This window comes from Ipomoea triloba, chromosome 1 (genome assembly GCF_003576645.1).
Source record: "Ipomoea triloba cultivar NCNSP0323 chromosome 1, ASM357664v1".
Taxonomy (NCBI): Eukaryota; Viridiplantae; Streptophyta; class Magnoliopsida; order Solanales; family Convolvulaceae; genus Ipomoea; species Ipomoea triloba.
Window position 1 is genome coordinate 22,565,678 of NC_044916.1, and position 134,036 is coordinate 22,699,713.

The window sequence follows — 134,036 nt, forward strand, 5'->3', positions numbered from 1 at the left end:
ATATATATATATATATATATATATATATATATATATATATATATATATATATATATATATATATATATATATATTTGGAAGGTTCAGGTGAGGTCAAAATAAGTTCTTAGGTGAGGATGGATTTGGTCGCATTTGAGCAGTAATATATATATATTTGGAAGGTTCAGGTGAGGTCAAAATAAGTTCTTAGGTGAGGCCATCTGGATAAACATGTTTGAGGGTTGCTGAAATATAAAGAGAAAATGAACAAGGTCAGTTTTTTTAAATATTACAGACGCTGATTCAAAATAACATTCAGATTATGTACCTTCAGTTGGTGAACCCAAAACAACATTCAAATTATGTATCTTCAGTTGGTGGACCCCGTCCATGATTTGAAAAATTGGATAAACATACATCATTTTGAAATAAATATGCAATATTAATTAATTAAAAGTTCTACTTATCTACATAAACATCAACATCTTTTTTAAGATAAATTCTCCTGTAAGACCGGTTCATGAGTCTCAATCCGTAAGACGAGTAGGATAAGAAATATGATATATGGGTTTACAAATATTATTTCATACAAATTGTCTGTTACAGTTTTGCTATAAAATATTACATTTATGCTATAAACTATTATATATATATATATATATATAAGATTTAAAATATTTATTATATATGTAATTCTGATATGCAATGATAATTTATTTCCTCTAAATTGTCTATTAAAATTTTCCTATAAAGTACTACATTTATGTTATAAAGTATCTAACTATTTTAAAAAATATTTGCTAAATTTGATAAATTTAAAATATCTATTCACCCCTCTAGAATTTTAACTTTTAACTTTTGACAAGGACCATCGATTTGAAGTTGTTATACTGTGGACCGCGGTCCACAATGCATTGTGAACAATGCATGGTCACAAAACAACGTCATTTCAATAAGTGGGAGAAACGACTCCCGTAAATCTCCGTAACTGATATTACAGTTCATCTCAAATGATATTACAGTTGTGTTGAACTGATACTGCAGTTGTGTTAAACTGATAGTGCAGTTGTCATCTCAAATGATACTACAGTTGTGTTGAACTCATACTGCAGTTGTGTTGAACTGATACTTCAATTGTGTTGAACTGATACTACAGTTGTGTTGAAAGGGAACTGTAGTTGTGCGGAACGGAGACATTTTCATCCGTCTGTTTTTATTAATCAAAACGACGTCGTTTTGATGCACGGTCCACAGTAAATTTGCGATCGATTTGGATATATTGAAATGTATTAGGACTTTATAATTTAGGCACACTAAAATATTCTCCCTCTCCCTATATTATTATGAATATTACCGTTTACCATAATGTCTTGACAAGGACTCTTTGTATTCTCATATGTAAATTTTACAGCATCATAGGTTGATAGATTATTCCCAGAACTATTGTTCTAATATGGTATAAGACTATAAGTAGACCAAACGATCCATGGCTACAAATCCTACCAAAAAAAAACCTAACGATCCATGGCTACAAATCCTACCAAAAAAAAACCTTCCACCGCCACTAAATCTTAAGCTTGGGAAATGACATGAGGTTAGAGAGTCCCGAGCTATAGTGTGGTAGGTGAAAAGTCCTCCCTCCCTCCATTAAATGTGGTATTTATAAGAGAAGAAATGAGACACATGTCGGACTCTCGACATGCCTGACACATTTCGTGCATGCAATCAGCTAGCTCGTGAACAGTGCCAAGATGTCCACGTGTTGCAATATTACTGATCATCCACTAAGTGATGTGACCGGTGCAAAATCAGGAATCTGGGTCTCAATCCTTAAGTAGTCTAGCTCGAGGCAAACTTCCGAACCTAAGAAGGTCAGGATCGACCCTAAGGCGAAACAAAGTCTAATGTTGATGAAGCATTTGCTCGGTCTTCACACTTTAGATCGGGTCGATCAGTCTTAAAGTCGTGAACGATTCTTCTCGATGACATGACCTGATACCGAATAGGTATACAATATGTATAGGTAGGTATACCCAGAGAATATTTCTTATTAATCATGTACTTTACATAATCATGGATTGATTAATAATAGGAAAATACTACATGTACTCCCATTTCATACTCCCAACTTGTACTTCCTCTCACAAACTTGTGATATAGACATCTATCCTGGGACTCACATGATGAAAATATCCAATCCTTATTTGCCATATCAGGGAGTAAAAAGTTAGGGAGTAAAATGTGGGAGTATATGCAGTATAACTCTTAATAATAAGATCATTCCTTGAACTATTACTCTAATTAAATGTATATTTTTATTTTTGTTTTTTTCCCCTCAATTTTAGATTTTACGAGTCAAACATGCAGTTTTGCGTCCTATCAGCAACTGTATAAATGATAGAAACAAATTGGCGACCGCAGAAGAATTGGAAACTAATGAAAATACCTGACCACGAATAGCTTCTTTATACTTGTCCGGATTGTCCCTGAATTTAACCTCAGCGACAATTTTTCCACAATGAATCCTTCTAGAGAGTGCCTTCAAGATGATATAATAATTAAAAGAGAAAATATCATTTTTAGCCCTTCGATTATAATACATGTATCAATTTTGGTCCTTGACTATTAAAACTTTCAAATTAGGTGCATGATTATTCAATTTGTATCATATTTAGTCTTTGACTATTAACATTTTCAAATTAAGTGCATGACTATTCAATTTATATCACATTTGGTCCTGCCGTTAAATATTTTCGGCCAAATTTCCAGTAAAATCACCGGTGACCGGCTAGTTTATTTAATTTTTATTTTAAAAATTATTTTAAAAATTTTTAAATTAAAAAAATAAAAATAAAATAAAATAAAAAATAAAAAAACGCCGGCCACCTACCACCCTCCTCGGCTCCTCCTTCGTCTTCGGTAGAAAGAGACGAAGGTGGAAGGTGCAGGGGGTGGGGGTGGGGGGGGGGGGTGGCCGGCATATTTTTATTTTTATTTTTTTTATTTTTTAAATTTTTTATCTAAAAATTATTAAAATAATTTTAAAGTAAAATTAAATAAACTAGCCGATCACCGGTGTTCGCCGAAAATTTGATCAAAAAATTTAACGGTAGGACCAAATGTGATACAAATTGAATAGTAATGCACCTAATTTGAAAATGTTAATACTCAAGGACAAAATGTCATACAAATTCAGCACATGAATTATGATAGTATATCATATTTAGTCCACATGAATTATCAGGACCTTTATGTTTAGTCCTTGGGCTTGTTTGGTTATCAGCGGTTAGCGGTAGCGGATTGTGTTAGCGGTTATCAAATAGCGGATTGTATTAGCAGGTTTGACCAGCGGAATGTATTAGCGATTTGTAAAAAGATGTTTGGTTAAATTAGCTGTTTAGATTAGCGGTTAACATGTAAAATGACCAAAAGGGTATATATATAATAATACTCCGTAATAATAATAATAATAATAGTGATAATAATAATAATAATAATAATAAAACAAAAAAAGAAAAAAACTGTAAAGATGTGGGATCAAAAGATCCCACATCGTAAGTTTATAAAGAAAAGGGGGGTTGAGCTCCCTTATAAAAGGAGCTCAACGCCCCATATTCTTCTCTTGCCCATACCACATCGGATGGGCAAGAGAAAGAGAAGCCATTAAAGAAGCCTCAGGCTTCTAAACATTTAAATCTTTTTTTATAATTACAAATTTATAATAATAAAGGGGAGGGTGTTTTGGGGAAGAAATTAATCTTCCCTAAAATGCCAATCCCAAATGCTGCTATTGGCAGCGGTTTAGGGCAAACCGTTGCTCTAAACCGCTGTTAACCAAACACCATCTTTAGTCAAACCGCTAAAGATGGTCAAATTTACCAAATTTTGGCGGGTAAGTTGCTAACCAAGCATAGCATTTGTGTTGATTTTTAAGTAGTGTTTTTTTGTGTCTCATATAGGTTATCTGTTGTGGACTTAAAGAGACGAGACGCTATTAATGACTACTTATAAAGTGGTGTTTGAATTCGTTCAACGAGAGTAAGTGTTTCACTTTTTTTATATCCATAGAGGGAGAAAATCACCTCAACTTCAACATGAAGACCAAATATGAATGTGCTAATAATTGAGAAGTTAGTGTGACCATATATACCTTCATAACTAAGACACCAAAAACATCATAGTTGCTTCTAATATAAAATAATAAATTATTACCTGCAAAAGTTGTAGGTCACTAGAAGCCGTAACTGCATAGTTTTCATCATCACCCTTTTTTGCCAAGAGTGGAAGCAACTTCTCTAGATAAATATCCCAGATTTCATGACTTACGTTTAAGGAAATGGGATGCAAAAACTGCACCAAGTATTAGAAATTAGCCGTTTTTGTCTTATTGATATTACTATAGAAAATTTTTAAGGTATCGATCAACACGTGTCATCTTCTATATATTTTTTTTGCAATATCTTACAATATTCGATACAAAGTTAAAATTTTTTAAAGAAGTTTTGACTTATATTTGATCCAAGAGGCCCCTCCAATTGACACTATCAAAATTTTCTAAATTTCTTCTTCTAAAAGTACAGTGCAGTTATCATTCGTTGACTAATAATGATAGGTACTAAATTAACATACCTGCTCGATGCTTTGACTTTTTGGCTCCAATAATGGTGGGGGCAAATCGTCTGGGAAGAAAGGGTGTTCCTCAGGGGATAAATATCTTCCAACCTGTAATGCACGACTTGAAGTAAATTAGATCACAACTTTCAGAAAATACTTTCACTGAATGATTGAACAATAATTCATCATTTGACTTCTACTCTCCGAAATTAAACATATACTATACATTATAGTGTAGTGGCAAATGAATTCTTAGAGGGTGTTTGGTAAATAGATGTTAGCTGATTGGGTTAGTAAGTTTGACTAGTTGATAACGTTAGCTGATTGGGTTAGTAAGTTTGACTAGTTGATACCATTAACTGATTGTAGAAAGATGTTTGGTAAATTTGCAGCTGATTAAATGTAAAATGACTTTCTCAAAAAGTCAATTGAAAAATTTGTTTTGAGCAGCTTTTTGAATTTTAGCATTTTAGAACAATAAACGGTTACAAAAAGCTAATTAATCAAACACTCATATTAATTGTTTAACCAAGTCAAATAGCTAATAGTGGTCAAACAAGTCAAAATTGGGCTGATAAACTAATTATGTTACCAAACAAAGCCTTTATATCCCATAGATATTGAGTTTTTTTTTTTTTTAAAGAAAAACCTATAATCACACATTCATTAAGATAAATAATTCACATTTAATTTATTCTAAATATTTAAGGAAATGAAAACATACCATTTAATTGATCCCACATTTATAATGAAAATATAAATACAAAAATGAGCGAAAAAACTCTTTTCACATGCACGCACAAACAAACACATTTATTTATTGGATGGAAAATTACAAACTTATAATTGTATCATTATCATTAATCTTATATATTTATAATTTTATGTAGTATTATAATTATTTTCAAAAAAATAAAATGTAGTATTAGAATTGATTAATAATACATTTATTAATATTTGGAATATATTTTGATTACACAATAATAAACTACGTACAAAATAAATAAATTATAATAATTTTAAACTAAAATGTTTAATTATAATATATTTCTTATTTTTAATTTATACTGCGTATATATTTGTTAATTCAAAATACATAATTGACATACGATCTATTCTAAAATATTTAAGAAAATTAAAGCATGTCATTTATTAGGATTTGATCCCATTTATTAAAAATACAATGTATCCATATAGAAATGGAAGGAAAATTTTTTATGAACTTTTATATATATCCGGTCCAAACAGGTTTCCAGTGCAGTCTGTGCAGATTGTCCCGTTAGTTATACATAAATGCACCGCCTAATGTTTGAAAATGCACCAAAATGAAAGGACGAATGCACCACAGATAAAAAAAAAATAGATTACCTTGGATTGAAGAGCTTCGCTTCTTTTGACGAAGTACTTGAACAGCGTTCCCGGAAACCTGGAAGAGGTGTTGTTGTATAATGGGGTGTTGGTTGGGTACTTGGCTCTCTCGATGAGCCCGAAAACAATGGTGTCCTCTTGCCGGATCAGACTGCTCCGTATCGTATCAAGGGTGGGGTGAGTTTCATCGCCATCGCAAGCCGTCGTTGTTATTTGGCTGATGACAAGACAAAATCCCAGAAACAATTTTGCAAGAAAAATTCTCGAGGACTTCGAGGTTGATAAAGACGACGACGACCAAGGCGCTGCGGAGAAATGGCGGAACGAAATCATTGGCATCATGTCATGTGATGGAAGACAGTGTCAAAAAGTGTTTGTTATCGAGAGAATCTTCAGTTTGTGGTTTGTATGGAAACAATGGAGAATTGGAGATATTACTCTTTCCACTTATTTATATTGGATAAAAATACAATGATTAACTTTCTTTTATTTTTTAAAAAAACTAAAATGACATTATATAATTTGTAGTTACGGGGAAGTGACACTTTTTCTCTCTAAATTATATACTTATAGTAACTTTTTTTTTTTGAATTATTCATGTCTCCACATTATTCCTCTCTATTATTTTAAAACAAATATTTCATTTATTTTTAATTTTTAACAAATTATTACTTATATGTAGGGATGACCACGGTTTGGTTCAAACTAAACTAGACATTGTATCAACCAAATCGAATGATTCTGGTTATGATTTAGAACCAGAATCCAATATTTGTGGTTCAGTTTATTAAAATTGCGAACCAAAACTGCCGATTTAGCTTCTAAACCGAAAAAAATAAAAATGAATTGTTGAATTTAAGATATTTAAAAATAAAAAATGGATTTTTTTTAAAAAAAAGTTTGAACCAGCAGTTCAAACTAGATCTGGAACCGTGAACTGACAATTATAAATCAGAACTGAATCAAAATCATATCTATTTATATGTGAGAATCAAAATAAATACAAAAAAGAACATACATAATTTGTAAATATTATAATTATAATTTTAAGCTAATGCTAGTAGTTGTTTCGATTTCAAATCGTTGGTTCACAGTTTAGGATCCAGTTTTTTAACTTTTTTTGGTTCGTAATTTTAATAAACTAAAACCCAAAATTGGATTCTAGTTTTGAATAATAACTGGAAACTTTCGATTTGGCTGCTACAGTGTTCAGTACGAGTCGAAACGAACCGTGGTCATTACTACATATAACCAATAATTTGTTGAAAAAAAAGGAAATATTTATTTTAAGGGTAAAAATGTCCATTTTATATATCAGGGAGAAAAATTGACACTTTTTTAATAAATGAGGGAGCTAATGTGGATACATGAATAATTCAAGGAGAAAAGTACTATAAGCATATAATTCAGGAAAACAAGTGTCATTTTCCCTTTAATTAATAAGTAGATTTTTTTAGAAATCCAAAAAAATAAGTAGATTTTTAAAATGGAGGATGCGATTGGTTCTTTACAAAAGTAGTATATGTTTTATGTCCAAGGAATCAATATGCACTCACTGTCAGGTTCAATCCCTTGACCACACATTTGGAATGGTAACAGAAATATCATTCCACTCAGATCGGTCAATCAATGGTAATAAAATATTTTTATTACCATTAAAGAATTTTGAACAAATCTTTTGATCTCTATCCATTTACATTAGGCTAGCAGAAAATGTTAGGTAAGTTGAGATATTCATAAATAGTAAGTGAAAATATTTGCTTCGATATGATTTAGTGAATCTATAGATATATTTATGAGTTTGGGAGATCAACATTTGTTATGCCATCGACCGGGTCCACCTTGTAAGGTGGATCCGGATTTATGTTCACAATTCCATAATTCTATGTTCATAATTTCATAATTTCATGTTCACAATGTCGTAATTTCATGTTCATAGTTTTATAACTTCGAGTTCACAATTTCATAATTTCATGTTCACAATTTCATAGCTCTACGTTCACAATTTCATAGCTCTACGTTCACAATTTCATAACTCTATGTTCAAGAGTATCAAAACTCTATATTCAACAGTATAACACAATTTTTGAATCTATATAACAAAATTATGAATATAGATCTTAGGAGTATAGGATGGGGACACCTGGCACCATCCTATCTCCCTAATTTGTTAATTCTGTTCAGAGATATTAATTCTGTTTAGAGCAATTAGCTTTCCCTTTCCCTCTATTTTTTCCTGATGTATAAAACTCCATGTATTACCCAACATTCAAAGCAATGAAATAAACTCAGTCTTCATCTCTTTAATTCATCTCTGTCTCTCTCTGTACTGCTCCGCAACATGGTATCAGAGCAACATAATTAGGAGCTCTTCTTGATCTGCTTTAATGGCTGCTTGGCCTCCAATCAGTAGTCGTTCTACGCCAGTAGAAAATTCGCCGGGAAATCCAGCAACATTTGGGAATGCAGCAGGGAATCCGGCAACAGGCAACGCAATGCCTTCATCTTCCACGCCATCGACAACCATGGCTGCTAATGAGGTATCCTTTGATCCTCAATCTCACTCAAACCCCTATTTCCTGCACATAAATGAGAACCCAGCCCTAGAGTTGGTCTCCTTACCCTTAGATGGTTCGAACTACCATCCCTGGGCTAGGGCCATGACTATGGCCCTATCTTGCAAGAACAAGGTAGCATTTGTCAACGGAACAATCGTTAAACCTAGCGAAGACAACTTAGAGAGGTATCTTGCTTGGGAAAGATGCAACAATATGGTTGTTTCTTGGATTGTTCGCACCTTATCACCAACAGTTGCACGTAGCGTGTTATGGATTGACACTGCATATGGAATCTGGAATGACCTGAAGAGAAGGTTTAGTAAACAGGACTTGTTTCGAATTGCAGAAATTAACTGTGAAATTTAACGAACAAAGCAAGGAGACAACTCACTGAATGAATACTTTACTACACAAAAATTTTTGTGGGATGAATTGGTGATTCTCAAACCTCCACTAAGCTGTACTTGCATCACCAAATGTGATTGTGGGAAAAAGATTGATAACATGAATGAAAATCTTGAAAAAGATAAGCTGTCCATCTTCTTGATAGGTCTACATGAGAAATATACAAGAGCTAGGAATCAGATAATGCTGATGAGACCTGTGCCTGATGTTAATGAAGCTTACTCAATGATTTCTCAACAAGAAATGCAGTTTCAGATGGCCAGTACTGGTTTTGGGAGTCAATCGTATCAGGCAGGAGAGAACAATGTCATAGGAAGTGTGTTTATGGCTAGGTCAGATGGAAATTCTCAGTCAGGTTTCAAGAAGTATTCAGGAATCAACATGTAACACCCCAATTTTCATACCTTAACTTTATTAGAATAATAATATATTGCGGAAGCTTACACATCTAACCAACAGAAAAATGGGTGTTACCGCCACACCTAGAGTGAATTCTATCACCTCTTTGACAAACTCCACTCTAAGTGCACAAGCTAAACTTACAACATCAAATATCAACATCCAACTTAATACATATGGAAATAAATCTTCCAGGGTGTCTATTCTAGGATAGAGTATACCTCAACCTCAACTTCCATCCTATTCAGAGCTCATCGGGCTACAGGAGCCCACACTAGACAACATCTGTTAAAAGAAAACACATTGAAGTGCAGTTAGCACGACGGCTAAGTAAGAAAATCCATGGTCACCCAAAATTCAACAAAGGTTTTCAAAACATGTATAAAAGAGTTTTGGTAACTTTTACCCACTTAATGAGATTTCACCTGAAAAGAAGTTAATAATGAAGACTTGCACAAAAAGTGATTAGAAAACCAGTATCCACCTGTCTCTTTAGACAAAATCATTTCTTTCTATCGTTACAGAATAACTTTCTTCTCATCTTTAAAACTTCCTTTGTTTTATAATAGTAAGCGTGAGGCCTTTTGGAGTATCAACCCCGGGCCATGGCATTTAAGCCCTCCCGTAGGTCAATCATGTCAACAACCCCGGGCCATGGCATTCAAGCCCTCCCGTAGGTCAATCATCTCAACAACCTCGGGCCATGGCATTCAAGCCCTCCCGTAGGTCAATCTTCTCAACAACCTCGCGCCATGGCATTCAAGCCCTCCTGTAGGTCAATCTTGTAAACAACCGCTGGGCTATGGAAATTAAGCCCTCCCGTGGGTTAATCAAGACGTCCACAACTTACTTTAGAAACTAAGGTTTTGAAAACATGTTCCTTCCTTCAGTTTTCTTTCTTAAATCATTTCTTTTGAGCATATTTCTCATTTGAGTCCAATACTTAGAATTGGCTACCTCATTAGCCCCTGAAGGATTTTCAAAATACTTTCAGTGCCGGCAGGCTTTTCAAACATCATTTCCTCATCATTCAAGTAAGGTACACCCTCACTAAAAATGGTATTTTCCTTCAAAAATAAGGTTTTGACAACCTGTGTACCAAAATATCATACGTTCTTCAACGTAAGTTTTCATACACATTTTTGGATATACTTCATATTCAAGTCTCATACTTGAAATCTATCCACCTAGTTATACACTTATATATTCTACTAACACTACATATATCCATTCTCAATACTATTATTATAATAGTACGAACCCATAGTCAACCATTTATGAATCAATCGACTCATAGCCCCATTAATATTAACATCCTTAACCTTGTTCCATATCATGAATTTCAGTCCATCTTACAATCCAATCATTATCGATAATCCATAATCATGGTTCCACCATTAACTAATAATAGATGGTAATCCATAATCATGGTTCCACCATTAACTAATAATAGATGGTTATCCTTGTCATTATCGTCATCAACAACTTTCACTAGATGGTTATCCTTGTCATTATCGTCATCAACAACTTTCACCATCTGGTTATCCTTGTCATTATCGTCATCAACAACTTTCACCATCATCAACACCATTAGAAATATAACTTGAGGAAATCGCACATCCAAATATGTATAAATTTCTAAGAGGTAAGGAAATCGCACATCCAAATATGTATAAATTTCTAAGAGGTAAAGTCATTGCCTAACCATAATCCAAAATCGTTCAACAACTATTTCCTCAAGATTCAGCATATACAATCTTTATCTCAATATTTCCATACGACAATTTCCTCAATGCATATCATAATAATATCTTTATCTTAACTTTTCCATATAACAATTTCCTCAATATATATCATAATATCATCACTACTCAAAATTCCTTTAAACCATAACTTATTCACCAATAGAGAGATTTCCAACTCTCAAAATAAATTCCAAAGGAATAATTCCAATATCTCATAATAATTACCAAGGAGATAATTCTTCAAATAATTAGTCACACTTTTCTTGTGTCCAATAGTAGTTATTATATATAGTGTCAAGGAGAAATGGATCCAAATGGAAGATTTCAACTTCCAAACCAATACCAAACCAACCGGACAAATCCACGAACCGGTGGCCAAAACCAAATAGAAAGATCTCAACTCTCATCATCATAATCATATCACTAACCTTCATTATCATAATCACCATTTAATCTATTCATCCAGTCATTAAACCTTAATAACTATCATCATTCCTTAATCACTATAATTAAAGCTTAATTACCTCCTGAACTCCACTGTTAATCCATCTTTAATGTCAATCTAACCCCATTATTAACCACATCATAACCAATAATCAAAGCTTACATCATCCGCACCACTGGACGCACAGGGGACGCACGTCCGGTATCGCGTCCACAGATTCTGCCCACTCTTTGCCCAGCCCGGACGCACGGTGGATGCGCGTCCGACCCTGCGTCCGTACACACGGCCAGTTCTGGACAGTGTGAACAACGCAGTGGCGAACACCTCTACTATCATCTCCATAATTATTATAAGTACACATATGTATGTATATCCATATATTTCAACACAAAGCTCATAAATCCCTATTTCAACTATCAATCCTCAAATCTTAAGTGACAAAACCAACTTAAGGGATTTCTTACCTCTCAAGTAGCTTTTAACACCATAGAAATTGTTGTGATCCTTTTCTCCAAATTTCCACCGAAGACCCTAGTATGGAAGAACTTGTGAAGGAATTGGCTATGGAGTTTCTTGAACACAAAGAAGAAGATGAAATTTCCCCTCTCTTTCCTCTCCAAATATTTCGGCCAAAATGGGTATGGAATGAAGAAAATGGGAGATCAAGTCTCCTTTTTTAGCAACACTTTAGGGATGAAGAAACTTGGAGATCAAGCTACATTGTTTCTTATAAGGTAAGAAATAAGAAACTTCATCTTCAAAAATATTTAAATAATAACATGTGGTGTAGGGAGTTGTCAAGTGTCACATTTTTGTGGTGGGTAAGGGAAAATATCTTCGGTTAGGCTGTTCGGGATTAAAACAGATATAGTTTCGGTGGAAAATAATTTAAATAGGAAGAATTTTGAAACCAAAATTATTTTGAAAATAATCCCGTCACTAATTTGAAAAATCGAATAATTTTTGGTATATCGCGAAATACTACGATACAAGGGTCGGAATAAATTTTCTCTCTTACGGGCTAATTTAATCACGTAGGAAGTTCAAGCTTAATAGTATAGTGCCTACTAATTCATTCCCTAGGACAATTGGGACCGAACACATACTTTAAAAATCCTTACGGTTCGTGACCGGTATGTAGGTTCGCAGCTTATTGGAATGAGTGAGGGGTTACACAACAAGAAGCCTGTGTGTACATATTGTGGGTACACAGGTCATACCCAAGATAAGTGCTATAAGAAGCACGGTTATCCTCCAGGATGGAAACCAAAATCAAGAAGCCANAATATAACTTGAGGAAATCGCACATCCAAATATGTATAAATTTCTAAGAGGTAAAGTCATTGCCTAACCATAATCCAAAATCGTTCAACAACTATTTCCTCAAGATTCAGCATATACAATCTTTATCTCAATATTTCCATACGACAATTTCCTCAATGCATATCATAATAATATCTTTATCTTAACTTTTCCATATAACAATTTCCTCAATATATATCATAATATCATCACTACTCAAAATTCCTTTAAACCATAACTTATTCACCAATAGAGAGATTTCCAACTCTCAAAATAAATTCCAAAGGAATAATTCCAATATCTCATAATAATTACCAAGGAGATAATTCTTCAAATAATTAGTCACACTTTTCTTGTGTCCAATAGTAGTTATTATATATAGTGTCAAGGAGAAATGGATCCAAATGGAAGATTTCAACTTCCAAACCAATACCAAACCAACCGGACAAATCCACGAACCGGTGGCCAAAACCAAATAGAAAGATCTCAACTCTCATCATCATAATCATATCACTAACCTTCATTATCATAATCACCATTTAATCTATTCATCCAGTCATTAAACCTTAATAACTATCATCATTCCTTAATCACTATAATTAAAGCTTAATTACCTCCTGAACTCCACTGTTAATCCATCTTTAATGTCAATCTAACCCCATTATTAACCACATCATAACCAATAATCAAAGCTTACATCATCCGCACCACTGGACGCACAGGGGACGCACGTCCGGTATCGCGTCCACAGATTCTGCCCACTCTTTGCCCAGCCCGGACGCACGGTGGATGCGCGTCCGACCCTGCGTCCGTACACACGGCCAGTTCTGGACAGTGTGAACAACGCAGTGGCGAACACCTCTACTATCATCTCCATAATTATTATAAGTACACATATGTATGTATATCCATATATTTCAACACAAAGCTCATAAATCCCTATTTCAACTATCAATCCTCAAATCTTAAGTGACAAAACCAACTTAAGGGATTTCTTACCTCTCAAGTAGCTTTTAACACCATAGAAATTGTTGTGATCCTTTTCTCCAAATTTCCACCGAAGACCCTAGTATGGAAGAACTTGTGAAGGAATTGGCTATGGAGTTTCTTGAACACAAAGAAGAAGATGAAATTTCCCCTCTCTTTCCTCTCCAAATATTTCGGCCAAAATGGGTATGGAATGAAGAAAATGGGAGATCAAGTCTCCTTTTTTAGCAACACTTTAGGGATGAAGAAACTTGGAGATCAAGCTACATTGTTTCTTATAAGGTAAGAAATAAGAAACTTCATCTTCAAAAATATTTAAATAATAACATGTGGTGTAGGGAGTTGTCAAGTGTCACATTTTTGTGGTGGGTAAGGGAAAATATCTTCGGTTAGGCTGTTCGGGATTAAAACAGATATAGTTTCGGTGGAAAATAATTTAAATAGGAAGAATTTTGAAACCAAAATTATTTTGAAAATAATCCCGTCACTAATTTGAAAAATCGAATAATTTTTGGTATATCGCGAAATACTACGATACAAGGGTCGGAATAAATTTTCTCTCTTACGGGCTAATTTAATCACGTAGGAAGTTCAAGCTTAATAGTATAGTGCCTACTAATTCATTCCCTAGGACAATTGGGACCGAACACATACTTTAAAAATCCTTACGGTTCGTGACCGGTATGTAGGTTCGCAGCTTATTGGAATGAGTGAGGGGTTACACAACAAGAAGCCTGTGTGTACATATTGTGGGTACACAGGTCATACCCAAGATAAGTGCTATAAGAAGCACGGTTATCCTCCAGGATGGAAACCAAAATCAAGAAGCCAAGGTTCTGTAAATCAGACTCAAGGCCCATCAACACTGCAGCATACCAATACTGATGGAGTATCATTCACACAAGATGATGTCAAAAGGTTTCTAGAGTTCATGCAAACCAACAGGTCATCAAATGAGAGTCTGAACTCACCTCTTGATCAGCCCTCTCAATCAGCCTTTGTCAACACCATATCCACCGATTTTCAAAGTGAAGGTATGTCTCCTTCACTCAATTATGTCAAGATTGATAGGAATAACTGGATTGTGGACAGTGGTGCCACTCACCACATTGTGTGTGATATGGAATTATTGAGCAACAAAAGGGAAGTTCACAATTTGCATGTTAGATTGCCAAATGGTCAGCAAGCTGCCATTACCTTTACTGGTTCAGTTCATTTATTTGATGACTTTGTACTGCATAATGTGCTCTATGTCTCTGGTTTTCGTTATAACCTAATCTCAGTAGGAGCCTTCATTAAGAACTCAAGCTATACTATGAGAATACACTCTGATCAGTGTGTTATACAAGATGCTATCCATGGCAGGGTGATTAGAAAGGCTGAGCTGCAAGAGGGCTTGTACTACTTAGTTTTTCCTGTTAAATCTTCAGTTGTATGCAATTCTGTTTTAGCTCAGAATAAATGTACTTTGTGGCATTCCAGATTAGGACATGCCTCATATTCAAAGTTACAGTTTTTGAAAGGATTGGAATCTTCAATACAAATAAATAAAGACTTGTTATGTGATAGCTGTCATTTTGCTAAACAGAAAAGACTTCCCTTCCAATCTAGTACTTCTATATCTGCTAAATGCTTTGAATTAATACATGTGGATATATGGGGACCCTAAAAAGTGACTACTTTTCATGGCCACCACTATTTTCTCACTATACTAGATGATCACAGCAGGGCTGTTTGGGTGTACTTGATGAAAATGAAATCTGAGGCTAGAGGACTACTTGCAGCATTTTGCAATCTGGTTGAAAATCAATTTGGCACTAGTATTAAGTGTATCAGGTCAGATAATGGGATGGAATTTAATATGGATGAGTTCTTCAGTCAAAATGGGAATTGTACATCAAACATCATGTGCTTATACACCTCAACAGAATAGCAGAGTTGAGAGGAAGCATGGGCACTTACTTGCAACTGCCAGGTCTCTCAGGTTTCAAGCCAACTTGCCAGAACAATTTTGGGGTGAGTGTGTGCTACATGCTGCTTACATAATTAACAGGCTCCCATCAGCTGCCATCAACAACAACATTCCATACCAAGTCCTGATGAAGAAAACACCACAGTATCAACATTTAAGAATATTTGGATGTCTAGTCTATGCTACCATAGTTAGGCCTAAATCTAAGATGGATGCAAGGGCCAAGAAGTGCATTTTTCTTGGCTATACCAGTGGTACAAAAGGCTACAAGGTATATGATCTCATGAGTAAAGAGTTTTCTATATCAAGAGATGTGGTCTTCTATGAACATGTCTTTCCCTTTCAGCAAAATGATACCTCAGAGATGAGAATCCCCCAACTCATACTTCCTACAATGAGCACTGTTCCCTGACGTTGGAGTTTTGTGAGTAGGGTTGGGATGTCAAAAGATATTTATGATAAAACGGAAAGTCTGTGATTCCCCGAGTGTCGGTCTCGAAGGAGGGACGTGGAGGTGTGTCAAACGTTCGGGAGTTTACTTGATTGAATTATGCATTGGATTCGAGTGTGGTGAAGGGTGAATTTGTGAGTGAGAGTAGTTCATTGGTTGGTTGAGTGCAAGAGAGTAGTAAAGTAAAAGTGATTTTGGAATGTGTAAAAGGGGTAGGGATTGGATAGTGTTCATGAATATTGCATAGTGATTGTCTAAGGTCATGGATTAGGATTGCTAGGATATTGTCTATTCAAGAGTGTGTTGTCTTAGTCCTTTTCCACCTTTTGTGTACTAAGGCTTCTTTGACTTAGGAGTGCCTTCAAGCATCCAAAGTTCTAAGAGGAATTTTTTCAAACACTTAAGCTACACACTATCCTACTATTCTTAAGAAGTCCATAGGAACCTTGATTGTGTCAAGCTTCAAATCCTAACTCTAATCAAAGACATGAAAGAGTCAAGAGCTCAATCTCTCATCTAGATTGGCCAAATCTAAACAAGATCTCATCAAAACAACAATCAAAAGACAAGAATAGATAGTCCATCAACACAAACTCATAGATCCAAGATATAGAAATAAGATCATCACAAAAGCAATATTCAATCACACAATCCAAATCCCTAGACTAAATTAGCTACTCATAATATGAAATGCAAGCAAAAGCTAATTTAATCCAAGAACAAGATAGCTAAAATTATAGAAATGAAATAGAGATCACCTAGAGAGAAGAAGATCTTCAATCCAAGCTTGTTGTCTTCTACAATGGAGATTAATCTAATCTAAAAACTAAGAAAAATGGAGAGAGTTCTCCAAAGGAAAAACTAAGAAAAGGAAAACTAATTTTCTGGACTCTCCCTTTGAAAATTCATCAAAGGGGTTTAAATAGTCTCCGAAATGGCAACCCTAGCTGAAATTCGCGCATCGCAGTCTCCACGTCTCTCACACGCGTGTGAGTGTGCGTGGGAAGCTTCTGGAAAGTTTTCACGCCTGCTCACACGCGTGTGGCCTTCCAGATTGGTCCTCCGGGGCTCCGCTCTTGCCTGGTTTGCTCTTTAATCTCATCTTTTGGTCCTATTTGCTCCCGGGGCTCCTGTTTTACTTCTTTTAAGCTAAAAGTAGCTTCCGTGCATCAGTTAGTGATTTTCAAGAATTTACGCACATAATTTACCAAGTAAGGATGCTATAGACGTGATAAAACACCCTAAAATGTGCCTGAAATAAGGGTATCTCGAAGTCTTATCAAATTTTCCACACTTTGTTTCTTGCTTGTCCTCAAGCAAGACATTTGACTCTCTAAGCTTATAAGTCTCCGAGATACTTTCTCATGCAAAACAAAGCTTTTGGCAAGTCAAAATAATGGGTGTCTAAGACTGTTGAAACGGGGGAAATCATTTGTGTTATCTACAAAGGATTTTGGTCAGATGTCAGCAACTCAAGAAATATTTTCGGGAAATAAAAACCTTTTGTAGATAAAACAAATAAAACAAAGGATCACATTTCTCGCACCATACGCAAGCATGCATTTCCAAAGTTTTGGTTCACCTTATATTTAAGTAAGGCCTCTAGCCGATCCTACTAGTGGGAACGATGTGCACTTGCTAATCAACTTTCCATCCTTATACGCCAAAGCTCAACGTAAATGTAAATGAGGGTAGGGGCATGGACCACTCACCGCTTTTGGCTTAGCGCGGTCCCTCTTTCTTCTCACTTCCTAGGATAACGTCATCGAGCCACTCGACTTCACATGGAGATCCATGCTTTTTCGAAAGTAAGTGCAATGGGTACTCGAATCCTAGCAAAGCGGCTCACCTCAGCTCTATTTTCTCAATTCTTGGGATCTTTTTATGTGAACAACTGACTCCAGATAAAGCTTTTTGCTTACCGAAGACTATGGTTTGGACACAACCCAACGAATTGGCTTCCCTCAATTTTAAACTCTTTGGTGATTGGCCTTTTGCCTTTTCGACTTCTCCTCGTGTCAACCCCTCATGCCTTTTTCTATTTATGGTTCAAGGGTTTTGTTTTCTCATTAAGCTCACCATTAGGCTCACCTTTTGCCCCATGCCCTACCAAGGTTAGTTCAATTCCGGGCCTTGCTAGTTTTATCTTTCTAAAATTAAAGAGTGCACACTCCCACTTCGAAAGATCCTTGACTAAGGTCCTACGTAAATAAGAGGTGAACATCATGCAAGCAGGCAAGAATATAAACTTATTTGGCTCTAAACACTCTCATGGGTGCGAAAAGTAACTTTCTCAAAGATATTTCGAGAGTAAAAATTTTTGGGCATCCAGTCAAAATTCTCCCTAGATAACACAAATAATAACTCTCTTTTCAAAACTGCAAATGCACCCGCTTATCATTCCCAAGAGCTTCAACTTCTAATACTAAGCATGTAAGCATGTAAAGCACGAAGTGCGTCCTTTCCACACTTTAAAGTAAACATCGTCCTCGATGTTTCCATACGTACAAGGTAAAGGAATGAAATAGGGATTCTAAGGGTAGACAAATAAAGATCCCTTTCCACACTTTGGAAATTACTCTGGGATAAAGGGTATGCATCAACCAATCCTATTAATCATGGTAAACTTAAGTATACTCATACACAAAGCTATAAAGAAAATATTTCCACACTTTAAAGATCAAAACGGGGCTTAAAATTAGAAAAGGGATAAGAGGATAAACCAAGTATGCATCCCTCTTTCCACACTTTAGCTTCCAGCATAGGCCCGCTCCCATTATAGATGCTCTATAAGAAATGGAGACATAACATACAAAAAGGGTTTTCGGAGTACTATTCAATTATTATAAGCTGATAAAAATATAAAAGCAATAAAATTAACAAAAACTTAGATAATAAAGCATATAAATAAGTAGAATTATTCAAATAGAAATGCAGAAAAGTAAAGCAGTTGGAAATTAAATAACATAAAGCGATAAAGATAAGTAAAGCAAAGTAAAGAAATAAAGAAAATAAAAGTCGGAACCCCGCGCATAGGGATCCTAATGTTCAGGTGGGGCTAGCAACCATAGTAACCAATAGTCAAGGAACTCAGAATCAAGTGTCAATAAGTCAGGACCGAGAAAAATCGAAGGAAGGCATCACTCATCACCGAAGGGATGGAATTGCCTGTCGAATCTAGCTTCAGGAGCGGAAATTCTCCTATCATTTTCCTCCACCGCCTGTCTCATGCGGTTGAGGTCCTCGGTGTGGACATCCTGTCTCGCGGAGATGGATGTGAAGTGGCCTTCTTGCCATGTGTGCTGCTCACGCCAATAGTTCATTTGTTCCTCCTGGAGCTGTCTATGAAAGTTTTGTGTCGTGGTCCAATCCATTGGAGTAGGGCCTTGCTCCTGTGCAACATTCTCCTCCTCATTCTCGTCCTCGTCCTCATCATCATCCTCATCAGAAGCCTCTAGATCAGGTGCATCATCACCTCCAAGCTTTAGTTCAGCGGCAAAGAACTCACCCACGTAGAAAGAAATTGTACAACCATCGGATCTCTCTCCCATCAGCCGGTTCAGTAGGCCCAACCCGATGCACAATTTAGTAATAAAAGGTCCAATAAACACAGTCTGAACCTTAGGCTTTTACTGGGTTTGGAGCCACTTCCTAGCTTGAACCCCCATGTTGATGCTGACATCATTTTCCATGCACCACATGTAGAATAGATCCTGCTTGTATACCTTGTTGCGGTTTGTGGTTCTACCTAAGAGATTTATGGCGAAGGCTAATCTGATAGCCTTCAGAGCATTCCGGGTGATGAGTTTTGCCTTCAAGTTTGAAGAGTTGTATGGGGCATTGTTTGTGATGCTTCTCCAATATCGTCTAGCAACTTCGTCTGAATCAAAATCTTCCTTGAAATCTCTGAAATATGGCATGGACACGCTCGCTGCATCATGAAAACCGAGTGTAACACCTAAAGTGTTGACAGACATACTGTAGTGGTTGCCGAAAAGAGTGAATGAAATAGACTCTCTTGCATTGTTGGCTTCCCTTCTGATTTCCAAGGTCGCCAAGAATTCATAAGTGACAGGCGCATAGGTTGGTCCTCTCCACTGAAACAGATAGCGGAACTGTGGGTGCCTAAGAAGTCCATTTACTTCGGCCAAACAACCAAATTCGCTTAAAACATTATCCTCGAAGTGACGGCCAACAGAAAGCTGCTTTCCTTTATAATTATCCACTGTTGCGAGTTGAACGGGCGTCAAGTGCCGTAGTGACCTTGACCCCGGCTCCTGCGGAGCTGTAGCTTGTTGCCGTGTCCTTGATCGATTCGATTCTCCTACATCATGCTTTGATTTCTTCGCAATTTCCTTCGAGCGTCCCATCCTACAAATTATAGAAATTAGCATTCATGGTAATTGGCTTTGAATAAGTCACCATTATTTTTGTGTAAAATTCCTTGTTAAGATAATGGATTTCAAACATATAGGGCTAAGAATTTTCGAAAATTTCGCCATAGTTTCCCTTATATTTTGGAGAATTCTAGTATAAGAATATCAACAATATCATTCCATTATCACACACATGCATAAAANCAATATCATTCCATTATCACACACATGCATAAAATCATCATAAGATATATCAATTTGATAGTCAAATAAGAAGTCAACTACAAAAGTCAATAATTTCAAAAAGTCAACTTCATATTCTTCCCCAAATTCAAAATTAGGGTTTGAAATTGAAAATTCAATTTGGGCAATGTAGCATGTGAAAAGTCAAATTGATGGCATATAATAGTTCTACAACAAGTTTATTCATCAATTTAAGCATCAATTTCATAATTTAAACAAGAAATCTAACAAACCCATTTGTTCATCAATGGTGTTCACACTTGAAGTTCAAAGATATATAACAATCCATCAATGTACCCATCAATAATGAAAGAAAACATCAAAGGATAGTTCTATGAAGCATTATAAACCAATTTAATCATTCAAAACATTCAAAATCATACAAGGCAAAGTAGAACAAATTTTTCATTCAAGCTCTTCCAAACTCATGAATATTCACGGATAAAGAGTTAAAAAGATGAGAAATTACCTTGATGTTGATGTATTTGATCTTCTTTGAAGGTAAAAACTAAGAGATGTGTTCAAACCTTGAGTTTGGTTCTTCCTTGCGTGGAGAAGAGAAGAGAAAAGTGGTGTTTTGGGGCAAAATGGCGTGGAGTGGCCGAACAAGGGTTTTAAACCCGTAGGGGGCTTCCACGCCGGTCACACGCGTGTGACCGTGCGTGGGAGCTCTCTGTCTCGCCCCCACGCTTGGCTACACGCGTGTGAGCGTGCGTGGGAGGCTACTGCCTCGTTCCCACGCACGGCTACACACGTGTGAGCCTCGTGTAGGTCCATTGCGTTATTTTCTCCCGATTTTTGATTTTGCCTTCATACCTATGTCCAAACTTAGCCTTTCCAAAGCAATTTTCAGTCCCGACTCCTACAAGTTAGTTCTCAAAACATGGTTCTAAAATGATTGTAGCAATTTATTAAATCAAAAACATAAAAAACGAAAGCATAGAAATAATGTAAAAACATATTATTAAAACCTTGGGTTGCCTCCCAAGAAGCGCCACGGTTTACGTCATTGGCTAGACGCATTATACCTTGGTTTGAATTCAACCATATTCCTTGGTAGTGGGTAAGAAGCATTTTGGTACCCACGTGTTCTTCCATGTAAGCTTGTCATTTTTCCACTTTGGTTTTGGTTTCATCTTAGCTTTGACCTTTGCCCTTTCGTCGTCATCAGTTCCTTCTTTCGCACTTTCTTTTCCATCATTTGTGGCTTGTCCATCGAATCTCAGGGTAATTTCACCTGAACTAACATCTATTCGTGCACGACAAGTAGCCAGATATGGTCTTCCAAGAATTAAGGATTCATGGGGATCATTATCACCCATCTTACAAACAATAAAATCGACAGGCACAAGAAATTTTCCTATTCTTACTAGAACATCTTCCGCTAAGCCTTCAGGATACCGTGTGGTTCCGTCAGCTAAACGTAGAGTCAGCCTTGTCGGTTTCAAGCATGGTAAGTTCAATCTCTCAAAGAGATTTGAAGACATGACATTAATAGAAGCACCAAGATCAGCAAGAGCGTTTCTAGGTTCCATGTTCTGTATAGAACAAGGAATCAATAAAGCTCCAGGGTCACCTTTCTTTCTGGGGTTTCCCTCAGTCAAGCAAGCCGAAGATTCTTGGCTTAAACAAGTAAAATTATCACAAATGTCATTCTCAAACAACTCACGACATTCTTTGTTATTGAAAAATTTTTGGATAAAAGCATTAATTATACCTTCTCGAGCCGTTTCTTTCTCTTTTGAACTCTTGATGTTGTCTTGTGATAGCTCTTTTTCCTTCGGGCATTCTTCCAAAGTGGTTTTCTCCTTGTGTTCCTTCATTGATATGGTGCATGAACCGCTCGCATTCTTCAATTCGAGATTAGGACTACAAGAGGTAGTCTTGTTCCTTTGGTCATCTACCTTATATTGACATGTTCCACAGATAGCATCCATTGGATCACACTTCACAAGAGTTTTTTCTTTGACATCAATGGCGTTGACTCTCTCTTCCGGATTGTTTTCAGTATTACTTGGGAGTTGTCCGTAGTGGCGATCTGACATCATCTTAAACATTTGAGAAATTTGATTCTCAATTGTCTTAAGCGTGGCCTTAGACTCTTGTCGAAGACTAGAAATTTCTTGTCTAATCTCTTGAGTAATCTCTTGTTTTAGATTTGCCCGATCATTTTTCAGTTCCATGATCGTCCTTGTAAGTCTTTCATCTACTTCACGGATGTCATCCCTCCTTTGTTGAGTAAAATCAAGTTGAGAGTCGTATTGTGGCCTGAACTGGGTCATTTGATTTCCATTTCCTTGGTTTTGATTGTACATCAGTCTGTTCTTGTCGTTTTGTCCATATGCAGGCTTGTTTCCATAGTTGTATTGTCTTTGCGCTTGATATCCATCATTGTTGCTATTGTTCCAACCCTCTCCCTGTTTCCAATTGTTGTTTGATCTTTGGTTTTGTCCATAAGCATTGAATTTGGAGTTCCTTTGATAATCTACCGCCTCAACTTGTTCAGATGCAGACGTAGAAGTGCAAATATTGGTGTCATGAGGTCCTCCACAGATATTACAGTAAAGTGCCAATGCCATGCAAGGCTTGGGCTTTCCTTCCATTTTTTCTACCATAGCTTGTAGCTTTTTGATTTCGTGATTCATTGCTTCGATTTTAGCCTTGCTCGCCACTCGATTATCAACTTCATAAATTCCTCCATGATCTCCTCTTCATTCATACCAACAGGATGTGTTTTTAGATATTCTCTCGATTAGTTCCTCAGCTTCTTGCAAAGCTAGGGAGACAAAGGCACCGCTGGAGGATGAGTCAAGCGACATTTTCCTTTCATCTATCAACCCTTCATAGAATGAGCTAATCATGTCCCATGGGTGCATCAGATCTTGTGGGCATTGCCTTTTAAGAACTTTGAATCTTCGCCAAGCCTCTCCTAAACTTTTAAGTCTTCCTTGTTTGAATTCTTGTATCAGCCTTCTAATCCTCATAGTTTTTGTAATGGGAAAGAACTCGTTCATGAATTCACAATGCAACTGTTTCCACGTTCTGAAATGATTGTCGTCTTGGCTTTCCAACCATCGTGCTGCCTCTCCTATAACTGAAAATGGGAATAATTTGAGTCGAACTATTTCCTCGCTAACGCCTTCTTGTCTGTACATCCCACATGCTCGTATAAACCTTGTGATGTGTGCGTTGGGATCTTCAGATGGTAATCCCGAATATTGACTATTTTGAACCAGTGTGAGAATAGTTGGATGCACGTGAAAGTTGACATTCTCCATTGGAGGTACATAGATCGAGTTGTGCATGTTAAAATCCGGAGTCATGTAATCTGCAATTGATCTTTGTGGTTCTTGAGGATTTCTATAATATTCATCTTTACGATTGTTCTCTTGGTTATTTGTTCTATTAGCTTGTGGTTCTTCAATGATCGGTTCTTCATGGTTAATCGGTACTTGTGGATTAATTGGAACTGGGGGTGGATTTGGTACTGTTGTGCCTCTTCCGTGTGGATTTCTTGTTGCGCTTGATGAAGCCATTAGTGATCCTTGGGTATTTTTCCTTCTAGTTGCTCTATTAATTTCAGGAATGTAGGGTAGTAAACCTTGGTTTCCTTTTGCTCGTGTGTGCATTCACCTAGTAAAATTATCAATGAAACGGAAATTTCCACAATTGACTAGAAGTAGTCAATTGGGTTAGTAGCAAAAACAAGTAAAAACAAAACAAAATTAAATGGAATGGATAAACATTTCTCAAATCTAATATTCATGCAATCAAAGTAAACAAAAACATATGACAACCTATTGCCCTCCCCGGTAACGGCGCCATTTTTAAGACATTGGAGTTTTGTGAGTAGGGTTGAGATGTCAAAAGATATTTATGATAAAACGGAAAGTCTGTGACTCCCCGAGTGTCGATCTCGAAGGAGGGACGTGGAGGTGTGTCAAACGTTCGGGAGTTTACTTGATTGAATTATGCATTGGATTCGAGTGTGGTGAAGGGTGAATTTGTGAGTGAGAGTAGTTCATTGGTTGGTTGAGTGTAAGAGAGTAGTAAACTAAAAGTGATTTTGGAATGTGTAAAAGGGGTAGGGATTGGATAGTGTTCATGAATATTGCATAGTGATTGTCTAAGGTCATGGATTAGGATTGCTAGGATATTGTCTATTCAAGAGTGTGTTGTCTTAGTCCTTTTCCACCCCTTTGTGTACTAAGGCTTCTTTGACTTAGGAGTGCCTTCAAGCATCCAAAGTTCTAAGAGGAATTTTTTCAAACACTTAAGCTACACACTATCCTACTATTCTTAAGAAGTCCATAGGAACCTTGATTGTGTCAAGCTTCAAATCCAAACTTTAATCAAAGACATGAAAGAGTCAAGAGCTCAATCTCTCATCTAGATTGGCCAAATCCAAACAAGATCTCATCAAAACAACAATCAAAAGACAAGAATAGATAGTCCATCAACACAAACTCATAGATCCAAGATATAGAAATAAGATCATCACAAAAGCAATATTCAATCACACAATCCAAATCCCTAGACTAAATTAGCTACTCATAATATGAAATGCAAGCAAAAGCTAATTTAATACAAGAACAAGATAGCTAAAATTATAGAAATGAAATAGAGATCACCTAGNGTGTGAGAATAGTTGGATGCACGTGAAAGTTGACATTCTCCATTGGAGGTACATAGATCGAGTTGTGCATGTTAAAATCCGGAGTCATGTAATCTGCAATTGATCTTTGTGGTTCTTGAGGATTTCTATAATATTCATCTTTACGATTGTTCTCTTGGTTATTTGTTCTATTAGCTTGTGGTTCTTCAATGATCGGTTCTTCATGGTTAATCGGTACTTGTGGATTAATTGGAACTGGGGGTGGATTTGGTACTGTTGTGCCTCTTCCGTGTGGATTTCTTGTTGCGCTTGATGAAGCCATTAGTGATCCTTGGGTATTTTTCCTTCTAGTTGCTCTATTAATTTCAGGAATGTAGGGTAGTAAACCTTGGTTTCCTTTTGCTCGTGTGTGCATTCACCTAGTAAAATTATCAATGAAACGGAAATTTCCACAATTGACTAGAAGTAGTCAATTGGGTTAGTAGCAAAAACAAGTAAAAACAAAACAAAATTAAATGGAATGGATAAACATTTCTCAAATCTAATATTCATGCAATCAAAGTAAACAAAAACATATGACAACCTATTGCCCTCCCCGGTAACGGCGCCATTTTTAAGACATTGGAGTTTTGTGAGTAGGGTTGAGATGTCAAAAGATATTTATGATAAAACGGAAAGTCTGTGACTCCCCGAGTGTCGATCTCGAAGGAGGGACGTGGAGGTGTGTCAAACGTTCGGGAGTTTACTTGATTGAATTATGCATTGGATTCGAGTGTGGTGAAGGGTGAATTTGTGAGTGAGAGTAGTTCATTGGTTGGTTGAGTGTAAGAGAGTAGTAAACTAAAAGTGATTTTGGAATGTGTAAAAGGGGTAGGGATTGGATAGTGTTCATGAATATTGCATAGTGATTGTCTAAGGTCATGGATTAGGATTGCTAGGATATTGTCTATTCAAGAGTGTGTTGTCTTAGTCCTTTTCCACCCTTTGTGTACTAAGGCTTCTTTGACTTAGGAGTGCCTTCAAGCATCCAAAGTTCTAAGAGGAATTTTTTCAAACACTTAAGCTACACACTATCCTACTATTCTTAAGAAGTCCATAGGAACCTTGATTGTGTCAAGCTTCAAATCCAAACTTTAATCAAAGACATGAAAGAGTCAAGAGCTCAATCTCTCATCTAGATTGGCCAAATCCAAACAAGATCTCATCAAAACAACAATCAAAAGACAAGAATAGATAGTCCATCAACACAAACTCATAGATCCAAGATATAGAAATAAGATCATCACAAAAGCAATATTCAATCACACAATCCAAATCCCTAGACTAAATTAGCTACTCATAATATGAAATGCAAGCAAAAGCTAATTTAATACAAGAACAAGATAGCTAAAATTATAGAAATGAAATAGAGATCCAAGAACAAGATAGCTAAAATTATAGAAATGAAATAGAGATCACCTAGAGAGAAGAAGATCTTCAATCCAAGCAAATAGAGATCACCTAGAGAGAAGAAGATCTTCAATCCAAGCTTGTTGTCTTCACCTAGAGAGAAGAAGATCTTCAATCCAAGCTTGTTGTCTTCTACAATGGAGAAGAAGATCTTCAATCCAAGCTTGTTGTCTTCTACAATGGAGATTAATCTAATCTAAAAACTAAGAAAAATGGAGAGAGTTCTCCAAAGGAAAAACGAAGAAAAGGAAAACTGATTTTCTGGACTCTCCCTTTGAAAATTCATCAAAGGGGTTTAAATAGTCTCCGAAATGGCAACCCTAGCTGAAATTCGCGCATCGAAGTCTCCAGTCTCTCACACGCGTGTGAGCGTGCGTGGGAAGCTTCTGGAAAGTTTTCACGCCTGCTCACACGCGTGTGGCCTTCCAGATTGGTCCTCCGGGGCTCCGCTCTTGCCTGGTTTGCTCTTTAAGCTCATCTTTTGGTCCTATTTGCTCCCGGGGCTCCTGTTTTACTTCTTTTAAGCTAAAAGTAGCTTCCGTGCATCAGTTAGTGATTTTCAAGCATTTACGCACATAATTTACCAAGTAAGGATGCTATAGACGCAATAAAACACCCTAAAATGTGCCTGAAATAAGGGTATCTTGGAGTCTTATCATTCCCCTGGAAGTCTCAGAGAATTTTCAGGTTTAGAACCAGTTTAATGAGTATAATGAGCAGACACCTCTTAGAGAAGAGGTCCCTGAACAACCAGATGACACAAACATGTAGAACCAAGCCAGCAACAGTGATGAGCAGGCTTGTTCTTATCCTCTGAGTGAGGTTCCTCTAGATATAACACACACTACTCCTCTAGATGATTCTCATCAGCAAGCTACCAGAAGATCAACAAGGCAGAAGCATGCTCCCAACTACTTACAAGACTATGTCTGCCAAAATGCCATCGTAAGAACCTCTCCCCATTCCATTTGCAAAGTTATGGATTATAGCAGACTTGCACCTCCTTTTCAGTCTTTTGCTATGAATATTGTTTGTCATTCTGAGCCAAAAATCTACCAAGAAGCAGCCCAACATGAGTGTTGGAGAAATGCTATGCAAGAAGAGATTAATGCCTTGGAAAAGAATAACACTTGGCAGCTAGTGTGTCTACCCCCTTCAAAGAAACCAATTGGGTGCAAGTGGGTGTAAGTGGGTGTATAAGATTAAACACAATGCTGATGGGACTATAGAAAGGTATAAGGCAAGGCTTGTGGCAAAGGGTTATAATCAGGTTCTTGGTATTGACTACTTGGAAACTTTCAGTCCAGTAGCCAAGATGACCACCATAAGGACTTTTTTAGCAATAGCAGCAGCAAAAGACTGGCATCTTCATCAAATGGATGTGAATAATGCTTTCTTGCATGGGGATTTGGAAGAAGAAGTTTATATGCAGCTTCCCCTTGGATGCAGCTTCCCCTTGGACTTTCAGGTGCCAATATTGGGTAGGTTTGCAAGCTGAACAAGTCCTTATATGGCTTGAAACAAGCCAGTAGGCAGTGGAACACCAAATTGAGCACTGCCTTACAGAACATGGGTTTCAGGCAGTCCATACTTGACAATTCATTATTTACCAGAGGTAAAGGCAGTTCATTTGTGGCACTGCTAGTCTATGTAGATGACATAGTCATTGCCAGCACTGACTTAGAGATCATACAAGAAGTAAAAGGGCAGTTTAATTCAAATTTTCAAATCAAAGATTNTGAAATAGAGATCACCTAGAGAGAAGAAGATCTTCAATCCAAGCTTGTTGTCTTCTACAATGGAGATTAATCTAATCTAAAAACTAAGAAAAATGGAGAGAGTTCTCCAAAGGAAAAACGAAGAAAAGGAAAACTGATTTTCTGGACTCTCCCTTTGAAAATTCATCAAAGGGGTTTAAATAGTCTCCGAAATGGCAACCCTAGCTGAAATTCGCGCATCGAAGTCTCCAGTCTCTCACACGCGTGTGAGCGTGCGTGGGAAGCTTCTGGAAAGTTTTCACGCCTGCTCACACGCGTGTGGCCTTCCAGATTGGTCCTCCGGGGCTCCGCTCTTGCCTGGTTTGCTCTTTAAGCTCATCTTTTGGTCCTATTTGCTCCCGGGGCTCCTGTTTTACTTCTTTTAAGCTAAAAGTAGCTTCCGTGCATCAGTTAGTGATTTTCAAGCATTTACGCACATAATTTACCAAGTAAGGATGCTATAGACGCAATAAAACACCCTAAAATGTGCCTGAAATAAGGGTATCTTGGAGTCTTATCATTCCCCTGGAAGTCTCAGAGAATTTTCAGGTTTAGAACCAGTTTAATGAGTATAATGAGCAGACACCTCTTAGAGAAGAGGTCCCTGAACAACCAGATGACACAAACATGTAGAACCAAGCCAGCAACAGTGATGAGCAGGCTTGTTCTTATCCTCTGAGTGAGGTTCCTCTAGATATAACACACACTACTCCTCTAGATGATTCTCATCAGCAAGCTACCAGAAGATCAACAAGGCAGAAGCATGCTCCCAACTACTTACAAGACTATGTCTGCCAAAATGCCATCGTAAGAACCTCTCCCCATTCCATTTGCAAAGTTATGGATTATAGCAGACTTGCACCTCCTTTTCAGTCTTTTGCTATGAATATTGTTTGTCATTCTGAGCCAAAAATCTACCAAGAAGCAGCCCAACATGAGTGTTGGAGAAATGCTATGCAAGAAGAGATTAATGCCTTGGAAAAGAATAACACTTGGCAGCTAGTGTGTCTACCCCCTTCAAAGAAACCAATTGGGTGCAAGTGGGTGTAAGTGGGTGTATAAGATTAAACACAATGCTGATGGGACTATAGAAAGGTATAAGGCAAGGCTTGTGGCAAAGGGTTATAATCAGGTTCTTGGTATTGACTACTTGGAAACTTTCAGTCCAGTAGCCAAGATGACCACCATAAGGACTTTTTTAGCAATAGCAGCAGCAAAAGACTGGCATCTTCATCAAATGGATGTGAATAATGCTTTCTTGCATGGGGATTTGGAAGAAGAAGTTTATATGCAGCTTCCCCTTGGATGCAGCTTCCCCTTGGACTTTCAGGTGCCAATATTGGGTAGGTTTGCAAGCTGAACAAGTCCTTATATGGCTTGAAACAAGCCAGTAGGCAGTGGAACACCAAATTGAGCACTGCCTTACAGAACATGGGTTTCAGGCAGTCCATACTTGACAATTCATTATTTACCAGAGGTAAAGGCAGTTCATTTGTGGCACTGCTAGTCTATGTAGATGACATAGTCATTGCCAGCACTGACTTAGAGATCATACAAGAAGTAAAAGGGCAGTTTAATTCAAATTTTCAAATCAAAGATTTGGGGCCTTTGAAGTACTTCCTTGGTTTAGAGGTGGCTAGGCAAAAGAAAGGCATTGCTGTTTGTCAAAGGAAATATGCCCTTGAGCTACTTGAAGATACAGGTTTTACAAACTCAAGACCTGTGCACAGTCCCACAGTTCTATCTCATAAGCTAAGCAAGAGTGGGGGTGAGCCTCTTGGGGATAACACTCAGTACAGAAAAATGGTAGGTAAACTCCTATACTTGACCAATACCAGGCCAGATATCAGTTTTGCTACACAGCAGTTATCCAGTTCCTTGACAAGCCCACTCACCTACATCTACAAGCTGCTCACAGAGTACTAAGGTACATTAAGGCTGCTCTTGGTCAAGGCCTATTCTTTCCTTCATCCTCTGATTTACAGCTAAAGGCATTCTCTGATTCAGATTGGGGAGCATGCATTGACACTACAAAATCTGTCACTGGTTTCTGCATTTTCCTAGGGAATGCCCTAATATCATGGAAGTCTAAGAAACAATCTCTAAATCATCATCAGGGAGCAGAATATAGAGCATTGGCAGCCACAACCTGTGAAGTCCAATGGTTATGCTTCTTGCTGGCAGAATTTGGAGTAACTCACATTGAACCAGTAGCTGTATATTGTGATAGCAAGTCTGCCATTGCTATTGCAGAGAACCCAGTGTTCCATGAGCACACCAAACACATAGAACTTGATTGTCATTTGGTCAGAGAGAAACTGAGCAAAGGAGTCATCAAGCTGTTTCACGTCTCTTCTGCAAACCAGTCAGCAGACATTTTTACAAAGTCTCATTGTCCTAGTTCATTTTACAGCTATACTTCCAAGCTTGGATTATTAGATCTGTATAATCCAGCTTGAGGGGGGATCTTAGGAGTATAGGATAGGGACACCTGGCACCATCCTATCTCCCTGATTTGTTAATTCTGTTCAGGGATATTAATTCTGTTTAGAGCAGTTAGCTTTCCCTTTCCCTCTATTTTTTCCTGATGTGTAAAACTCCATGTATTACCCAACATTCAAAGCAATGAAATAAACTCAGTCTTCATCTCTTTAATTCATCTCTGTCTCTCTCTGTACTGCTCCGCAACAATAGAGTTCAAAAGTTATGACTATTGAGTAACGTAATTTTGCATATTGAGATCTAAAATTGTGAATATTGAGTTCTAAAATTGTGAATATAGACCCGGATCCACGTGTGGCATAATTTGCCGGAGACCAAAAACGTTAATGTTGTGTATCTTTAAACGATTTTAGTTTGAGGTTCGTTGAAACTTATCTTTAAAAGACTTACATCAAATGGGCCACCCGAAATGTTACTATTGTAAAATGTAAATACCAATGCAACAACAACAATAATAACAACAATAATAATAATTATAATAATAACTGTTGTAAAATAATAAAGAGTATCGAGAAATAGAGAGCTAAAAGAGAGAAGAAAGAAAAAGAATCTCAACTCATGCAACTGTCGGTCACTAAATTTCATTCATTATTTTGATTTACATATATGCCTGCCTACATTATAGTAAACAATACAATATTAAATAATGGAGAAAGTGGGATAGTGGAGAGATCATATATGATAATGGACATAATATTTATAACAACAACAACAATAATTATTATTATTAGGAAAAATGATATATTTGTTCTCTGAGTTATACCCCTCCTGGCCTTAGTGACCATATCTATTTTTAACCCCTTAGTTATGTGTGAAGTGATGCGTCTGGTCCCCGATGCTAGGTTTCCGTCTCAACTGGATGAAAAATCCAAAAATCTTCTATTATTGTAGAGGTAAAGAAAAAAGGGAAATTCACATCTTCTTTTTGTTGAATAAAAGATAGCACTTTCATTAATATGAATCTGAAAGTAATACACCTAAAAGAAAAGAAGGGGGAGTGGACAACCACTCTGAACAAACAAGCAAGCTTGAAAATGGCATCCCTAGCAAGGATATGGGCTGCCAAATTCACATCTTATTATCCTTATATTGAAACCACGTACTTTCGTAGCATTATTTTTCACTTTCCAGTCAGTCTTCTATTTCAAGGTTCTTCCACTCTAAAAGCATTTCAATAGCCATCACATGACTTGTTAGGAACCTAAAACTCAACACAAACAAGGGAACATGATCACCGTCTTCTGGCATGTGAAACAAACTATAATAAAAGTTTATGATTTTCCTGATTAAGCAACAAGGGTAACCAAAACATAACTTTTGATATACAAGAAGATGTACCAAGGGAGTTACTTTAAGCATTTAGTATGTAAAATTTCTTTCCAAACCTGCAATAGCTTAGTCAAGAATCTTATATCTTGGCAACATATGAAAATTCTATGGGCAAGAGGAGTATATGGAACCTAAGCGCAATGATCAAAGGCAATACTATTATCATGTGCTGATGTGCTTGGTGAGCAGTATTACTATGAAGAACAAGTTCGACCACAACCCCCACCAAGAAAAAGACTAATTGCGGACTACATAAATCCAATCTATGATGTTTATATTAGTATTATTTGACCTCGGAGGACTGAGACAAACAATTTTGAAGTGAAGTCGGCGGTGATTCAACTAGTGGCATCCAATCAATTATATGGATTACTAGTAAAGGACACCATGGCCCATCTTTGTGCACTTATGTGCTCTCCTCAAAACCAATTGTGTGTTAGAGGATGCTCAACAACTTCGATTATTCCCATTTTCATTATTGGGAAAAGCTTTCAAGTGGATTGACTCATTTCCCTGCCATCACTCTCATATTTGGGATCAATTGAAGCAACACAATAGTAGTTTTCTCAAAGATTTAAAATCTCTCTAACTTTTATGTAGGCATACAAAGTATTCCCACATGTAAGCTTTATAACTCAAGAATAACATTTGCCGGATAATTTAGAACATTATTTGGATTTCGAATGATTTACCTTATAAACATAATAGTGATTTTTTCAAAGATTTAAAATCTCTCAAATTTTGTCTAGGCATACAAAGTAATCCCACATTACTTACCCCCACCCTACCCCCAAAATTTTTCCAATTCACAAAAGTCTTGGATAATAATAATTGTCATGTAGGCTTTATAACTTATAAAAACATATGCCGCATAAGTTAGAACATTATTTAGATTTCGAAACATTTATAGTACAAACACAATAGTAGTTTTGTCAAAGATTTAAAATCTCTCTAATTTTGTCTAGGCATAAAAAGTAATCCCATATTAATTACCCCACCCCATCCCCCAAATTAAAAATTTTGCCAATTCAGGAAAGTCATTGATAATAATATTTAATTGCTATGTAAGTTTCCTATTGAATTTTTAACTTTGGCTAATAATATTTTTAAATGAAACTTGTGTTCACAAGCGAATGCAAGTATTATAAGCCGATAAACACAATCGAAAGGAAACATCAAATTTCCTATGCTTGAAAAAGAAGCGATACAAGTTTAGAAGTGTAGTAATTTGAAAACATGGAAATGGTTTAAGAGTTATATTCCGCTATTTTTTTCTGCGTTTAGCTTCATACCGTTTGTATAAAACGATGACACACTAAATAATAACATGAGTGGTTGTAGTTTAGTGGTAAGAATTCCATGTTGTGGCCGTGGAAACTTGGGCTTGAATCCCAACAACAAGAAATAAAAATAATAGATTCTGCACATTTTGCGAATTCACAAAAGTCTTGGATAATAATAATTGCCATGTAAGCTTTATAACTCAGAATAACATATGTCGGATAATTTAGAACACTATTTAGATTTCGAAAGATTTACCTTACAAACACAATAGTACTTTTCTCAAAGATTTAAAATCTCTCTAATTTTTGTCTAGACATACAAAGTAATCCCACATGTAAGCTATATAACTTAGAATAACATTTGCCGGATAATTTAGAACATTATTTAGATTTCGAATGATTTACCTTGTAAACACAATAGTAGTTTTTTCAAAGATTTAAAATGTCTCTAATTTTGTTTAGGCATACTAAGTAATCCCACATTACTTACCCCCACCCTACCCCCAAAATTTTTCAAATTCACAAAAGTCTTGGATAATAGTAATTGTCATGTACGCTTTATAACTTAGAAAAACATATGCCGCATATGTCAGAACATTATTTAGATTTTGAAACATTTACAGTACAAACACAATAGTTGTTTTGTCTAAGATTTAAAATTTCTCTAATTTTGTCTAGGCATAAAAAGGAATCCAATATTAATTACCCCACCCCATCCCCAAAATTAAAAATTTTGCCAATTCAGGAAAGTCATTGATAATAATATTTAATTGATATGTAAGTTTCCTATTGAATTTTTAACTTTGGCGAATAATATTTTTAAATGAAACTTGTGTTCACAAGCGAATGCAAGTATTATAAGCCGATAAACACAACCGAAAGGAAACAACAGATTTCCTATGCTTGAAAAAGAAGCGATACAAGTTTAGAAGTGTAGTAATTTAAAAACATGGAAATGGTTTAAGAGTTATATTCCGCCATTTTTTTTTCTGCGTTTAGCTTCATACCGTTTGTATAAAACGATGACACACTAAATGATGATATGAGTGGCTGTAGTTTAGTGGTAAGAATTCCACGTTGTGGCCGTGGAGCCTTGGGCTCTAATCCCGGCAGCCACAATTCAAAATTATAGATTTTGTACATTTTGCGAATTCACAAAAGTCTTGGATAATAATAATTGACATGTAAGCTTTATAACTCAGAATAACATATGTCGGATAATTTAGAACATTATTTAGATTTCGAATGATTTACCTTACAAACGCAATAGTAGTTTTCTCAAAGATTTAAAATCTCTCTAATTTTTTTCTAATCATACAAAGTAGTCCCACATGTAAGCTATATAACTCAAAATAACATTTGCCGGATAATTTAGAACATTATTTAGATTTTGAATGATTTACCTTGAAAACACAATAGTAGTTTTTTCAAAGATTTAAAATGCCTCTAATTTTGTCTAGGCATACTAAGTAATCCCACATTACTTACCCCCACCCTACCCCCAAAATTTTTCCAATTCACAAAAGTCTTGGATAATAGTAATTGTCATGTACGTTTTACAACTTAGAAAAACATATGCCGCATATGTCAGAACATTATTTAGATTTTGAAACATTTACAGTACAAACACAATAGTTGTTTTGTCTAAGATTTAAAATCTCTCTAATTTTGTCTAGGCATAAAAAGTAATCCAATATTAGTTACCCCATCCCATCCCCAAAATTAAAAATTTTGCCAATTCAGGAATGTTGTTGATAATAATATTTAATTGATATGTAAGTTTCCTATTGAATTTTTAACTTTGGCGAATAATATTTTTAAATGAAACAATTGTGTTCACAAGCGAATGCAAGTATTATAAGCCGATAAACACAATCGAAAGGAAACAGCAGATTTCCTATGCTTGAAAAAGAAGCGATACAAGTTTAGAAGTGTTTTAATTTGAAAACATGGAAATCGTTTAAGAGTTATACTCCACCATTTTTTTTCTACATTTAGCTTCATATCGTTTGTATAAAAAGATGACAAACGAAATAATGATATGAGTGGCTGTAGTTTAGTGATAAGAATTCCACGTTGGGGCTGTGGAGACCTGAGCTCGAATCCCGTAGCCACATTTCAAAATAATAGATTTTGCACATTTTGCGAATTCACAAAAGTCTTGGATAATAATAATTGCCATGTAAGCTTTATAACTCAGAATAACATATGTCGGATAATTTAGAACACTATTTAGATTTCGAAAGATTTACCTTACAAACACAATAGTACTTTTCTCAAAGATTTAAAATCTCTCTAATTTTTGTCTAGGCATACAAAGTAATCCCACATGTAAGCTATATAACTTAGAATAACATTTGCCGGATAATTTAGAACATTATTTAGATTTCGAATGATTTACCTTGTAAACACAATAGTAGTTTTTTCAAAGATTTAAAATGTCTCTAATTTTGTTTAGGCATACTAAGTAATCCCACATTACTTACCCCCACCCTACCCCCAAAATTTTTCAAATTCACAAAAGTCTTGGATAATAGTAATTGTCATGTACGCTTTATAACTTAGAAAAACATATGCCGCATATGTCAGAACATTATTTAGATTTTGAAACATTTATAGTACAAACACAATAGTTATTTTGTCTAAGATTTAAAATCTCTCTAATAACACAATAGTTATTTTGTCTAAGATTTAAAATCTCTCTAATTTTGTCTAGGCATAAAAAGGAATCCAATATTAATTACCCCACCCCATCCCCAAAAATTAAAAATTTTGCCAATTCAGGAAAGTCATTGATAATAATATTTAATTGATATGTAAGTTTCCTATTGAATTTTTAACTTTGGCGAATAATATTTTTAAATGAAACAATTGTGCTCACAAGCGAATGCAAGTATTATAAGCCGATAAACACAACCGAAAGGAAACAGCAGATTTCCTATGCTTGAAAAAGAAGCGATACAAGTTTAGAAGTGTTGTAATTTGAAAACATGGAAATGGTTTAAGAGTTATACTCCGCCATTTTTTTCTGCGTTTAGCTTCATATCGTTTGTATAAAAAGATGACACACGAAATAATGATTTGAGTGGCTGTAGTTTAGTGGTAAGAATTCCACGTTGTGGCCGTGGAGACCTAGGCTTGAATCCCAGCAGCCACAATTCAAAATTAAAGACTTTGTACATTTTGCGAATTCACAAAAGTCTTGGATAATAATAATTGCCATGTAAGCTTTATAATTCAGAATAACATATGTCGGATAATTTAGAACATTATTTAGATTTCGAATCATTTACCTTACAAACACAATAGTAGTTTTCTCAAAGATTTAAAATCTCTCTAATTTTTGTCTAGGCATACAAAGTAATCCCACATGTAAGCTATATAACTCAGAATAACATTTGCCGGATAATTTAGAACATTATTTAGATTTCGAATGATTTACCTTGTAAACACAATAGTAGTTTTTTCAAAGATTTAAAATGTCTCTAATTTTGTTTAGGCATACTAAGTAATCCCACATTACTTACCCCCACCCTACCCCCAAAATTTTTCAAATTCACAAAAGTCTTGGATAATAGTAATTGTCATGTACGCTTTATAACTTAGAAAAACATATGCCGCATATGTCAGAACATTATTTAGATTTTGAAACATTTACAGTACAAACACAATAGTTGTTTTGTCTAAGATTTAAAATCTCTCTAATTTTGTCTAGGCATAAAAAGGAATCCAATATTAATTACCCCACCCCATCCCCAAAATTAAAAATTTTGCCAATTCAGGAAAGTCATTGATAATAATATTTAATTGATATGTAAGTTTCCTATTGAATTTTTAACTTTGGCGAATAATATTTTTAAATGAAACAATTGCGCTCACAAGCGAATGCAAGTATTATAAGCCGATAAACACAACCGAAAGGAAACAACAGATTTCCTATGCTTGAAAAAGAAGCGATACAAGTTTAGAAGTGTAGTAATTTGAAAACATGGAAATGGTTTAAGAGTAATACTCTGCCATTATTTTTCTGCGTTTAGCTTCATATCGTTTGTATAAAAAGATGACACACGAAATAATGATTTGAGTGGCTGTAGTTTAGTGGTAAGAATTCCACGTTGTGGCCGTGGAGACCTAGGCTTGAATCCCAGCAGCCACAATTCAAAATTAAAGACTTTGTACATTTTGCGAATTCACAAAAGTCTTGGATAATAATAATTGCCATGTAAGCTTTATAACTCAGAATAACATATGTCGGATAATTTAGAACATTATTTAGATTTCGAATGATTTACCTTACAAACACAATAGTAGTTTTCTCAAAGATTTAAAATCTCTCTAATTTTTGTCTAGGCATACAAAGTAATCCCACATGTAAGCTATATAACTCAGAATAACATTTGCCGGATAATTTAGAACATTATTTAGATTTCTAATGATTTACCTTGAAAACACAATAGTAGTTTTTTCAAAGATTTAAAATGTCTCTAATTTTGTCTAGGCATACTAAGTAATCCCACATTACTTACCCCCACCCTACCCCCAAAATTTTTCAAATTCACAAAAGTCTTGGATAATAGTAATTGTCATGTACGCTTTATAACTTAGAAAAACATATGCCGCATATGTCAGAACATTATTTAGATTTTGAAACATTTACAGTACAAACACAATAGTTGTTTTGTCTAAGATTTAAAATCTCTCTAATTTTGTCTAGGCATAAAAAGGAATCCAATATTAATTACCCCACCCCATCCCCAAAATTAAAAATTTTGCCAATTCAGGAAAGTCATTGATAATAATATTTAATTGATATGTAAGTTTCCTATTGAATTTTTAACTTTGGCGAATAATATTTTTAAATGAAACAATTGTGCTCACAAGCGAATGCAAGTATTATAAGCCGATAAACACAATCGAAAGGAAACAGCAGATTTCCTATGCTTGAAAAAGAAGCGATACAAGTTTAGAAGTGTTTTAATTTGAAAACATGGAAATGGTTTAAGAGTTATACTCCGCCATTTTTTTCTGCGTTTAGCTTCATATCGTTTGTATAAAAAGATGACACACGAAATAATGATGTGAGTGGCTGTAGTTTAGTGGTAAGAATTCCACGTTGTGGCCGTGGAGACCTGGGCTCGAATCCCAGCAGCCACATTTCAAAATAATAGATTTTGTACATTTTGCGAATTCACAAAAGTCTTGGATAATAATAATTGCCATGTAAGCTTTATAACTCAGAATAACATATGTCGGATAATTTAGAACATTATTTAGATTTCGAATCATTTACCTTACAAACACAATAGTAGTTTTCTCAAAGATTTAAAATCTCTCTAATTTTTGTCTAAGCATACAAAGTAATCCCACATGTAAGCTATATAACTCAGAATAAAATTTGCCGGATAATTTAGAACATTATTTAGATTTCTAATGATTTACCTTGAAAACACAATAGTAGTTTTTTCAAAGATTTAAAATGTCTCTAATTTTGTCTAGGCATACTAAGTAATCCCACATTACTTACCCACACCCTACCCCCAAAATTTTTCAAATTCACAAAAGTCTTGGATAATTGTAATTGTCATGTACGCTTTATCACTTAGAAAAACATATGCCGCATATGTCAGAACATTATTTAGATTTTGAAACATTTATAGTACAAACACAATAGTTGTTTTGTCTAAGATTTAAAATCTCTCTAATTTTGTCTAGGCATAAAAAGGAATCCAATATTAATTACCCCACCCCATCCCAAAAATTAAAAATTTTGCCAATTCAAGAAAGTCATTGATAATAATATTTAATTGATATGTAAGTTAATTATTGAATTTTTAACTTTGGCGAATAATATTTTTAAATGAAACTTGTGTTTACAAGCGAATGCAAGTATTATAAGCCGATAAACACAACCGAAAGGAAACAGCAGATTTCCTATGCTTGAAAAAGAAGCGATACAAGTTTAGAAGTGTAGTAATTTAAAAACATGGAAATGGTTTAAGAGTTATACTCTGCCATTTTTTTTCTGCGTTTAGCTTCATATCGTTTGTATAAAAAGATGACACATGAAATAATGATTTGAGTGGCTGTAGTTTAGTGACAAGAATTCCACGTTGGGGCCGCGGAGACCTGAGCTTGAATCCCAGTAGCCACATTTCAAAATAATAGATTTTGCACATTTTGCGAATTCACAAAAGTCTTGGATAATAATAATTGCCATGTAAGCTTTATAACTCAGAATAACATATGTCGGATAATTTAGAACACTATTATAACTCAGAATAACATATGTCGGATAATTTAGAACACTATTTAGATTTAGAATAACATATGTCGGATAATTTAGAACACTATTTAGATTTCGAAAGATTTACCTTACAAACACAATAGTACTTTTCTCAAAGATTTAAAATCTCTGTAATTTTTGTCTAGGCATACAAAGTAATCCCACATGTAAGCTATATAACTTAGAATAACATTTGTCGGATAATTTAGAACATTATTTAGATTTCGAATCATTTACCTTACAAACACAATAGTAGTTTTCTCAAAGATTTAAAATCTCTCTAATTTTTGTCTAAGCATACAAAGTAATCCCACATGTAAGCTATATAACTCAGAATAAAATTTGCCGGATAATTTAGAACATTATTTAGATTTCTAAAGATTTACCTTGAAAACACAATAGTAGTTTTTTCAAAGATTTAAAATGTCTCTAATTTTGTCTAGGCATACTAAGTAATCCCACATTACTTACCCCCACCCTACCCCCAAAATTTTTCCAATTCACAAAAGTCTTGGATAATAATAATTGCCATGTAAGCTTTATAATTCAGACTAACATATGTCGGATAATTTAGAACATTATTGAGATTTTGAAACATTTACAGTACAAACACAATAGTAGTTTTCTCAAAGATTTAAAATGTCTCTAATTTTGTCTAGGCATACTAAGTAATCCCACATTACTTACCCCCACCCTACCCCCAAAATTTTTCCAATTCACAAAAGTCTTGGATAATAGTAATTGTCATGTACGCTTTATAACTTAGAAAAACATATGCCGCATACGTCAGAACATTATTTAGATTTTGAAACATTTACAGTACAAACACAATAGTTGTTTTGTCTAAGATTTAAAATCTCTCTAATTTTGTCTAGGCATAAAAAGTAATCCAATATTAGTTACCCCATCCCATCCCCAAAATTAAAAATTTTGCCAATTCAGGAATGTCGTTGATAATAATATTTAATTGATATGTATGTTTCCTATTGAATTTTTAACTTTGGCGAATAATATTTTTACATGAAACAATTGTGTTCACAAGCGTATGCAAGTATTATAAGCCGATAAACACAATCGAAAGGAAACAGCAGATTTCCTATGCTTGAAAAAGAAGCGATACAAGTTTAGAAGGGTTTTAATTTGAAAACATGGAAATCGTTTAAGAGTTATACTCCACCATTTTTTTTCTACGTTTAGCTTTATATCGTTTGTATAAAAAGATGACAAACGAAATAATGATATGATATCGTTTGTATAAAAAGATGACAAACGAAATAATGATATGAGTGGCTTTGTATAAAAAGATGACAAACGAAATAATGATATGAGTGGCTGTAGTTTAGTGATAAGAATTCCACGTTGGGGCTGTGGAGACCTGAGCTCGAATCCTAGTAGCCACATTTCAAAATAATAGATTTCGCACATTTTGCGAATTCACAAAAGTCTTGGATAATAATAATTGCCATGTAAGCTTTATAACTCAGAATAACATATGTCGTATAATTTAGAACACTATTTAGATTTCGAAAGATTTACCTTACAAACACAATAGTACTTTTCTCAAAGATTTAAAATCTCTCTAATTTTTGTCTAGTCATACAAAGTAATCCCACATGTAAGCTATATAACTTAGAATAACATTTGCCGGATAATTTAGAACATTATTTAGATTTCGAATGATTTACCTTGTAAACACAATAGTAGTTTTTTCAAAGATTTAAAATGTCTCTAATTTTGTTTAGGCATACTAAGTAATCCCACATTACTTACCCCCACCCTACCCCCAAAATTTTCCAAATTCACAAAAGTCTTGGATAATAGTAATTGTCATGTACGCTTTATAACTTAGAAAAACATATGCCGCATATGTCAGAACATTATTTAGATTTTGAAACATTTATAGTACAAACACAATAGTTGTTTTGTCTAAGATTTAAAATCTCTCTAATTTTGTCTAGGCATAAAAAGGAATCCAATATTAATTACCCCACCCATCCCCAAAATTAAAAATTTTGCCAATTCAGGAAAGTCATTGATAATAATATTTAATTGATATGTAAGTTTCCTATTGAATTTTTAACTTTGGCGATTAATATTTTTAAATGAAACAATTGTGCTCACAAGCGAATGCAAGTATTATAAGCCGATAAACACAACCGAAAGGAAACAGCAGATTTCCTATGCTTGAAAAAGAAGCCATACAAGTTTAGAAGTGTTGTAATTTGAAAACATGGAAATGGTTTAAGAGTTATACTCCGCCATTTTTTTCTGCGTTTAGCTTCATATCGTTTGTATAAAAAGATGACACACGAAATAATGATTTGAGTGGCTGTAGTTTAGTGGTAAGAATTCCACGTTGTGGCCGTGGAGACCTAGGCTCGAATCCCAGCAGCCACATTTCAAAATAATAGATTTTGTACATTTTGCGAATTCACAAAAGTCTTGGATAATAATAATTGCCATGTAAGCTTTATAACTCAGAATAACATATGTCGGATAATTTAGAACATTATTTAGATTTCGAATGATTTACCTTACAAACACAATAGTAGTTTTCTCAAAGATTTAAAATCTCTCTAATTTTTGTCTAGGCATACAAAGTAATCCCACATGTAAGCTATATAACTCAGAATAACATTTGCCGGATAATTTAGAACATTATTTAGATTTCGAATGATTTACCTTGTAAACACAATAGTAGTTTTTTCAAAGATTTAAAATGTCTCTAATTTTGTCTAGGCATACTAAGTAATCCCACATTACTTACCCCCACCCTACCCCCAAAATTTTTCAAATTCACAAAAGTCTTGGATAATAGTAATTGTCATGTACGCTTTATAACTTAGAAAAACATATGCCGCATATGTCAGAACATTATTTAGATTTTGAAACATTTACAGTACAAACACAATAGTTGTTTTGTCTAAGATTTAAAATCTCTCTAATTTTGTCTAGGCATAAAAAGGAATCCAATATTAATTACCCCACCCCATCCCCAAAATTAAAAATTTTGCCAATTCAGGAAAGTCATTGATAATAATATTTAATTGATATGTAAGTTTCCTATTGAATTTTTAACTTTGGCGATTAATATTTTTAAATGAAACAATTGTGCTCACAAGCGAATGCAAGTATTATAAGCCGATAAACACAACCGAAAGGAAACAGCAGATTTCCTATGCTTGAAAAAGAAGCCATACAAGTTTAGAAGTGTAGTAATTTGAAAACATGGAAATGGTTTAAGAGTAATACTCTGCCATTATTTTTCTGCGTTTAGCTTCATATCGTTTGTATAAAAAGATGACAAACGAAATAATGATATGAGTGGCTGTAGTTTAGTGGTAAGAATTCCACGTTGTGGCCGTGGAGACCTAGGCTTGAATCCCAGCAGCCACAATTCAAAATTAAAGATTTTGTACATTTTGCGAATTCACAAAAGTCTTGGATAATAATAATTGCCATGTAAGCTTTATAACTCAGAATAACATATGTCGGATAATTTAGAACATTATTTAGATTTCGAATGATTTACCTTGAAAACACAATAGTAGTTTTTTCAAAGATTTAAAATGTCTCTAATTTTGTCTAGGCATACTAAGTAATCCCACATTACTTACCCCCACCCTACCCCCAAAAATTTTCAAATTCACAAAAGTCTTGGATAATAGTAATTGTCATGTTTTCAAATTCACAAAAGTCTTGGATAATAGTAATTGTCATGTACGCTTTATAACAAAAGTCTTGGATAATAGTAATTGTCATGTACGCTTTATAACTTAGAAAAACATATGCCGCATATGTCAGAACATTATTTAGACTTTGAAACATTTATAGTACAAACACAATAGTTGTTTTGTCTAAGATTTAAAATCTCTCTAATTTTGTCTAGGCATAAAAAGGAATCCAATATTAATTACCCCACCCCATCCCCAAAATTAAAAATTTTGCCAATTCAGGAAAGTCATTGATAATAATATTTAATTGATATGTAAGTTTCCTATTGAATTTTTAACTTTGGCGAATAATATTTTTAAATGAAACTTGTGTTCACAAGCGAATGCAAGTATTATAAGCCGATAAACACAACCGAAAGGAAACAGCAGATTTCCTATGCTTGAAAAAGAAGCGATACAAGTTTAGAAGTGTAGTAATTTATAAACATGGAATTGGTTTAAGAGTTATACTCTGCCATTTTTTTTCTGCGTTTAGCTTCATATCGTTTGTATAAAAAGATGACACATGAAATAATGATTTGAGTGGCTGTAGTTTAGTGATAAGAATTCCATGTTGGGGCCGTGGAGACCTGAGCTTGAATCCCAGTAGCCACATTTCAAAATAATAGATTTTGCACATTTTGCGAATTCACAAAAGTCTTGGATAATAATAATTGCCATGTAAGCTTTATAACTCAGAATAACATATGTCGGATAATTTAGAACACTATTTAGATTTCGAAAGATTTACCTTACAAACACAATAGTACTTTTCTCAAAGATTTAAAATCTCTCTAATTTTTGTCTAGGCATACAAAGTAATCCCACATGTAAGCTATATAACTTAGAATAACATTTGCCGGATAATTTAGAACATTATTTAGATTTCGAATGATTTACCTTGTAAACACAATAGTAGTTTTTTCAAAAATTTATAATGTCTCTAATTTTGTTTAGGCATACTAAGTAATCCCACATTACTTACCCCCACCCTACCCCCAAAATTTTTCAAATTCACAAAAGTCTTGGATAATAGTAATTGTCATGTACGCTTTAAAACTTAGAAAAACATATGCCGCGTATGTCAGAACATTATTTAGATTTTGAAACATTTACAGTACAAACACAATAGTTGTTTTCTCTAAGATTTAAAATCTCTCTAATTTTGTCTAGGCATAAAAAGGAATCCATTATTAATTACCCCACCCCATCCCCAAAATTAAAAATTTTGCCAATTCAGGAAAGTCATTGATAATAATATTTAATTGATTTGTAAGTTTCCTATTGAATTTTTAACTTTGGCGAATAATATTTTTAAATGAAACTTGTGTTCACAAGCGAATGCAAGTATTATAAGCCGATAAACACAACCGAAAGGAAACAGCAGATTTCCTATGCTTGAAAAAGAAGGGATACAAGTTTAGAAGTGTAGTAATTTGAAAACATGGAAATGGTTTAAGAGTTATACTCTGCCATTTTTTTTCTGCGTTTAGCTTCATATCGTTTGTATAAAAAGATGACACACAAAATAATGATTTGAGTGGCTGTAGTTTAGTGGTAAGAATTCCACGTTGTGGCCGTGGAGACCTAGGCTTGAATCCCAGCAGCCACAATTCAAAATTAAAGATTTTGTACATTTTGCGAATTCACAAAAGTCTTGGATAATAATAATTGCCATGTAAGCTTTATAACTCAGAATAACATATGTCGGATAATTTAGAACATTATTTAAATTTCGAATCATTTACCTTACAAACAAAATAGTAGTTTTCTCAAAGATTTAAAATCTCTCTAATTTTTGAATAGTAGTTTTCTCAAAGATTTAAAATCTCTCTAATTTTTGTCTAAGCATACAAAGTAATCCCAAAAATCTCTCTAATTTTTGTCTAAGCATACAAAGTAATCCCACATGTAAGCTATATAACTCAGAATAAAATTTGCCGGATAATTTAGAACATTATTTTGATTTCTAATGATTTACCTTGTAAACACAATAGTAGTTTTTTCAAAGATTTAAAATGTCTCTAATTTTGTCTAGGCATACTAAGTAATCCCACATTACTTACTTCCACCCTACCCCCAAAATTTTTAAAATTCACAAAAGTCTTGGATAATAGTAATTGTCATGTACGCTTTATAACTTAGAAAAACATATGTCACATATGTCAGAACATTATTTAGATTTTGAAACATTTACAGTACAAACACAATAGTTGTTTTGTCTAAGATTTAAAATCTCTCTAATTTTGTCTAGGCATAAAAAGGAATCCAATATTAATTAACCCACCCCATCCCCAAAATTAAAAATTTTGCCAATTCAGGAAAGTCATTGATAATAATATTTAATTGATATGTAACCTTCCTATTGAATTTTTAACTTTGGCAAATAATATTTTTAAATGAAACAATTGTGCTCACAAGCGAATGCAAGTATTATAAGCCGATAAACACAACCGAAAGGAAACAGCAGATTTCCTATGCTTGAAAAAGAAGCGATACAAGTTTAGAAGTGTAGTAATTTGAAAACATGGAAATGGTTTAAGAGTTATACTCTGCCATTATTTTTCTGCGTTTAGCTTCATATCGTTTGTATAAAAAGATGACACACGAAATAATGATTTGAGTGGTTGTAGTTTAGTGGTAAGAATTCCACGTTGTGGCCGTGGAGACCTAGGCTTGAATCCCAGCAGCCACAATTCAAAATTAAAGATTTTGTACATTTTGCGAATTCACAAAAGTCTTGGATAATAATAATTGCCATGTAAGCTTTATAATTCAGAATAACATATGTCGGATAATTTAGAACATTATTTAGATTTCGAATGACTAACCTTACAAACATAATAGTAGTTTTCTCAAAGATTTAAAATCTTTCTAATTTTTGTCTAGGCATTCAAAGTAATCCCACATGTAAGCTATATAACTCAGAATAACATTTGCCGGATAATTTTGAACATTATTTAGATTTCGAATGATTTACCTTGTAAACATAATAATAGTTTTTTCAAACATTTAAAATCTCTCTAATTTTGTCTAGGCATACTAAGTAATCCCGCATTACTTACCCTCACCCTACCCCCAAAATTTTTCCAATTCAAAAAAAGTCTTGGATAATAGTAATTGTCATGTAAGCTTTATACCATAGAAATAAATATGCCACATAAAATAGAACATTATTTAGATTTCAAAACATTTACAGTACAAACACAATAGTAGTTTTGTCAAAGATTTAAAATCTCTCTAAGTTTTCTAGGCATAAAAAGTAATCCCATATTAATTACCCCACCCCATCCCATAATTTAAAAATTTTGCCAATTCAGGAAAGTCATTGATAATAATATTTAATTGCTATGTAAATTTCCTATTGAATTTTTAACTTTGGCGAATAATATTTTTAAATGAAACAATTGTGTTCACAAGCGAATGCAAGTATTATAAGCCGATAAACACAACCGAAAGGAAACAGCAGATTTCCTATGCTTGAAAAAGAAGCGATACAAGTTTAGAAGTGTTTTAATTTGAAAACATGGAAATGGTTTAAGAGTTATACTCCGCCATTTTTTTCTGCGTTTAGCTTCATATCGTTTGTATAAAAAGATGACGCACAAAATAATGATTTGAGTGGCTGTAGTTTAGTGGTATGAATTCCACGTTGTGGCCGTGGAGACCTGGGCTCGAATCCCAGCAGCCACAATTATAGATTTTGTACATTTTGCGAGTTCACAAAAGTCTTGAATAATAATAATTGCCATGTAAGCTTTATAACTCAGAATAACATATGTCGGATAATTTAGAACATTATTTAGATTTCGAATGATTTACCTTACAAACACAATAGTAGTTTTCTCAAAGATTTAAAATCTCTCTAATTTTTGTCTAGGCATACAAAGTAATTCCACATGTAAGCTATATAACTCAGAATAACATTTGCCGGATAATTTAGAACATTATTTAGATTTCGAATGATTTACCCTGTAAACACAATAGTAGTTTTTTCAAAGATTTGAAATGTCTCTAATTTTGTCTAGGCATACTAAGTAGTCCCACATTACTTACCCCCACCCTACCCCCAAAATTTTTCAAATTCACAAAAGTCTTGGATTATAGTAATTGTCATGTACGCTTTATAACTTAGAAAAACATATGCCGCATATGTCAGAACATTATTTAGATTTTGAAACATTTACAGTACAAACACAATAGTTGTTTTGTCTAAGATTTAAAATCTCTCTAATTTTGTCTAGGCATAAAAAGTAATCCAATATTAATTATCCCACCCCATCCCCAAAATTAAAAATTTTGCAATTTCAGGAAAGTCATTGATAATAATATTTAATTGATATGTAAGTTTCCTATTGAATTTTTAACTTTGGCGAATAATATTTTTAAATGAAACAATTGTGCTCACAAGCGAATGCAAGTATTATAAGCCGATAAACACAACCGAAAGGAAACAACATATTTCCTATGCTTGAAAAAGAAGCGATACAAGTTTAGAAGTGTTTTAATTTGAAAACATGGAAATGGTTTAAGAGTTATACTCCGCCATTTTTTTTCTGCGTTTAGCTTCATATCGTTTGTATAAAAATATGACACACAAAATAATGATTTGAGTGGTTGTAGTTTTGTGGTAAGAATTCCACGTTGTGGCCGTGGAGACCTGGGCTCGAATCCCAGCAGCCACATTTCAAAATAATAGATTTTGTACATTTTGCGAATTCACAAAAGTCTTGGATAATAATAATTGCCATGTAAGCTTTATAACTCAGAATAACATATGTCGGATAATTTAGAACATTATTTAGATTTCGAATGATTCACCTTACAAACACAATAGTAGTTTTCTCAAAGATTTAAAATCTCTCTAATTTTTGTCTAGGCATACAAAGTAATCCCACATGTAAGCTATATAACTCATAATAACATTTGCCGGATAATTTAGAACATTATTTAGATTTCGAATGATTTACCTTGAAAACACAATAGTACTTTTTTCAAAGATTTAAAATGTCTCTAATATTGTCTAGGCATACTAAGTAATCCCACATTACTTACCCCCACCCTACCCCCAAAATTTTTCAAATTCACAAAAGTCTTGGATAATAGTAATTGTCATGTACGCTTTATAACTTAGAAAAACATATGCCGCATATGTCAGAACATTATTTAGATTTTGAAACATTTACAGTACAAACACAATAGTTGTTTTGTCTAAGATTTAAAATCTCTCTAATTTTGTCTAGGCATAAAAAGTAATCCAATATTAATTACCCCACCCCATCCCCAAAATTAAAAATTTTGCCAATTCAGGAAAGTCATTGATAATAATATTTAATTGATATGTAAGTTTCCTATTGAATTTTTAACTTTGGCGAATAATATTTTTAAATGAAACAATTGTGCTCACAAGCGAATGCAAGTATTATAAGCCGACAAACACAACCGAAAGGAAACAACATATTTCCTATGCTTGAAAAAGAAGCGATACAAGTTTAGAAGTGTTTTAATTTGAAAACATGGAAATGGTTTAAGAGTTATACTCCGCCATTTTTTTCTGCGTTTAGCTTCATATCGTTTGTATAAAAAGATGACACACGAAATAATGATGTGAGTGGCTGTAGTTTTGTGGTAAGAATTCCACGTTGTGGCCGTGGAGACCTGGGCTCGAATCCCAGCAGCCACATTTCAAAATAATAGATTTTGTACATTTTGCGAATTCACAAAAGTCTTGGATAATAATAATTACCATGTAAGCTTTATAACTCAGAATAACATATGTCGGATAATTTAGAACATTATTTAGATTTCGAATGATTCACCTTACAAACACAATAGTAGTTTTCTCAAAGATTTAAAATCTCTCTAATTTTTGTCTAGGCATACAAAGTAATCCCACATGTAAGCTATATAACTCAGAAAAACATTTGCCGGATAATTTAGAACATTATTTAGATTTCGAATGATTTCCCTTGAAAACACAATAGTAGTTTTTTCAAAGATTTAAAATGTCTCTAATTTTGTCTAGGAATACTAAGTAATCCCGCATTACTTACCCCCACCCTACCCCCAAAATTTTCCCAATTCACAAAAGTCTTGGATAATAGTAATTGTCATGTACGCTTTATAACTTAGAAAAACATATGCCGCATATGTCAGAACATTATTTAGATTTTGAAACATTTACAGTACAAACACAATAGTTGTTTTGTCTAAGATTTAAAATCAATCTAAGTTTGTCTAGGCATAAAAAGTAATCCAATATTAATTACCCCACCCCATCCCCAAAATTAAAAATTTTGCCAATTCAGGAAAGTCATTGATAATAATATTTAATTGATATGTAAGTTTCCTATTGAATTTTTAACTTTGGCGAATAATATTTTTAAATGAAACAATTGTGCTCACAAGCGAATGCAAGTATTATAAGCCGATAAACACAACCGAAAGGAAACAACATATTTCCTATGCTTGAAAAAGAAGCGATACAAGTTTAGAAGTGTTTTAATTTGAAAACATGGAAATGGTTTAAGAGTTATACTCCGCCATTTTTTTCTGCGTTTAGCTTCATATCGTTTGTATAAAAAGATGACACACGAAATAATGATGTGAGTGGCTGTAGTTTTGTGGTAAGAATTCCACGTTGTGGCCGTGGAGACCTGGGCTCGAATCCCAGCAGCCACATTTCAAAATAATAGATTTTGTACATTTTGCGAATTCACAAAAGTCTTGGATAATAATAATTACCATGTAAGCTTTATAACTCAGAATAACATATGTCGGATAATTTAGAACATTATTTAGATTTCGAATGATTTACCTTACAAACACAATAGTAGTTTTCTCAAAGATTTAAAATCTCTCTAATTTTTGTCTAGGCATACAAAGTAATCCCACATGTAAGCTATATAACTCAGAAAAACATTTGCCGGATAATTTAGAACATTATTTAGATTTCGAATGATTTCCCTTGAAAACACAATAGTAGTTTTTTCAAAGATTTAAAATGTCTCTAATTTTGTCTAGGAATACTAAGTAATCCCGCATTACTTACCCCCACCCTACCCCCAAAATTTTCCCAATTCACAAAAGTCTTGGATAATAGTAATTGTCATGTACGCTTTATAACTTAGAAAATCATTTGCCGCATATGTCAGAACATTATTTAGATTTTGAAACATTTACAGTACAAACACAATAGTTGTTTTGTCTAAGATTTAAAATCTCTCTAATTTTGTCTAGGCATAAAAAGTAATCCAATATTAATTACCCCACCCCATCCCCAAAATTAAAAATTTTGCCAATTCAGGAAAGTCATTGATAATAATATTTAATTGATATGTAAGTTTCCTATTGAATTTTTAACTTTGGCAAATAATATTTTTAAATGAAACAATTGTGCTCACAAGCGAATGCAAGTATTATAAGCCGATAAACACAACCGAAAGGAAACAACATATTTCCTATGCTTGAAAAAGAAGCGATACAAGTTTAGAAGTGTTTTAATTTGAAAACATGGAAATGGTTTAAGAGTTATACTCCGCCATTTTTTTTCTGCGTTTAGCTTCATATCGTTTGTATAAAAATATGACACACAAAATAATGATTTGAGTGGTTGTAGTTTTTGGTAAGAATTCCACGTTGTGGCTGTGGAGACCTGGGCTCGAATCCCAGCAGCCACATTTCAAAATAATAGATTTTGTACATTTTGCGAATTCACAAAAGTCTTGGATAATAATAATTGCCATGTAAGCTTTATAACTCAGAATAACATATGTCGGATAATTTAGAACATTATTTAGATTTCGAATGATTTACCTTACAAACACAATAGTAGTTTTCTCAAAGATTTAAAATCTCTCTAATTTTTGTCTAGGCATACAAAGTAATCCCACATGTAAGCTATATAACTCATAATAACATTTGCCGGATAATTTAAAACATTATTTAGATTTCGAATGATTTACCTTGAAAACACAATAGTAGTTTTTTCAAAGATTTAAAATGTCTCTAATTTTGTCTAGGCATACTAAGTAATCCCACATTACTTACCCCCACCCTACCCCCAAAATTTTTCAAATTCACAAAAGTCTTGGATAATAGTAATTGTCATGTACGCTTTATAACTTAGAAAAACATATGCCGCATATGTCAGAACATTATTTAGATTTTGAAACATTTACAGTACAAACACAATAGTTGTTTTGTCTAAGATTTAAAATCTCTCTAATTTTGTCTAGGCATAAAAAGGAATCCAATATTAATTACCCCACCCCATCCCCAAAATTAAAAATTTTGCCAATTCAGGAAAGTCATTGATAATAATATTTAATTGATATGTAAGTTTCCTATTGAATTTTTAACTTTGGCGAATAATATTTTTAAATGAAACAATTGTGCTCACAAGCGAATGCAAGTATTATAAGCCGATAAACACAACCGAAAGGAAACAGCAGATTTCCTATGCTTGAAAAAGAAGGGATACAAGTTTAGAAGTGTAGTAATTTAAAAACATGGAAATGGTTTAAGAGTTATACTCTGCCATTTTTTTTCTGCGTTTAGCTTCATATCGTTTGTATAAAAAGATGACACACGAAATAATGATTTGAGTGGCTGTAGTTTAGTGGTAAGAATTCCACGTTGTGGCCGTGGAGACCTGGGCTCGAATCCCAGCAGCCACATTTCAAAATAATAGATTTTGTACATTTTGCGAATTCACAAAAGTCTTGGATAATAATAATTGCCATGTAAGCTTTATAACTCAGAATAACATATGTCGGATAATTTAGAACATTATTTAGATTTCGAATGATTTACCTTACAAACACAATAGTAGTTTTCTCAAAGATTTAAAATCTCTCTAATTTTTGTCTAGGCATACAAAGTAATCCCACATGTAAGCTATATAACTCAGAATAACATTTGCCGGATAATTTAGAACATTATTTAGATTTCGAATGATTTACCTTGAAAACACAATAGTAGTTTTTTCAAAGATTTAAAATGTCTCTAATTTTGTCTAGGCATACTAAGTAATCCCGCATTACTTACCCCCACCCTACCCCCAAAATTTTCCCAATTCACAAAAGTCTTGGATAATAGTAATTGTCATGTACGCTTTATAACTTAGAAAATCATTTGCCGCATATGTCAGAACATTATTTAGTTTTTGAAACATTTACAGTACAAACACAATAGTTGTTTTGTCTAAGATTTAAAATCAATCTAAGTTTGTCTAGGCATAAAAAGTAATCCAATATTAATTACCCCACCCCATCCCCAAAATTAAAAATTTTGCCAATTCAGGAAAGTCATTGATAATAATATTTAATTGATATGTAAGTTTCCTATTGAATTTTTAACTTTGGCGAATAATATTTTTAAATGAAACAGTTGTGCTCACAAGCGAATGCAAGTATTATAAGCCGATAAACACAACCGAAAGGAAACAGCAGATTTCCTATGCTTGAAAAGGAAGCGATACAAGTTTAGAAGTGTAATAATTTAAAAACATGGAAATGGTTTAAGAGTTATATTGCGCCATTTTTTTTTTCTGCGTTTAGCTTCATACCGTTTGAATAAAACTATGACACACTAATTAAGGATATGAGTGGCTGTAGTTTAGTGGTAAGAATTCAACGCTGTGGCCGTGGAGACCTGGGCTTGAATCCCAGCAGCCACAATTCGAAATTATAGATTTTGTACATTTTGCGAATTCACAAAAGTCTTGAATAATAATAATTGCCATGTAAGCTTTATAACTCAAAATAACATATGTCGGATAATTTAGAACATTATTTAGATTTCGAATGATTTACCTTACAAACACAATAGTAGTTTTCTCAAAGATTTAAAATCTCTCTAATTTTTGTCTAGGCATACAAAGTAATTCCACATGTAAGCTATATAACTCAGAATAACATTTGCCGGATAATTTAGAACATTATTTAGATTTCGAATGATTTACCCTGTAAACACAATAGTAGTTTTTTCAAAGATTTAAAATGTCTCTAATTTTGTCTAGGCATACTAAGTTGTCCCACATTACTTACCCCCACCCTACCCCCAAAATTTTTCAAATTCACAAAAGTCTTGGATAATAGTAATTGTCATGTACGCTATATCATTTAGAAAAACATATGCCGCATATGTCAGAACATTATTTAGATTTTGAAACATTTACAGTACAAACACAATAGTTGTTTTGTCTAAGATTTAAAATCTCTCTAATTTTGTCTAGGCATAAAAAAGAATCCAATATTAATTACCCCACCCCATCCTAAAATTAAAAATTTTGCAATTTCAGGAAAGTCATTGATAATAATATTTAATTGATATGTAAGTTTCCTATTGAATTTTTAACTTTGGCGAATAATATTTTTAAATGCAACAATTGTGCTCACAAGCTTATGCAAGTATTATAAGCCGATAAACACAACCGAAAGGAAACAGCAAATTTCCTATGCTTGAAAAAGAAGCGATACAAGTTTAGAAGTGTTTTTATTTGAAAACATGGAAATGGTTTAAGAGTTATAATCCGCCATTTTTTTTCTGCGTTTAGCTTCATATCGGTTGTATAAAAAGATGACACACGAAATAATGATTTGAGTGGCTGTAGTTTAGTGGTAAGAATTCCACGTTGTGGCCGTGGAGACCTGGGCTCGAATCCCAGCACCCACATTTCAAAATAATAGATTTTGTACATTTTGCGAATTCACAAAAGTCTTGGATAATAATAATTGCCGTGTAAGCTTTATAACTCAGAATAACATATGTCGGATAATTTAGAACATTATTTAGATTTCGAATGATTTACCTTACAAACACAATAGTAGTTTTCTCGAAGATTTAAAATCTCTCTAATTTTTGTCTAGGCATACAAAGTAATCCCACATGTAAGCTATATAACTCAGAATAACATTTGCCGTATAATTTAGAACATTATTTAGATTTCGAATGATTTACCCTGTAAACACAATAGTAGTTTTTTCAAAGATTTAAAATGTCTCTAATTTTGTCTTGGCATACTAAGTAGTCCCACATTACTTACCGACACCCTACCCCCAAAATTTTTCAAATTCACAAAAGTCTTGGATAATTGTAATTGCCATGTACGCTTTATCACTTAGAAAAACATATGCCGCATATGTCAGAACATTATTTAGATTTTGAAACATTTATAGTACAAACACAATAGTTGTTTTGTCTAAGATTTCAAATCTCTCTAATTTTGTCTAGGCATAAAAAAGAATCCAATATTAATTACCCCACCCCATCCCCAAAATTAAAAATTTTGCAATTTCAGGAAAGTCATTGATAATAATATTTAATTGATATGTAAGTTTCCTATTGAATTTTTAACTTTGGCGAATAATATTTTTAAATGAAACAATTGTGCTCACAAGCGAATGCAAGTATTATAAGCCGATAAACACAACCGAAAGGAAACAGCAGATTTCCTATGCTTGAAAAAGAAGCGATACAAGTTTAGAAGTGTTTTAATTTGAAAACATGGAAATGGTTTAAGAGTTATACTCCGCCATTTTTTTCTGCGTTTAGCTTCATATCGGTTGTATAAAAAGATGACACACGAAATAATGATTTGAGTGGCTGTAGTTTAGTGGTAAGAATTCCACGTTGTGGCCGTGGAGACCTGGGCTCGAATCCCAGCACCCACATTTCAAAATAATAGATTTTGTACATTTTGCGAATTCACAAAAGTCTTGGATAATAATAATTGCCATGTAAGCTTTATAACTCAGAATAACATATGTCGGATAATTTAGAACATTATTTAGATTTCGAATGATTTACCTTACAAACACAATAGTAGTTTTCTCAAAGATTTAAAATCTCTCTAATTTTTGTCTAGGCATACAAAGTAATCCCACATGTAAGCTATATAACTCAGAATAACATTTGCCGGATAATTTAGAACATTATTTAGATTTCGAATGATTTACCTTGTAAACACAATAGTAGTTTTTTCAAAGATTTAAAATGTCTCTAATTTTGTCTTGGCATACTAAGTAGTCCCACATTACTTACCCACACCCTACCCCCAAAATTTTTCAAATTCACAAAAGTCTTGGATAATTGTAATTGTCATGTACGCTTTATCACTTAGAAAAACATATGCCGCATATGTCAGAACATTATTTAGATTTTGAAACATTTATAGTACAAACACAATAGTTGTTTTGTCTAAGATTTAAAATCTCTCTAATTTTGTCTAGGCATAAAAAAGAATCCAATATTAATTACCCCACCCCATCCCCAAAATTAAAAATTTTGCAAATTCAGGAAAGTCATTGATAATAATATTTAATTGATATGTAAGTTTCCTATTGAATTTTTAACTTTGGCGAATAATATTTTTAAATGAAACAATTGTGCTCACAAGCGAATGCAAGTATTATAAGCCGATAAACACAACCGAAAGGAAACAGCAGATTTCCTATGCTTGAAAAAGAAGCGATACAAGTTTAGAAGTGTTTTAATTTGAAAACATGGAAATGGTTTAAGAGTTATACTCCGCCATTTTTTTCTGCGTTTAGCTTCATATCGTTTGTATAAAAAGATGACACACGAAATAATGATGTGAGTGGCTGTAGTTTAGTGGTAAGAATTCCACGTTGTGGCCGTGGAGACCTGGGCTCGAATCCCAGCAGCCACATTTCAAAATAATAGATTTTGTACATTTTGCGAATTCACAAAAGTCTTGGATAATAATAATTGCCATGTAAGCTTTATAACTCAGAATAACATATGTCGGATAATTTAGAACATTATTTAGATTTCGAATGATTTACCTTACAAACACAATAGTAGTTTTCTCAAAGATTTAAAATCTCTCTAATTTTTGTCTAGGCATACAAAGTAATCCCACATGTAAGCTATATAACTCAGAATAACATTTGCCGGATAATTTAGAACATTATTTAGATTTCGAATGATTTACCTTACAAACACAATAGTAGTTTTCTCAAAGATTTAAAATCTCTCTAATTTTTGTCTAGGCATACAAAGTAATCCCACATGTAAGCTATATAACTCAGAATAACATTTGCCGGATAATTTAGAACATTATTTAGATTTCGAATGATTTACCTTACAAACACAATAGTAGTTTTCTCAAAGATTTAAAATCTCTCTAATTTTTGTCTAGGCATACAAAGTAATCCCACATGTAAGCTATATAACTCAGAATAACATTTGCCGGATAATTTAGAACATTATTTAGATTTCGAATGATTTACCTTACAAACACAATAGTAGTTTTCTCAAAGATTTAAAATCTCTCTAATTTTTGTCTAGGCATACAAAGTAATCCCACATGTAAGCTATATAACTCAGAATAACATTTGCCGGATAATTTAGAACATTATTTAGATTTCGAATGATTTACCTTACAAACACAATAGTAGTTTTCTCAAAGATTTAAAATCTCTCTAATTTTTGTCTAGGCATACAAAGTAATCCCACATGTAAGCTATATAACTCAGAATAACATTTGCCGGATAATTTAGAACATTATTTAGATTTCGAATGATTTACCTTACAAACACAATAGTAGTTTTCTCAAAGATTTAAAATCTCTCTAATTTTTGTCTAGGCATACAAAGTAATCCCACATGTAAGCTATATAACTCAGAATAACATTTGCCGGATAATTTAGAACATTATTTAGATTTCGAATGATTTACCTTACAAACACAATAGTAGTTTTCTCAAAGATTTAAAATCTCTCTAATTTTTGTCTAGGCATACAAAGTAATCCCACATGTAAGCTATATAACTCAGAATAACATTTGCCGGATAATTTAGAACATTATTTAGATTTCGAATGATTTACCTTACAAACACAATAGTAGTTTTCTCAAAGATTTAAAATCTCTCTAATTTTTGTCTAGGCATACAAAGTAATCCCACATGTAAGCTATATAACTCAGAATAACATTTGCCGGATAATTTAGAACATTATTTAGATTTCGAATGATTTACCTTACAAACACAATAGTAGTTTTCTCAAAGATTTAAAATCTCTCTAATTTTTGTCTAGGCATACAAAGTAATCCCACATGTAAGCTATATAACTCAGAATAACATTTGCCGGATAATTTAGAACATTATTTAGATTTCGAATGATTTACCTTACAAACACAATAGTAGTTTTCTCAAAGATTTAAAATCTCTCTAATTTTTGTCTAGGCATACAAAGTAATCCCACATGTAAGCTATATAACTCAGAATAACATTTGCCGGATAATTTAGAACATTATTTAGATTTCGAATGATTTACCTTACAAACACAATAGTAGTTTTCTCAAAGATTTAAAATCTCTCTAATTTTTGTCTAGGCATACAAAGTAATCCCACATGTAAGCTATATAACTCAGAATAACATTTGCCGGATAATTTAGAACATTATTTAGATTTCGAATGATTTACCTTACAAACACAATAGTAGTTTTCTCAAAGATTTAAAATCTCTCTAATTTTTGTCTAGGCATACAAAGTAATCCCACATGTAAGCTATATAACTCAGAATAACATTTGCCGGATAATTTAGAACATTATTTAGATTTCGAATGATTTACCTTACAAACACAATAGTAGTTTTCTCAAAGATTTAAAATCTCTCTAATTTTTGTCTAGGCATACAAAGTAATCCCACATGTAAGCTATATAACTCAGAATAACATTTGCCGGATAATTTAGAACATTATTTAGATTTCGAATGATTTACCTTACAAACACAATAGTAGTTTTCTCAAAGATTTAAAATCTCTCTAATTTTTGTCTAGGCATACAAAGTAATCCCACATGTAAGCTATATAACTCAGAATAACATTTGCCGGATAATTTAGAACATTATTTAGATTTCGAATGATTTACCTTACAAACACAATAGTAGTTTTCTCAAAGATTTAAAATCTCTCTAATTTTTGTCTAGGCATACAAAGTAATCCCACATGTAAGCTATATAACTCAGAATAACATTTGCCGGATAATTTAGAACATTATTTAGATTTCGAATGATTTACCTTGTAAACACAATAGTAGTTTTTTCAAAGATTTAAAATGTCTCTAATTTTGTCTTGGCATACTAAGTAGTCCCACATTACTTACCCACACCCTACCCCCAAAATTTTTCAAATTCACAAAAGTCTTGGATAATTGTAATTGTCATGTACGCTTTATCACTTAGAAAAACATATGCCGCATATGTCAGAACATTATTTAGATTTTGAAACATTTATAGTACAAACACAATAGTTGTTTTGTCTAAGATTTAAAATCTCTCTAATTTTGTCTAGGCATAAAAAAGAATCCAATATTAATTACCCCACCCCATCCCCAAAATTAAAAATTTTGCAATTTCAGGAAAGTCATTGATAATAATATTTAATTGATATGTAAGTTTCCTATTGAATTTTTAACTTTGGCGAATAATATTTTTAAATGAAACAATTGTGCTCACAAGCGAATGCAAGTATTATAAGCCGATAAACACAACCGAAAGGAAACAGCAGATTTCCTATGCTTGAAAAAGAAGCGATACAAGTTTAGAAGTGTTTTAATTTGAAAACATGGAAATGGTTTAAGAGTTATACTCCGCCATTTTTTTCTGCGTTTAGCTTCATATCGTTTGTATAAAAAGATGACACACGAAATAATGATGTGAGTGGCTGTAGTTTAGTGGTAAGAATTCCACGTTGTGGCCGTGGAGACCTGGGCTCGAATCCCAGCACCCACATTTCAAAATAATAGATTTTGTACATTTTGCGAATTCACAAAAGTCTTGGATAATAATAATTGCCGTGTAAGCTTTATAACTAAGAATAACATATGTCGGATAATTTAGAACATTATTTAGATTTCGAATGATTTACCTTACAAACACAAAAGTAGTTTTCTCAAAGATTTAAAATCTCTCTAATTTTTGTCTAGGCATACAAAGTAATCCCACATGTAAGCTATATAACTCAGAATAACATTTGACGGATAATTTAGAACATTATTTAGATTTCGAATGATTTACCTTGAAAACACAATAGTAGTTTTTTCAAAGATTTAAAATGTCTCTAATATTGTCTAGGCATACAAAGTAATCCCGCATTACTTACCCCCACCCTACCCCCAAAATTTTTTAAATTCACAAAAGTCTTGGATAATAGTAATTGTCATGTACGCAAATTCACAAAAGTCTTGGATAATAGTAATTGTCATGTACGCTAATTCACAAAAGTCTTGGATAATAGTAATTGTCATGTACGCTTTATAACAAAAGTCTTGGATAATAGTAATTGTCATGTACGCTTTATAACTTAGAAAAACATATGCCGCATATGTCAGAACATTATTTAGATTTTGAAACATTTGCAGTACAAACACAATAGTTGTTTTGTCTAAGATTTAAAATCAATCTAAGTTTGTCTAGGCATAAAAAGTAATCCAATATTAATTACCCCACCCCATCCCCAAAATTAAAAATTTTGCCAATTCAGGAAAGTCATTGATAATAATATTTAATTGATATGTAAGTTTCCTATTGAATTTTTAACTTTGGCGAATAATATTTTTAAATGAAACAATTGTGTTCACAAGCGAATGCAAGTATTATAAGCCGATAAACACACTCGAAAGGAAACAGCAGATTTCCTATGCTTGAAAAAGAAGCGATACAAGTTTAGAAGTGTTTTAATTTGAAAACATGGAAATGGTTTAAGAGTTATACTCCGCCATTTTTTTCTGCGTTTAGCTTCATACCGTTTGTATAAAAAGATGACACACGAAATAATGATGTGAGTAGCTGTAGTTTTGTGGTAAGAATTCCACGTTGTGGCCGTGGAGACCTGGGCTCGAATCCCAGCAGCCACATTTCAAAATAATAGATTTTGTACATTTTGCGAATTCACAAAAGTCTTGGATAATAATAATTGCCATGTAAGCTTTATAACTCAGAATAACATATGTCGGATAATTTAGAACATTATTTAGATTTAGAATGATTTACCTTGAAAACACAATAGTACTTTTTTCAAAGATTTAAAATCTCTCTAATTTTTGTCTAGGCATACAAAGTAATCCCACATGTAAGCTATATAACTCAGAATAACATTTGCCGGATAATTTAGAACATTATTTAGATTTAGAATGATTTACCTTGAAAACACAATAGTAGTTTTTTCAAAGATTTAAAATGTCTCTAATTTTGTCTAGGCATACTAAGTAATCCCGCATTACTTACCCCCACCCTACCCCCAAAATTTTCCCAATTCACAAAAGTCTTGGATAATAGTAATTGTCATGTACGCTTTATCACTTAGAAAAACATATGCTGCATATGTCAGAACATTATTTAGATTTTGAAACATTTATAGTACAAACACAATAGTTGTTTTGTCTAAGATTTAAAATCTCTCTAATTTTTGTCTAGGCATACAAAGTAATCCCACATGTAAGCTATATAACTCAGAATAACATTTGCCGGATAATTTCGACCATTATTTAGATTTAGAATGATTTACCTTGAAAACACAATAGTAGTTTTTTCAAAGATTTAAAATGTCTCTAATTTTGTCTAGGCATAAAAAAGAATCCAATATTAATTACCCCACCCCATCCCCAAAATTAAAAATTTTGCAATTTCAGGAAAGTCATTGATAATAATATTTAATTGATATGTAAGTTTCCTATTGAATTTTTAACTTTGGCGAATAATATTTTTAAATGAAACAATTGTGCTCACAAGCGAATGCAAGTATTATAAGCCGATAAACACAACCGAAAGGAAACAGCAGATTTCCTATGCTTGAAAAGGAAGCGATACAAGTTTAGAAGTGTTTTAATTTGAAAACATGGAAATGGTTTAAGAGTTATACTCCGCCATTTTTTTCTGCGTTTAGCTTCATATCGTTTGTATAAAAAGATGACACACGAAATAATGATGTGAGTGGCTGTAGTTTAGTGGTAAGAATTCCACATTGTGGCCGTGGAGACCTGGGCTCGAATCCCAGCAACCACATGTAACACCCCGGCTCGGCTATACCGTACATCCGGAGTAATTACCGCCACACCCAGACTAAACCCAGCCAAGACCGGACAGAGTTCACTCTAGGTGCACAGGCTAACAAGAAAACTATCTCCATACATATATATATAGGTGAGCAAAAGGGGTAGCTACACTAAGTTCATCATGGCTACAAAAGATACATGTACACAAAAAAAGGGTTCCTCCCATAACCTTTCTAATCAGTCATCCTCTTCTAAGGGGCGGTACTCCGGTTCGGAGTACGTCCCCCAATCATCCTCTTCTAAGGGGCGGTACTCCGGTTCGGAGTACGTCCCCCATACAAGATGCCAGCCAGGAAGTAACTAGGAGTGTACATCATGGACCACTCATCCCAATGTTCCGAAGGAGCGAGATTCCACGGACAGGGATAAAAGACAACAAACATCATGGACCACTCATCCCAATGTTCCGAAGGAGCGAGATTCACTCATCCCAATGTTCCGAAGGAGCGAGATTCCACGGACAGGGATAAAAGACAACAAATTCTAAGGGATCACTCCCTTCCAACACCTCTACCGGAAAAGACCCAAACCTAGACCTGGCCCCATCCAGAAAATTTGGCTGGCTACTGCGAACCGGGATACGAGAGGGTGTAGTTGGGTAAGTCGAAGGAATAGCAGGAACATAAGCCGGAGCTGGAGAGTCAGGAGCGAATCCAGGAGCATACGGGTCGACATTAACTAGGAGCGAATCCAGGAGCATACGGGTCGACATTAACTAAGTACTGTACATAATCATCATGATCGTAGATAGGGAACTCCAACTCGGAAGGATCCGAGTCAGGTGGGCTACACGAGCCTACCCTAGACATCTGTTAAGAACACAACGAAGTGTAGTTAGCACGACGGCTAAGTAAGGAAATCCATTTGTCACTTAAAAGTAGACAAAGGTTTGAAAACATAGATAATCCAAAAGCTTTATAAAGTTTTACCATGATTTGAAAATCTGCCTGTAACGAAACGATTTATAGATAGTATAATAGCGTATAAACGTTAAATCATATAAAGCTTTTCTCAAATAAGAATGAAGTCATAACTTGCCATTCAAAATAATTTTCATGCCCTTTTCAGACAAGTTTGCAAAATTTCACATTTCCAGGAATTTCATCATTTGCAAATAGAACCGCAGCTCTAATATTTATAATAATCTGAACCGCAGCTCAGAGTAACAACAATTTTCATACTGCATATAGAACCGCAGCTCTATAATAATCTGAACCGCAGCCCAGAATAACAATAATTTTCATACTCAAAAATTTTCCACTTAGTTTCCCCTGAGTAAGCACTTTGAACATTTCTCAATTCTCCTTCTCAAACCTTGGGCAGTGGCATTTCCCTGCCTTCCCGTCGGTCTCCTTATCCCAACCTAGGGCCATGGCACTCCAGCCCTCCCATAGGTCCAACCTTATTCCAACCCCGGGCCGTGGCGTTTAAGCCTTCCCGAAGGTCCCCACCTTATTCCAGAAACTAAGGGTTTGAAAACATTTTTCTTTTTCTTTCCTGGAATCAAATAGTATTTTCAAAATAATTTATTTCATCCAAATATGGTTCTGACATCCCAAAATTTCGTCACTAGTTTTGTTACAAAAAAAATATTTTTGTCAAAATTGATTTTGACAGTTTCTGTCCAGAAATTACAGTTTTGCGCAGTCCGAAAGATTGAGCCGGTAAAAATAGTTCCCGAACTCTTTTTCACTTGAAATTTTTATGGTAGAACCCTAACTCATAGTACTTGATGTTCATAAAAAGTTTTGGTCACCTAGGTTCACGAATTTACACAGAAAATTCCATTTTTGCCCTTGGCAGTGTGCTGTCCAGCATTTTTCCTTCTCTGGACCAGTTTTGGGAAAAATTCCGAAAACCATACTTATACTACTCCAAAAATTATGAAAGTTTATATGCGGCTTCTACACTTATAGAACTACATGTATAAAAAAAATTGGACCAAAATAATTTACCGATTTTTCCCAGAAATTCACGGAAGTTACTGACAGAAATCTGTCCTGATTTCCTTTCTCTATTTCCACAAGTATAAGCTTATATAGACATAAATACAACATATACAAGCATATCCAAGCTATGAACTTGTATACGAAAATATTCCTAAAGCTCCAAAAACACCATATTTCAACTAAAATCAATTATCCAAATTCAAGTGACTAATTCCAACTTAAGGGAATTCCTTACCTCACAAGTGTGTAATATCACCGTAAAAGTAGTCTTGAACCTTTATCCCCAAGTTTCACCGAAAAACCCTAGGTAGAATACACCACCATAACAACATATTTAAGAAATCTTTACCTACAATCAAGTTCTAGGGAAGAAATCAAGACTTTTTAACCGAATAATATTGAAATCTTACCGAACAAATTGGAGAGTTGTGTACAAGCTTGGCTATGGTTTTAATGGAGGAAAATGGTGGAAGTCACCTCTCTTTCTCTCTTTTGAAATTCAGCCAAGGAAGAAGAAGAAGAAGAACAAATGGAATAAATTGGCTTTGGGTATTCTTCCTTTTGAGGTAAGATGTTTTTATGGGGAAAAAGAAATAGAATAAAATAATGAAGTATTTTCAAACTTATCAGTTGGGGTCCAAACAGATAAAGTTTCGGTAGAAAATAATCTGGATAGAATAATTCTCGAAACCAAAAATTTATTCCAGACTAACCCTCAAAATTGGGCTAGGTTCGGTACACCGCGAAATTTTAGCGATGTACGATCAAAATAAATTTTCGCTTCTATGGGCTGATTTAATTGAATAGGAAGTTCAAGAATAATAATATGGTGTCTAATAATCCATTTCCTAGGATAATCGGGTCCGAATACCAGCTCCTAAAATTTTACGGTTCGTGACCGGCACGAACGATCGCAACTTAATAACAACTATACTTCCTTAAAAAAAATTATTTTGAAGCATCGGTCACTTATCTTATGAATGTCATAGCTTAAAGACATATTTTCTGAACCTCAAACTTATCGAAATAGACGAGGGGTTACACCACATTTCAAAATAATAGATTTTGTACAGTTTGCGAATTCACAAAAGTCTTGGATAATAATAATTGCCATGTAAGCTTTATAACTCAGAATAACATATGTCGGATAATTTAGAACATTATTTAGATGTCGAATGATTTACCTTACAAACACAATAGTAGTTTTCTCAAAGATTTAAAATCTCTCTAATTTTTGTCTAGGCATACAAAGTAATTCCACATGTAAGCTATATAACTCAGAATAACATTTGCCGGATAATTTAGAACATTATTTAGATTTCGAATGATTTACCCTGTAAACACAATAGTAGTTTTTTCAAAGATTTAAAATGTCTCTAATTTTGTCTTGGCATACTAAGTAGTCCCACATTACTTACCCACACCCTACCCCCAAAATTTTTCAAATTCACAAAAGTCTTGGATAATTGTAATTGTCATGTACGCTTTATCACTTAGAAAAACATATGCCGCATATGTCAGAACATTATTTAGATTTTGAAACATTTATAGTACAAACACAATAGTTGTTTTGTCTAAGATTTAAAATCTCTCTAATTTTGTCTAGGCATAAAAAAGAATCCAATATTAATTACCCCACCCCATCCCCAAAATTAAAAATTTTGCAAATTCAGGAAAGTCATTGATAATAATATTTAATTGATATGTAAGTTTCCTATTGAATTTTTAACTTTGGCGAATAATATTTTTAAATGAAACAATTGTGCTCACAAGCGAATGCAAGTATTATAAGCCGATAAACACAACCGAAAGGAAACAGCAGATTTCCTATGCTTGAAAAAGAAGCGATACAAGTTTAGAAGTGTTTTAATTTGAAAACATGGAAATGGTTTAAGAGTTATACTCCGCCATTTTTTTCTGCGTTTAGCTTCATATCGTTTGTATAAAAAGATGACACACGAAATAATGATGTGAGTGGCTGTAGTTTAGTGGTAAGAATTCCACGTTGTGGCCGTGGAGACCTGGGCTCGAATCCCAGCAGCCACATTTCAAAATAATAGATTTTGTACAGTTTGCGAATTCACAAAAGTCTTGGATAATAATAATTGCCATGTAAGCTTTATAACTCAGAATAACATATGTTGGATAATTTAGAACATTATTTAGATTTCGAATGATTTACCCTGTAAACACAATAGTAGTTTTTTCAAAGATTTAAAATGTCTCTAATTTTGTCTTGGCATACTAAGTAGTCCCACATTACTTACCCACACCCTACCCCCAAAATTTTTCAAATTCACAAAAGTCTTGGATAATTGTAATTGTCATGTACGCTTTATCACTTAGAAAAACATATGCCGCATATGTCAGAACATTATTTAGATTTTGAAACATTTATAGTACAAACACAATAGTTGTTTTGTCTAAGATTTAAAATCTCTCTAATTTTGTCTAGGCATAAAAAAGAATCCAATATTAATTACCCCACCCCATCCCCAAAATTAAAAATTTTGCAATTTCAGGAAAGTCATTGATAATAATATTTAATTGATATGTAAGTTTCCTATTGAATTATTAACTTTGGCGAATAATATTTTTAAATGAAACAATTGTGCTCACAAGCGAATGCAAGTATTATAAGCCGATAAACACAACCGAAAGGAAACAGCAGATTTCCTATGCTTGAAAAGGAAGCGATACAAGTTTAGAAGTGTTTTAATTTGAAAACATGGAAATGGTTTAAGAGTTATACTCCGCCATTTTTTTCTGCGTTTAGCTTCATATCGTTTGTATAAAAAGATGACACACGAAATAATGATGTGAGTGGCTGTAGTTTAGTGGTAAGAATTCCACGTTGTGGCCGTGGAGACCTGGGCTCGAATCCCAGCAGCCACATTTCAAAATAATAGATTTTGTACAGTTTGCGAATTCACAAAAGTCTTGGATAATAATAATTGCCATGTAAGCTTTATAACTCAGAATAACATATGTCGGATAATTTAGAACATTATTTATATTTCGAATGATTTACCTTACAAACACAATAGTAGTTTTCTCAAAGATTTAAAATCTCTCTAATTTTGTCTAGGCATAAAAAAGAATCCAATATTAATTACCCCACCCCATCCCCAAAATTAAAAATTTTGCAAATTCAGGAAAGTCATTGATAATAATATTTAATTGATATGTAAGTTTCCTATTGAATTTTTAACTTTGGCGAATAATATTTTTAAATGAAACAATTGTGCTCACAAGCGAATGCAAGTATTATAAGCCGATAAACACAACCGAAAGGAAACAGCAGATTTCCTATGCTTGAAAAAGAAGCGATACAAGTTTAGAAGTGTTTTAATTTGAAAACATGGAAATGGTTTAAGAGTTATACTCCGCCATTTTTTTCTGCGTTTAGCTTCATATCGTTTGTATAAAAAGATGACACACGAAATAATGATGTGAGTGGCTGTAGTTTAGTGGTAAGAATTCCACGTTGTGGCCGTGGAGACCTGGGCTCGAATCCCAGCAGCCACATTTCAAAATAATAGATTTTGTACATTTTGCGAATTCACAAAAGTCTTGGATAATAATAATTGCCATGTAAGCTTTATAACTCAGAATAACATATGTCGGATAATTTAGAACATTATTTAGATTTCGAATGATTTACCTTACAAACACAATAGTAGTTTTCTCAAAGATTTAAAATCTCTCTAATTTTTGTCTAGGCATACAAAGTAATCCCACATGTAAGCTATATAACTCAGAATAACATTTGCCGGATAATTTAGAACATTATTTAGATTTCGAATGATTTACCTGTAAACACAATAGTAGTTTTTTCAAAGATTTAAAATGTCTCTAATTTTGTCTTGGCATACTAAGTAGTTCCACATTACTTACCCACACCCTACCCCCAAAATTTTTCAAATCCACATTACTTACCCACACCCTACCCCCAAAATTTTTCAAATTCACAAAACTTACCCACACCCTACCCCCAAAATTTTTCAAATTCACAAAAGTCTTGGATAATTGTAATTGTCATGTACGCTTTATCACTTAGAAAAACATATGCCACATATGTCAGAACATTATTTAGATTTTGAAACATTTATAGTACATATGTCAGAACATTATTTAGATTTTGAAACATTTATAGTACAAACACCAGAACATTATTTAGATTTTGAAACATTTATAGTACAAACACAATAGTTGTTTTGTCTAAGATAAACATTTATAGTACAAACACAATAGTTGTTTTGTCTAAGATTTAAAATCTCTCTAATTTTGTCTAGGCATAAAAAAGAATCCAATATTAATTACCCACCCCATCCCCAAAATTAAAAATTTGGCAAATTCAGGAAAGTCATTGATAATAATATTTAATTGATATGTAAGTTTCCTATTGAATTTTTAACTTTGGCGAATAATATTTTTAAATGAAACAATTGTGTTCACAAGCGAATGCAAGTATTATAAGCCGATAAACACAACCGAAAGGAAACAGCAGATTTCCTATGCTTGAAAAGGAAGCGATACAAGTTTAGAAGTGTTTTAATTTGAAAACATGGAAATGGTTTAAGAGTTATACTCCGCCATTTTTTTCTGCGTTTAGCTTCATATCGTTTGTATAAAAAGATGACACACGAAATAATGATGTGAGTGGCTGTAGTTTAGTGGTAAGAATTCCATGTTGTGGCCGTGGAGACCTGGGCTCGAATCCCAGCAGCCACATTTCAAAATAATAGATTTTGTACATTTTGCGAATTCACAAAAGTCTTGGATAATAATAATTGCCATGTAAGCTTTATAACTCAGAATAACATATGTCGGATAATTTAGAACATTATTTAGATTTCGAATGATTTACCTTACAAACACAATAGTAGTTTTCTCAAAGATTTAAAATCTCTCTAATTTTTGTCTAGGCATACAAAGTAATCCCACATGTAAGCTATATAACTCAGAATAACATTTGCCGGATAATTTAGAACATTATTTAGATTTCGAATGATTTACCCTGTAAACACAATAGTAGTTTTTTCAAAGATTTAAAATGTCTCTAATTTTGTCTTGGCATACTAAGTAGTCCCACATTACTTACCCACACCCTACCCCCAAAATTTTTCAAATTCACAAAAGTCTTGGATAATTGTAATTGTCATGTACGCTTTATCACTTAGAAAAACATATGCCGCATATGTCAGAACATTATTTAGATTTTGAAACATTTATAGTACAAACACAATAGTTGTTTTGTCTAAGATTTAAAATCTCTCTAATTTTGTCTAGGCATAAAAAAGAATCCAATATTAATTACCCCACCCCATCCCCAAAATTAAAAATTTTGCAAATTCAGGAAAGTCATTGATAATAATATTTAATTGATATGTAAGTTTCCTATTGAATTTTTAACTTTGGCGAATAATATTTTTAAATGAAACAATTGTGCTCACAAGCGAATGCAAATATTATAAGCCGATAAACACAACCGAAAGGACACAGCAGATTTCCTATGCTTGAAAAGGAAGCGATACAAGTTTAGAAGTGTTTTAATTTGAAAACATGGAAATGGTTTAAGAGTTATACTCCGCCATTTTTTTCTGCGTTTAGCTTCATATCGTTTGTATAAAAAGATGACACACGAAATAATGATGTGAGTGGCTGTAGTTTAGTGGTAAGAATTCCATGTTGTGGCCGTGGAGACCTGGGCTCGAATCCCAGCAGCCACATTTCAAAATAATAGATTTTGTACATTTTGCGAATTCACAAAAGTCTTGGATAATAATAATTGCCATGTAAGCTTTATAACTCAGAATAACATATGTCGGATAATTTAGAACATTATTTAGATTTCGAATGATTTACCTTACAAACACAATAGTAGTTTTCTCAAAGATTTAAAATCTCTCTAATTTTTGTCTAGGCATAAAAAGTAATTCCACATGTAAGCTATATAACTCAGAATAACATTTGCCGGATAATTTAGAACATTATTTAATTTAGATTTCGAATGATTTACCCTGTAAACACAATAGTAGTTTTTTCAAAGATTTAAAATGTCTCTAATTTTGTCTAGGCATACTAAGTAGTCCCACATTACTTACCCCCACCCTACCCCCAAAATTTTTCAAATTCACAAAAGTCTTGGATAATAGTAATTGTCATGTACGCTTTATCACTTAGAAAAACATATGCCGCATATGTCAGAACATTATTTAGATTTTGAAATATTTACAGTACAAACACAATAGTTGTTTTGTCTAAGATTTAAAATCTCTCTAATTTTGTCTAGGCATAAAAAAGAATCCAATATTAATTACCCCACCCCATCCTAAAATTAAAAATTTTGCAATTTCAGGAAAGTCATTGATAATAATATTTAATTGATATGTAAGTTTCCTATTGAATTTTTAACTTTGGCGAATAATATTTTTAAATGCAACAATTGTGCTCACAAGCTTATGCAAGTATTATAAGCCGATAAACACAACCGAAAGGAAACAGCAGATTTCCTATGCTTGAAAAAGAAGCGATACAAGTTTAGAAGTGTTTTAATTTGAAAACATGGAAATGGTTTAAGAGTTATACTCCGCCATTTTTTTTCTGTGTTTAGCTTCATATCGGTTGTATAAAAAGATGACACACGAAANAGAAGCGATACAAGTTTAGAAGTGTTTTAATTTGAAAACATGGAAATGGTTTAAGAGTTATACTCCGCCATTTTTTTTCTGCGTTTAGCTTCATATCGGTTGTATTCCGCCATTTTTTTTCTGCGTTTAGCTTCATATCGGTTGTATAAAAAGATTTTTTTTCTGCGTTTAGCTTCATATCGGTTGTATAAAAAGATGACACACGAAAGTTTAGCTTCATATCGGTTGTATAAAAAGATGACACACGAAATAATGGCTTCATATCGGTTGTATAAAAAGATGACACACGAAATAATGATTTGAGTGGCTGTAGTTTAGTGGTAAGAATTCCACGTTGTGGCCGTGGAGACCTAGGCTCGAATCCCAGCAGCCACATTTCAAAATAATAGATTTTGGGCTCGAATCCCAGCAGCCACATTTCAAAATAATAGATTTTGTACATTTTTCCCAGCAGCCACATTTCAAAATAATAGATTTTGTACATTTTGCGAATTCACAAAAGTCTTGGATAATAATAATTGCCATGTAAGCTTTATAACTCAAAATAACATATGTCGGATAATTTAGAACATTATTTAGATTTCGAATGATTTACCTTACAAACACAATAGTAGTTTTCTCAAAGATTTAAAATCTCTCTAATTTTTGTCTAGGCATACAAAGTAATCCCACATGTAAGCTATATAACTCAGAATAACATTTGCCGGATAATTTAGAACATTATTTAGATTTCGAATGATTTACCCTGTAAACACAATAGTAGTTTTTTCAAAGATTTAAAATGTCTCTAATTTTGTCTTGGCATACTAAGTAGTCCCACATTACTTACCCACACCCTACCCCAAAAATTTTTCAAATTCACAAAAGTCTTGGATAATTGTAATTGTCATGTACGCTTTATCACTTAGAAAAACATATGCCGCATATGTCAGAACATTATTTAGATTTTGAAACATTTATAGTACAAACACAATATTTGTTTTGTCTAAGATTTAAAATCTCTCTAATTTTGTCTAGGCATAAAAAAGAATCCAATATTAATTACCCCACCCCATCCCCAAAATTAAAAATTTTGCAATTTCAGGAAAGTCATTGATAATAATATTTAATTGATATGTAAGTTTCCTATTGAATTTTTAAGTTTGGCGAATAATATTTTTAAATGAAACAATTGTGCTCACAAGCGAATGCAAGTATTATAAGCCGATAAACACAACCGAAAGGAAACAGCAGATTTCCTATGCTTGAAAAAGAAGCGATACAAGTTTAGAAGTGTTTTAATTTGAAAACATGGAAATGGTTTAAGAGTTATACTCCGCCATTTTTTTCTACGTTTAGCTTCATATCGTTTTTATAAAAAGATGACACACGAAATAATGATTTGAGTGGCTGTAGTTAAGTGGTAAGAATTCCACGTTATGGCCGTGGAGACCTGGGCTCAAATCCCAACAGCCACATTTCAAAATAATAGATTTTGGTACATTTTGCGAATTCACAAAAGTCTTGGATAATAATAATTGCCATGTAAGCTTTAATACTCAGTATAACATATGTCGGATAATTTAGAACATTATTTAGATTTCGAATGATTTACCTTACAAACACAATAGTAGTTTTCTCAAAGATTTAAAATCTCTCTAATTTTTGTCTAGGCATGCAAAGTAATCCCACATGTAAGCTATATAACTCAAAGTAACATTTGCCGGATAATTTAGAACATTATTTAGATTTTGAATGATTTACCTTGAAAACACAATAGTAGTTTTTTCAAAGATTTAAAATGTCTCTAATTTTGTCTAGGCATACTATGTAATCCCGCATTACTTACCCCCACCCTACCCCCAAAATTTTCCCAATTCACAAAAGTCTTGGATAATAGTAATTGTCATGTACGCTTAATAAATTAGAAAATCATATGCCGCATATGTCAAAACATTATTTAGATTTTGAAACATTTACAGTACAAACACAATAGTTGTTTTGTCTAAGATTTAAAATCAATCTAAGTTTGTCTAGGCATAAAAAGTAATCCAATATTAATTACCCCACCCCATCCCCAAAATTAAAAATTTTGCCAATTCAGGAAAGTCATTGATAATAATATTTAATTGATATGTAAGTTTCCTATTGAATTTTTAACTTTGGCGAATAATATTTTTAAATGAAACAATTGTGTTCACAAGCGAATGCAAGTATTATAAGCCGATAAACACACTCGAAAGGAAACAGCAGATTTCCTATGCTTGAAAAAGAAGCGATACAAATTTAGAAGTGTTTTAATTTGAAAACATGGAAATGGTTTAAGAGTTATACTCCGGCATTTTTTTTTCTACGTTTAGCTTCATATCGTTTGTATAAAAAGATGACACACGAAATAATGATATGAGTGGCTGTAATTTAGTGGTAAGAATACGACGTTGTGGCCGTGGAGACCTGGGCTCGAATCCCATTAGCCACATTTCAAAATAATAGATTTTGTACATTTTGCGAATTCACAAAAGTCTTGGATAATAATAATTGCCATGTAAGTTTATAACTCAGAATAACATATGTCGGATAATTTAGAACATTATTTATATTTCGAATGATTTACCTTACAAACACAATAGTAGTTTTCTCAAAGATTTAAAATCTCTCTAATTTTTGTCTAGGCATACAAAGTAATCCCACATGTATGCTATGTAACTCAGAATAACATTTTCCGGATAATTTAGAATATTATTTAGATTTCGAATGATTTACCTTGTATACACAATAGTAGTTTTTACAAAGATTTAAAATGTCTCTAATATTTGAAAACATGCAAGTATTATACTCCGCCATTTTTTTTTCTGCGTTTAGCTTCATATCGTTTGTATAAAAAGATGACACACGAAATAATTATTTGAGTGGCTGTAGTTTAGTGGTAAGAATTCCACGTTGTGGCCGTGGAGACCTGGGCTCGAATCCCAGCAACCACACTTCAAAATAATAGATTTTGTACATTTTGCGAATTCACAAAAGTCTTGGATAATAACAATTGCCAGGTAAGCTTTATAACTCAGAATAACATTTGCCGTATAATTTAGAACATTATTTAGATTTCGAATGATTTACCTTGAAAACACAATAGTAGTTTTTTCAAAGAATTAAAATGTCTCTAATTTTTTCTAGGCATACTAAGTAATCCCACAATACTTACCCCCAGCCTACCCCCAAAATTTTTCGAATTCACAAAAGTCTTGGATAATAGTAATTGTCATGTACGCTTTATAACTTCGAAAACCATATGCCGCATATGTCAGAACATTATTTAGATTTTGAAACATTTACAGTACAAACACAATAGTTGTTTTGTCTAAGATTTAAAATCACTCTAATTTTGTCTAGGCATAAAAACTAATCCAATATTAGTTACCCATCCCATCCCCAAAATTAAAAATTTTGCCAATTCAGGAAAGTCGTTGATAATAATATTTAATTGATATGTAAGTTTCCTATTGAATTTTTAAGTTTGGCGAATAATATTTTTAAATGAAACAATTGTGTTCACAAGCGAATACAAGTATTATAAGCCGATAAACACAATCGAAAGGAAACAGCAGATTTCATATGCTTGAAAACGAAGCGATACAAGTTTAGAAGTGTTTTAATTTGAAAACATGGAAATGGTTTAAGAGTTATACTCCGCCATTTTTTTTCTGCGTTTAGCTTCATATCGTTTGTATAAAAAGATGACACACGAAATAATGATTTGAGTGGCTGTAGTTTAGTGGTAAGAATTCCACGTTGTGGCCGTGGAGACCTGGGCTCGAATCCCAGCAGCAACATTACAAAATAATAGATTTTGTTCATTTTGTGAATTCACATAAGTCTTGGATAATAATAATTGCCATGTAAGCTTTATAACTCATAATAACATATGTCGGATAATTTAGAACATTATTTAGATTTCGAATCATTTACCTTACAAACATAATAGTAGTTTTCTCAAAGATTTAAAATCTCTCTAATTTTTGTCTAAGCTTACAAAGTAATCCCACATGTAAGCTATATAACTCAGAATAACATTTGCCGGATAATTTAGAACATTATTTAGATTTCGAATGATTTACCTGAAAACACAATAGTAGTTTTTTCAAAGATTTAAAATGTCTCTAATTTTGTCTAGGCATACTAAGTAATCCTGCATTACTTACCCCCACCCTACCCCCAAAAGTTTTCCTATTCACAAAAGTCTTGGATAATAGTAATTGTCATGCACGCTTTCTAACTTAGAAAATCATATGCCGCATATGTCATAACATTATTTAGATTTTGAAACATTTACAGTACAAACACAATAGTTGTTTTGTCTAAGATTTAAAATCTCTCTAATTTTGTCTAGGGATAAAAAGTAATCCAATATTAATTACCCAACCCCATCCCCAAAATTAAAAATTTTGCCAATTTAGGAAAGTCATTGATAATAATATTTAATTGATATGTAAGTTTCCTATTGAATTTTTAACTTTGGCGAATAATATTTTTAAATGAAACAATTCTGTTCACAAGCGAATGCAAGTATTATAAGCCGATAAACACAACCGAAAGGAAACAGCAGATTTCCTATGCTTGAAAAAGAAGCGATACAAGTTTAGAAGTGTTTTAATTTGAAAACATGGAAATGGTTTAAGAGTTATACTCCGCCATTGTTTTTCTGCGTTTAGCTTCATATCGTTTGTATAAAAAGATGACACATGAAATAATGATTTGAGTGGCTGTAGTTTATTGGTAAGAATTCCACGTTGTGGCCGTGGAGACCTGGGCTAGCAGCCACATTTCAAAATAATAGATTTTGTTCATTTTGCGAATTCACAAAAGTCTTGGATAATAATAATTGCCATGTAAGCTTTATAACTCAGAATAACATATGTCGGATAATTTAGAACATCATTTAGATTTCGAATGATTTACCGTACAAACACAATAGTAGTTTTGTTAAAGATTTAAAATCTCTCTAATTTTTTTCTAGGCATACAAAGTAATCCCACATTACTTATCCCCAAAATTTTGCCAATTCACAAAAGTCTTGGATAATAATAATTGCCATGTAAGCTTTATAACTCAGAATAACATATGTCGGATAATTTAGAACATTATTAATTAGATTTCGAATGATTTACGTTACAAACACAATAGTAGTTTTCTCAAAGATTTATATTAAAATCTCTCTAATTTTTGTCTAGGCATACAAAGTAATCCCACATGTAAGCTATATATCTCAGAATAACATTTGCCGGATAATTTAGAACATTATTTAGATTGCGGATGATTTACCTTGTAAACACAATAATATATAGGTTTTTTGAATATTTAAAATCTCTCTAATTTTGTCTAGGCATACTAAGTAATCCCACATTACTTACCCCCACCCTACCCCCAAAAATTTTCCAATTCACAAAAGTCTTGGATAATAGTAATTGTCATGTAAGCTTTATAACTTAGAAAAACATATGCCGCATATGTCAGAACATTATTTAGAATTTGAAACATTTACAGTACAAACACAATAGTAGTTTTGTGAAAGATTTAAAATATCTCTAATTTTGTCTAGGCATAAAAAGTAATCCCATATTAATTACCCCACCCCATCCCCCAAATTAAAAATTTTGCCAATTCAGGAAAGTCATTGATAATAATATTTAATTGCTACGTAAGTTTCCTATTGCATTTTTAAATTTGGCTAATAATATTTTTAAATGAAACTTGTGTTCACAAACGAATGCAAGTATTATAAACCGATAAACACAAGCGAAAGGAAACAGCAGATTTCTTATGCTTGAAAAATAAGCGATACAAGTATAGAATTGTAGTAATTTGAAAACATGGAAAAGGTTTAAGAGTTATATTCCGCTATTTTTTTTCTGCATTTAGCATCATACCGTTTGTATCAAATGATGACACACTAAATAATGATATGAGTGGTTATAGTTTAGTGGTAAGAATTCCACGTTGTGGTCGTGGAGACCTGGGCTCAAATCCCAGTAGCCACAATTCAAAATAATAGATTTTGTACATTTTGCCAATTCACAAATGTCTTGGATAATAATAAATCCCATCTAAGCTTTATAAATCAGAATAAAATATGACGGATAATTTAGAACATTATTTAGATTTCGAATGATTTACCTTACAAACACAATAGTAGTTTTGTCAAAGATTTAAAATCTCTCTAATTTTTTTCTAGGCATACAAAGTAATCCCACATTACTTATCCCCAAAATTTTGCCAATTCACAAAAGTCTTGGATAATAGTAATTTTCATGTACGCTTTATAACTTAGAAAAACACATGCCGCATATGTTAGAACATTATTTAGATTTTGAAATATTTACAATACAAACACAATAGTTGTTTTGTCAAAGATTTAAAATCTCTCTAATTTTTCTATGCATAAAAATTAATCCCATATTAATTACCAAACCCCATCCCCCAAATTAAAAATTTTGCCAATTCAGGAAAGTCATTGATAACAATATTTAAGAGAAAATTGTCATTTTAGTCTACTGACTATTGGGGTCCTCTTAATTTCAGTCCACGACTTTCAAAAGTGTTAATTGCATACCGTGACTATTCAATTTCTGTCAATTTTGGACACTCCGGCCAAATTGCCGGCCAAATCTCACCGGAATTTCCTAAACCTTAAAATAATGAGGGCATTTTGGTCATTTCACACCATATATCTTCTTCTCCGGCGAGCTACTCCATTTTTTCCGATGACCGCTTCGTCCACACAACTTCATATGAAGTTTCTTGTCGTGTCAAAACTCTGGAGATAAGGAATTGTTTTTTATTCACGAAATTGTTCAATTCATGACTATGCTTATAAATTCATCGCCTCCATTAACAAACCCATCTTTGGATCTCGCAAGAAAACCCTGCGAATTCTTGCCCGAAAGGCCCAAGCTTTATGACTCATTCCTGCATAAGAAGAGGTTTTGTAGAGTATTAGCCATTGCCCATACCCCTACTAGTAATTCTTGTTGGAAACAGAGCGAATTAGCCGTGAAAGATGGTATTTTTGTTCTGCCTAACTGGAATGTTGCCAGTAATGATAGAACAACCAGAGAACTTAAGCTACATGATGCAATTCTGTATTTAGAGTATATGGTAGAGAAAGGCTATAAGCCTGATTTAACCCAAGCTACAAATCTGGTTTATGCCCTTTGCCAACACGATGAGGCTATGGTGCTCTTGGAGGTCATAGCGGCCAAGGGTGGGAAACCTAATTTGGCTTGTTACAATGTCGTGTTGACTGGGCTGTGCAAGGAAAGAAGAGTAGACGAAGTTGTTCAGTTGTTTAGGAAATTGCCATCGATTCGGAGGGGAGTCAAAGACGAAGCGGTCGTCGGAAAAAATGGGGTAGCTCGCCGGAGAAGAAGATATAGGGTGTGAAATGACCAAAATGCCCTCATTATTTTAAGGTTTAGGAAATTCCGATGAGATTTGGCCAGCAATTTGGCCGGAGAGTCCAAAATTCACAGAAATTGAATAGTCAAGGTATGCAATTAACACTTATGAAAGTCGTGTACTGAAATTAAGAGGACCCCAATAGTCAGTAGACTAAAATGGCAATTTTCTCAATATTTAATTGCTATGTAAGTTTCATATTGCATTTTTAAATTTGGCAAATAATATTTTTAAATGAAACTTGTGTTCACAAGCGAATGCAAGTATTATAAACCGATAAACACAAGCGAAAGGAAAACAGCAGATTTCCTATGCTTGAAAAATAAGCGATACAAGTATAGAATTGTAGTAATTTGAAAACATGGAAAAGGTTTAAGAGTTATATTCCGCCATTTTTTTTCTGCATTTAGCTTCATACCGTTTGTATCAAATGATGACATACTAAATAATGATATGAGTGGTTGTAGTTTAGTGGTAAGAATTCCACGTTGTGGCCGTGGAGACTTGGGCTCGAATCCCAACAGCCACAATTCAAAATAATAAATTTTGTACATTTTGCCAATTCACAAAAGTCTTGGATAATAATAATTGTCATGTAAGCTTTATAACTCAGAATAACATATGTCGGATAATTTAGAACATTATTTAGATTTCGAATGATTTACCTTACAAACACAATAGTAGTTTTGTTAAAGATTTAAAATCTCTCTAATTTTTTTCTAGGCATACAAAGTAATCCCACATTACTTATCCCCAAAATTTTGCCAATTCACAAAAGTCTTGGATAATACTAATTGTCATGTAAGCTTTATAACTCAAAATAACATATGTCGGATAATTTAGAACATTATTAATTAGATTTCGAATGATTTACGTTACAAACACAATAGTAGTTTTCTCAAAGATTTAAAATCTCTCTAATTTTTGTCTAGGCATACAAAGTAATCCCACATGTAAGCTATATATCTCAGAATAACATTTGCCGGATAATTTAGAACATTATTTAGATTGCGGATGATTTACCTTGTAAACACAATAATATATAGTTTTTTTGAAGATTTAAAATCTCTCTAATTTTGTCTAGGCATACTAAGTAATCCCACATTACTTACCCCCACCCTACCCCCAAAAATTTTCCAATTCACAAAAGTCTTGGATAATAGTAATTGTCATGTAAGCTTTATAACTTAGAAAAACATATGCCGCATATGTCAGAACATTATTTAGAATTTGAAACATTTACAGTACAAACACAATAGTAGTTTTGTGAAAGATTTAAAATATCTCTAATTTTGTCTAGGCATAAAAAGTAATCCCATATTAATTACCCCACCCCATCCCCCAAATTAAAAATTTTGCCAATTCAGGAAAGTCATTGATAATAATATTTAATTGCTACGTAAGTTTCCTATTGCATTTTTAAATTTGGCTAATAATATTTTTAAATGAAACTTGTGTTCACAAGCGAATGCAAGTATTATAAACCGATAAACACAAGCGAAAGGAAACAGCAGATTTCTTATGCTTGAAAAATAAGCGATACAAGTATAGAATTGTAGTAATTTGAAAACATGGAAAAGGTTTAAGAGTTATATTCCGCCATTTTTTTTCTGCATTTAGCATCATACCGTTTGTATCAAATGATGACACACTAAATAGTGATATGAGTGGTTGTGGCTTAGTGGTAAGAATTCCAGGTTGTGGAAACCTAGGCTCGAATCCCAGCAGCCACAATCTAAAATAATAGATTTTGTACATTTTGCGAATTCACAAAAGTCTTGGATAATAATAATTGCCATGTAAGCATTATAACTAAGAATAACATATGTCGGATAATTTAGAACATTATTTAGATTTCGAATGATTTACCTTACAAACACAATAGTAGTTTTGTTAAAGATTTAAAATCTCTCTAATTTTTTTCTAGGCATACAAAGTAATCCCACATTACTTATCCCCAAAATTTTGCCAATTCACAAAAGTCTTGGATAATAATAATTGTCATGTAAGCTATATAACTGAGAATAACATTTGCCGGATAATTTAGAACATTATTTAGATTTCGAATGATTTACCTTGTAAACACAATAGTAGTTTTTTCAAAGATTTAAAATCTCTATAATTTTGTCTAGGCATACTAAGTAATCCCACATTACTTACCCCCACCCTAGCTAACCCCCAAAATTTTTCCAATTCACAAAAGTCTTGGATAATAGTAATTGTCATGTAAGCTTTATAACTTATAAAAACATATGCCGCATAAGTTAGAACATTATTTAGATTTTGAAACATTTACAGTACAAACACAATAGTAGTTTTATCAAAGATTTAAAATCTCTCTATTTTTTCTAGGCATAAAAAGTAATCCCATATTAATTATCCCACCCCATTCCCCAAATTAAAAAATTTGCCAATTTAGGAAAGTCATTGATAATAATATTCAGTAATCTCATCTTACTTACTCCCATTACACCCCCTTAATTAAAAATTTTCTCAATTCACGAAAGTCTTGGATAATACTCCGTAATAATTAATTGTTATGTAAGCTACCTATTGAATTTTTAACTTTTACGAATAATTTTTTTAAATGCAACTTGTGTTCACAAGCGAATGCAAGTGTTATAAGCCGATATGATAAACACAATCAAAAGGAACCTTGAAAAAGTAGAGCAAGAAGCGATACATGTTTAGTAGTTTAGTATTTGAAAACATGGAAATGTTTTAAGAGTTTTATTCCACCATTTTTTGCTAAGCTTAGCTTCATACAATTTATATAAAATGTTTACATACTAGCTAGTTATATGAGTGGTTGTGGTTAGAATTCTATGTTATGGCAGTGGAGACCTGGGCTAAAATCTTAGTAGAAGATTTAAAATCTCTCTAATTTTTTCTAGGAATACAAAGTAATCCCATATTACTTACCCCTTAAATTTTCCCAATACAAAAAAGTATTGGATAATAATAATTGTCGTGTAAGCTTCCTATTAAATTTTTAAATTTAGTGAATAATTTTTTACACACACACAATCCCCCAAGCGAGAACTTATTGACAAATTCAAACCACTAATTTGCAAGATCTGATGGATGAGAAATCAAGTAAAAATGAGCGTGGTCATTTTCATATATATTACAAATTTTTAAAATAAACGGAGTCATTTTCATAAATATTACAGAGTTTTTGTTTATTTTCAACTGTTAGATCTTCTAGATCAATGGTTTGAATATGACCACATGTTCTCATCTGTGACATGGTCCTCACCTTATTAGGTATATATATAGGTCCTAATAAGGTGAGAATCATGTCGCGGGTGAGAACATGTGGTCATATTCAAACCATTGATTTAGTAGATCTAACAATTGAAAATAAAACAAACTCTGTAATATTTATGAAAATGACTCTTTTCATTTTAAAAGTTTGTAATATTTATGAAAATTACCTACCCCGCTTTTTTTCTTGATTTCTCATTTTAAAAGTTTGTAATATTTATGAAAATTACCCCACTTTTTTTTCTTGATTTCTCATTATATATATGTGTGTGTGTGTGTGTGTGTGTGTGTGTGTGTGTGTGTGTGTGTCTGTGTCTGTGTCTGTGTGTGTGCGCGTGTGCGCGTATATATATATGTGTATATATGTATGTGTATATATATAAGTGTATATTTATATATATGTATATATATATACACATATATATGTAGGAATCTGATTCGAGAAAATCACAAAGAAAATGGAAAAAACAACAAACAATAGATAATAATCGAAAATAATAATCCACGAGGGATCGATTACATCCAAGAAATAAAATCACACGAGGTTGAATAAACCTGGATGTTGAGTGGGTTGAACTGTATGAACTTCGGGGTGGTTGGAAGCACGAGTCGTGTTGCCACTGTTCTTAAAACCTTATTTACCGCCTCCCAGGGTGCTGGAGCGTTGCGGCCTAGGTTTCCCAGGATAAAATGTACTACGACTCCTGCGTTTGAGCACACAAACTTGGAGTCCGACGAACTAAAACGTGGGATGAAACGCAAATGGCTTGAAGGAATGGATGAGCAGAGTTTTGAGGAGAGAAAGTTTTGTGTGTTCTGTGTGATGCTTGTTCGTGTTCTTGTTTTACTTACAAATCTGCTGCTCACCAACGAATTATATAGTAAAGGATGTGATCATTGCATTAAATCTGGCATTTAATTTCCCATGTGTAACCTTCCTCCACTAGCAAAATATTAACACCCACTAACTAATCTACTAACAAGAATTAACTCTGAAATGATGATTGGAATTAATAGATTTAATTCCGTAATGCCAAGAGTCATTTATTTCACTGGATCCAGTAGGTGAACGGTCGCAGTTCGAGAGGTCACCGGAGTCGCAGTACGAAACATCGTTCCAGTCTGGGTACCTTCGAGACATCAGCGCTGGTTCGAGACATCAAGCAGTGCAAGCTGCAAGACATCGTATCAGCCGCGAGACATCGGACGCGCGCGAGAGGTCGACTTCGTCCGTCTCAAACAAGAGACCATTTCTGATCTCATGTGGTTCTGAGATGGAAAACTTGTTCGAAAATAATATGGCATAACTTATCCTCCAGGTGCCGGCGTACACGAGTCAAGCCTTTTCAGGCTCAGTTTGGGATTTGATTTGCACCCCCCTGCGCGCGAGAGAGAACCTCTATGTTATACAAGTTACTTAGTCATAAAAAGACTCTTGTATATATAGTGGGGCAAATGTTCATTCCCAACTAATGTGGGACAAAAGCTACATAAGCTTTCTTCCTCACCCAAATTCCATCTCAAATGGGTCTACTTTGAGAATCAATTTCTCATTCACCCATTATCCATTTTGAGCGTATAATATATCGATCTCTTCGTCTAACTACGAAGAACCCGAATCCACTTTGACCCGACCCAAATTCGAAAGTGGATCCACATATATTTATACCACAAAATGGCCACTTAAAATGCCATTTTTAGTGCAATTTTCCAACAATCCTCCACATGAATGAAAATTGTTTTCAAGGGAATTTTGAAATCGGAAACAACTGCGTTCCCTTTGAATCCTAAGGGCCCTCACGCCTTGGCTGAACATGTTGGAGGAAGTAAATTACTATAACTCAGTGGCTCAGTAGACATGGCCAAATGTCGGTGCGTACAATGGATCTGCCCACTTTGAATATAATTTCGACACTTCCACTGCTGAGTTTTGAACCTTAGTCTGTTCTTCTAAATACTGTCTATTAAACCACAAAGCTAAGCCCGTGCAAGCCGGATGCTTCCTCCTTTTCTTCTAAACGATTTGGTATGCTTTATTAGTCACACTTTTTTATTCCTTTTCTTGATAATTAGTAATTAAACCTAGCTAATCCAATCTCTTTTAATTTTGTGCAGCGTGGGACGAGGCAATTGTCTGAGCCGAAAGAATCAACATATGCTTCTTGTTTCTTGCGATGGTCAACCTAGAGATGATGCAACTAATGAGGTATTCATGCATTATAAGATAATTTTTAGTAGTCATATATGCAACTAGGTTTGGAGTATAAGAAACCATATATGATAAATTTATAAAGTATTTAAATATAAAAAAGTTTGATGGCACGAGAAACCGATCAAATCTGATAACTTTAAATATCAAATCAGATTTCATGTTTATATACTACAAAAATTAGAAAGGCTAAATTGTTTGAACTTTGAAATGTTCAAAATATTATCTTTTGTAGCTAGCTATTCCCTGATTTCAAATTGATCAAAAGAATTTTCTTAAAAAATCTTTAATTATATATATAGTTTATATTCAATGAAAATATTTAGAAATATTCATTTAATTTGTTGATTATAGCATGCATGGATTATCTTTTTGTGATATGTCTAAATATACTATACTACAAGTAATCCATCATGTAGTTGCATAGGAAATTAAATAAAACTTGATGATCAAAACTATGCTAACCCGGGTGGCTGTTATGGGATTCCTGTATTCTTTCCATTTCCCAGCACTGCATAATCTTCTCCGGGATGAGGTTGTTGCAACTGTGATCGAACATTCCATCATGCAAACACCAATAACATGATGGAATGGCTCGAGCGTAGCTATAAGAACCTTATCTTGAAGGAGATTGTGCAATGCTAAGAAATGGAAAGAATATAATCCCATAACAACCACCTAGGAGGTTGGTTAACATCATTAGACTGTACTGAACAGTGATGATACTAATGAAAAAAGAACTGCGGGTTTAGTTCTGTACACTTCCACGTACAATATGAGACAATGTTGATTATAGGGTTGAGTTTTATTTGAGGTCTAGTATTTCTATATGGGGGAAAAAAATTGCATAAATGGCATTTTAAGTGGCCAATTTGTGGTATAAATATATGTGGGGTCCACTTCCGATTTGGGTCGGGTCAAAGTGGATTCGAGTTCTTCGTAGTTAGACGAAGAGATCGATATATTATACGCTCAAAATGGATAATGGGTGAATGAGAAATTGATTCTCAAAGTAGACCCATTTGAGATGGAATTTGTGTGGAAAAAGCTTTGAGTAAGCCTTTTGTCCCACATTGGTTGGGCCACTGACTTTGCACCACTGCCTGCGAGAGATCGACCTCTCGCAGCAACGCGCGAGATATACTTGATGTCTCGCGGCTGGGCAGTGCGCGAGACATGCCAATGTCTCGCAGCTGAGTTGCGCCTGCGAGAGGTGATCTCTCGCGGATGGAAGCATGCGTTAGCGGTGATCTCTCGAAGCTCGCATGGGTTGACCTCTCGCGGCTAAGAGTCGATGTCTCACAGACGGCCTTCTGGGCGTAACTAAAGTGACCTCTCGTAGACTATAGTCTGGTCCGTCGATTCTCCTTCCACCGTGACTGTTCAGGAGACTAATTCAATATGCTACAGAATTAATTCTTATTAATTTTGATCATAACATCTAGAATTAAGTTTCTTGTTAGTGGGTGGTTTAATGGAGAGTTAGTGGCAGATTTAAGTCTTGTTTGTGGGAGGAGGTTACAATGCCTGAATTGACTGCCATGTTAAATGCCATTAATCCTTCATCTACTATATATACTTCTAGGTGAGTAGTAGCATTTGTAAGAGATATACATATATATAAATACATACTTTTCCACCTCGAAACTCTGCTCAGCCTTCCTTCTAGCCACCTGTGTTCATCCCACGTTCTCGTTCGCCGGGTCCCAAGTCTGTGTGCTCAAATGCAGGGATCGTAGTACGTTTTATCCTGGGAAACCTAGGCCGCAAAGCTCCAGCATCCCGGGAGGCGGTAAATAAGATTTTAAGGACAGTGACAACACGACTCGTGTTTGCAACTACCCCAAAGATCATATCGTTAATCTTCGTTCCCAAGCAGCTTCCAAGTTTATTTAACCTTGTGTGGTTTCATTTCCTGGTTGTAATTATCCTTCGTGGATTTATTTATTTATTTATTGTGAATTTTCTATTTTCTCCATTTTCTTCGGTTTTTCGAAAATTATTTCCAACATTATACACGTTACGAATATGATTCTTGTACGTACAGCTACTTGGAACTAAACTTTTTTAATAATTTTGGTTGATGTGCTCAAAAACTCATATCCCATTTAATACAAAGAACCTTTAGGTTTTTAGATCGAGACTTCTTTAAGATTTTCAATTTGTTTATTTTTGAAGGGTATAAACATGGGATTTCAGCTCTTACTAATTTCATTTTATGATAAACACGTACTTGAGTGTTACACCCATTTCTTTCCAATAGTAAAACCCAATGTTGCCATTTATTTCTTTCTTTCAAACAAAGGCAAAACTTGTTATATATATATTTATAATTTCACAATTTCAAATATTATTTAAGCTTTCATAGTAGTCCTTCGGAAACATTAATTTCATTACTATATAAATTTTCAATCGTTATATTGTGGACCACGGTGCACATAGCAATGTGCACCCTGGTCCAAAACGACGTCGTTTCGATGTTAGTGGACGCGGATGCGAATGACTCCAGAGAATTCATTATCTATAATACACATAATCATTATCTAGAATACACAGAACGTTTGCCTAGAATACGCAGAATGTTTGCCTAGAATACATAGAATATTGACACAAAATACACAGAACTCATCCTCTTAACATTCGAATGCACAAACACATCACAACCTGTGTTAATAACATGAGTACACATAATATTGACACAAAATACACAAAACTCATCCTCCTAAACATTCGAATGCACAAACACATCACAACATGTGTTACTAACATGAATACACAGAACGGTTGCCTAGAATACACAGAATGATTGCCTGGAATACACAGAACGATTAACTAGAATACACAGAATATTAACATAAATACACAGACCGGCCGAAACGGGAAACGTGATTTCCAAAAAAAAAAGGGACGGTTAGTTTACAATGCTCAAAGCGACGTCGTTTACGTACGTGGTGCACATTGCTATGTGCACCATGGTGCACGGTATAATTTGCCATAAATTTCCAACAATAACCTCACCAATTACAACCAACCAGAGCCCATAACATCATCACGACTTGTCACCCGCCATTAGGCCTGTGCATCGGTCGGGTATGGTCGGTTCGGTTATACAAAGATGGAAACCGTTCGGTTAACGGTTAACAATTGTAGTAACCTAACCGCCATATAATTATCGAAAATCCACTCGGTTTTTTAAAGTTCGGTTTCTGTCGGGTATTGCGGTTTTCGTAATAATTTCGGAAATAAAAAAATAACACTGATTTTCATCAAATATAATAAATTATAGAAGTACATTATACAAGTTTAAGACTTAAAAGACAAAATAACTTAGTAAATAACTAAAATAAGTGACCTAGTTAAACCATATGGCCATTTTACAAGTTACAACTGCAAATATACAAAATTAAGTGGCAAATTAACTAAGTAAACTACATAATTACATATTTTGCAGAAGTAACAAACTACAAAATTACATAATAAGTGACTCCAGTCACCAAATTGTCCAATCTTTGCCAACTAGGGGCATCAAGTAACCAACTAACTGAAGTACTGAACTAAGTGTAGCTGATAATCTGTGAAGGTGAACTGACAAAAATCCCAAAACTGAAGTAGAAATGTACAACTACACATAGTGAATCTGCTAATCTGTTATTCCTCATCTTCCTCCTAATTAAAAGTTATAACTTAAACAAATCAGTCACAACTCACAAGTCACAACTCACAATTAATAAATCATAATGAAAATTAAGAAGTACACTGTTTAAATACAAGGAATGGCTCAGCATGCTTTAGCTTTCATGTCAAAACAAGGAATGAGGGCAAATTGCTACTTGAGTAGTTGAGTTATACCCACTACTCAGTGCAACATACCAACCCATAGCCTTTTTTTTTTCAGACTATTGGTGGAAGCATCATCTTTGCCAAGGATAGAAGTAGAGAGATAAACATAAATTTAGAGAGGCAGCAGAGACAAGAGAGTGAGAGATACATTATTACCATCAACTTAGGACTCCTAAGTCCTAACATTCAAACCTGTTGCACCTTGCAAATTATCCATTTGTTCTTGCCTCATAGTTCCAAGTTCCAACAGTCCAAACTGGCAAATTGCAAAATGGCAGCAACAAATAATAGTTGCCCAGCCACTTGCCATTTTGCCAATTGGCAACTGTCCAAGTTTCCAACACCTTATAGTTCAAACCAAGTCAATTGAACAAAAAAGACAAGAATAAATGAATAAGTTAAGGCTTAAGAGTTAAGAGGAGTAGGCTAGTTACAGCAATTGTGGGAAGTGATAAACCAACTTCACTGCTCCCAACTCCACTGCCACTCACCAGTTCTGCAAACAAAAAATGAGACAATCAGATTTTAAAAATTATCTAATGAAAATGAAGTTAACTAGTAGTTTAGTAGTTAGTAGTTACCTGTTTCTAATCTCTCCACTTCATCCAGATTTTCTTCTACTGAGATGGGTTGGTTTGGCAACCTCATCCAATCTTGGGCACACACAAGTGCTTCCACTATTCTAGGAGTTAATGAACTCCTAAATGCATCTAGCACTCTCCCACTAGTGCTAAAAGCAGATTCAGAGGCTACAGTTGAAATGGGAACAGCAAGAACATCCCTAGCCAATTGGGAGAGGATAGGAAACCTACTAGTATTGATCTTCCACCAATTTAAAATGTCAAAATCAGGATTTTCATCCTCCACAATTTCCTCACTTAGATAGATTTCCAGCTCAGTTTTTTTGCCTCCCAACTCACCACTCTCTGCTCTTTGCTTTTTTAACTGAGATTTCAGTTTAGACTGTGGTCTACCAATGGTGACAGATTGAGAGTGGGACTGGGATGTACCAGTGACAGCAGTAGCAGAATCAACACTGACAGGAGTGACAGATGAACCATGCACATAGTCATCAAACAAATTCTTCAGACCAGTTAAAACATTTTTGAAACAAGATTCTCCCTTATCATCACCATACAGTTGTGTGAACTGGTAGGGCATGTATGCAATTTTATCCCTTGGATCCAATATATTTGCATAAAAAATGATGGCATTCATTTTATCAGGATCACCCCAATATTTCTCAAACTTCGTTTTCATATTGAAACCCATCAGATTAACAGAGGCAGATTCAGCTTCCACCATTTCAGACAGCATGCAAGACAAGTCAGAAATTTCAGAGAAGAAATTATTGGCAGTCACATACAAAGAACCAGAAATCCTTAGGGTCATTTCATAAAAACATTTAAGCAACTTCACCATATGCTCAACAGAATGCCAATCCATGAAATCTGGGACAGATTCACCTAAATCATGTGAGAATGAACTATCATTTTCTTCATAGGCCTCAAATACCTTTTGATATGTGACTGCATTCTTAAGCATCAAGTAGGTTGAGTTCCATCTAGTTGGTACATCAAGAGTCAAACTAGACTTGGCTTCCACCCCTATTAAATCAGCAAGGTCCCTGAATTGTTTTAGCCTAGCAGGAGAATTTCTCACATATCTAATTGCATCCCTCACCTTCTTTACAGAACTGTCTACATCCTTTAACCCATCTTGGACAATCAAATTTAAGACATGTGCAATGCATCTCATGTGCACATAATTGCATTTGACAGAAGAAACCCCCCAAGACAGCAACTTCTTTTTGAAGAAACCCATAGCAGTGTCATTACTAGAGGCATTGTCAACAGTCACAGTGAATATATTCTTTAGCCCCCACTCTAGAAGACAGGTTTCTAAGGCTTTGGCAATGTATTCCCCCCTATGTGAGGTGACAGGGACAAATGATATGATCTTTTTGTGTAGCTTCCATTGGTCATCTATAAAATGTGCAGTGATGCACATATAGTTTATCCTTTGGACAGAAGTCCAAGTATCAGTTGTGATACTAACTCTTTGGCAGGAAGTCCTAAACAGTTTCTTCAAATTTACCCTCTCATCAGAAAAAATCTGATAAATATCCCTACTTATAGTCCATCTAGATGGGATCTTAAATCTAGGACATGCAACAAGAATAAATTTTCTAAACCCCTGCCCCTCTACAAATCTGAAAGGAAGCTCATCAATGAGTATCATTTCTGCTAGGGCCCTCCTAATTGCATCTTGATTGAACACCCAAGTAGTTAAGACCCCCACATTAACCCCCGTCTCTGGACTAGGACTAACCACAGGCTGAAATGTTAGCAGAGATTGTCTAACATCTTTGGAGTGAGGATTCTTTAGGCAGTTAAGCATATGATGCCTTAAGGAAGATGTGCCATGCTTTTTTGACTGACCACCATATAATTTTGCACAATAAATACACTTTGCATGCATAACCACTCCACTACTGTTTTTGACCTTCTCAAAATGATCCCATAATGGGGATCTGGTTTCAACCTCCTTTCTTTTTTTTGAAGGAACAGATTGAGGAGGAGGCACAGTTTGCTGCTGAGATTGATTTCTCTCCACAGCTTCTGCTTCCACCCCAGTAAGTTCCTCACTAGATAGTATAGGAGGAGGTTGCCCAGACAAACTAATACTCTCCATCTTTACAAATGAGATGTGTATTAGAAATCAGTATGGAAAAAAAGATCAAGTCAGTATAGTGTGGTTATACACTTATAGTTATGCAGCTAGACTCATACAGTCAAAAACATATACTGAGGTACACAAACACAGATACTGAGGTACACATTTAACTGATTTAAGGGTCCATAAATTCCATAAACTTATTTTTATTTCAGAACTTACAAAGTTAGAAAGTTCATCACTTAGGGGCTAATAGGGCTTCCACACTTAAATTGAATTAGGGCAAACCCTAATTTCAATGTAATCAGTATATCATAATTCAAAACAGAATAGCAGATCAAACTCATCAAAGCATAGAAATAATTAAGGGCTTCCACAGTTCCACACTGAAATTGAATTAGGGCAAACCCTAATTTCAATGTAATCAGTATATCATAACAGAATAACAGATCAAAGCATAGCAATAATTAAGGGCTTCCACAGTTCCACACTTAAATTGAATTAGGGCAAACCCTAATTTCAATGTAATCAGTATATCATAACAGAATAACATATCAAAGGCATAGCAACAGAACTACAGAATCACATATTCACATATCAAACACAAATCCACAACACCAGTAATACAAATATACAATAACAATTAAAATCTATGAACTAGGGTTCCGGCATACCTCAAACGGCTCAAAGAGTCAAAGACTCAGTCTCTAATGAGTCTACTCTCTATTTGTTTAGATAAAAGCCTCACCGGAGTTTTAGGGCTTCCACCGGTTTCAAGTCGACAGTTGCAACGGCGTTAAGGGCTTCCACAGTTCCACCGGAAAGTTGAGAGAACAAAAGACTCGAGTAGAAGACTAAAGACTCGAGAGAGACTGAGACTGAGAAGTGAGATCACTGAGAAGTGAGAATTGAGAGAACTCAGACTCTCAGAGTCTCAGAGAAGAGAACAAAGAGCCAGAGAGGAGAGGTCGCGAGTCGCGACTGCGCAGAAAGAGCACAAATGACCTAGGGTTGGCACCCTCTGAACAAAGGAGTATATATATATTACACATCATACGACGTCGTATTCGGGTATTCGGGCGGTTCGGGGAGGAGTTTTCTCAACCCTACCCGATAACCTACACCCGCACTTAAGCCCATCAACGGGTCGGTTGATGGAATCGGGTAGTGACACCCGTTTCATACTCAAATTCGGATTGCGGGTCGGTCGGGTTTTTCGGGTGGGTCGGGTATTGCACACCCCTACCCGCCATCATAACATTGTGGGTTTCAAGTATGAAAAGCGCATATCTATCTAGTTAGAACTTAGGAGGGATAGTCTTTTACCCTTCAAACATTTGAACTAAATATTAATCAGACTACTCCGACTAGCTCCAGACTAACAGATCACCATCTTTGACTCACTTTCACATATTATACTAAGAATCAAGGATTATACTAAGAATCTTTGCCTTGTACTGACCGGATTGCTCCAGCTAGCCTGCTTCAGATCAACCAATTACCCTATATACCAGCAATAAACATATTCTCATCTCTAAATCTCTGTTATCCTAGTACTAGTATAACTCCTGGCCCATGCATATCCCCATTTTAAAGAATTAATATCACTTTTGGTCCCACGACTACTGAGGTCTTATCACTTTTGGTGCACAACTTTAAATTTTTTCAATTTTAGTGCCTAATTTTGTTATTTTTATCAATTTTGGTCCTTCTGACCAAATTGACGGCGAAATGTTGTCGGATTTTATATTTTAAGGCAAAATCATTATCCCAAAAAAAGATCTTTAATATCTAAACAAAAGAAAAATCATATTCACCATTATTTGCATCGATCAAACATCTATAAATTTTATTTTACAGTGATTTTGTTTAGATATTGAAGATACTTCCTTGATATAGTGATTTTACCTTTAAAAATATAAAATCCGACAACATTTCATCGTCGATTTGGCCAGAAGGACCAAAACTGATAAAAATAATAAAGTTAGGCACCAAAATTGAAAAAATTTAAAGTTATGCACTAAAAGATAAAACTCAAAAGTCGTGGGACCAAAAGTGATATTAATTCCATTTTAAATTACTCTATTAGTTGTTTTTTTTTTTTTGAAAGATACTCTATTAGTTGTTACTTATCGATAAATTTTGGTATGTCAAAAAGATACGTCGATGAGCATATATTTTCTAGTCTTGTTTGAACAACTAGACTATTCTTGCTTTAGTATTATATATGTCAGCCAATAAAATTCGATTTCTAAATAACTAACAATTATAAAGATGGTATGTTTAAATATCCATAATGAAAAACAATTATAAAGGTGGTATGTTTAAATATCCATAATGAAATAGAGTTTTTTTGTTTTTAGTACTATGACTCTGTTACAATGTAGTATCTAACCTACTGAAGCACAAAAAGTCAATATCGTCCTCACCATTGATGCTCAAACTCATGACCTCCCATTTGAGTAAGTCACTTTGTATTACTAGACCACACACGATCAATGAAATAAAGTTAATTTCCCTCTGTATTTTATGTTTTTAATTTTTAAAGATAATATAATGGTTTTAGTTCTTTAATTATATTATATTTGTATTATATACTCAAGAATTATTACTGTTGATTTTATGTGGGATTGTGGGATGACGCAACATGAAACCACAATATAAAATATAATAGTCTAATAGATTATGGAAAATAAAATGGGCATGAGAATTTTTGTGTGTGGAAATAGTAAAAAAGAAAATCAAGTGTATTTTTCAATGGTGTAAAGTCAAACCTACCATACTTTTGAAATGTTTTACGTATGTACACTTATAGAGAGCTCAAGTTTAGAATATACTATTTTTAAGAGTGTAATGACATTTTTAGTAGAGTTTAATTTGAGAATGATTATTTTGTCATGTCACTCGGCCCATTTGACTTTAACCATGGAGCCTCTTTTTTTTTTTTTTTTTTTTGGTGAACGGGAGGAGCCCGTAGGCCCCAAGGGATTAGTAACACTGGAGGCAACGCCCGATGAGTCACGTCGAAGAAGTTTCATAAGCTCTTCTGGAGGAAGATCCAACACGGTTGTACCCCAAGACGAACTTTGTTCCATATTGGCTAAGTAGTCGACACCGCTGGTTGCCTTCACGAAAGATATGCACAATCTTGACGGTATGAAACTGGCCTAGGAGGGTCTTGCAGTCAGAAGCTAAGGTATTAAGATCCTATGAGGAGCCTTTATGTTAGAATGTGGCTCTGATACCACTTGTTAGGAATATAGCGGAATAATGCGGAAGCGAATAATCGAAAATTGAGAAATATAGAATTTAAATATTATAAACAGGAAAAATATGAAATGAAAAATAAAGCGAGCCAGGCAGTAGACCTCCTGTCAACCTGACAGCCAGCCCAATCGGAGTCAGAAAAGGCATGAATAGTAGGAGCCAACGAGCCAGGCAGACACAAACCAAGATCTAAAGACCCCTTAATATAACGCAAAACCTGTTTCAAAGCAGCCAAGTGTTGGTCAGTAGGATTGTGCATAAACTAACACAAACGATTCACAACGAACGAAAGATCAGGACGAGTAACCAGCATATACATCTAAGAGCCAACCAACTACCTGTAAGACGTAGGATCATCAAGTAAAGAAACATCAGCAGAAACACCAGACATAGAAACAGATATAGGCGTAGCCAAGGGCTTACAAGACTCAATTCCTACCTTTCGCAAAACCTCAAGCATGTATTGTCAGTGAGATAAAATAATATTTGATCCAATATAAACAACCTCAACACCAAGAAAGAACCTCGGCTTACCAAGGTCTCGAATCTTAAACTCAGAAGACAATTTAGCCATTAGGTCATCAACTAAGACAGAAGAGTTGCCCATCAACAAAATGTCATCGACATAAACAAGTACATAGGCACGTAGTTCCCCAGAAGCATAAATAAATAACGAAACATCTGTCTGCGAAGGACGAAAGCCAACAGAAAGCAAAAAGGTGTATAACCGCATAAACCACGCTCGCGGTGCCTGCTTGAGACCATATAAAGATTTCTCCAATTTACAGACATGAGTATAGAGGGTAGGATGAACATAACTTGGAGGCTGCCGCATGTAAATATCCTCCATGACATTTCCATTGAGAAAGGCATTGTGCACATCCAGTTGTCTCATAGACCACCCACGAGAAACTGCAAAAGACAATAACAGACGAACAGTGGTAGGCTTGACAATAGGACTAAACGTCTCGAAATAGTCCTCTCCTGCAACCTGATTGAAGCCCTTAGCAACTAACCGTGCCTTGTACCTCTCAATAGTGCCATCAGACTTACGCTTCACTCGAAACACCCACTTGCAACCAATAATGTTCATACTAGCATCAAAAGGAACCAAACGCCAAGTCTTATTTAAAAGAAGAGCATTAAACTCAGCATTCATGGCAGTCCTCTAGTCAGGCGACTTAACAGCCTAAGAGTAGCAAGTAGGAACCTCATCATCAACAAAAGCAACCAAAGCAGCAGGAGAACGCCGCTGAGCAGCTGTAGAGCTGCGCAAGACCATACGATGACAGCGCGGTAGTATCACACAACGACGAGCACGTGAGGGACGAGATTGAGCTATAGAACACTCTCAACAGGCTAAACCGTAGAGGAAAGAGGAGCAGATGGAGCCACACCCCCTGTATCAACTAGAGAAGAACCACCTGCAATAACAGAAACAGGTAGAGTAGCAGGAGGCACCACAGAACTGGAAATACTAGCCCAAGGCAACACCAATGAAGGCACGGTACTGGTAGGAACTGCAGAGCTATGAAAAGGAAAAACAAACTCGTTAAAACGAACATGAAGAGCTATATAAACACGCCTAGAGACACAATCTAGACACTTGTACCCACTGAACGAGGATGGATAACCAAGAAAAACACACGGAACAGACCTGTAATCCATCTTGTGCCGATTATAAGTCCTAAGACAGGGAAAACATTCAAAACCAAAGACCCGCAAGAAAGAGTAGTCTGGAGATTTACGAAAAAGAATAGTATAAGGACTAACATTTTTAGTGAGTGCTGAAGGTAAGCGATTTATTAAATGACCCGCAGACTCAAAAGCATAGGACCAATAACACTGAGGGACACGACTATGGGCTAATAACGCAAGACCATTCTCAACAATGTGAAGGTGTCTACGCTCAACCCTGCCATTTTGCTCATGCGTATGAGGGCATGATTGGCGATGAACAATCCCGGCAACTGTGAACACCGCATGTAGCTTGCGATATTCACCACCGAGATTTAATAGAACACGAAAAGAATTTCTCAACATAAGTACGAAAATTAGCAAAAATGGAATAAATATATGTTTTCAATTTCATAGGAAAAAACTAGACATAACGCGAAAAATCATCGACAAATATTACGAAGTAACGAAAACTATCAACAGAAAGAACAGGGGCAGGACCCCAAATATCTGTGTACACAAGATCTAAAACCGATGCACTAGAATGACTAACACGAGAAAGAGGGAAACGCGTAGATTTCCCTAACTGGCAGACAGTACACAATTTATTAAACGAACTAAGAGACCCACTAACTGGGCAAACAGAAAGTACTTGACGTAGAACACGAGTGTGAGGATGCCCAAGACGGTTGTGCCATGTCTTAGGAGACGCTCGAGCAGACAGGAACGCAACAGGCGACGACACAGGAAGCTGGTACATCCCCCCAGTTCTAGGACCACTAAGAAGAACCCTACTGGTGCGCCGGTCCTTTACAACAAAGTAGCTCGGTTGAAACTCAAAAAAGACATCATTGTCAGAAGTAAATTTATGCACAGATAATAAAGAGGCTTTTAAATGAGGAACATGTAGAATATTTTGAAGAGACAGTGACCGTAACGAAGAGGGTATAGAAAGAGAACCAGTGTGGGAGATCGACAAACTAGAACCATCACCAACAGGTAAAGCCTCGCTTCCAGTATAGGGTTCAACATCATGCAGCCCATCCAATTGAAGTGTAGCGTGAGCACTTGCACAAGTGTCTGGATACCACACGTTAGAAAATGAAGCATTATTAAAATCATTAATTGGTGCCTGATAAACCATATTGACACGTGGAGAATGAAGCTGTTGTCCATAACGTGGTTGTCCAGAATTAAAAGCCTGCTGGTGAGAATTAAAAACAGGACCAGAGGACGGTTGCCTTCCCAAATTGCCACCGGAGGCCATCTGTCCACCCGCAACCACCATCGACGAAGCCATGGGATCTACAAACAGGCGGTAGCAAGTGAGAGCCAAGTGCCCAAGGGCGTCGCATAGTTAACACCGGACACTTCCACGACCGCCGTGCTGACCACGACCCCTCTGGCCGCGATGTTGCCGACCACGACCACGCTCCTGCGACGGACGACCAGCAGCCGGAGTCTGCGCATAGAAGGCAGCCGGAGTCTACGCATAGAAGGCAGCCGGAATCTGAGCATAGAAGGCCGCCGGAGTGTGAGCATATAAAGCCGCCGCCGGTGTAGGTGGAACACCATCCTCTTGGAAAACATACTGGTGCGCATTCAGTAAATCGGCGACTTGCGGAATTGTGAGCGAAGCATCCTTGGTGGTAAGGGAGGAGACCAAAGCGCGGTATTCCGGTCGGAGACCTCTAAAAATGTGTAGGTTTTGTTCATCAAGGCCAACCGGCCGGCCGGCTTGAGCCAACTGTTCGACGAGAATCTGAGCGCGACTAAGGTAGTCAGCCGGCGATTAATCCCCTTGGCGAAGACTCTGAAGTTGTGACAACAAAATGAGGGAACAAGCACGGGAAGTGGAACCCAAGGCAGTCTCAATAGCACGCCAAACAGCCCTAGAAGGCTCATGCCCGATCGCTAAATATAGAACTTCCTCCGCCATTGAAGAAACCAACATGCTCAGAATTGATTGGTCATGCTGAACCCAAGGAGTATATGCAGGATTGGGAACAGGAGGTGAGGACGTAGTCGACGCAACGAACTCCGGAGGACACTGGTTAGTACCACAGACAAATCCATACAAGTTCTGACCGAGCAGAAACGGAACCAACTGCGCCTTCCAGAACAAAAAATTGGTGGACGTGAGCTTGATAGAAACATAGTAATGGGCTTGGGGTAGCATATTCGGAGCGGGCAACGGAGCAACAGAAGAAACTTCAGTCACCGTGCAACTCGACGAATTTGTTGGATCAACATTAGCGCCAGTAGAAGCATTAACGTCGGCCCTAGGAACGAACCAAGCTGATACCAAATGAGTGTTTTAGGAATAGTCTGTATATCCAATATTCACGTATATGGTATACAAGAACTACAGAGAAGATTAATACTGTAATACATAAAAGAGAGTTCTAAAACAAATACAATAGACTAAATGGAGTCCTAGTACAAATACTATACTAATATGTATAACAACCCTATCCATTTTTGTCTTTTAATTATTGATATCTAGTATTTTGTACAATAATTCACTCCTTATTTGAGTTGTTTTTATGCTTATTTTCTTTATCCTAGTGAAATTGGAAATTGTTTGTGTGTTATATTATCCCAAGAGTTGAATTATCCACAAGGAGCAGCAAAGGAAGAATTTTGGAGCAGTTTGGACAAGTTTTGGAAGAAAAGGAAATTACCAAGAAAGAATAGGAAACAAGAATAAGAATTGGAAAAGAATTGGAAGTTGTCTCATGGGCCCAAGGCCCATCTATCTCCTATATATTCTACATATTCTCTACAATTTAAGAGGTTCCCTGACAGAGTTCTGAACCCTAGTTAGTTAGATTATTTTCCCGTTCTCTTTATATTTCCCTAGCATAGTTTATATTAGTTTCACATTAGATTATTTAATTTCAAGCTTGGAATCTTGGATTGAAGTTGGATTTGTTCTTTATCAGTTAAGTTCTCTTATTCCTTTATTTTACTTTCTTCTCAGATTTCTTGTAATGTTTATGGTTATTTATTATTGCTTTGCTTTGTTTACTCCAATCATGCTTGAGTAATTCGCCTATGGGTTTGGATTAGGGATCCATTGTAAATCTTAATGTTCAATTGGTGATTATTGCATAAAGGGATTGAATCTTTTACCTAGGGTTTATGTTGATTTGGGGATTTCTTTCTACTTGTTATTGATTGATGGCCACAGTTAATTGCTAGTCTAGGAGAGGGATTCATTACAACGAAAGTTGGATGGAGACCTCAAGCCTTACCAATTTCAACCTAATTTTCCTACTATGAGAATAGGGGTAATTTTGGGGTCTTACAATGCTTAGGTGCTTAAGGTTATGATTGATGCATCACGGCAGTGGGGCAATTGTAGCCTAATTCTATTTATTGATTACGAAAGTAGCTGAGTTGAATTCTTATGTGCATTGCCCATAAATCCCTTGGTTAATTATTTTTTCCCTAATTCTGAGTTGATTGGAACATCAAGATTACAATCCCCTAATCTGGCCCATTCCCTTATCATACAGTATCTTTTTAGTTAATTGCTTTCTTTCAACTTTCGACAATTCAATTATTAGTTGCTTGGATTCTAGTAAATTCACATACTCTAGTGCCTAGTAATTCATACAATTACGTGCCATAGCCCCAATCCTCAGCGGAACGACATAACACACCCACTTTTACACTCCCATTTATACTTCATCAATTATCTTCAAAGTGGTTGTTTTACAAGTGTTACTTACGGAACCCATCATATTCAACGGGAAAATATTATATTATATATATCGTCAAGGACAACTAAGTAATTGCATATACTTTTCTCCCTCTTTCTAATGGATTCTCTCATATACACTAAAATGGTCCTTTGGAAAGTAGGAAAATGACTTTCAGAAAATATTTTCTGGAAAATGAGTCATTTTTCGAAAAACATTTTCTTTTCTAGTGTTTGGTTGCGTTATGGAAAACTATCTTGGTGTGTTTGGTTCATTTTCTGAAAAATGAGTGCAAAATGAGTAGAATTGTATAATTATATATTTCATTATTTTATTTAAAATATAAAAATAAATAAAATAATAGTGTTTATTATAAAAGGAAAAAAAAAAGGTCCAGCTCTGTCCATTTTGGTCGAGAACATGCGAAATTGCCATTTTGGCCATTCCGGACATGCGAAATGGCCATTTTGGCCATTCCGGACATGCGAAATGGCCATTTTGGCCATTCCGGAAAATGACTTACGGAAAAAAATTCCGTAAGTCATTTTCCAGAAAAATTAACTGATTTTCCTTGGTCAACGGAAAATATTTTCCGTTGACAACATTTTCAGGGTGTTTCCTAACACCGAAAACTCATAAAACATTTTCCGAAAGTCATTTTTCAAGTAACCAAACAGACCCTAAACCTGCAAAAATTACTAGAATTTCTTTTTCTAATTATAGAATGTAAACCCTAAATGATTAATATATCATGATTGAAGAGGAATATGACTTTAGAAGTAGGAGATTTTTTTATTATTATTATTATTAAAGAAGAGGGGGACACCCGAAACTATACTAGGAACTAGTTCCCTCAGTTACTCCGGTGAAGATCTGCCGATGAAATTTAGCGCCCAATTGATTCTCCTGAACTTTATCCCTCAGCTCATTCGGGGCTTCATAAAAAATGGTATGGCCTAACGGTTGAAAATGCACTTGTTTAGCAAGCATGTTAGTAGGAGATTGTTTATGATTGAGGAGATGGAACTATAAGTTTAAATATGTTTAATATAACTTTTTTTTTTATTAAATATGATCAGTTTCATGAAAACCACTACTTCAAAGATAATTAAAGAAAAAAAATTGATAGGGTAATAATTTAATAACCTAGTATACAATATAAACATAACTAAATGAATAAAATAGTCATTTTCTCATTTTAAATTTAAAATAAAATAAATTTGATCTAAAACTTAACACTAGAGTGACATATTTCAAATACAATTCACAAAAAAATTATACCATATCTCTTACAACAATGATTGCATAATATTTATTACATGATTTGCATTAAATTTTTTAAAATATTTAATTATTATGTAAATTCTTTATTAATTTAATTTATAATGATATAAATCAATTCTTGGATAATTTTTAAAAATAAAGAAATTTAATTTTTTAAATGAACATAAATATTGGGAAGTATGTAATGACATTATTAGAGAATGGTTTCCACCTTCCACCCATATAAAAATTACACAAATTTTATTCTGATGCAACTACTTTGTGGGGTTTATTAGTTATTTCAAATCTCAATTTATTTAAAATTGTCATATTAAAAAGTGACAAAAAAGGAATGATTTTGCTCCACCAATGTGGTTCAAGTGGTCGACAAATTAAGTCATTCCGGACTTTGACCAAATAGTGGTGATGAAAATCTCTTGTATGTAGACGTTAATTATAGACGACGGTGGGAGAAACTGGATTCATTTGGATAACTCAAAATTTACATCCTTTATTAGCCTTGCGGTGTATTTATGAGAGTCTCAAAATATAGTTTAACTAAATTTAAAAAAATCTAAGTTAATAAAAAAATGAAAACAATATTCCTTACCCATTCTGAATTTTTCCTCGTGATGTGGCGTCCATTCATTGGATACTCATGAATTGGTTAACCCCCAACTAATTTAAGAAAAAATTAGTTAATAATATTTTTTATACTTATTTGGTGATCCCAATTTCGTCAAACCAATTCATAGCTCACATGACTCTGTCGTAGAGCCAGTGCAGAGGTAAATTGCAAGTCACGCTGCTTTCTTTCATGATATCAAATCAGGCGATGAATCATCATGTTAATTCTTGAGGGCAAATTTAATTAATAAATAAACCAATAGCATAATGTCATGTCAAGGAAAAAAATGAAGAGGTATGTAGCATCACTAGCTAAAAACAAAAAAAAAATAAATAAATAAATAAAATTAGAGTCATTCATTTGAAAATATGGTTTTGCCGTTTTGGTTTCCGAGTAAAAGTGGATTTAATTTGAACAAGTACCGGGATAGGGGACGCCTATATGATCTTGAGTTCTTGACAAGTCCATTACAGTTACATATCCCCTTTCTTTCAAGAAATTCAAAAAATCTGCACAGCACAGTTACAGCCATGGCTATCAACATTGTGGACTGCGGATCAGAGTCTTACGATCTCTTCGACGTTTATTTCTACGACGACCGTATCAAAACCCTAGTGACTCATGAGCCTGACAAGGTCGTCGACTGGATCGCCGAAATCGAGTACATCCATCGCCGCCGCCTCGACCGTCTCATCGTCGGCCTAGACGTAGAGTGGCGGCCGAACACCTCCCGCTACCAGAACAACCCGGCGGCGACTCTCCAGCTCTGCGTCGGCCGCCGCTGCCTCATCTTCCAACTCCTCTACTGCTGCCACATCCCGTTCGAGCTCGCTGACTTCCTCGCCGACCCCGACTACACCTTCGTCGGCGTCGGAATCCACAACGACGTTGCGAAGCTCGTGGAAGATTACGATCTGGAGGTGAATAACGCGGTGGATTTGTGTTACCTAGCGGCAAATGATTCCAACGATAGGTCTCTGAGAAACGTCGGTTTGAAGGATCTGGCTAGGATTTACCTTGGAGCGGAGATGAGTAAGCCGAGAAGGGTGACAATGAGCCGGTGGGATCAAAGCTGGCTCACCGAAGAGCAAATTCAGTATGCCTGCGTTGATGTTTTCGTCTCCTTTGAGATTGGTAGGCTTTTGGAGGCTTCTGATTAGAGTATTGAATTCAAGTACATATAATAACTAAAATGATGCCTATTATATTGTTACCTTCTGTTTTCCTTCTCTTTTTCTTTCGATCGTGTGTTCAGTTCAACTTGAAAGTTGGAATACTCTTCACATCTCGACTAGTGATGCTTGTTACAATTGGATTTGAAATCATACCATATGAATGTTAAGAAATCTGCTTCCTCCATCAAAGGCTGTATGACCACGATTCGATTTGAACCAGACGGTTCTAACCGAATCGTAAATTGTTGGAATCTAACTAGAATCGGAAATGGCTGTACGGTTCCGGTCCGATTCTGGTTTTGGATAATGTGGAACCAAAAGAAAAAAATTATATATGTTTGAAAAGTTGAAAAGCCAAAGCCTGCGGCTGCGGCTGCGGCTTTTCAGAATTCCAGGCCAACAGGCCAGTTGCCTACTGGCCAATAGCCTGGCGTAATCTTTATTCTTGTTTCTTGGTTGCTTTTTTTTTTTTTTTTTTGAGAACATTTCTTGGTTGCTTTTGATTTTCTTCTTCCAAATCTTTTTTGGTCGCTTTTGATTTTCCAATGCTCTTTCTGGGTTTTGCTCTGTAATCTTTAATGCATGTGGTTTTGGAGTGATGGAGTTTGTTGTTGCCTTGGTGATGATTCTGATGATGGGTAAGAAAGACTCAAAAACATAGATTTTTTTTTTATCCAGTTAGAACCGGCGGAATTGGAACTGTGGTCAAGCCTAGCTACACTTACTCAGTTAGAGCGTTATCCGCTATTTTTATATTTTATATTTGAAAAAATTGTAATTTTCGTACTTTAAGTTATATGATAATATGATAATTGTAGAATTCGTTTGAATTGTTAATCATGTTCACTTTTTTTCCCTCGATTATTATTGGCGTTGCACTTTTTGATTCTTAACTTTGTATTTTAGTATAGCTTAGGACGAAACTCGACGCTAGAAGTGTAAGAGATCTATTAGTTTAAGAGATAAGAATTATAATTCTAGATCTAGTAAACAAGCATCGTCACTCTGTAAATATCTTAAAGTATTATGTTCTGAAGACGTTCGTCCAGAAGACGAGTAAATTTATGGAGTATGGTATACCAAATAATCATAATAGGCACACAGAATGATCATATCTAATTATCTTTGAAAAACGGCTAGAATCTAGTTGACTTAAATATTGTCATGAACTATTTTAAAAATGAGAGAAATTTATGTAAAAACATTATAGTGGTTGACAACACAATGACATTTAGAAGTTGCTTCCATTATATGATAATCTGAATCCAGAGCTAGGCACTAAGGGTGTGTTTGGAAGGCAAGAAAATGACTTCTGGAAAATGATTTCTGGAAAATGAGTCATTTTCCAGAAAATAGCTTCATTTCTCGTATTTGGATGAATTTTGGAAAACTGTTTTGTGTGTTTGGTTCATTTTCCAGAAAATGAAAAACAATTTTTTTTTATTTTATTTTTGAGAAACAAAATAATTTTTTTTAAAGAGAAAAAAATTACAACAAATTAACAAACAAGAAATCAACACAAATTAACCAAAAAGAATAATAAAATTTAAAAAAAAAAAAAAGAAAAAAGAAAGAAGTCGCGGCTGGTTTCCGCAAAACCAGTCGGCGACTGGTTTCGCGACCAAAGCATTTAGGGGTGCCCGAAGACGACGCAAGTGAAGTTTCGGAAAATGACTTCAGGAAAAAATTTTCGGAAGTCATTTTCTATTGACTGAAGTCTTATTTTCCTTTGACCCCATTTTCCCTTCACTTGCCAAACACTGAAAACCCGGAAAATGACTTCCAGAAGTCATTTTTCGGGTTTCCAAACACACCCTAAAAGTACCATGACTATATAATGGCTCTGTTTGGCAGAGCTTATTTAGGAGCTTATAGCTTATTTTAAGCTACTAATAAGCTATAAGCTCTATTTGGTAATGTTATTAAAATAAGCTAGTAGCTTAAAATAAGAGCTTATTTTTTAACGCTATCTAAGATAGCGTTTCAAAATAAGCTAGTAGCTTCCTAACTTTTTTTCCATCTTTAACCTTATTATTTTAAAGAAATGACATCATTTACCCTTCCCAATTAAAATCTTTTTGGCTAAACCCTTTTGACTTTTTCTCTTTAATATGTTTGGTTGTAATTTTAATTTGTCATTTGTGTTTGAACATTGATTTTTTTATTAACTAATCTTATGAATTATAAACATTTTTTTTTACTTTATATGCTTTCAAATATATGTTCTTACTTTATATTTTATTAAAATATATTGATTTCACTATTTTATATTTTAATATATAAACAAACCTATTTAAATTTAAAACTATTTAAATTGTATGAAGATGTCCTTTTTAGTCATTTTACATTTATCAGCTTATCAAAAAGTTAATTTTACCAAACACTTTTAAGCATAACAGCTAGCTTAACAGCTCTTTAGATTTCAGCTTCGAGCTTATAGCTTTTAATTTTCAGCTACCTTTTCAGCTTTCAGCTACCTTTTCAGCTAGGTTTGCCAAACATAGCCAATATATAAATGAGCAATTAAGGCATAATTTAACTCGATCGTTAAAATAAATCTATTCTCTTTATAACACGTACACTATTGAATGTTAACCCTGTTGATTACAAATCGGTGTTTGTACGAAAGAAAAAATAAGAATAATGAGGTGGTGTAATATAAAGCAAGTTCTGTAGCTCAAGGGTTCACCGCAGAGACCCAGAATTAATTTTAATCAAACATACTCTCCCATAGTATATGGCATTAAGTTCCGCTATATAATATCAATGGTAGTAAAGATCAAATTCAGATATGCAACTAATATTTATTTTTTAAAAGTCCCTAATGGATTTAAAGTTTTCGAAATGAAAGGAGATGAAAATCGCAACACGTATATCATTGAATTACAAAGGTTTTTATGTGACCTGAAACATATAATAACTGACTGGATATTTTTCTTCCTAAAGAAGGAATATGCAAATAGCATGTGTCATTATGTGCTTATTAAAGAGTTGTTAATGAGATTATGTATTTGCTTATCCATTATCGCAGTCTATGTCTATTATTAAATCACATCAGATATAGAGCTTGACGATTTTTGCTCGTGCCTAAAGACGATGTTTGAAATGAAGGAGTTGAAAGATCAAGTATTGTTTCAACCTGAAGTTCGAACATCTCCTTGAATGAATTTTACACACTAATTAGCCTATATATGTTGAAAAATGTCTTAAAGATGTTTTATTCGGATACGTATCATTTACTTTATCATACTATCGATTGTCCAATCTCTTGAAACAGATAAGGAACTGTTTAAACTTCAAGAGAATAATAATGAGGATATTTTATGACCAAAAGCATTACTTCATTGTCATTAGAGTATTAATTTAGGACCAGAAATTTCATAATCGCATCAAACCTGATATTGTATTTTTGATCAAATTGCTAACAACTTTTAATGCTCCTTCAACAATGAAATACTAGAACAATATTTAACACATCCTCATGTATCTTCGAGTTACAAAGATTTTGACACTTACACTAGAAACCAATATATGATTTTAATGGGCTACTTAGGTATTGACTATTTTGTTTGATTCCCATGATGGCAAGTCCCAAATTAGTTATGCTTTGTTTTACCCCTACTGTCCTATATGAGTAAAATAAAGATTGTTTCGCACAAATTAAATGATAAATGAGTATGTTTAGGAATATTTGACAAAATATATAACGTAAATATTCAACACATGTGAGCTTTAGTAAAGTCACGAGATTTTTATACAGAATGTTTACTCTATATTGACAATCTTGAAGATTATTCCACATCATTTTTCCTACACTTATTTTGAAACAATATTTATAATAGAACATGTAGACTTTGAAGATTGTTATCTTCAAGAATGTAACATTTACTTGAATCAATCCTGAAGATTAGGTCCTGAAGACCAATAATTGTACTCTTTTTCCTTTGATTGAGTTTTAAAAAAAAAATTTCTTAATTAAAGGTTTTAACGAGGCAACTAGTGCAACATGTGAACACACACATTATGTACTGTTTTCCTCATTATGTTTTTCTCATTGAGTTTTTCTAGTGGCGTTTTAACGAGGCATGAATATGATATAGTAATGTCAAAAGGGAAAAGTTGTAAATAAACATTTCAATAGACATTGCCAAAAATCCTAAAGATTATGCCCTAAAGATTTATAATTGGTTTATGGCTTTACTTTTTTCCCTTAGTTAATTTTTTCCCACGGGTGTTTCTTAGACTAATGTTTTTAATAAGACAACCCCGTATAACACATGATTTGAAATACATCTTGTACTCTTTTCCTCGACTAAATTTTTCCACACAATTTTTTTAGCAATGTTTTTGACTAGGCATGTTTGTTGTAAGATAATGGCCAAAGAAGAATGTTGTAAATCTATATTTTAAGACTATTATCCTATTCTCTCGGATCATGTATTGTATTTTGTTTACCACATATTGGATATGCATATTTGCAGTTATATAATGAGAATGGAGTTCTAAGGTTTCTGAGTTAACTTGTTCTACTTCTCTTTTGTCTTTCTCTTTGCTTCACCTATCTATTGCCTTCTGCGATCGGAACCATGCAACAATTTACACCAGGATACGTCCAAATTTACAACAATTCGTAGATTTTTATGGTTCTTTTTTCTAATTTTAAAATTAAAAATGGCATAAAATTAGAGAATTTGAACACCATAACGGTATTACTTGTGTGTAGTTATTAAGCAACTATAGACTAAAGTTTAAATTAAAATTCTTAAAATATTTTTTTTATATAATTGAAAAATAACACTTAATTTCTCAATTGTACTATTATATTGTTACATAAATTTAGTCTTTAAATATTTAATAGCTATAGATAAATAAATAAATAAATATTTTCTCTCCTATTTCAAATTCAATAAAGTTTTCATCAATCATATAATTACCTTCAAAGTTTGAATTATTTAATTTAGAACAACTCAGACTAATTTACTTCTCATTAGTTGAGATTTACCTAATATTTTTTTTTAAGGGGCCGCGCGAACACAAGCCCCCACTGTCGCAAATTATGACGTAAGCTCCACTACATGAGCGGACCTTAAACCAATGCCCTTTCAAAGTGCAATAAAAGTCAACGGCATAGGCCATGGATCTTCATGATCACCCATTGACCCCGTCCAGGTAAATAGATTTACCTAATGTATATATAAATTATCAGATAGTGATTGCGGTTCTCATCGTCCAACAAAATAGAAATGATCAAAGAACCCCTAGGATGACGTTAAAATTAAAGTTACGTTTCAAGTTGAGTGCTGTTGTTCCTATAATTCGATATACGTAGAATTTTACGGTTGTTTTTTCTAATTTTAAAATTAAAAATGGCCTAAAATAGAGATTTTGAACACCGTAACGGTATTACTTGTGTAGTTATTAAGCAACAATACAGTACCGTTTAATTTCAAATTCTTAAAATATTATTTTTCTATAATTGAAAAAATAACACTTAATTTCTCAATTCAACTATAACTGACATAATTTAGTCTTTAAATATTTAATAGTTATAGATAAATAATAAATAAATTAATATTTTCTCTCCTATTTCAAACTCAATAAAGTTTTCCATCAATCATATATTCTGTAATTATCTTCTTGGTTTGAATTGGTTAGCTATAAGCAATTGAAACGGTTGTCAGTTGCGTACTAGGGTTATAAGGTGATATTTTACTCAGTGTACACTCCCAAATAATAACAATGAGTTTTCCTCATCATCTAATACAAAAAATGATGAAAGAACATTGAACTTGTATGAGACTGTCTCACGGATAAAATATACGTGAAACGGGTTAGGTCAAAATAGAATGTAATACTTATACCAGCAAATGCAAATACTAAATCATGAAAAAATATTACATTTCATATTGACCCGATCCGTCTTACGGATAAAGATTCATAAGACGGTCTCATACAAGTGTCAAGTGTGACAGTATTTTTTTGAATTATTTGAAATTGTTTATGGTTTCAAAATTATAAATCATACTAAATTTTGTTGCCAAAATAATAGGAGCTAAATTAAATACTAAATTAGAATGCCGTTTCCCTATTCAAGGGGCTTTCGAATTCCGAAATCATAAACAGTTGATCTTCACGCGTTTAAAATCTGGAACCCTTATATATATATATGGTGACCACTATGATAAAAAAAAATATATGGTGACCACTCTACCTCCTTAAGCACTACTGCTTCGCTCTCTTCCATGGCGATGGATATCGGCATTGTGGAGTACGTCAACGGTTTCCACGATATCTACAACGTTCATTTCAACGGCGAGTGTATCAGAACCTTAGTAACCCCCGAACCCCGAAAGGTCATCGAATGGATCTCCGAGATTGAGTACATCCATCGCCACCGCCTCAACCGCCTCATCGTGGGCCTGGACGTAGAGTGGCGCCCCAGCTACTCGAAGCGGCGGAACCCGGTGGCGACGCTCCAGCTCTGCGTGGGGCGCCGCTGCCTGGTCTTCCAGCTCCTGTACTGCGGGCCCCGCATCCCAGACCGGCTCGTCAGGTTCCTGGGCAACCCGGGCTACAGCTTCGTCGGCGTGGGGATCAAGGACGACTTGAAGAAGCTGGAGGAAGACCACCGCGTGTTGGTGACGAACGCGGTGGAGCTGCGGGCCCTCGCGGCGTACGAGACGGGGGATGCGTCTCTGAAGAATGTTGGGTTGAAGTATTTGGTGGGGGTTTATCTGGGCGCGGAGATGGAGAAGCCCAGAAGGGTGAGGATGGGGGAGTGGGATCGAGAGGTTCTTAACACTGAGCAGATTCAGTATGCGTGCATTGATGCTTTCGTGTGTTTTGAGATTGGCAGGATTTTGAAAGCGTCTGCTCATTAGAGCTAGCTAGACAGTAATATATGACGACTACGCTTTTTTTTTTTTTTTGTTCAATTGCATTTCTCAATTTCTGGTAGTATGTTGTAGGCGGAGTGTTAGAAAGACATTAAGGTTGTATTTTGGCGTGTGACGCTTGACGATGTTATGTTTAAATTTTGAGAATCTGAATTAGCATGAAATTAGTAAGTAGGGCGTGAGTATATATTTAAAATATGGGGCGTTTTGGGTTTCGATTTGGTTTGAAATGGTTCAGTTTAACATTAGAGTTTGGTTCGGTTTCAATTTGGTTTGAAACGGTTCGGTTCGGTTTTAAGAATCTCGAACCGTTCGATTTTATATTACTAGTTCGGCTCGGATCGGTTCGATTTGATTCGATTCCGAATAAATCGAACCGAATTGCTCACCCTTAAAATGGTGGAAAATGGCAGGTAATGAAAGTAAATTTTGAAAAACAAGAACCACAATTGATGGATAATCCATATCAGTCTCAGATACCCAGTCCGTGTCGCTATACAATCAGACTCAAGGTGGTTAGCCCAACGAACAACCGCGAAGCAAGAATCCCAGCTGGCATCACAATTCTAAGGATATTGGAGTATCTATCTGTTAAAATAATCTCACCCGTCTCCTTTTTCTGTTAAGGAAAGAGAATCTCATGCTTAAAGAAGGAATCTACAATTCAACTAATGAAGGTTAACTAAAGTTAAATTTGTAAATCAATATAAATACTCTCTACGGGTCACATTGTAAAGGGGAAAAACACATTGTAGGGGGGACAACGGCTATTTTCTATGAAGTGGGAGAGACTGCCACTTTCTAGCCATAAGATGGAGAGACCGATCCAAATTGATCATGTACGAAGTTACTTACAAAAATAGTAGATTTTAGCTTAGCATTACCCAAAAAGACCCATGATTTTCACCATTGAATTTTCACGTAAAAATTATTATATCTCTTTTATTTTATCTTCTTAATCATTTATATCCTATTCTCGGATAGATCATATTAGCCCGCTGTTTGACTACTCCCATATAGTCATAAAACCAAAAACAATGTCTATAATGATGGAAACAAACAAGTGATGGGGTTTTGAAAACAAAATGGTAGTTTACTACTACGCACCCTTTCTTTGCTATAAATGGGACAGCTTGTGAATTGTGATTGCCTCCGTGGAAAGCAATTGGCTTGGAGCTAGAAGTTTGTCCGTCATGCCAGGCCAATTATTTCCTAGCTAGGTTACTACTATGTGGCCAAGGAGGATTATAATCCCTTCGTGCATGAAGCCTCTGATCTTTTGATTGGCCATGCACTCTGATCTTTTGATTGGCATGGCGATCAGCATCGCCTGGTGAATATTATGAAGGCAAAGGAGACGTGGTTCGCAATGGGGAAGTTTGCGTCCTAGCTACAGGTTTCTATTGCTCCACTAGTAAAGATTTGAAAATATAAATTAAATTATTGGCATATGTTGTTCAAAAAAGAGATACCAAAACAACAGTCGTTATACCGTGGACCATGGGTCATGTCTGATATTGTAGTTGTGTTGAAAGGAAACTGCAGTTGCGCGGAACAGAGGTCGTTTCATCTGTCTGGAACTGCAGCTGTGTTGAACTGATATTGTAGTTGCGTTGAATGGATACTGCAATTGTGTTGAACTGATACTGTAGTTGTGTTGAACGGATGAACGGTCTTTGTTCCGCGCAACTACAGTTCCCTTTCAACATAACTGCAGTATCAGCCATGATCATGATCCACAGTATAATTTGCGCTAAAACAATGTATGTGGTGGTGATTTTATACTTTTTTAAATAACATATAAGTATATAACACATGTGTAGTATAAAAAATATAAATAAATAAATAAATAAATAAGATGGACACTTTTTGCGTCTATTTTAAACAAGGCAGGCTGTTTTTATGTCTATTTTAAACAAAACATGCACTCCGTCTTTTGTGACCAATACCTAGATTTTTTTGGTTTGTTTTTTCACTTCTTGCAATTGATTTTATTTTTTCGTCGAATTAATCCTAAGCTCATGGAATCCCCACACTACTGCCACCGGTCATGACCTTTAAGTCAAGCGACGAATTAACTGCGCTAAATCATTTTTCTTGATTTGCTTGATTGATGTTGTTGTGGATGAATAATTGGTTTGAGTTTTTCAATTGTACTAAGTAGCTCTAGTTGGAGAAATTAAGCTGGTAATATGAAAATAAGGAATGATGTGTCGTAGTATAACAACTATCATAGAAGTGAACTCGCTGCTACCGTGCAAACTCACAACAATGGCGTCGCCCTAGAAGGTTAACATAGCAATTCCCGTCTTCGTGCACCAAGAGGAGGGATTGAAACTTACACATCATACTCAGAGTAATAATGTGGTAAAAAGGAGACCAGAAAATCCCTGTCTAATGTCGGAAACTCCATGTATAACTCTTTTAAATAGTATAGGCAAAACAATTAATGCCACTTATTATTTAACGAATCTTAGTCACTCATCACCTTGTGGTGAATAACATATATTGACTAAATCATCCAAAAATTTTGAGAGCCACAGAAAATCCTCTTTGACTCGCAATTTCCCAACAATCCCCCACAAATGCAAGGAAATCACAAGAAAGACTCTAAGAAGTATAAATGTTTGACACTTAAGTGCTAGTAAACGAATCTTGAACTGACGATGAGTGAACAAATCTTGAACTCTTAGACTAAGCTAGAAGTTTAAACCAAAGTGACATGCATCACACCTTAGATCTTGTGTAATAAGTTCCGCGATAAACTACATATATTTTAGCCTAACTGAACTTCAAGATGCTCATGACTGCTCTAGGAAGATCGCTCATTATCTTTCATAAAAGGCGACTAACCATTTTACTCACGTAGGTGCTTTTCATTAAGTCTATCTCAATATAGACTACCCAAATTATGGTAAAAAATCATTAAGAGCAATTTATGCTCAACTTCTCAATTATTAAGCAGTGAATTCATTAAGTCCACTTCGTAGGACCACAGCGGTAGCTCAATCTCATAAGTCACAACTACACATATCACATGAATGACTAATAAGTGTATTACTTTGTGGTTCTTTCCATGGACCGTTTGATCACAAAAGTGGGATCCCCCATGAATTTATCATTTCTTGGGCTTTAAGTCATTCCAACAATAATTCAATGACTAAGCTCGTGATTAGTCTTTTCTATTATAAATTCATTAAGAGCTACGAGCCCGTGCAGCGTACGAGTCGGGGGATGCGTCTCTGAAAAAGGTTGGGTTGAAGGATTTGGTGAGGATTTATCTGGGCATAGAGATGGAGAAGCCCAAAAGGGTGAGGATGGGGGAGTGGGATCGAGAGGTTTTTACCACTGAGCAGATTCATTATGCGTGCATTGATGCTTTCGTTTGTTTCGAGATTGGCAGGATTTTCAAAGCTTATGCTCATTAGAGCTAGCTAGCTGGTAATATATGACGACTACAGTTATTTTTTCAATTACATTTTTGCTTTTCTGGTAGTATGTTGTAGGCGGAGTGTTAGAAAGACATTAAGGTTGTATTTTGGCTTGTGACGCATGACGATGTTATGTTCAAATTTTGAGAATCTGAATTAGCATGAAATTAGTAAGTAGGGGAGTATATATTTAAAATGGTGGAAAATGGCAGGCAATGAATGTAAAATTTGAAAATCAAGAATCACAATTGATTGATACTTGGCCTCGGGTACCCAGTCCGCGTCACTAGGCATGCGGTCAGACTTAATAGGTGGTTAGCCCGCCGACCAGAAGTAACAGGCGATTAGCCCAACAGACAGCAGTGAAGCAAGAATCCCAGCTAGCATTACAAGGATATTGTTAACATAATTTCACCCACATTCCCCTTTTTCAGTTAAGGAAAGGAAATCTCATGCTTAAAGAAGGAATCTAAAATTCAACTAAGGAAGGTTAACTAAAGTTAAATTTGTAAACCTTTTTTTTTCCTATGTATAATGATGGATATAATACAAATGGGCGCGGAGCAAATCAATCTGGTGGAGTAGACCTGACCAAACTTTGACCCAAGGTTAGGTCCTAAGCTTGGCACCTCAGAGGTCCCACGCCAAAAGCACCTCGGAGGTCTCACGCTGAGGTCTAAGAACGAGCTTCGAGCTCAGCACCTTGAAGAGGTCCAAGGCCAAGCTCCGAGCTCGGCACCTTGAAGAGGTCCAAGGTCGAGCTCCGAGCTCGGCACCTTGAGGAGGTCCAAGGCTGAGCTTCGAGCTCGATGCCTTGAGGAGGTCTAAGGCCAAGCTCCGAGCTCGACGCCTTGAAGAGGTCCATAGCCGAACTCTTGTGCTGGGCCTCCGTGACTTCGTGGACGGTTGTAGTGTGCATAGTGGAGGCATTATACCCGGTTAAGGAAGTCCAAACTACCCGCTCTTTTATCGCCAGAGCGGTTAGAGTGCGGCTTAGTATAAAAACACCCCTCTTTGTCTCATTGGGGATCGTCATCATTCAATCTCTTGTACGTAATAGCTTGACACAATTCATTAATGCAAACATTGTCACCGTGACTAGAAAATCATTATCTTTTCCATTCCATTCCATTACTTTTTTTTTATCACTTATTATTTATCATTTAATTATTAGATTATTTGAGTTGCATCACCCCAGTCAATTTACTCCATCATTGGTGCTTTCATTGAGAGATCAACATACAAGTTTGAGCATGCTCCCTATTTTCTGACCTACCAAAGCAATGGAGAGGTCCAATTCATGCAACCCTCACAGCTCCCATAACACCCATCCCACCCTGAGCGGGAACAACCCCAATGGTACTGCGAGCTTACAAACCCATTTCGTGAGGTCAGCAATGGAGCTACAAGGCCAACTCAATAGCAATCGCAATGGCGGGTCATCTCCAATCTCCCGACCTCTAACCCTGAGCCTCCTCGATGAAGTGGTCGTGATTCAACAAGCTGCAACCTTGCTAACCTGCATCGTCGAGGGGCTCCAAGCACTAGTACAAAAAGCATCATCTACGTCCGGAGTTTTAGACTATTTGCGTTCAGAAAACTCCGGACGCATATGCCGCGGACGCAGATAGTTGACCATCTGCTTCTAGAGCTAGGTAGTTCCGAACGCAGATTGTATTTTTTATATATACAAAAATGACCATTTGCGTTTAGAACTAGGAAGTTCCAGACGCAGATGGTCATTTTTATAAAAAAAAAAAAAATTATTTGTCCAATGTCTTACCAATGTATCATAGCTAAATACTTGTATAAGTCAATATTATGTTCAAATTTCATTTCGTCACAAGTCACACATTTATCAGCTACAACTGCAGCACATAGTTCAGCCTAAAAAAAAGTATACAACAATGCACATAGTTCAGCTTTCCGCTTAATGCAAAACACCCATTTGCAGCCAATAATATTCATATCATGCTGGGTCGGGACTAGTTAGCACGTTTGATTGTGTAACAGAGCATTGAACTCGACATCCATCACTGCACGCCATTGTGGGAGTTTCACCGCCTGTGAGTAACATGTTGGTTCGTTATCATCAACAGAGGCCACCAAAGCCGTGGGATTCCTGCGCTGCGTTCGAGTTGTATTACGGAGGTTCATAGCATGAGTCCGAGCGGTGGGGCGTCGCCTTAGATTAGTGCGACTTGTGTTTGACGAGGTTGTTGGTTGAAAGGAGGACGGCCCCGTATTAGTGGATGAAGATGTAGGCAAAACCAGATCCTACGCACTGGTAGGATGTGCAAATGCATTGTGCACTGGTGGCATTGCCGTAGAAGTCACTGGTTGGTTTACTGGAGCACACGCCCATGGTAGTGAGGAAGTAGGGACACCACTTGGTGAGCTCCGGTCGGTATGCATACCTATAGACTTATGGAAAAGAAACACCTCCTCGTTAAAGCGGACATGCCTGGCAATGTAAATGCGTCCCGAGTTTAGGTCCAAGCACCTGTAACCATTGAAAGACTGCGGATACCCCAGGAACACACAGGACACAGAATTGTAGTCCATTTTGTGCTTATTGTAAGGACCGAGACACAAGAAGCATTCACAACCGAAAACACGAAGCATGTTATAGTTGGGTGACTTATTAAACAGACAAGTGTATGGACTAGTGTTTTGGGTTACTGATGACGGCATCCAATTTATTAAATATACTGCGAATTCAAAAGCATAGGACCAGTATTTTTGTGGAACATGACTTTGAGCTAGAAGTGTTCGACCGATTTCAACCACATGACAGTGCCTACGTTCCACACATGCATTTTGTTCATGTGTATGTGGACAGGATTGTCTGTGGATAATCCCTATAACAGTGAATATGTCATGAAGCTTGTGGTATTCACCACCGAAGTCTGATTGAATAGACTTAATGCGGCAGGAAAAATAATTTTCAACAGAAACACAAAATTTAGAAAAGATGGGATATATGTCAGTTTTAAGTTTCATTGGATAGTACCGAATGTAACGCGAATAGTCGTCTAAAAATAGTACAAAATAACAAAAACCATCAATTGACTGGGCCGGAGAAGGCCCCCAAATGTCCGTGCAAAGTAACTCTAAAACAGATTGACTAGAACGGTCTACACGCGGCAGTGGGAAGCGCACAGACTTACCCAGCTGGCACGCAGTACATAAGTTATTGAAAGCATGAAAATACCCATTAACGAGACATCTAGAAATAACCTAACGTAGAACTCGAAGGTGCAGGTGACCGAGGCGATTATGCAAGGTTTGTGGGGATGCTCTGGCAGACATAAAAGCAACGGGGGATAACCCTGTGAGTGAGTACATCCCGCATGTACTAGGACTACTAAGCAGGACCTGATGGGTGATACAGTCCTTCACAAGAAAATGAGTGGGGTGAAACTCAAAATAAACGTTATTGTCATTAGTAAACTTATGCACAGATAACAAGGAAACACGTAACTTGGGCAAATGAAGGATGTTATTTAGATATAGTGATCGTAACTTAGAAGCTACAGATAATGAACCTGTGTTCGAGATTTGCAATCCTGAGCCATCTCCCACATGTAAATCCCCGGTGCTGGTATATGGTCTGACGTTGTCTAAGCCAACCACACGCGGCGTGACATGTGTGTTTGCGCCTGTGTCTAAGAACCATACATTTGAAAACGAGGCAGTGTGATGATCATCCTGGGTTGCTGGAACGCCATATTCGCATGCAAAATAGAAGTCACGTGGTGCGTAGACTGCGCAGGTGGCGACAGATGACCAGCGACGTTGACGAAGCACCGGTAGCAGGTCAGGCCGGTGTGACCTTGCATGTCGCACAGCTGGCAGCGCACATCCCCATAGTCGCGCTGTCCTCGTCCCCACTTCCCTCTATGAGATTGGTCGCGACCCTGGTTGCTATCCTGGTTGTGGCGAGGTGGCGACGACGTCTGTTGGGCGAATAACGCCGAGGGAGACGAGTGCGGCGGTGGAGACAAATCCTCCGAAAACAGATACTGATGAGTGGAAAGGAGATCAGCGACCTCCGGGATGCTTAGGGGAGTGCTCTTCGTAGTCAACGACGCGACGAGGCCACAGTATTCCAGCCTCAATCCCTGGAAGACATGCGGATTCTGTTTATCGAGGCTAATTGGCCGGCTAGCCTGTGCTAGCTGCTTGACGATCACTCGAGCTCGTCCGAGATATCCCGCCGGCGTGGAATCTCCTTGATGAAGATTCTAGTGTTGAGACAAGAGGCTCAACGAACAGGTTCTTGAAGCAGAGCCGAGGGTAGTTTCAACGGCTACCCAAACGGATCGCGATGTCGTATGACCAATCGCTAGATACAGCACCTCCTCAGTGAGCGATGAAATGAGCATGCTTAGTATGGGTTGGTCTTGTTGGACCCACTAAGCATGTATGGGCTAGTCTTGACGACCGTAGAAGCTGAAGTGGCCGGTGTCACAAACTCCGACGGGCATGTACTGGAACCATCTACAAAACCATAGAGGTTCTGGCCGCGTAAGAAAGGCACAAGCTGCGCTCTCCAAAATAAATAATTTGTGGCAGTCAACTTTATTAACACGTAATGGTGTGCTTGGTGAAGAACATTTGGGGTACGTAGGTCAGGAACCGGAGCCGTGGTGATCGTCCAGCTTGAGGAGTCTATGGGTGCATCATTGTTTACAGGTGGTGGGGCTTGGTTATTTTGATCAGCCATAGGATCGTGAAAGGCTGATACCAGATGAGTGAATATGAAAGGAATAACTTTGTATTTTCTGTATATTACAATATGAGTTTAGAGGGTATATATACACAAGAGAAACACAAAATGAGCTAACTAAAAGCATATTAGTTTAACCACCCTCCTGACTCTCTAAATACTCAATATAAGTCAATCCTTGTACCATCAACTAAATGTTAACCTTATAAATCCAACTTAAGTTTTCACCACACACTGTAGGAAGATTCTGTGCATGAACAAAAAGTAGGTTCATGCCAATTGTGATGTGTAGCTACTTTGAAAGATTGTAAAAATTGCCCCCTCTCATAGCTATTGACACAAGTCAAGTATTGAGCATGCATCATAAGTTTAAAGGTTAGTACAACAATAGTTACTATTTAACGATACATTACCATGTTTTGTACTCCTAGTTTCAAATTATAAGAAAATGAACAAAAAAAAATCGTAGGAAATGGAAAAGGTTGTCTACCTTCCAAACACAGGAGAAACCAAGGCGATGAGCATCAGAGCATGTTTACAAATCTAAGCACAGAAGAAGCAGATATGTGCATGTTTACAAATCTACACTTAGTATGCTTACCACTATCATTATTTCATTGTTAAGTGTAAACTAAAACCCTAGGTTAATAATAAAACAAGATTTAACCTAGAATCTTGAAGAAAAAGTTAAAAAAAAAATCACCAAATCTTCATACAATTACAACAGAGTTGTTGTATTTACTTAGAGTTAAGAATAAACCTGCTGACCAGGAATACGTGGATGGCAGTGGCTGGGGCGGTGGCAGTGTAGCGTCGCCATCACAGGGGAGCCGGTGGTTGCGTTGCGGTGGTAGAGATCTCGACGAAGCAAATCGGTAGGGGAGCTGGCGTTGGTCTCGGCTATGTAGCGGCGAGCGACGACGGGAGGCTGGATCTATTCGTCGATGACGGCGAGGAGATTTGTGCGTTGACGAGGTGGTTTGGAGGGTGAGGAAGAAGTTTTGAAGAAGACGATGGATCGTGCGGAGATATGAGGAAATCGTGCGTTCTAGATATGTATGGGTAAATTTACCCTAAGCATCTTCGTCCGAAGTTCTCACTTCGGACGTAGATGGTCTCACGCGTTAACTTTGGACACAAATGCTCCTATATTAAAAAAATAAATTAATTAATTAAATAGTAAAATATTAATTACAAAAATACCACCGCGTCACTTTAGGCATCTAGTGTTTTAACTCTGGACGCAAATGGTCTTATATTTATGATCCTTTTTGTACTAGTAAAGGAGTAGTGCAAACCCCTTAACTTGGCACCAGGGCACCAAATGGGGTCGTGCAAGAGCAGCTGACCCTCGCCTCGCCCCTTCTAAGGTCGATCGTAATGCCGAGCACTGGGTCTCAACAAGTATGAAGAGCTCAAGTTGTTGGGAGGTCAATTTTCCCCAATCTTCGTCTCAACATATGGGAGGAGGAGGAACGAACTTGAGCCCCGATGCTAGCTCCTCAAAGGGACTCAAGGTGTGGTTTGACCCCGTCAAGCTAAGTCGACCCCACTACTAAGGTGCCATGCAAGCCTACACATGGAGAATCACCCACGACCTCATCTTCCCCAGGTCCTAGTGTAATGCTGAGGGCCCAAGCCCGATCCCGAGCTTTACCAGTAGAAGGAACCCAAGCCATTATGGAAGCCAATTCGCCCAGTGCGACCCCAAGTGTCGACCTCAGTTGTATGAAAGGGGTAAGGGTTCTGACCTCAATTTTATCAAACTCCCCTTTTTTTGTCGAGCACACGTTGAGGAACTCGCCTTCTCCCGGGTGTGCATGCCCATGATTTGTTGAGCCCATGGCAAAATCCACACCTCATTTTGGGAAGTCGAGCTTGTGACATACCGAGCTCATGGTGAAAGATTCATTTTGCTCTAAGAATCCAAGCTCATAGCTTGTCGAGTTCCCCTCGAGAGACTCAAATTAGCCCGAGCTTGGCCACCAAGTGTACAAAGAGCCTAAGCTCGGCTGCTATGAGCACAAAGAGCCAAAGCTTAGTCAATAAGACCACAAGGAGTCGGTGCTCAACCATCATCAGCACGAAGAACCTGAGCTCGGCCTCCATGAGCATGAGGAGCTCAAGTTCGACCGCAAAGAGCCAGAGCTTGGTCTCTATGAGCAAAAACCCCAAGCTCGGCTGCTATGAGCACTAGGAGCCAAAGCCGGAGCTTAGTCACTATGAGCACAAGGAGCAATCAAGGGCTAGATCGCCGTGAGCACGAAGAACCCGAGCTCGGCTTCGATAAGCATGAAGAGCTCTAGCTTGGCCGCTATGAGCACAAGTAGCCAAGCTCGAATATTTTCAATAAGTTTACCTTGTAAGGTTGTCCCACCACTTAAAGTTCGTTTTCTTGTAATAAAGTAGCAAAATTTCATCATAGCACTCATTTTACTATTCGAGAGGGGGAGAAGGGGATGCTGAACTTGAAGATGTGGTCAGCCATCTATTTACCTCCTAACTTAACACCCTAAGGGTGATATGAGGTTTGACCTTGCTTATTGCTTAACGGAAGAGCTTTGGGTCCAAGTTCAAATAACCTCGACCTAATGGCTAGTGTCCTAGGGGTGGTATGAGGTCCGACATAGACTATCGTCGAACGAAAGAGCTTTGAGTCTAAAGTCGGATGACCTCGACCTAATAGCTAGTACCCTAGGGGCGATACGGGGTTCGACCTTGCCTATCACCGAACAAAAGAGCTTTGGGTCCTAAGTTGGATGACCTCAATCTAATGGCTAGTACCTTAGGGGCGATACGGGATCAGACCTTGCTTATCACTGAACGGAAGAGTTTCGGGTCCAAGGGCGGATGACCTCGACCAAATGGCTAGTGCCCTAGGAGTGGTAGGAGGTTCGACCTCGACTATCAATGAACAAAAGAGCTTCAAGTCCAAGGTCGTATGACTTCAACCTAATGGCTAGTGCCCTAGGGGCAGTACGAGGTCCGACCTCGACTATCACCTAACGGAAGAGCTTCGGGTCCAAGATCGAATGACCTCGACCTAATGGCTAGTGCCCTAGGGGCGATACGAGGTCCGACCTTGACTATCACCGAACGAAAGAGCTTCGAGTCCAAGGTCGGATGACCTCAACCTAATGGCTAGTACCCTAATGGGCTGTTTGGTTCACGGAATAGGTAGGGAATGGCATAGCATTCCCAGTAATAACCTATTCCGTTGTTTGGTTCGCATTTGTATTCCCAGGAGGAATGTTCCTGGTAATAGCTATTACCCCTATTACCCTTGCAAGGGTAATAGCTATTACCAGGGCCCCCCCTGGTATTAACCTATTCCTGACCTCTCAGGAATAGGTATTTTATTATAATTTCTTTTTTACCCTTTTTTAAACCTAAAATTTTTTACGCTCATTTTTACAGATTGTATTTTTATTTTAATTATATAATAATTATTGTGGCTGCGGCACCACGCCGCAGCTGCATATATATATATATATATATTATTTATATAAAAAAAATTGTAACTAAGAGCAATTAAGGCTTCTTAAATGATGGAGCTTTTGGCTCTTTAAGTCATCATCATCTTGTTGTTAATTTTAAAATAGAAGCAATGATTATCTTATATAGAGAAGCTCAAATGAGTTTCCCTTCTTGAGTTACCAATGTGGGATCAAAAACTTTTTTTAAAAATAATTATTTTATATATAATTTTGTTTTTGTATTATTATTATTATTATTATTATTCCTTTTTTCTTATTATTGTTATTAATATTATTATAAGTTTTATTTTATTATTACATAATAATAATATTAATATTAATAATAACATTATTATTATTATTATTATTATTATTATTATTATTACTACTACTACTACATAAGGGTATTTATGTCTTTTAAAACATATTTCATTTCTATTCCTTAAACCAACCAAACACTGTAATATAATTCCTAAAGTCTATTCCTTTCGCGAACCAAACAACAGAATACAATTTCTATTCTATTCCTTGCCTATTCCATTCCTTATGGAATAGCATTCCTATTACCTTAAAATTCATTCCGTGAATCAAACGTGCTTTAAGGGTGGTACAAGGTCCGACCTCGCCTATCATTGAACGGAAGAGCTTCGGGTCCAAGGTCGGATGACCTTGACCTAATGGCTAGTACCCTAGGGGCGGTACAAGATCCGATCTCACATACCGCCGAACGGAAAAGCTTCGGGTCCAAGGTCAGATGACCTCGACCTAATTGAATTAATAACCAAGCATAGAACTAGCAATAAAATCTTGATATGACTATTACTCAATTATTATTTATGAAATGAGAAAGTATTCAATCTTGTTCTTGGATGTCAAATCTTTCCCCATTTTCATTCCCACATTAATAGAAACAAGATCTCTAGACAAAATTAAAAAGAACCCATATGCAATAATCCAAAGAGAAATGAGTGCAACATGAGTATGCATAAATAAAAAAAATATCCCTAATAATCAAATATTTGAGAAATTTTATGACTACACATCTACAACTCAAATGGATGCCACACTAACAGCGAATAGAAACAAACACCACACACAAACAGAAACGCATAAACATACACTATCGATGCCAACCGCAAACACTCAAATCAAAAAATTCAATAAGCACAAAATACAAACCATAAACAAATACATACTAGAGAATAGAGAAGTGGAGAAGAAGTGAAGCACAAATTCGACGGTCAATGGAGAAGCAACGCCGTCAGCGGTGGGAGGTTAGAGGAAAATAGCGGCAATGGGAGTTAGGGAAGGCAACGCAGTCAGAGGAGAAGGCAGTGCAGCCGCAGAGATTTGTTGGGAATAAAGTCTAGAGAGACTTGAGTCGAAAAGGAAGCAATGTAGTCCAGTAAAGGTTAGGAGAAAAACATTTAGATTTGTTCAGGAAAAAAAAAAGAAAAAAAGAACAAAAGGAATTTTGACCTAAAAACGACGTTGTTTAAATTTGTAATATTTTTAAAATTTCTCATTTTAGCAATGGACTCGTATTTCAAATATCCGTTGCTATATAGCGACGAAATCTATAATCCGCCATTTTTTACTGAGCTTCATGCAATTTATATAAAATGATTACACAATAACTAATAATTTGAGTGGTTGTAGTTTAGTGGTAAGAATTTCACGTTGTGGCCGTGGAGACCTGGGCTCGAATCCCAGCAACCACAATTTTCATGGTTTTGTTAATTATGTCTAGCCATACAAAGTAATCCCCAAAAATTGTAGTTAAACTTAGAATGATACATAGGCTTGACCATAATTGAGGTCTTGTTTGATTAAAAAGAATTACGTCATAGTTTTGTATTTGCTTGATATGAGTCAAATCATTATAAGACCTACTCATATCCATCCTGCATGGATTAAACCTTAGTGACATTATGACGCAACAGCTTTCTCACAATTTGCCAAAAATTTTAGTGCCGGTGCAAGTGTTTAATTGTCGCTTATATAGAACAAAATTTTTTAGAAGTTTTTTTAGAAACTATTATAAAAATAACTTAAAACTAGTGCATGATTTGGCAATAAGATATGCACGCTAGTCTTGACTCTTGAATTGTCGACATCAACAACTATTGAATTTTTAACTTTGACAAATAATCTTTTTTAATGCAACTTGACAAAAATATTTATTTAATTTGCAAAAATTGGTATGCGAATTTGGAGATGGCGCTCAGACACAAATATTTATTTAATTTGTAATTTTGGGAAATTATTCTAAAAGTGACACTATATTATTGCGTGCCCAGAATAACCAGATCGTTCAGGAAAAATACACGTGAGAGTGCTCCAATGATGAGAATATAGTCAATATACAATAAAAATTATAATATATGAAACATTCGCAGTAATATATATATATATATATATATATATATATATGTGTGTGTGTGTGTGTGTGTGTGTGTGTGTAAAACATCCGCATTTGTCAATTAATTATTTTAAAAAATTTCTTACCAGAAAGGAACATCGACACACGCAAATTATACTGTGGACCATGATCATGCCTGCAGTTGTGTTGAAAGGAAACTGCAGTTGCGCGGAACAGAGGTCGTTCATCCGTTCACCATAACTGCAGTATCAGTTCAACACAACTGCAGTATCAGTCATGATCATGGTCCACAATGCATGGTCCATAGTATAACGACTGATCCACATATCAATAAAACCTAAAATAATATCTAGCTCTCTATTCACCAATCTCTATCCATATGATGTATACCCTCTACACCTCACTATAAAATGAGATTATCTATTCTGGGAGAAGAAGATTATCACTACTACAAAAATGGTCTACTACGTCACTTAATAGACGACTGTTTTTTAAATAACCGCCGTCTAATATGTTTTGTTATATTATGTCACTTAATAGACGACAGTTTTTTAAATAACCGTCATCTAATATATACTACGTCACTTAATAGACGACGATTTTTAAATAACCGCCGTCTAATATATACTACGTCACTTAATAGACGACGGTTTTTAAATAACCGCCATATAATATATACTTAATAGACGATTTTTAAATAACCGACGTCTAATATATACCACATCACTTAATAGACGGCGGTTTTTAAGTAATCGCCGTCTAATATATACCATGTCATTTAATAGACGACGATTTTTATATATCCGCCATCTAATATATACCATGTCACTTAATAGATGGCGGTTTTTAAATAACCGTCGTCTAATATATACTTAATAGACGACGATTTTTAAATAACCGCCGTCTAATATCTACTATACTAATAAGAGTCAAAACAAGTTAGGCCTATAATGGGTAGAAAAAATGGCGGTCAAATTATTAAATCAAATGGATGATTCAGATTGTTTATATTGATATTTTTCCTTTAGATTTTAATCATTAATTATATGATTATCTTCTATTAAATTGTAACACCACGATATTTTAAACCATTTCTATTTTAATAAAATATTTTTAAAAATAAAATTTATTTTCAATTCTAAATATTTTAGCCCAAAGACTTTCAAAACAATTACTTTGGTAAAAATTTTAATTTAAAATTTGTTTTATAGCCTATAATTTATTATCCAAAGTCTATCTGAGACGAACATGTGAAACTTATATCATTGTTATTGTTTTGAGCCTAAGTTTGAACCCAAACTAAACCTAAGGCCAAATGATTTTAGTTCCTAAACCTATACTTATTCCATGATTTTTCATAAGCCTAAATCTCTGACCCATATTTTCTACCCAAAATTTAATAATTGCAAATTTGCCCTTCAAAACCCTACCTATAAATAAGAATAATTTTTATTTCTATTTTAATTTCCTTTTCACCCAAAACCAAGCCCCCGCCTCTGTCTCTCTCGTTTCCTCTCCCCCTTCACCGTCGGCGGCACGGAGCAGCACCAGCGGCGAGGCAGTCCAGGCAGCGGTGGCAGTGGCGTCGACGTCGGCGTAGCAAGGGCGGCGGTGCAGACCAGCGACTCCTCCTCTCCTTCTCGTCTCTCGTGAAGCTGCAGACAAGCGAGCGCAGCAGGTCAGACGGCGTCATCAGCAGGAGGCGGCAGCGAGGAACGGCGGCGAAGCTCCTTCCCGGCGTAGCAGTTCTTCTGGCGGACATTTGGCCTTCCCCTCCGGCGTAGGCGTTTGGCAGCAGGTGTTGGAGGCGACAGTGAGCTTGGTCTCCCTCCTCCGGCCAAGTGGAGTGGCAGTCGGCGTTGTTGGTGGTTGCTGGGCGAAGCTCGGAACAGAAAACAGAGATAGAAGATGGAAAGCAATGGAGGCACTATACAAGGTTTTAATCTTCTTTTCTTATTTTATCTAAATGTTGATCTGTGAATTACTGAATTCTGAATGGCAGCAATTTAGTATTGTTTTAGACTGTAATTTAGAGGAAATATCATTGCTTTAATTGTGCTGGGCAGTGAGGGTATATCACTTGAAGGATTAGAGGAATAACTAGAAGAGTGTAAAAGTGATGATGTAAGTAGTGTATTATACCACCTGGGTAAAAAATGGACTTCTTTTGATATGTTGAATCTTTTGATTCACTGCATGTTACTGTATATTGCATTCTCAATTTTGAGTGGAAGAAAGAAAAGTGTAATGCAATCTGAATTAGTTATGGTAGGTTGTACAGGTAGTTGCTTTCTGTCAAGAGCGGTTAAGAGACTATTAGAAACTAGAGTGGCCAAATGAGTCTCTCATTTGTAGCAAAGTGCTACAATGTGTTTTACTTCAATGGATCTTGAAAGAGTATAGAAACTTCAAGTGGCATATTTGCATATATGTACATGCAATCCCTATTTTATTATATACCTTAACATTTTGGTATAATATACTTTCTGCTGGTTTTGAATAATGAACTAGGTGATATAAATGTTTTGAATTCTATGCAAATATGCTTGAAATTTTCAAATTTACTTAGTGATTTTGTCCTCGATCCCTCTTTCACTTCTCTATCTCTAATTGGTATTTTTCTGTCAATAGGCAAAATTGATGTAGTTTTCAATCTTTTCTGTTGGAGCTTTCTCTGCAGCACTTTGAGTGTGAAAGCTTGTCGATGTTCTCTCATATCCTACATTATTTGTTGCAGGTACATAGAGGCATTTTCCCAAGATGACTGACCCACCAAAATTCCCCAAGAAAATATTATTTTGTGACAGATGGTGGCCTTGAAATGCAACAAGCTTTTGACAAGTCAATCATAATAAGCGAGAAAGTAGTTATCCAGAACTAGAAACCTCATATCAGTTTCTAGAATTAGTGACTACATGCTATCAAATGAGCTGGTGTAAAAAGCTGGTGTATTTTTTTATTTTTTTTTTAATAAAAAAAGAGATTGAGCTAGTGTAATTTTTTTAAATGGAGATTACATGGTGGTTCCCCAAGGAAATCGCCGTGTAATCTATTTTTTTTTAAAATAAAAATTAGAGATTAGACGGCGGTTCCCACCAAAACCGCCGTCTAATCTATTGTATACACATCGGTTTCGAGATGGAACCGCCGTCTAATCTATTGTATATACGGCGGTTCCGAGATGGAACTGTCGTATAAAGTATATGAATGTGTTATTTAATACCTTTATACGGCGTGTATGTTTATGCTTATACGGCGGTTGTTTAACCGTTGTATATAGGTATCATATACGGCGTTTTTAAAACCGCCGTAAAAAGTAATGATTTACCAAGGCGGCCACCTACACGGCGCTTCAAAAACCGTTGTGTATGTATGAAAATAACTGCCGTAGTAGCTATGTTTTGTAGTAGTGTATCTATTCTGTTTGAAGATCAAATCCTTGATTATGTCCTCTATTAATGGCATTTGATTGTCCTGAAATTACCCCCAACGTGCTTCCTCTTTTTCTTCTCGGCTCAGCAGACATGGCTAAATGCGTGCCAGTGTACACAATGGATCTACCCACTTTGAACATGCCGTTGTCGTGTTTCGAACCTCAGTCTCCTCTTTGAAATGTTGTCTATTAAACCACTAAGCTAAGCTTGTGCAGGCTGCTTCGTCCTTTTCTTCTAAACGATTTGGTATGCTATATCAGTCACACTTTTTGATTCCTTTTTTTGCTAATCCAATCTCTTTTAATTTTGTGCAGCGTGGGACAAGGCAATTGTCTGAGCCGAAATAATCAACATATGCTTCTTGTTTCTTGAGATGGTCAACCTAGTGATGATGCAACTAATGAGGTATTCATGCATTATAAGATAATTTTTAGTAGTCATGCAACTAGGTTTGGAGTATAATAAGAAATCATATATGATAAATTTATAAAGTATTTAAATATAAAAAAGTTTGATGGCACGAGAAATCGATCAAATATGATAAATTTATAACATATTCAAAATTTTAAAAATGGTTTGAGGATACCGTAGTTTAAATTGCATAAATTAATTAAATGTTCAAATCCAAATTTTTGAGTATGATATATGTTTGATCGAATTGATCTATGAAGAACTAAAATGTTAAGGGATGATAATATTGATTTTGCATTTCAGAATTGAACTATTTTTACATGGAAACTCAACGAAAACTTTCTCAAAATGGATTGGGAGGGTTTATGTAATTAAACTCATTTTAGGGCATGGTTAGGGGTGTAAACGAAACGAATCGAGTCAAATACTCCAGTATTCGATTCGAATTCGATTATTTTGATGGGTATTCGAATTCGGATTCGTTTAGTGTTCGAATCTTAAATTTTGATTCATATTCGATTCGACCAATTTATTCGAATATATTTGATTCGACTCGAATATTCGAATTCGAAATGACTACCTTAATTTTTTTTTCTAAAATTTTCAATAAATTAAGATAAAATATAGCAAAAATTCTTGCGGCTGTGAAGATTGTTGCCTTCGCCGAACGACGGTGGCCGTGAGGAGTTGTTGCCCAGCCTTGCTGAGTTGCTCTCCTTGTTGCTGTGCTTCCTTGCCGCGACGGTGGTTTGCCGTGAAAAGGGGAGGACAAGAAGAGCACGAAGTAGCTGGTGGAAGAGGCGAAGTTGGGAACTGCGACTGCCGAACTGGGAAGACTGAAGGGTGAAGCATTGAAGCTGCTGCTCTCACTTTTATTTTAGCTTAGGGTTTATGCCTTTACTGGTTTATATATATATATATATATATATATATATATATTCGAATATTCGAATACTATTCGAATCGAATCTATCCTGATTTGTATTTGTATTTGAATAACATTCGAATCAAAATATGTATTCGAATAGAACTATTCGAATTCGAATCACGAATCGAATCAAAATTATTTGATTTGTTTATACCCCTAGGCATGGTTCTTAAAAGAATAAGCATTTGAGATTTAGTAACTATACCACCTAACATTTAAAAAAAAAAATCTTTAATTATATAGTTTATAATCAATGAAAAAAATTAGAAATATTCATTTAATTTGTCGATTATAGCATGTATGGATTATCTTTTTGTGATCTATCATGCAGTTGCACATACAGGAAACTTCAATAATACATGATGATCAACACTATGCCAGTCTGGGTGGCTGTTATGGAATTCCTGTATTCTTTCCATTTCCAAGCACTGCATAATCTTAAGGCGCAAAGAAGTTAATTGGCACTATCATGAAAAAAATGTTATTACATGTGTTGGCACTGAAAATTCAAATAATATTATTGGGCCGTGACGGATAATGAGTTATTAAATTAATTACTTAATTTTGTTAATCGGACTAATATTTATTTAATTGGGATGATTTAATGGCCCAATAAATAATTAATTGGTTTAATTACTTAATTAAATGTAATTGGATGTTAGATTGTTCGGCCCCAATTGAAGGAATATTTAATTGAGTTGGACCAGGCTAATTGGATTAATTGGGCCGCTCAAATTGACGGGCTTTGACTTGGTTTGGCCCATCAACAATATATGCGGATCATATAATTCTTGGGAAAGATGTGGATATTATAAATTGGTTCAAAAAATATAAAATCATGAACCTGGACGTGATAGTGTCCCGATACATTCCTTATATTTAATTCAAATATTAATTAAATATAAGAATTATCCAAATGGATAGAGTTGGTTAGATTTTTTCCTACCAACTCACCACTATAAATAGTGGTTTCATTTTCAAGGAAAGGGAGCTCTGAAGATCTGCATAGCGAAGCTCTGCCGAAATCTCACCAGAATATTGTCTGGAACACACTTGCAATTTATTTGCACCGAGGGATACGCCTGCAATTAATTTGCACCAAGGAACACTTCCAGTTGGCATACTCCAACTTGGCATCCTTCTAGTTGGCATACTTCCAACTCGGCATACTTCCAGTTGGCATACTTCCAACTTGGCATACCTACAGTTGGCATACTTCCAACTCGGTACACTTCTAGTTCAGCATACTCTGAACTCGGTACACTTCTAGTTGGCATACTTCCAACTCGGCATACTTCAAGTTGGCATACTTCCAACTCAGCACACACTTAATTCGGCATAAGTTGGCATACTTCCAACTCAGCACACACTTAATTCGGCATATTCCGGCATACTTCCAACTCAGCACACACTTAATTCGGCATATTCCGGCATACTTCCAACTCAGCACACACTTAATTCGGCATATTCCGGATTCATTCCAACTCAGCACACACTTAATTCGGCATATTCCGGATTCAGTACACATCTAATCGGCATACTTCCAGTTCAACATATTCTGAACTAGGCATACTTTCAATTGACATACTTTTAGTAGAGAATCAGAGGACTTATACACAGAGATTGTACCCCTTTTTTCGTTTGATACATACTACTCATAGTAACCGATACTTTGAATTTTGAATATATACAATTCAAGTTTGTAACCGATACTTTGAATTTTGAATATATACAATTCAAGTTTTTCGCGTATACTTTGAATTTTGAATATATACAATTCAAGTTTTTCGCGTTTACTTTGAATTTTGAATATATACAATTCAAGTTTTTCGCGTTTACATATTTTGGCACGCCCAGTGGGACAACTCTGCCTCTCATCTCTCTACTACTAAGCTACCTCTACTAGCGTATTCAATGGCATCGAACAACCCCATGTTCAGGAAGACCTATGCCCAGGCTACCCATTCCAAATCTGCGCCTCTAGCGGGCTCGGGCGTTGCTCAGAAGGCGCAAGGTCCGCTGACCAGGAACCGCGTCAAGAGCTCGGGGGTCCAACTGCTTGAGCCTCTTGACATGGCTCGAAGAGTGGTTCGAAGAATCAACAATGCCCCAGCTGCCCCAAAGGCAACTACCTATGCTGGGAGTCCGCCCTCTTCTAGGGGAGCTACCGCTGGTGGTAGTCCAACTTCTATGCAGGGGAACGCCAGTAGCGGGAGTACTTCCCCCGTATCCCCGCCACATCCATTATGGAAAACTGCGCCTGAGTGGACGCATGTCTACAATGTCATGCCTGCCATGGCAACTAACACTGAGTCCGTGGAAGAGCAATTAGCTAGAATTGCTAAGACTCTTGAAGCAATGACTACACTCCTGCAAAACCAAGATAAACGGATCAACGCCCTTGATGATAGGGTAGGGAGCATCATGGAGGGATAAGGAAGTCGTGCTCCAGGAAAGCAGCCCAAGGGGCAAGAAGAGGTTGTTCAGCAACCACAACTTCCTGCCAGCCCTGCGGTGGGAGAAACTACTTCTCACTTGCCTGCAATTGAGAAAAATATACCAATCACCGAAGGTATGATACCGGTGGATCAGTTGAATGACTACATAATGGGGGCTATCAAAGGCAAGTTGGATGGAGGCCAACCCTCATACTCCTATGCTAAGCCCTACACACAAAGGATTGAGGAGTTGAAAATGCCCTTCGGCTATCAACCTCCTAAGTTCCAGTAGTTTGATGGCAAGGGAAACCCCCGGCAGCACATTGCCCACTTTGTGGAAACATGCAATGATGCAGGGACCTATGACGATCTGTTGGTAAAGCAGTTTGTTCGTTCCTTAAAGGGAACTGCTTTTGATTGGTACACCGATCTCGAGCCCGGCTGCGTTGATAGTTGGCATGATATGGAGCGTGAGTTCTTAACCCGCTTCTATAGTACAAGGAGATCCGTAAGCTTCTTGGAACTCACCACCACTGTCCAGTGGGAAGGCGAACGCGCCAGTGCTTACATTGAAAGGTGGAGGGAATTGTGCCTAAACTGCAAAGAGATGATATCTCAGACTTCTGCTATAGAGATGTGCATCCAAGGCATGCACTTCGAACTCTCCTATATCCTACAAGGGATTAAGCCAAAGTCCTTCGAGGAGTTGTCTAGTCGTGCTCACGACATGGAGTTGAGCATCGAAGCTAGAGGAGGGCTCAATGTATTAAACTTGCCCAACTCCTCCAAAGCTCCTGCAAATCAAGAATTCAAGAGAGGTAATAAACCCTTTCCAAAACAAGAAAAGGAAGCAATGACTGTGAAGGCTACACCAATGACAGTCTTCACTAAAGCAAATGAAAGGCCTAGGCCGAGATCATCTTCTGGCCCGTCAAGGGGAGGTAGGAGGCCAACTCTTGAAGAAAGACAGGAGAAAACATATCCTTTCTTGGATTCTGATGTATCTCCCATGTTCGATGAGCTACTCAAACTTAGGCTCATTGAATTGCCCGAGATGAGACGCCCTAATGAGGCTTCAAGGGTGAATGACCCAAATTACTGCAAGTATCACCGCCTTCTGGGTCATCCGATTGAGCAGTGTTTCATCTTCAAGGATAAAGTTATGGCATTGGCCAGAGACGGGAAAATAGAGCTTGCTGATGCCGGCGCAAGCACGAATCAAATCTCAATTACACTTGGACGATTTGCTCCTTTGTGTACTGAGAATGAACATTGGGGGCAACGAAAGCGCCCACTCCCGTTCACGATTAAACTTGTTGCTGGTCAAAGTTCAAAACCACAGCAAAATGATAGCACACCTGAAGGAAAATGGGTGATTGTCACTCATAGAAAGAAGAAAAGTGAGCTTGTGAGATATCCAAGGCACACAGTGAATAATTGGGTTGCAAAAACCTCGACAAGTGGTCATGCCCGTAGATCAAAGATGAAGGGGCATGTCAAGCAGCCACGAGCACCAGTTCCTTTGGCTGAATATATGCCAAAGGGATTTAATCTACAAGGGGCAGGCAATATTAGCTCCTGCCTAAATACTAATGACAGGCAAGTGGATGTAGGAGAATGCTCATCTCCTAAACACACCGAAGATGAAGAAGTGCAAATGCATAGAGCAGCTTCCTACTCCGCAGAAATTACCTTCAAGGATGAAGACTTGTTACTTGGAGGTGCGTCACACAATCGACCACTGTTTGTCGAAGGTTACACATGGGGGCAAAAGCTCAAAAGAATTCTAGTTGATCAAGGCTCAGCAGTCAACATCTTATCCCTTCGAGCCCTAAAAGACCTTGGTGGATATACAGATGATCTCGTCCAAAGCCGTCTAATGATACAAGGCTTTAACCAAGGAAGGCAGAGAGAAATCGGCGTCATCAACCTCGACTTAAGAGTTGGAGGCTTAAGTTCAAGTGTTGTCTGCCATGTTATAGATGCAAGGCCGTCTTATAACTTGTTACTCGGAAGGCCTTGGATACATGAAAATGGGGTGGTTCCCTCGTCTTGGCATCAATGCTTTATGTATGAAAAAAACGGCGTGATTGAAAAGGTAGTCGCCGATGAAAGCCCGTTCGCAGAGGCTGAGTCTTACTTGGCAGATGCAAAGTTCTACATAAAGAAACAGGTCTTCGTGGAAGATGTCCAGAAAAGCAACGACAACCCGCATTCCCAGCCAAAGTCAAAGGGAAAGGAAGTTGTGGAAGCGGAACACATTGCAAAGCTCATCTTCCCGCTCGCAAGAATTGACGCACTTAAAATAGATGAAGCGGACCAAGTCTTGCCCACCAAGCGTACTGAGGGTTTTGACCCTAACGCTTATAAGCTTCTAACTAAAGCTGGCTATAATCCTAATGAGCCTCGGAAGTTGGGAACGCTTATCCCCGAAGCCGGTGGCAGAGGCAAGGCAAATCAACAAGAGCCCCATGTACGCAAAGGGTTGGGTTATGTCCCCCCTAAACCTGTACGAATATTTATAAACAGGGCTGCGAGCAATTATATCTCAACCCGAGTCATGGAAAGTTAATAAATGACTCATCCACCAAAAATGCAGCATGTGGTTAAACTGTTAGCGCATCTCGCTTTGTCTATGGGTGGGCCCAAATCATAGGCGCTCCTAGCCCACACGAGTTTAAACTGTGAACGGCTCTACTTATTGAAAAAAATCATCTGAACTACGTTTGACTTGATCTCCTTCATAGGAGTACGTAGGCAGCTTAGAAATCAAATTATCTAAGTTCAGTCATAACAAAAACAAATCCAACAAAAGGTTCCCTTCATCTTCCGGCGTCAACATAGTCAACTCTTGAATGCGAGAGACTTCTGCCTTGGCATTTGAAACTACAGTCTCAGCCTTGACTAAATCTACGATAACCTCAGCAATAAAAGTGTCGCAATCACATGCATTTTGACCCGTGAGCTGATAAGGGGCAAACCCCTTATGAATTCTTAAAGGGGAGGAAGCTAAAGGGTACTCCTTGACACGAGTTGAAACTGCCACAAAACCTTCAAGATTCCTCGACACGAGTCGAAGCTGTCTCATATCCTCCAAGACTCCCTAGCACGAGTCGAAATTGCTGCATATCTTTCAAGACTCTCACACGAGTATAAGCTACCTCATGTGAGGTCATGATGCATATTGAGTACGACTTCAATCCACTTTCAGTATCCCTTAATGAAACTGAACTTACTCTTAAAGCGAGGGTGCTAGTTACATGAGGCTTCACCTTCAAGTATCCCTCTTCTTAAAGTTGAGAGTATATCTGAGTATTCCAGATGACGTATGTTCGATTGTGAAACCCGTGTCTTTGATGATTGAGTTTCTATGTCAACAATCCAGTTATCCACTCGTGTTATTGGATCGTAGCGGGAAGGGTTCCTTGATGCGACATACTGTCTTTTTCAGTCTTATCGCTCGACACTACGGGTTTTCATTTCTTGTCAGGTCCCACTGAGGATTAGTTGACACTCAAGTCAGAAAGTTTATGAAGAAATCTTAAAGCATGGAAAGATATTTCTAAGGCTAAGGTTCAAGGAAACTACCAAGTACTCATCGTGCTTGAAAAAAATTCTAAGACAAAGGCTACTCAATTGTGCAAAAAATCGCCACTGGATGCCAGCTCGGGAAATTCTCGCTACATGTATTATGTGCCTATTGTACATATGTACACACAAGAGCAAATCGTGAAAACATATATATCATATACACGTAATATATGCAGCAAGCATAAATTATGCACGTGAATATGTGATTATGCACATGGGTTGTAAATCAGTAACTCTTGCGTATTATTATATATGTGTACATCCATGCAAAAGTGAAAACACTAAGATATATATACATATATGTAATTCGCACAGCACACAAACCAAATTAGTGTGTTACATATATTATATTATATACATATATTACACACAAGCACACAAAAGTGGTGAATTATATATTATATACATATATATACACACAATACGTGCAAATCAAGCACATGAATTGTGAATGTATATGTGTAATATATATACCCACTTAAATAGTGGTGCAAAATGGTTTCAAAAAATAGTGGTGCAAATAAACGTGGGGCATGCATATATTTGTTGGTCCCAAGGGGATGGGGTACAAGTCTAGAGGGGGGGGGGGGGGGAATAGACTTGTATAAGATTTTGCAAATCTTTTCGACCTCTCGTGTGTATTGAACTTAGGATGTTTAGGTTCGATACCTCACGAGGTGAAGACAAAGTTTTATGCGCAGCGGAAATGTTATCCCCTTTT

General features: G+C 35.4%; 4 protein-coding genes, 1 long non-coding RNA gene and 22 other non-coding genes across 28 annotated transcripts in view; 24 read left to right on the top strand and 3 right to left on the bottom strand.

Moving 5' to 3' along the window:
* The window catches only part of LOC115999512 (chorismate mutase 2-like), a 7,182-nt gene extending 825 nt beyond the window's left edge, over positions 1-6,357 (bottom strand). The window contains exons 1-4 of one of the 2 annotated variants that reach the window (XM_031239363.1): positions 5,962-6,357; positions 4,609-4,701; positions 4,192-4,329; positions 2,426-2,518 (exon numbers count right to left, since the gene is read on the bottom strand). In XM_031239363.1, coding sequence (XP_031095223.1) covers positions 2,426-2,518; positions 4,192-4,329; positions 4,609-4,701; positions 5,962-6,303 — 666 coding nt within the window. In that variant the 5' untranslated portion in view covers positions 6,304-6,357. The remainder of the gene's footprint in view (positions 1-2,425; positions 2,519-4,191; positions 4,330-4,608; positions 4,702-5,961) is intronic. The other variant, XM_031239366.1, reaches the window with a different exon arrangement.
* A 32,504-nt stretch (positions 6,358-38,861) lies between these two features.
* TRNAH-GUG lies at positions 38,862-38,933 on the top strand. Its single transcript has one exon. It is a non-coding gene; the product is annotated as a tRNA-His (tRNA).
* Positions 38,934-42,387: 3,454 nt separating this feature from the next.
* On the top strand, positions 42,388-42,459 carry TRNAH-GUG. Its single transcript has one exon. It is a non-coding gene; the product is annotated as a tRNA-His (tRNA).
* A 4,937-nt stretch (positions 42,460-47,396) lies between these two features.
* Positions 47,397-47,468, top strand: TRNAH-GUG. The gene has a single exon. It is a non-coding gene; the product is annotated as a tRNA-His (tRNA).
* Positions 47,469-49,386: 1,918 nt separating this feature from the next.
* On the top strand, positions 49,387-49,458 carry TRNAH-GUG. Its single transcript has one exon. It is a non-coding gene; the product is annotated as a tRNA-His (tRNA).
* Positions 49,459-50,384: 926 nt separating this feature from the next.
* TRNAH-GUG lies at positions 50,385-50,456 on the top strand. Its single transcript has one exon. It is a non-coding gene; the product is annotated as a tRNA-His (tRNA).
* Positions 50,457-52,381: 1,925 nt separating this feature from the next.
* On the top strand, positions 52,382-52,453 carry TRNAH-GUG. Its single transcript has one exon. It is a non-coding gene; the product is annotated as a tRNA-His (tRNA).
* Positions 52,454-54,380: 1,927 nt separating this feature from the next.
* TRNAH-GUG lies at positions 54,381-54,452 on the top strand. The gene has a single exon. It is a non-coding gene; the product is annotated as a tRNA-His (tRNA).
* Positions 54,453-55,378: 926 nt separating this feature from the next.
* On the top strand, positions 55,379-55,450 carry TRNAH-GUG. The gene has a single exon. It is a non-coding gene; the product is annotated as a tRNA-His (tRNA).
* Positions 55,451-56,376: 926 nt separating this feature from the next.
* Positions 56,377-56,448, top strand: TRNAH-GUG. The gene has a single exon. It is a non-coding gene; the product is annotated as a tRNA-His (tRNA).
* Positions 56,449-59,460: 3,012 nt separating this feature from the next.
* On the top strand, positions 59,461-59,532 carry TRNAH-GUG. Its single transcript has one exon. It is a non-coding gene; the product is annotated as a tRNA-His (tRNA).
* Positions 59,533-65,776: 6,244 nt separating this feature from the next.
* Positions 65,777-65,848, top strand: TRNAH-GUG. Its single transcript has one exon. It is a non-coding gene; the product is annotated as a tRNA-His (tRNA).
* A 777-nt stretch (positions 65,849-66,625) lies between these two features.
* TRNAH-GUG lies at positions 66,626-66,697 on the top strand. Its single transcript has one exon. It is a non-coding gene; the product is annotated as a tRNA-His (tRNA).
* A 561-nt stretch (positions 66,698-67,258) lies between these two features.
* Positions 67,259-67,330, top strand: TRNAH-GUG. Its single transcript has one exon. It is a non-coding gene; the product is annotated as a tRNA-His (tRNA).
* A 1,134-nt stretch (positions 67,331-68,464) lies between these two features.
* On the top strand, positions 68,465-68,536 carry TRNAH-GUG. Its single transcript has one exon. It is a non-coding gene; the product is annotated as a tRNA-His (tRNA).
* Positions 68,537-69,462: 926 nt separating this feature from the next.
* TRNAH-GUG lies at positions 69,463-69,534 on the top strand. The gene has a single exon. It is a non-coding gene; the product is annotated as a tRNA-His (tRNA).
* A 1,224-nt stretch (positions 69,535-70,758) lies between these two features.
* TRNAH-GUG lies at positions 70,759-70,830 on the top strand. Its single transcript has one exon. It is a non-coding gene; the product is annotated as a tRNA-His (tRNA).
* Positions 70,831-73,343: 2,513 nt separating this feature from the next.
* TRNAH-GUG lies at positions 73,344-73,415 on the top strand. The gene has a single exon. It is a non-coding gene; the product is annotated as a tRNA-His (tRNA).
* Positions 73,416-74,192: 777 nt separating this feature from the next.
* Positions 74,193-74,264, top strand: TRNAH-GUG. The gene has a single exon. It is a non-coding gene; the product is annotated as a tRNA-His (tRNA).
* Positions 74,265-76,397: 2,133 nt separating this feature from the next.
* On the top strand, positions 76,398-76,469 carry TRNAH-GUG. Its single transcript has one exon. It is a non-coding gene; the product is annotated as a tRNA-His (tRNA).
* Positions 76,470-78,343: 1,874 nt separating this feature from the next.
* TRNAH-GUG lies at positions 78,344-78,415 on the top strand. The gene has a single exon. It is a non-coding gene; the product is annotated as a tRNA-His (tRNA).
* Positions 78,416-86,736: 8,321 nt separating this feature from the next.
* On the bottom strand, positions 86,737-89,896 carry LOC116010669 (zinc finger BED domain-containing protein RICESLEEPER 2-like). The gene is made up of 5 exons (XM_031250168.1): positions 87,784-89,896; positions 87,637-87,698; positions 87,395-87,527; positions 86,857-86,965; positions 86,737-86,749 (listed from the first exon to the last, which is right to left on the bottom strand). The coding sequence occupies exons 1-5, from the start codon at positions 89,894-89,896 to the stop codon at positions 86,737-86,739; spliced, it is 2,430 nt and encodes an 809-aa protein (XP_031106028.1).
* Positions 89,897-100,837: 10,941 nt separating this feature from the next.
* Positions 100,838-101,784, top strand: LOC116000691 (Werner Syndrome-like exonuclease). Its single transcript, XM_031240635.1, has one exon. It carries the CDS (start codon positions 100,951-100,953, stop codon positions 101,578-101,580), a length of 630 nt encoding a protein of 209 aa, XP_031096495.1. The 5' UTR covers positions 100,838-100,950; the 3' UTR covers positions 101,581-101,784.
* A 4,827-nt stretch (positions 101,785-106,611) lies between these two features.
* Positions 106,612-106,772, bottom strand: LOC116002515. The gene has a single exon (XR_004094483.1). It is a non-coding gene; the product is annotated as a U1 spliceosomal RNA (small nuclear RNA).
* A 1,071-nt stretch (positions 106,773-107,843) lies between these two features.
* LOC116010678 (Werner Syndrome-like exonuclease) lies at positions 107,844-108,476 on the top strand. Its single transcript, XM_031250178.1, has one exon. It carries the CDS (start codon positions 107,844-107,846, stop codon positions 108,474-108,476), a length of 633 nt encoding a protein of 210 aa, XP_031106038.1.
* Positions 108,477-121,779: 13,303 nt separating this feature from the next.
* On the top strand, positions 121,780-121,851 carry TRNAH-GUG. The gene has a single exon. It is a non-coding gene; the product is annotated as a tRNA-His (tRNA).
* A 2,143-nt stretch (positions 121,852-123,994) lies between these two features.
* On the top strand, positions 123,995-125,510 carry LOC115999129. Its single transcript, XR_004093984.1, has 2 exons — positions 123,995-124,449; positions 125,251-125,510. It is a non-coding gene; the product is annotated as an uncharacterized LOC115999129 (long non-coding RNA).
* The last annotated feature ends 8,526 nt before the right edge of the window (positions 125,511-134,036 follow it).

Bases quoted from the DNA above. Each gene is read 5' to 3' on its own strand.
- LOC116010669 (XM_031250168.1), bottom strand. From the start codon at position 89,896: ATGGAGAGTATTAGTTTGTCTGGGCAACCTCCTCCTATACTATCTAGT. The intron at 87,528-87,636 runs GTAACTAGCCTA...AAACTTGGACAG, and splicing joins TATCACTTCCCACAATTGCT to TTGCCAATTGGCAAAATGGC. The intron at 86,966-87,394 runs GTTTGAATGTTA...TTTCTACTTCAG, and splicing joins TAATTTGCAAGGTGCAACAG to TTTTGGGATTTTTGTCAGTT.
- LOC116000691 (XM_031240635.1), top strand. From the start codon at position 100,951: ATGGCTATCAACATTGTGGACTGCGGATCAGAGTCTTACGATCTCTTC.
- LOC116010678 (XM_031250178.1), top strand. From the start codon at position 107,844: ATGGATATCGGCATTGTGGAGTACGTCAACGGTTTCCACGATATCTAC.